The following is a 144,179-nucleotide window of genomic DNA, read 5'->3' on the forward strand; positions in this document are numbered from 1 at the left end:
CTCTCCCTCATTAGGCAGCTAATGCTGGTTTTTTTTTTTTTTTTTTTACCATGAAGGCTGCCTTTTTAGTGCAGGAGACAGTAGTGCAGGCTCACCCTACTCTCTACTAGAGAGTTGCACAGGGACAGAAATCTAGCCCATCCTCACTGGAATCTAACTGATGCCCACCTATCTCCACAAGAATTTAACCCATCCCCACCCAAAAATGATGGTACGTAACAAAAATTCCAGCTCTCTCAGTCTTTCTCTGGGATCGAGCTACTGCACTGCAGGCAAGGAAGGATCGGAAGTTGGAACACTCTGGTACACAGCTAGAAGACTTGTCTCTAATTCACTGGTACTGTGTGCTGAGAAGTCACCACCTGCATGCACCTGTAGGTCAGGTGACCTCTGATGCTCATGCTTATGTCAGAGCTGAGGCCAGTGCATCAGCCTGGGAGCAGAGAGGGTTATTGGAAGACTTTTTGCTTCTGTGCTGTGAAAGCAAGGAGGAGGAGGCAGTACTCAAAGAACTCGGCACTTGGTAGGTGAGAGATTGGTGCAGGTGCAGTTTACACTTGCACAAGAACCCTGCAGGAACTGCTTCCATTTCTATGAGAACTCTGAAGAACTGCTTCTGTCCTTGTGATAGTCCTACAGCCCCAGAGGGGATTCCCACGAACCCTAAGCCTGTGCAGGTCTCTACTCTCAACCACATGGTGAAACCCATGTTAGTTGTTTAATACAGCTTTGTAAAAGGTCCCTTTGTATTAATGTAGTAACACAGGTTACTAACTCTGGCTGTTTGTCTACAAAAGTCTGTGAATGCAATTGATTATAAACAGAGGGTGCTTTATTTTTGTTTCCTGAGCAGGAAGGAATGGATGCCATCAGAAAGTACTGGTCTGAATCACACGGTCTTGCTGCCTCAACAGAACCTACGGTTTTATGACTTTTAATTATACCCATCAGTAAGGATCCCACAAGGGCAATGCATTGGCTCAGCATTGATTCTGCACTAATCTGGAACAAGAATTAAGATGATCTAGGCATCAGACTTGCTGTTAAAACAAAACTTTCAGAAAGAGTTTGGCTCATGCTGAATTGAAGCTGAATTATATATCCTTTCAATCATTTTAGTTCAAAGAATGCACCCTACCCTTAAAACAATTCATTACTCTTTATATTATTGAAACTCACTCTTAGCTTTTGCAGCGGTTCACATGCTATATTTTAATTTTCTGATAAATCCCAATAATGAACTTCTCAATAACGTACATTATGTAAGACACATTGAACCAGAGTATACTAAATATAGGGGTCCTTTTACTAAGGTGCGCTGAAAAATGGCTTGCGGTAGTGTAGGCACGGGTTTTGGGCGAGCACCGATCCTTTTTTTAGTGCACCTATAAAAAAGGCCTTTTTTTTCCCGAAAATGGATGTGTGGCAAAATCAAAATTGCTACACTTCCATTTTGGGTCTACTACTACTACTATAAATAATTTCTATAGCGCTACCAGTCGTACGCAGCGCTTCACAATTGAACATGAAGAAAAGACAGTCCCTGCTCAAAAAGAGCTTACAATCTAAATCAGGACAGACAGAACAAATAAGGGATAAGGGAAGAACAGACAGGACATATAGGGAAAAGGGACTATTGAAGAGAGGAAGACAAGATAAGGTTACGAGCAGGTAACAAGTTAGGAATTAAAAGCAGCATCAAACAGGTAGGCCTTTAGCCCGGATTTGAAGGTGGCCAGGGATGGGTCTGAGACCTTACCACCAGCTACTGACCTAGCGGTAAAAGAATCATGCGGTAACCGGGCGGTAATAACCTACGCAGGCCAAATGACACTTGGTGTGTGTCCGTTACGCGTGCCAAAAAATAAAAAATAGTTTTCAGATGCACGTATCGGATGTGCGCCAAAAATGAAATTACCGCAAGATCCACGCGGTAGCCAGGCAGTAACTTCATTTTGGCGCGCGTTGGGTGCCAGTAGATGCTTATGCAGCTTAGTAAAAGGGCCCCATAATTCATTTCTCTTCCTGTAATATGAGATCTTACTTAGCTTCTGTAGCAATTTACATGATGTGTCTTAGGGGTCCTTTTACTAAGGTGCACTGAAAAATGGCCTACTGTAGTGTAGATGCTTGTTTTGGGCGCGCACAGATGCCAATGACCTAGCGGTAAGGTCTCATGCAGTAATTGGGTGGAAATGGTCTATGCGCGTCAAATGTCACTTGACGCGCGAGTAGGTGCCGTGCATCAGAAAATAAAAAATATTTTGCGGATGGGATCCAAAATTGAAATTACTGCAAGGGCCACGTGGTAACCGGGCGATAACTCCAATTTGGTGCGTGTTGGGAGTGTGTAGGCGCCTATTCGGCTTAGTAAAAGGGCCCCTTATTATTATTTATTATTTGTTGCATTTTGTATCCCACATTTTCCCACCTATTTGTAGGCTCAATGTGGCTTACATTGTTCCGTCATGGCAATCGCCATTTCCGGAGTGAGAGATATAAGTGGTATTACATTAAGATCATGATTGACATAGTAGATTAGCAGTCAAGTGTAAAGAGTTCATATTCGGAATAAGATATAAAGTGGTGTTGCGCTAAGGTTCGTTCGTGGTAGAGTAGACCTTGGTAGTCGAGTAATGATAATTAGGTTTTATCCAGTTCTGGCTTGAGTTTCGTTGTCTGGTAATTAGGATGTTTGTTAACTTCTATTATGTATTTCTCAATAATGTTTATTATGTAAGCCACATTGAACCGGAGTATACTCTCTGGATAAGGTGGGATATAGATGTCAGAAATGGATAAGGTGGGATATAGATGCCATAAATATATAGATAAATAAATAAATCCTGCAGCCATTTGAAAATGTTATTGTTGACTTTGGGGGTCCTTTTACTAAAGTGTGCTAAGCAGTAGATGAGTGAATTAGCACATGATAACCACTTCTGCACAAATGCGCCAACTATTACCATGATGGCCTAGTGGTTTGTGCATGCTAATTAATATGTTAACAACATGTGTTGGGGCGGAGCTAGGTGGATCATGTGTGTGGGCTGCATACTACAGTTAGGGGCCCTTTTACAAAGGCACATAAGGGCATACGCGCATGCAGTGTGCGTCAAATTGGAATTACCGCCCAGCTAGCACGTGCGCCTGGTGGTAATTCTGAGTTTGGCGTACACCAAAAACCCATGGTAGAAAATAATTGTCTATTTTCTACCATGGGGGCATTCCCGGCAGTTGGCATGCGCTGGACAGTTACCAGACGGGTAACACGTGAGTCCTTTCCACTAAGTCAACGGGTGGCGTTAAGGGCTCAGCTTTAAATAGACACGCGCTGCTTTTAATTTTGCAGCACGTCCATCGCCTGGCCCAAAATCACCCCTGTTTTTCCAGACACAGTGGAGAAATGGTCCAGCCTGCATCCAATACACATGCCCACACTACCACAAGCCACTGTTTGGTGCATCTTTGTAAAAGGGATCCTTAGTGGCAGTGGCGTATCATCGGTGGGCCTGGGTGGGCCAGGGCCCACCCACTTAGGGCTCAGGCCCACCCAACAGTAGCACACGCTTAGTGGTAGCTGTGGGATCCCAAGCTCGGCCAGCTGAAGACTTCCTCCAGATGGTAACGAAAACGCTACTCTCCATGATACCGGCACCTGCGTATGTTCGGTTTTCAGTGCATGCCTGCTGCAGACTGCCAAGGTGGAAAGAAGCATTTTCCCACCAGCTGAGATATTTTTTGGGTGGTGATTGGAGGGGGAGGGGAGAACAATTGTGCCCACCCACTTCTTCCCTAGGCCCACCCAAAATCTGTTGTCTGGCTACGCCCCTGCTTAGTGGGCTGTACTTTACCACATGCTGTCATTTTTGCAGTTAGTGTAGGTGGACTTAGCGCCTCCCGAACAGGAGGCGCCATGTGCATCCGGACTAGTTACAACTGGGCTTACATGGGTAGTGCAGTTTTCAGTGTGGTAATGTTACTGCTTATTACATCAATCTTCATTGGCTGCCCTTTGAGGCTAGAATTGTATTTAAACTGTCATGTTTTCTGTATGTTACTAGTAAAAAAGGCCCATTTCTGACACAAATGAAACGGTGCTAGCAAGGTTTTCCTCGGAGTGTGTATGTTTGAGAGAGTGTATGTGAGAGTGACTGTGTGTGAGAGAGAGTGAATGTGCGAGTGTGTGTGTGTGTGTGTGTGTGAGAGAGAGAGAGAGAGTGAGACTGGGTGCGAGTGTGTCTGTGAGAGAGAGAGTGTGTGTGTGAGAATGAGAGTGTGTGCAAGTGCGTATGTGAGACACAGTGTGTGTGTGTGAGAGAGAGTGTTTCACACAGATACAGTGTGTGCGAGAGAGAGAGAGTGTGTGTGAAACACAGACTCTCTGTGAGACTGAGTGTATGAAACCAAGATAGTGTGTGAGTGACTGTGTGACACATAGAGTGAATGTGATACAGTGTGAGACATAGACTGTGTGAGAGACAGTGTGTGAGAGTGAGAGAAAGACATTGACTGTGAGAGAGAGTGTGTGTGAGAGAGAGAGAGAGAGAGAGAGAGAGAGAGAGAGAGAGAGTGTGTGTGTGTGTGTGTGTGTGTGTGACAGAGATACCTCCCCCCCTCTGGTGTCAGGCCCTCCCCTCTCTCTGGTGTCTGAGCATTACTGTGCAGGACGCTAAGCTCTGGCTGTGCTTTAAGGAACTGACCAATCCTATTTAATAGAATGCACCTCCAACATTCTGAAGCTGAGAAACCTCATGTGGTTGGTCACTTCTGCTTGTGATGAACCCGGAAGTACGTGATGTCAATTCAGGAGATGGATACATAGAGCAGGAATGCCTCAGCCATGCAGTCAGTTTCAGAATGTTGGAGGTGCGTTTTATTATATAGGATTATATAGTTTGGCTTCTAATTTTTTTTTTATTCATGTTTCCAGTTATCCTCTGTGGTTAGGTCGAGGACCATTTGCAATAATATATTTGCTTTTCCATCGCCAAAAGGAAAAGAGATTGAAGATGTTAGGCTTTACTGTTTCAAAAATGTATTTTATCAAAATAATTTTGGGGCCCTTTTACTAAGCCGCCTAACGATCTATGCGTGCCGACGCAAGCCAAAATGGAGTCACCACATGGCTACCATGTGGCTCTTGCAGTAATTTCATTTTTGGCACGCCTCTGATACGCGTGTCCAAAAAGTTTATTTTTGGATGTGCGTATTGGATGCGTGCCAAGTGGCACTTGACGCGTGTAGGTCATTACCACCCAATTACCATGTGAATCTTGACCACTAGGTCAATGGCTGATGGTAAGGTCTCAGACCCAAAATGGACATGTGGCAATTTTGATTTTGCTGCACGTCCATTTTAGACAAAAATAAATAAAACCCCTTTTTTTACAAGTGTGCTGAAAAATGGATTGGCGCACACCCAAAACCCGCACCTACACTACCGTAAGCCATTTTTCAGCACACCTTAGTAAAAGGACCCTTTTATCTGTTATTAACCCAAAGGCATGTTCTGGTTTCTATTGCTTTGCCATCCACTTTGAACTTTTAATAGTATTAGCGGAATATAAGCTAGTATAAGCATGCTCCCAACAATTACTGCACAGCTTTAGCTATTAGCACATCTTAATGCACAAAGTGCAAAAACCTAGTACACTTTTCTAAAAGACTACCTTTATTTTATACTTTGAAATCGTTTGAATTTTGCATTCTGTATTTTTAAAAATAGTTTATTCGTATGGGTTTCACATTAAATAGTGCATTATTTAATTGATGGAGTATTTTGTATTTTATTATGCTCTTCATTATGTGCTTCAGTTTTATTGTATTGCTCTATGAATTATTTTTAATGGATTTGTACTAGTTGAAATCTTTTGTACCTTGCTTTGTGCTTTCTTCTCTAGGAATTAGCGAGTAATACACGTGAAAGGAATTATTTTCTGTTTTAAAATTTGTTTTTATCACTGGGGCTCTTAGGATCAATCCTCTATAATCCTGATCTCCTGAGATTTTTTAGCTGAAGGACTGGAAAGTGAAACAGAAACCACATTTAGGGTTTGGAAAGTGGTTCCAAGTACCCTACTAATACATACATTCACCATCAGAGGTGAGAGAAGGCTGGGAAGATCTGCTGAAACCATTTTTCTTTTCATTCCTCGGGCAGTTGGTTAAGTAGCTCGATTGTGAGAGTACCTTACAAAAAGAAAAGGGGTTTAATGCACGAGGAGATGGATGTGTTTGAGTGATGCCATCACCCTGATCTGCAGTGCAGCCTCTGCTCTTCATTTCCCCCCACAAATAGGTTCTTAAATATGTTTCCATTTTGGCTTTCAGTGTATGGAGGAATAAATGTGAAACAGATGAAGATGCATGCATTAAAAAAAAATTTTCTGCTGTGGGAAAGTTAGAAAGTCAAGACTGTGGTGTGTGCATCATGGGGAAAATGCTGAAATGAAAATGCAGCCAGGCAACAGAGGAACTGAAAAACCAAGCAAACAAACAAAACTAAAATAAAATGTTAGTAGTAGTAGTACAAAAATATAATAGAGCTGCTATTTTATTTTGTTTAAATTGCCAAACCAGTGGTTAAAATAAACCAAACCAATAACATCCTCAACATTCTTTCCTTATTTATATTCTTCCTAACATGAAAACAAAAGGCTTCATTTACAAAACATTTTTCCCACTGGAAAAAAAAATAGGAGAAACAGGCACCAAAGTTTGCTGGCTTTGAAACAAAACAGTTCACCAAGGGGGTCTTTTACTTAGGTGCGCTGGTGTTTTTAGTGCTCATTAAAAATAGGCGTGCGCTAAACGCTAGACACCCATGGAATGCATTGGCGTCTTTAGCATTTAGCATTTGCCTATTTTTAATGCTCACTGAAAACATCAGCATGCCTTAGTAAAAGACCCCCCAAGGTTGTCTGAGACTGGGGTACTGCAGTGCTGTTCACCATCAGAAATCAGGGCACTGCTGTTGACCATTGATAGCATCACTAGATATCAAAAAAACAAAAACCTACAAACATGTGTCTCCAGGTATACTGTAGAAGGAAATAAGTCAAATAGGAGCTTCAAAAATGGAACATTACTTGATGGTGCTGTTTCCTTACACTGTGCCTCAGGGAAAGGTCATTCTCCTTCAAGCAATGCCAGACACGAAAAATGCCGTTTAACAGTGGGATTGTTCTCAATTGCTATTGAGCTTGGTGTCTGCACTTAAAAAAAAACCAGTTTAGTAAAATTCACCACTTCTGTCTGGAATTGATTACAGGATGATAAATGCCGAGAGGCTGAGGATATAAGTGTCTGGAAGATAATGGTGTAGTTTGTAAGCATGGTGTGCAGAAGAGGGGAGACGGTTTGCCCGATTTTAAAAATCAATAGCTCGACCTTTGTTTAAAAGGCCAGCTTACCTTACAGCTGGAAGATGCACCTTTGTCAAACAGGAGATGCCAACAGTAACATTTGTATAGTAATCAGAGGTATTGCCTCTCTCAGTGTCAGAGTGCAGCCTTGCCAGAACTCTTGAACATAGAGAAAAATGTATGCATAGATATTGGATGCATGGTAACTTACCAAAAGGGCGGTGAATTAGAGGATGTTTGAAACCTCTGGGCAGCAGTATCAATTGTGCAAACTTCAACCGTGAATATATAGGATGCTGGGACAAAACCAAACACAGCTGTGATTTGATACCTAAACTTAGGTAGATATCATTTATCGTTTATTATCTACCTAAGTTCAGGTAGATAATATTTTTTATTTACAAATTTGCTATACCGACTTATTCTGTTGGGCAGGTCACAACAGTTTACAAATATTAATAAAATAATGGAAATAAAGAAAGGACCTCCATTAGTTAAAGAAAAGAGACATGGAAGAATACAAGAAGATTGACAAACAAACATTATCGTGCAGATTTCGGCCAACCCCTAATGCTCTACGTCTAAAACCCTGAAGACTCGCTGAAAAAGAGGGAAGATCTGCTACATTTATTGGTGGAGAGGTCACATCAATACAATAATGATTTTTAATAAGAGAATTCTGAATGCAAGTGGTAGGGCAAGGAATAAAGCTGGGACCTTACAAAAATGCTGATTGTCATGTAGATACTAATTGGCTTTCATTTGGTGTAGTTATACAGTTAGTGCTATGTTCTATAACAGTTGCTCTTTCTGCAAAAGAAAATCATCCTACGCAGAGGTCGCTGCTCAAAGCCAAATGCAAAAGCCCAAATGCAAAAGCAATAGCAACGCAAAAAAATAGCAAATTGATGCTCAAATGAGATCATACGCAGACAATATGTGCGGTTAATTTACGCTAACAAACTGAAAATAAGGGGAGGAAGTTGCCTGGCACATGCGCAGAAACGTTATCTGGTAAGTGCAGTTCTGGTGCACATGTTCAGACAAAAACAGAAGTACAAGCACACACTGGCAACTGTTCTTTTGTGCTTTTAAATATGAGCCTTTCAAAAATTGTTTGTATTTAAAATTTTTGAAAGGCTGGTATTTAAATGCAGAAAAACAAGCACCAATGTGTGTTTTCACTTATGGTTTTGCTCAGATTTCTCACTATCAGTACTTAGAACTTGCATGGGCTTCTCACAGTTCAATGTGAAAAACAAATAAAACCTAAAAACCTTCAGTGCTGCCCTGACCTGATAAAACCTTTTTGGCATTAGCCATTATTTCCTTCTGCGCATTGCAGTGCTTCCATCTGAGCATTGTGAAGGAATGCCTCCCGACCTTATTACCAATATTTCAATACAATTTGTGGCCATCTTTAACGCACATGTTAACACCCACACTCGAGCCCTTTGAGCATTCGGTGCACAATAATGTGTTCGCAAATCTGGCACTATTTTTTCATCGTGGTGTTTTGAGCATTGGTCCCATAGTTTGGGAAGTATAGACTTCAAGTTCTGCTTTGCAGCCCAGATTCCAGAGAATAGCACCTTTAAGCACAACTCGTCATACCTAAGTAATGTGAGACGTCATGGAGACGAACTACTAGTGAAGTGAATCTTGCCACAGTTAATAGGGACATGAGTCCCTGCCATTCTCCCTCCAGCCATCAATCTCCAGGTAACAGTACAGAAAAACCATGCAGAAGCTTTAACTGGGAAGGGATAGGTCTTGGGGAACATATGGCTCCTTTTACAAAGCGGCAGTAAACCCAATGAGGGCTTAAAGCCTGCGAATCTGGAAGTACTGCTGGCCTAATGCGGAGACCAGTGGTAGTTCCAGACCCAGTGCGCAAAATGTGCCATGCTAGGGAAAATAGATTGCTATTTTCCAGCATGGCGCTAACCTGGTGATAATCAGGCAATGCTGTATGCTACCTGGCTACCACTGGGTTAGCATGAGAGTCCTTAATGCCATCTTAAGGGGTGGCCACATGGTAAGTGAAATCTTACTGCATGGCCATGCCGTTTTTTGGCCTTTTTACCCGCTGTGGTAAAAAGGGCAGCAGCACGTGGCAAAAACAACCCCCCACCGCTAGCGCAGGGCCCTCTTTACCACAGCTGGTTAAAGCACCCCACAGTGAATTGTGACTTGCTCGAGAATTCTATATATGATGCCTAGTGTTATGCGCTATTTCCACGCTGATATTTTGGTGTGGAAAACCATTATAACGGAAGCGAGGTACCGAAATGACCCCAAAAGGGCAGATTGATGCAGAGCTAGGCTTGAGCGCCCTGATACAGAATAGCACCTGAGTGTTTCCACATGGATGTGAAAAAGGGGTGTAACAATGGGAGGGACATGGGTAAGTCAGGGGCATTCCCTTCAAATCTGAACAGAGTTGTAGAAATTTGGGGATCCGCGCACAATTTGTGCACTGGGATTTACACCAGGTTTCAGTTGCTATAAATGCTTGTGCTTAAAGTTGGGTGCAGATTTTGGCATGATGCCCTATTCTATAAAGAGTGCCCATCCCGGAGTGCCCTTTATAAAATGCTGTTCATGCCAATTTTGTCTGCGCAGATTTTTTGGTGTCATATACTGAATCCAGCCCTTGGTGTACTGCACAATTTGGGGGTAGTTCTATAAAATAGACAGTATCATTTATGTGTCTATTAGAATAATGGCATATATGGGCATATGTGCGTATATTCACATGTAAATACCAGAAACCTTCCTAAGCTATCCTGGAAATACATACATACATACCCCCCGGATTCTATGCACACTACTTAATTGTTTAATGAGCCACTTAGTCATAAGTGGCTGATAATGAGCACTTATCATCACTAATTGGACTTAATTGGAATTTACATGCATGCTTTGCTAGGCATATTCTATAAAGCAGCGCACGTAAATTCCAACACGAGCAGCCAAAAAGGGGTGTGGTCAGGGGAGGAGTGTGGGTATTCCGGGCCTATCAATCACATCTACGTGTACAGTTACAGGATTTGAATTTGCGCACATAGATGTAGGTGCACGCATTAACACCAGCTTTTCACTGGCGTAAATGGACGCACCTAGATTTAGGCACATCCGCTTGACCCAGGCGCATTCTATATATCATGCCTGAAATTTAAGTGCATCTAATAGAATACGAATAGGTGTCTCTATCAGACACACCTAGATTCTAGGCACCATATACAGAATCTAGCCCATAGTGTATATAGGGATTAATTCTTTGTAGATCGCCTAAAGTTAGGCATGGAATGAGGTGCGCTAAGTGCAAATTCTATATTGACAATTACAGTTATAGAATACTTTAGTGTAAGTCCACATTTACGTGCCTAACTTTAGGCGTGGGCACCTATGCCAGCTCAATGGCTGGTGTAAATGCTCGTGCCAAAACGTGGGCAGTTACGTGCGTCAATGCTAATATTCTGCAACATGTGAACACAAATGCTTGGCACGTCCCTGACCCACCCATGACCTCAGGGCCTGAAAGAGACAAAAGCAGTCCTGAGGCAAACACTCTTAGGGGCCCCCCCACCCCGCTGCACCAAACACAGAGGTGTAGCAAGCAGCCCATGGGAGGGGGGAGGAACTCAGGGGCCACCCATTCCTTTTTGCTCTCTCTCCAACTCCATTCCCTACCCCCACTATTATTACATTTGCTGGCGAGGATACTCAAGCCCCAAAAGCCAAATAGCTATGCGGCCTGAACCTTGCCTGGTGTAAGGAAGTAGGTAGCATGCTTTCTAACCACTGACACTGGCACTCCTCGCACATGCTCAGTTCATGCATGCAGACTGAGCAAGCACGGAGTGCTGTGTCAGCTGCCAGAAAGCATTCTACCAACTTCCTTACACCAGGGGAGGTTCAGGATTCGGAGCTATTTGGCTGGCGGGGTATGGGTATCCATGCCAGTCATTCAAGGTACTGCAGTTGGGCGAGCCCGAGCCCAAAGTGGCGGGGCCTAGGCCCCCATGCCACTGAGTCATCTGGGCTCCCCTTCAATGCCAGGCCCGGGGAATCTTGCCCCCTGCCCCCCCTCTCGATAGGCCTGCATGCTCAACCCAGGCCCACCACCCCTTGCTGTTGTGTGCTATGGATTTTGCAGAATCAAGACTAAGCAGTTACAGTCATAACTGCAAATTAGTACTGACTAGTGACAATAAAAATCAAATAATTGGTAAATGCGAAATAGCAGCTAACGATTATATTGTTATTTGTACAACTGACTCTATTCTATAACTTGAACATACAACTTTGCACACTAACCCCTGGATTCTATAAAGGGTGCCTATATTTTGGGGCCCAAATTTAGGCATGATCAGGAGTTAGGTGTGTAACTAAATTAGATAATGAGTCATTAACAACCAATAATTGGGTGCTAACAATCAATTGTTGGTGTTAATTGGCACTAATTTGAAGTTGTGTGTGCAACTGCCTATGCATGATTCTATAAAAAATGCACCTACATTTTCTTGTGTACAGTTGAAAAGGGAGCATGACCATGGTAGGGGCATGGTTGGGTCTGGGGCATTTACAAAAGTTGGGTGCACTGTTACAGTATACTGTCGTTTCCGCACCTAGGTTGGTGCCAGACTTGCACCAGGTTTCAGCTGGCATTGTCTGGTGCCCAAATTTAGACATAGGAATCAGGGCTAAAGTCCAAATTCTATATATGGTGCTTAAAAAAATTAAGCGTATTCTATAAGTGGTGCCTAGATTAAGGCGCGGTAGATAGAATATGCTTCGTCAATATCCTAATGCCTAAAACTATGTACATCCATTTACACCAATGAAAATGTGGCGTAAATTGTGGTACGTAGATTTAGGCACAGAGGCCCATATTTTATAACAACATGCACAAATTTTGGAACAGCTACAGAACACCTATTTCCCCTCCCATAACCATGCCCCTTTTTGCCTGCATGCATTAAAATTTAGGCACAGTGTGTTACAGAATACACTTAAGGGGTTGTACATGTAAATTCTAATTATTGCCAATTACTGCTCATTGTTAATTGTTAAATGCTGTTATCAATACTGATAAGTATTTTAAGCCAATTAACTTAAGTGCATTGTTATAGAATACGTGTTGAGAACGGCATAGAGAACCTTAGAATTTTACGGCAGCAGCAGAAGACAGAGTGTGTGAGGAGAGGACAGCAGGTTTTTTCCTCTCTCTGCTCTGTAGTGAGCAGTGGGGAGGGGAGGCACATGGAAAGCTTGGGAGCTGTTGTGTGCTAGGACAGAAGCTGCCAGTTCAAAGGAATAGGCTTCTATGATTTCTTCCTATTTTTGGAGAGTAAGAAGCATTGTTCTAATTGCTGAGGTTGCAGGCAGCTGAAGGAGTACAGAATTTCACCAGAATAGAAGAAAGCTCTCACCCAGGGACAGAGTCACCATTGGGACACATGAGGACCCACAGCAGCATGGAGCCCTCTCTCCCCTAGCTTCCATTTAGTTTAATCATTTTTGGTAGGTGGTCAGGAGCCCATTACCCCTAGTATCTGGTGGCCCAGATCACTATCAGTCCGCTCCTGCTCCCAGCGGTAGGATTTTTCCAAGGGAGGGGAAAATCCTGTTCTATTTTGGGGTTTCCAGAAATGGAAACCTCTGTAATTTCAGTGAGGAGAAGGCATTTAACACTGACTAGTCCAGTTAGCACATATGTTCTTATCTGATTCTACATATCAAAGGAGAAAGGCAACCTTGTGCTACAGCAAGGTAGAAAGGAGCTGATCCCCCATAAATCACTCATCCCAAGGAGAAATTAGCAGAGTCTGCAGGACAGCAGAGCTCAGCCATTAGAATTCAAGTACCCAGGGGTGTCCTGAAGGCAAAGGAATTCCCAGAACATATCCAACAGGAAATTCTGGAAATGAGAGTATGGAAATTCTCAGAGAGAACATGATGTGAGATTGGAAATGGAGGAAGTAGATTCAAATCCAAGTAAATATACCATTTGTCAGATTGCTGCTACTAAAGATATTTTATTCTGAGAAAGATTAATTTAAAGAGGTTGAGCCACTTGAGAATGACATGCAATTCAATCAAGTCCAGGGTCTAATCCCAAGGGTCATGAACTATGGCTCCCCCTGCTTGAGAATGAACCATCATTGATACACCCCCCCCCCCCCCCCACAGCATGCTCTGCTCCCTCACTCAGTAAGGACCCAGGAAGGAAGCTATCTACATCTTTCCATGACTTTTACAATTTTACATGGATGATTTCCTTTTCTATTTTTTAATCAAACTTTTTGAAAACTTGGTGGGGAATGAGAGTCTCATAATAATGTAGAAAGATGTATGATGATGGTGAAAAGTTAACTATTGGGGACAGTGTAAACGAAGGGGATTATAACCCTTTTATGTGCATTATGTATCACCTTGGATTGCAAACAGGCTTCCTGGTTTTATGTCACTAAAACTTTGTCACAGCCTAGGTCTACAGCATTCAGGGCCCCTTTTACTAAGCCATGTAGGCGCCTATGTGCACCCAACGTGCGCTAAATTGGAGTTACTGTCCGGTTACCGCATGGCCCTTGTGGTAATTTCAATTTTGGCGCACGTCCGCTACGTGTCTGAAAAATATTTTTTATTTTCTGGTGCGCATAGCGGACGCACGCCAAGTGACATCTGACGTACGTAGGTTATTACTGGCCAAATTTAAGGTCTCAGACCCAAAATGGATGCTCGGCAATTTTGATTTTGCCGCATGTCCATTTTTTGGGGGAAAAAGGGGCCTTTTTTACAGGTGCACTGAAAAATGATTCTGCGCGCACCCAAAACCCACAACTACACTACCGCAAGCCATTTTTCAGCACACCTTTGTAAAAAGATCCCTCATTGCCCTTCCTGGGGAATTTCCAAATTGCTGTGTATTTGCACTTCGGTGGGGGAAAAATAAGCAGCCTCAGTCTACCACAAAAATTCTGAGAGATGAGTAATTTTATTATCCCACCTGCTCCCATGATTAAGAGTGAGGAAAGGGTCTGACTTGCAGTGGCGAACCAAGGGGGGGGGGGGTGGGGGTGGTCTGCCCCGGGTGTCAGTGGGTGGGGGGGTGATCCGCTTCGCTCCCGCTGCTCCCACCCTACCTTAAAAAAATTTTTTTAAGCGTCGTTGCAGGCAGCGCCTCGCGTCTGCCCTGCAGAAGTAAATCTCTTCGCTTCGAAGTTCGTCGTCGTCGGGCCTCACTATGTCCCGCCCTCCTCTGAGGAAACTTCCTATTTCCGCGAGGGCGGGACATAGTGAGGCCCGACGACGATGAACTTCGAAGCGAAGAGATTTACTTCTGCAGGGCAGACGCTAGGCGCTGCCTGCAACAACGCTTCAAAATAATTTTTTTTAAAGGTAGGGTGGGAGCAGGAGAGTCGGGTCGGGGTCCTCAGATGGGAGAGGGGTATTGTGGGGGTTCTCACATGGGGAGGGGTTTTCATATGGGAGAAGGGGACTGAGTGGGGAGGGGGGTCTTAGATGGGAGAGGGATGTTGTAGGGGTTCTTACATGGGGAGAGGAGGGGGTTTATATGGGAGAAGGGGACTGGGGTGGGGAGGGAGGGGGTTCTCAGATGGGAGAGGGGTGTTCTGGGGGTTCTTAGATGGGGAGGGGGTTTTCAGATGGGAGAAGGGGCCTGGAGTGGGGAGGGGGTTTCCAGATGGGAGATGGGGACTGGGGTGGGGAGGGGGTTCTCAGATGGGAGAGGGGTGTTCTGGGGGTTCTTAGATGGGGAGGGGGTTTTCAGATGGGAAAAGGGGACTGGAGTGGGGAGGGGGTTTCCAGATGGGAGAAGGGGACTGGGGTGGGGAGAAGGGGACTGGGGTGGGGAGGAGGTTCTCAAATGGGAGAGGAGAGGGGTGTTCTGGGGGTTCTCAGATGGGAGAAGGGGTGGGGAGGGGTTCTCAGATGGGAGGAGGGAAGGGGTTCTCAGATGGGAGGAGGGGGCTCTCAAATGGGAGAAGGGGGCTGGAACTGGGGTCTGAGAAGGGGTCATGATGGAAAATGGGGCATGCCTGGGTCAGGTGGGAGAATGGGTCGGGCTGAAAGGGGGGTGCAAGGCATGTGGATGAAGGTGGCTGAAACTGAGGGCTGAAGGAGGGTAGGTGGGATAAGGGGGCTAGTACTGGGACTGGGGGCTGAAAGGCAGCAGGGGCTGAAATTGTGGGGACTGGGGGCTGAAAAGGAGACAGGGAGAAGTGGCTGGGGCTGAAGCTCAGGACTGGTGACAGAAAAGGGCTGGGGTTGAAACTGGGGGCTAAAAAGGGGACAGGGAGAAGTGGCTGGGGGCTAAAGCTCGGGACTGGTGGGAGACAAGGACTGGGGCTGAAACTGGGGACTGGTGGGATAGTGGGGCTGGAACTAGGGGCTGGAAAAAAGGGGCAGAGAGGGGACAGATCCTGGATGGAAGGGGAAGTGAGAGGGAGGGCAGACCCTAGATGGATGGGAGAGGGAGGGCAAATGGTGTATTGAGCGGACAGAGAGAAAGGGCAGACAGTGGATGGAAGCGATAGAAAGGGCAGAGAGTGAATGGAAGGGGGAGAGAGAGAGGGCAGACAGGGGCAGATGGTGGATGGAAGGGGCAGAGATAGAGGGCAGATGTAGATGGGAGAGAGGGCAGACATTGGATGGAGGGGACAGCAGAGAGGGCAGACACTGGATGGCAGAGAGAGAAGAAAGACAGATGCTGGATGGAAGGAAGACAGTGAAAAGAAGATGAGGAAAGCAGAAACCAGAGACAACAAACTGTAAATAAAATATATATTTTTATTTTTTTTGCTTTAGGATAAAGTAGTATTGTAGCTGTGTTAAGTTTTATAATAGAACATGTAAACAAGGTAATCTTTTTATTGGACTAATTTTAATACATTTTGGCTAACTTTCGGAGAACAAAACCCCTTTCTCAGGTCCGGATAGGATATTGTAACAACACTATACTGTATTGACCTGAGGAAGGATGTTTTGGCCTCTGAAAGCTAAATGTATTAGTTCAATAAAATGGTATTATTTTATTTTCTAGATTTGTTTTATTTCTATTTGTTAATTTGTAAAGTGGTGATTGGTACTTGTTAGTTTTTTCAAATTTACATCTGCTGTCTTTATGTTTTGCACAGTACTAGGGGACATTTTCTGTTTCTGTGGTGTTGCATTGTATGCAGAGTCTGGCATCTTGGGGGTTCAGTTTAATTTTTGTCTAAATAGAAAGTTTATTATTGCCTATTCTATAGTGGATTAGGGTGTATCTGTGTTTGTGAAAAAGACATGGCTTTCGGTTGGCATTGACTGTGCAAGATGGACGATCTGTGTTATTCTGCCTGGTTTTGTTTTACAGTAGGTGAATTGATGTTCTAGTGCTCACTGTAGTGTTTAAGATGCGTTCCTTTTCCTTGTGTGACTTGTAGAAATTACTGCTTATGGTATGCTAGAATTGCTCTATAGGTCCTGAGTGTTTTGTATTCTCGGCATGCCTAGTACTAGATTTTGGAGAGGGGGGGGGGGGGGTGTTAAAAAATGACCAGCCCCGGGTTTCAACTACCCTAGGTACGCCACTGCTGACTTGCATTTAGGACATTTGCAATCAAAGTAATATATGCTTTTTTTTCAGACCCCATTCCAATACTTAAAATTCAAAACTGCATTCATTCTAGTATTCCACAGATATACAGTGGATTTATTTTGTAATAATTTCTTATGTATTATCTATAGTGTGTTAATATCCTTTAGTATTCACAGTGATGCTTGTTGGTATATCTATGCCTGGGCAAGAGTCATGGTTTTCTGAGATCTGCTGCTCATAGGAGATGTGACCTTGTGACACCTTTCAGAGCAAAAGAACACTGAATGCCAAAGGAATACCAGTACTGTTCCTTTCAGAGATAAGAAATTCTATACTTGCCTTGGAAGAACAAAGAACCCTGAACATCAAGGGAATATCTCTTGTAGAGGTACAGGTAGAAGCTAGACTACGCTGATGGGCAAGGGTGCAGATGAGAATATTAAACCCAACCAGTCTAGTAAAACATTCCTGTTTTAAATGACAAAACATTAGTACTTGTGTGCTAGCAGAAGGGGCTTCTTTCCTCCTCCCATCTCCTTCAAGGAGGTCATCAGTGTCATCTCATTCATCTGACAAAATTCACTGCTGGAACTCTTACATCCTGTCATTTCTTCTACTAACCATGGTGCCTGTCGGAGGTTGGCCTGAAAGCGAGCCTGGGGATTCCCAATTCACAGACGAGCCTGAGAGAGAAAAACACAAAGACCTCCAGGGATCCACAGGGACAGAATCTTCTTGCTTGGTTACTTTTTGACCCCCTGTAGAGTCCAATTAAGGATCAGCTCAGAAAAAGGTTATGCTCCCTGATCCCAACCTGCAGGCAGAGACGTAGCTAGGTGGGGTGCAAGGGGAGCAGCTGCTCCCTCAAATGGATTTTGAATAAAATGGTGCCTATGCTGATCAACCTTTCAGCTTCACACATGCCTATTTTACAAAAGGTCTGCTCCCCCTGACATCAAAACCTGGCTACGGGTCTGCCTGCAGGCATCAGAAAGCTAGTCCTGTGACAATCTTGACCCCCCCCCCCCACCCCCTGTAATGAAAAGTGTTCCCCATTACTTTTGCACATTACCACTTTTATTTCACTAACTCCAAGCTGAAATTTGACATCATAAAATAATTTTAAATTTAGAAAAGAGGTTATGAGTAGGTCAGATTTTGTTACACTTGCAGGTCTTCTTTATCTAACCCTTCAATCTGTTGTGCATTTTTAGAGCTTAAGTTTGTTCCACAGTCTCTTATACATCGTCTGCTCTGCTGCTGTCTACCAATTACCAGTTCTTCAGAAAGGCAGGAGTTTAAGTTCAAGACTTTAAAAACGTGGAGGTAACATTAAGGGCTTTCAGAGATAGGGAAAAGGGAGAAAGGAGTCCACATCTTTCAGCAGAGAAACAGCAGCTTCCATCATTTCTAGCTGTTCTACTTTGGCTCTCAGCTGACTGTAGCTCTTACTCCAGAAACCACAGAGAGCCCAGTTTACACAGCATCTCCATCCTCACTTAGAGAGATGGTGTGAATTTTGATTGTTGGCACAGTGTACTTGGCCTGGGCGTTGCTGCTTGAGGAGCCAACATAGCAGCAGGTCCGTAGGAAGCTCTTACTTCTTACTTTGGCATTGACACAGTTTGAATTCTCTTTAGAAGTTGTACTTTTTGTAGAAGTGCTTGGCACTGGAGAGAAATATTTCCATTCACAGACTCCGTCGGACTTGGAGATTTTGTAGAAGGTTTCCCCTGATCCTACAGGGATTCGGACCACAGCCCTGTGCTCTTCCAAGCCGTGACTAGCTGGGCTATTCAGACTATAGTTAGAAGACTGTTTTTTGGAAGCTTGTTTCCTTTGGGGACACTGGGCTTTTAAAACATTCTGGAATGCTCTTTTGAACTCTTGACTTGAACATGGGTAGATGATTGGGTTGATGCAGCTGTTGAAGTATCCAAGCCAAAATGCTATTTTAAAAACTGTGTCAGAGGGCTTGATTGCAGGAAAGATGGAACCTGGGGAAGGGAAAGGGAAATGTGCAGTACAGATACACAGCATTATTTGAGAGACAAGCACAAACCATGACAGTTATAAACAGTACATTACGTAACCATTCAAAACAAGACAAAGCTATTTGTGACCATCGCTGGGAAAATGTGACTAAAGTAGCAGATCCAAACTGTTGAGAATGGCCGATTTTGATTTTTTTTTAATGTCATGGGTCCATAAGCAGTCTGAAAAAGTTACATGTTTGAACTTCTGCAATTTTTTTGCTTTTTCACATAAAAGGATCGGATTTGGACTATTGCATTACAAATTGCACTAACAGAATTCAGAGATGGTCACATGTTTTAACACATTGGTTTGAAGTCTTCCATTTGCTGGAAAGTTCTCATGCTTAATGGCTATGAAGCTATGTCTAAAAAGTTGTGCACCACTCTATCTAGTCCTCCTTTATAAGAGACCCTGGCAGAAATCGGATCTACAAATCCCTCAATACATTAGAATACAAGTTAAGAACAAAGGTGTGGCTAAAAGTTTCCCTCTTGGACATGGATCAGTTTCATGTGCAACAAACAGATATTTGTTGCAGATGAAATGAATAAGATTAGGCACTGAACTCTTGCAATGTTAATCCAAAGAGATTGCAAATAATAGCTATGGCAATACTAATTAAAGCGGTATTACACATATGAAGCAGTCAAAGAAAGGGCAGTTTTCAAAGAAATTTGAATGGATAAATGACTTGGTAGAAAACAATCTCCTGCCTGGATAACAGCATGTGTGGGCTTCCACAGTGCACGTGCTGTCATGCACGGGAAAAGAGGCATCACTGGGTGCAAGTTCAGGCTGGGGGAGGAAAACACTACATATATGGTATGTTTTATTTTATTTATTTATTTGTTGCATTTGTATCCCACATTTTCCCACCTATTTGCAGGCTCAATGTGGCTTACATTGTTCTGTAATGGCGATCGCCGTTTCCGGAATGAGAAATACAAAGTGGTATTGCATTAAAGTTCATGAGTGACAGATAGATTAAGCAATCAAGTATATAGAATTCATTTTCATAATGAGAAATAAAGTGGTATTGCATTAGAGTTCATACATGACAGAGTAATTTAGGCAGTCAAGTATAGAGAGTTCAGTTTTGTCCAATTCTGGTATGGGTTTTGTTGTCTGGTATTTAGGATGAATCATTGTGGTATGCCTTTTTGAACAGGTTGGTTTTTAGTAGTTTTCGGAAATTAGTTATGTTGTGTATTGAATTAGAGCCCCCTTATTTCCTTCAATGTCAAATACACACCCTGAAAGGTGAGTGTCCTTTGGAATTGGAGTGGACGATAAACACCAGTAGCACTTCAGTAACTGTCCAGGACATTATCTGTTGGCCGTGTTCCATATTTCACATTATTACTGAATCAGTATGTTAATGTTAACATACTGATTCGGTAATGTGAAATATGGAACACAAATCCCATCAGTTTGTAAATACATGTATTGTGGGCAAACAGCACATACAAAGTACATATATCACTTTAGTCAATTTTTAAACGGAACCTACCTGTCTAATTTCTCTGAAAATTAGTATAAAGGCCACATACTAAAAGCACACATTTGTTACAGTTACACAGGCTGTTTTAAAAGCACCTCCTTATTGGATAACATTATTACCTGTCTTATTGCCAATCTCGGAACACTAGCTGCTCAACCTGAGACACTGATTTTATTTTTTGTTATGGTTTCATTTTATCTGTCAATCCAATGTTAGTGTTACCAGATCTAGTACGCTACCAAACTGAGCTCATGCAATCTTTTCTGAAACGATACTATTTTTGTCTTGAAAGTGGTGTGTGCACATGCTGCAACAGGATTTATTAGAAAATCTGCTTCTGCAAAAACAACGCTATGGTAGCCTTTCATTTTATTAATTGCTTTCGAACACTCTGTTCCATTTTGCACCTTCATAGATTTATTGCTGGACAGGGCGAGGGAGCAGGGGGTGGGGGTGGATGGTGAAGCATACAGGTGAGAATCAATAATCATAACAGAATTACTGATGCTAGAAAACCTCCTAGTTCATAGCAAACCGGAGACTGTAATTGCTGTCTCAAAGACCAATTCCAACCGAAGTACTGGTTATAAAGCATATGGTCAATAAACCAGGCTGGTCAATGCATCTTTTTTTTTTCTAACCCCTGGAGAATCAAATGCAGGAAGAAGAATCAAAGCAAAAATTGATCTACATGGATTGAGTTCATTTTGTCTGAATGGCAAGGTTTGAGATATGTCTTGTTTGTAAAGAGCTGCATACATCTGATAGCATCACACAAAGAACAATCTTAATAATATTAAAGTGATGAATGATTTGCATATCAAATGCAAGAGCACATGTCACTTGCAAGACAATATCAAATAGAAAATGGCTTTAAAGCCGAAATCCAGGCCAAAGCATCAGCCTGCCTGTCTGACATTGCTGCCTGGATGTCTAAGCACCATCTGAAACTAAACATGACCAAGACTAAGCTTCTTATCTTTCCCCCAAGACTGAGCTTCTTATCTTATCCCCCTAAACCAACCTCTCCTCCCACATTCTCTATTTCTGTGGATAACACTCTCATCCTTCCTGTCTCATCAGCTCGTAACCTTGGGGTCATCTTCGACCAGTGGCGTTCCTAGGCTGCCTGACACCCGGGGCGGATCGCCGATGCACCCCCCTCGGGTGCAGCGCAGCCCCCCCACTGGTGAAATTACCCCGTCCCCACCGGCGAAATTACACCCTCCCCCTCGGGTGCATTTTTACCTGCTGGGGGGGGGGGGGGGGGGTGCCGCGCGCCTGTTGGCCGAGTCCGCTCATTCCCTCCCTGCTGCTCCCTCTGCCCCGGAACAGGAAGTAACCTGTTCCGCGTAGAGGGAGCAGCAGGGAGGGAATGAGCGGACTTGGCCAATAGGCGTGCGGCACATCCCCAGCGGCGTGCACCTGGGGTGGACTGCCCCCACCGCCCCCCCTTGGTACGCCACTGTCTTCGACTCCTCCCTCTCCTTCTCTGCACACATTCAGCAGACTGCTAAAACCTGTTGTTTCTTTATCTATAATATCACCAAAATTCACCCTTTCCTTTCTGAGCACACTACCAGAACCCTCATCCACCCTCTTATCACCTCTCGCTTAGACTATTGCAACTTGCTTCTCACAGGTCTCGCACTTAGCCATCTCTCTCCTCTTCAATCTGTTCAAAATTCTGCTGCATGACTAATATCCCACCAGTGTCATTATGCTCATATTAGCCCTCTCCATAAGTCACTTCACTGGCTTCCTATCCGTTTCCACATACAGTTCAAACTCCTCTTATTGACCTATAAGTGCATTCATTCTGCAGCTCCTTAGTACCTCTCCATTCTCATCTCTCTCTACATTCCTCCCCGGGAACTCCGTTCACTGGGTAACTCTCTCTTATTTGCACCCTTCTCCTCCACCACTAACTCCAGACTCCGTTCCTTTTATCTTGCTGCACCATATTCCTGGAATAGACTTCCTGAGCTGGTACGTTAAGCTCCATCTCTGGCTGCTTTTAACTCCTAACCCTTATTCACTTGTTCAGAACCCTTATTTTATCATCCTCACTTTAATATTCCCTTATCTCTTGTTTGTCCTGTTTGTCTGTCCTAATTAGATTGTAAGCTCTGTTGAGCAGGGACTGTCTCTTCATGTTCAAGTGTACAGCGCTGCGTACATCTAGTAGCGCTATGAAAATGATAAGTAATAGTAGTAGTAGTTAAAGATTTTGTGCAGTTTTCCACTGAACAGATGGCTGTACCTTTGGTACATACACTCCTTTTCCACTCATTCACCAGGCATTGCTCGAAAAAGTGATGACCCCCTCAATGATTTCACACAATAAGGACCACAAAAATCTGCTTAAATCACTTGCCATACTAAAAGTATTATCACAGACCGTGGTGGTCTAGTGCAGGGGTTCTCAAGTCAGTCCTTGGAACACATCCAGCCAGTCAAATTTTCAGGATATCCACAATGAATATGCATGAGATAAATTTGCATGTGAAGCGTCTGTTCATGCTTTCCAAAAATACTAGGACTAGGGGGCATGCGATGAAGCTACAACGTAGTAAATTAAACCGAATTGGAGACAATTTTTCTTCACTCAACATGTAATTAAACTCTGGAATTTGTTGCCAGAGAATGTGGTAAAGGCAGTTAGCTTAGTGGAGGTTAAGAAAGGTTTGGACGGCTTCCTAAAGGAAAAGTCCATAGACCGTTTATTAAATGGACTTGGGGAAAATCCACTATTTCTGGGATAAGCAGTATAAAATGTTTTGTACTTTTTTGGGATCTTGACAGGTATTTGTGATCTGGATTGGCCACTGTTGGAAACAGAATGCTGGGCTTGATGGACCTTTGGTCTTTCCCAGTATGGCAATACTTATGTACCTCCATTGATGCAAATCTATCTCATGCATATTCACTGTGTGTAACCTGAAACTCTGACTAGTATCCCAAAGACTGGCTTGAGAATCACTGGTCTAGTTTGTCAGGATTTGGCACTCTTGCCATCACAGCCCAGGTTTGGCCACTGAAACAGGATATTGGGCTAGATGGGCCTTTGATCTGACCAAGTATGGCAATTCTTATGCTCTTATGTTAAATTTGTAATAACGTTTTGTTGCCTACAAGAACATTTCATATATCCCTCTCTGGGTTCACTGTGGTTCTATTATATTATTCAGGCACAGTTTAGAAGCCTAGCACTTCAGTCATTGCATACGTTGCAAAAGCATTGTCACAGAGAAACAGAAAAATAGGGGTGAACATTTTCCAAGTGTTATCTGTGTTAATTGGCTGTCTGAAACTTTTGTCATATTTATCTTTCCCCTTGTGCAAATGGTACTCTAAGACAGCTAATAGAATAATATCATAAAAACATCACAAATAAATAAAACAGATGGTCAATAACACCGACATCATAAAGCAATTCATAAAGTGATATAGTGAAGGGAGGAGTGGCCTAGTGGTTAGGGTGGTGGACTTTGGTCCTGAGGAACTGAGTTCAATTCCCACTTCAGGCACAGGCAGCTCCTTGTGACTCTGGGCAAGTCACTTAACCCTCCATTGCCCCATGTAAGCTGCATTGAGCCTGCCTGAGTGGGGAAAGTGTGGGGTACAAATGTAACAAAAAAAAAACATATATATATCAGAAAGAACACAATAAATAATACAACTGTAAGACCATAGGCACCCCGTATAAGAGGCTTGGGGAGGCTAAGCCTCCCCAGCCCAGCTGTGACCTTCCCCGCGGCCCCGCCTACCTCCTTCTCTAAATGCAGCCCGAGACGACTCCCGAGTTCAAATCTTCTGCTGCCGCCACTTCTGTTGAGCAGCGCAGCGGCAGCCAGGAACGAGACGTACAGCCAGCATAACAGAAGAAGAAAAAGAAGCGCGGGGCCGCAGCAGCGTTCAGACATGCGCTGTCGGCTCTGCCGGTCTCTGCCCCGTGACGTCAATTTCCCGTTTTAGGGGCAGAGGACCGGCAGAGCCGACAGCGCATGTCTGAACGCTGCTGCAGCCCCGCGCTTCTTTTTCTTCTATGTCAGCGCTGCAGCAAAGAGGCCCGGGCCGGCGGGAGAGAAGAGAACGTGGTCACTGGCGGGAAATGGTAGGAGGAGAGCAGAGGAGAGCCAGGGGGCATGGATAAGAGCAGTGGAGAGCCAGAGAGCGATAGGGAGAGAAAGAGGGGCCATGGAAAAGAGTAGGGGAGAGCCAGGGACATAGAAAAAGCAGGAGAGAGCCAGAAGAGATAGGGAGAGAAAGAGGGGCCAGGGAAAGGAGCAGGGGAGAGCCAGGGACATGGAAAAAAGCAGGGGAGAGCCAGAAAGAGATGGGGAGAGAAAGAGGGGCCATGGAAAGGAGCAGGGAGAGCCAGGGACATTGGAAAAAAGCAGGGGAGAGCCAGAAAGAGATGGGGAGAGAAAGAGGGGCCATGGAAAGGAGCAGGGGAGAGCCAGGGACCATGGAATAAAGCAGGGGAGAGCCAGAAAGAGATGGGAGAGAAAGAGGGGACATGGGCAGGAGAGAGAGAAGCTGCTGGGGAGAAACTGGGGAGACCCTAGCTGTCAGACTGAGAAATGCTGGCTGGATGAAAGGAGGGAGAAAGAGGAAAAATGCTGGAAGGAGGGGGCAGAATGAGGGAAGACACTGTAGGGAGGAAAGAGGAAAGACACTGGAACGATGGTGTGAGAGAGGACATGCTGAATGGAAAAGGGTCAAGAGAGAGAACTGTCTAGAAGGAAGGGGAGATAGAGGGAGACAATGGACGGAAGGATTGGGAGAGGGTAATGGGTGGAAGGATGGAGAGAGAAAGAGGATGACACTGGATGGAAGGGTAGGAGAGAAAGAAGGAAGGTGCTGGGCATGGATGGAGGGGAGGGAAGTATATGCACATGGATGGAGGGGCGTGAGGAGAAATGCTGGATATGGATGGAGGGAAAACTGTTGAATTTAAGAGCTGCATCGGGATACTGAAGGATAGGGACAGGGGCTACAGATGGTAGATAGGACGCATAAGGACACAGGAGGATGGAGGACACTGCAGAGAAAAAATATCAAATGGAAAGAAGACACTGCATTAAAACAGAAGACACTGGGACCAAAGCGAATAGAAAAAACTAAATGATCAGACAACAAGGTAGAAAAGAGTCAGAATTTATTAACTGCAATATGTCAGCTTTTGGAAATGTGCATCTGTGATGTTTTGCATGTAAGTTTCAATTTTTCTAGTATTTCTGCATGCTGAGGTGACTTGAGGTAACTTTCCAGTTCAGTATTTTGCCTTCATATCTGTTGTGTCATGTGTTTTTCATGTGATCAAGGTGCAGTATTCTGCTAGCGTGTAGTATTTTCAGCCCTTTTTGGGTTTTTTTTGTTTCACTAGGCTGTTTTAGAGCCTGGTGTAATTACAGTGCTGCCTTTCCATGCATAAGGTTGTAGCTTGTCCTGTCCTTGGAATTAGTACTGTTATGGTTTGGTAAGGTTATGAGTGTGCTTTTGCACAAGTTTGTGTATAGTGTTTTGCAGTGGAGAGATTGTGTATTGGTCTTACTGAGGTGGCACCAAATCATCAGAAAGGGTTTTAGAGCCAAAATCATGACACACTACCTCTTGAAGGATCTACATATAGTCATTCATAAAAGGAGCTAATTGTGAACACTTTCCACCCTAAAAGGGTGTTTTGTGGGTCTACATGAGAATTGTGATATTATGATCCGTTGTTTCATATTGTTGACGGTCTGCATTTTCCGTATGGGTGGTATATTGGTTTATTAGGGTCTGCCCAGTGTTATGGTACAGTAAGGTTTATGAGTGTGTTTTTGCACAAATTTGTGCATAGTGTTTTGCAGTTGAGCAATTGTGGTTAGTATATGCTTTGAGCAACCACTTTATTTTTTGACATACAATACATATTTAATATCTAAATTTAATAAAAGGTATTAATTGTGACTTATTTTTTACTTTTTTTTTTCTATGTTGTCAAACAATTATGAATGTAAGCCCCGCACCTGGCCCCACCCTTAGCCCCACCTCCTTTAGCCTCCCCAAACAGTTGGGCCACCGACCGCCTATGTGTAAGACAACAACAATATAAACACATCCCATTAATCCAACACCTTAAATGAAGATGCAATGGATACCTATTATAGCGATCCACTATAAAATCAAATTCCATTTGGAAAGGGTATCAATTCTTTAATAAAACAGGTATCACACTGGCCAACAGGTCATTTGGGCACTCTAATTCTCAGACTTTCTATGCACAAATGTCCATGATAAATCAATCCCATTTCCTCAATGAAACAGGCATCTCTCAGAGAAAGACAATCCCAACTTTCCTTATCTCTATCTGTCACGACTCCTGCTCACCTCTCATCAATCTTCCAAATGTCTGTTAGCCCACTCAACATCAACTAATCCAATGGCATAATTCACTACTTCTCAACCACAGTTCCTCCCATACAACTATCAATAAAATGCCCAATATAGATAGGCTCCCTCCAACCCTTGTTATCTGCAAAACAGGAACCCACCCACTGGCCATTATAACAGCAAATCACTAAGGGGCCCTTTACTAGTTGCGCTGAAAAATGGCCTGCGCTTTTATAGACTATGTACTGGATGCGCGCAGGTCCATTTTTCAGTGCGCCTGCAAAAAAGGCCCTTTTTTGCCGAAAATGAAGTACGGCAAAATAAAAATCAGCGCAGGTCCATTTTGGGCCTAAGACCTTACCACCACCCATTGAATTAAAGATATGGTCTCACGCATTATCCAGGCAGTAATCATCAGCATGCGTACACTGCCGATTACCGCCCGGTTACTGCCACACAGTAGAAAATTGAAATTATTTTCTGCCATGCATTTTGGACATGCGTCAAAATTAATATTACCACCTGGGGCACGCGGTAGCCAGGCGGTAGTTCTAATTGACACACATTGTACGTTCATAAGCGCCTACGCGTCTTAGTAAAAGGGTCCCTAGCAATCCTGGCATACCACATCTCAAACTAAAATAGAGCACTATGAAGGATATTTATTTATTTATTTGTTGCATTTGTATCCCACATTTTCCCACCAATTTGCAGGCTCAATGTGGCTTACATTACACTGTAATGGCTATTGAACTATACTAGGAAATCCTGTGATAAAGTCCTTCCTTCTTTCAATAACGTGTTGGAGTGTTAATTGAAACTGAAGGAAAAGCCTCACGTAGCGTGATGTGACTCCTAGCTTTGCAGTTTACACTGTCATATATCTAAGGAGTACTCACTCGCATCATTGGCATAAAAACCTCCAATCAATCAAAATGTGGTATTACTTATGTAATCGCTCTAAATCAAGCTTAAATCACTCTCAATTACAGTTCTTTGGAGTGTTCGGACCCTATGGGACTTATCTTTGCAGTTATACAGTTAGATCCCTATCCACGGCCAACTGTGGCCAGAGTTTTGGGTCCTATTCAGGGTATATGGTTGCAGCTGTTTCTTAGCTGCAAACTTTCCTGCAGCAGGAGATGGTGAAAAGTACCAGTGCCTCCAGGTTTTTTGTTGCCTAGGAGGACTAATGTGGCTATTAGAGGTCCAAAGCACATAAAATACATAGATGACCTTTCCAGACCATGGGTGCTTTTGGAGCAGGGGTTCTTAACTTTTATTGGGTCCCGCACCCCTTTAACTGATCAATGAAACTCTCACATCCCCTTCCTAAGTCACGTGCCCATTAGTGACTATTGATAGATACATATGTCGCTGTTAGCCAATAACAGTTCTAACTGCTAACATGTCACTAAATTACAATAGAAAATTTCAATAAATTGCCTCAGATTTCAAGACTCTTCTCGGCACCTCATTTGATCTTTCCCATGTCCCTTGTGGGTGCGGGCACCACTGGTGAGAAACCCTGGGTAGAAAAAGGACACCGACATAGAACAAACCAGCAAGGCACTTCAACAGCTGATATTTAACCTTTAAAATCCCTGTTGGCTTTATTTATGAGACTTTAGTGCAGTGATATGATGAAAGTTCGTGATACATGGATTGAATTTCTGGCCCTGCTGTCTCCAAGCTGTGATCTGCTAATATCCCATGATTAGAGAGAATTGGACATTATTAGAAATATTGGATTGTCTCTAGTTAAAATGCATTCTATATTTACATTAACTAATCTACCTCATTGAATCTCATTTAACAGTTGGAAAGGTACATTTTGCTTCTTGGTAGAGACAGTAACTGGAAACACGTTGGTAACTGGGACCCCGACTGCTTCACAATCAGGTCAGGCTTTGCATTAGGACTTAAAGCTTTTTGCTCAATAGTACAAGCTGTTCTCTGTCACGTCAGTCAACAAAAGTCAGATTTAAGTATCTTTGTTCAACGCATTACCTCACAGCAAGGGGTGCGGTAACATAGGAGGAAGCTATATTGCATTTTTTTGTTTTTATGGTGCATCTAGCTGGATGTAGTGTGCTCACTGCAGCCCAAACACGGTGTCCTGGAGAGAAACCTAATTGGTTCTTCTTAAGAGGAATCTCACAGTGGTGTGAGGAAAATCAAACATGTTTCTCAGAATTGGATTATTTATTGTAAGGGAAAATTTCCTATAATTCTGTTTTATTTTTTTAACTATGTGTTTTATAAGTGCATATTCCATCTCTAAAAACTATTTATTTATTACATTGTATCCGCGCTTTCCCACTCAAAGCAGGTTCGATGCGGCTTACATAGTAATAGGGAATACAAAATATTGTTGGAGAAAGTAAAGGTTAAATATACCAGAATGACAGAAGAGGTGAGTAGGTAGAGATAGGCAATGGAGAAGGGACTAAGGTAGGAGATACAGTCTAGGTCAGTGTCGTTAGGTAGATGGGTTCATAAAATTAGTCTGGGTCATTAGGATAGGCTTGCTTGAATAAATGGGTCTTCAGTGCTTTCCGGAAAGGCAAATAGTCACAAATTGATCAGATAGGTCTGAGGAGGGCATTCCAGAGTTGGCTGCCTAGGAAGGAGAAGTTGGATCCATAATAGGTTTTGTATTTGATTCCTTTGCAATTGGGGTAATGCAGATTGAGGTAATTTCGTGAATATTCAGACATGTTTCTGGTAGGAAGGTCAATCAGATTAAGCATATAGTCCGGAGATTCACCGTGGATAATCTTGTGGATTAATGTGTGGATCTTGAAGTTGATTCGCTCTTTGATAGGGAGCCAGTGAAGTTTTGCACGAAGAGGAGTTGCACACTCAAAATGTGATTTGCCGAAAAATGAGCCTCGCTGCTGTATTTTGGGCAATCTGAAGTTTTTCAGGATATGGGCATGCAGCCTAAGAAGATACTATTCAGTAGTCGACATGGGTAAGTACCGTGGATTGCACCAAATTCCGGAAAGTTTTCTGGGGAGATAGGGTTTTACGCGTTTCAGTAACCACATCATATTGAACATTTTCTTTGTGGTGGATTTAGTGTGATTTTCCAGCGAAAGGTGGTTGTCTAGTGTCACTCCAAGGATTTTCAGGTTGTCGGAAATGGGGATTAGATGGGAGGGGCGCGGAGTGTGAGATGAGAGGATTAGGCATTGTGTTTTTTCTTTGTTCAGTTTCATCATGAAGGCTGTCTGTTGTGTCTATTCATCTGTCCATACAGGGGCTCATATCCAAAACCAAAAACATAAGGTGGGAGAAGGATGTTTTCTCTCAAAAACATTCAAGTTACAATTTGACATCCTGATTTTAGATGGTTTGCTTCACAGTTTGTCCATATTTCAAGGAGGTGTGTTTTGGATGGGACATGGGCAAAATTGATTCAAAAGTATGGACATCATATATTTGACAAACAGCACATTTAGGGCCCCTTTTACCAAGCTGCAGAAAAAGGGGACCTGCGCTGGTGTCGGTGCGTGTTTTTGATGTGTGCCAAGGTCCCCTTTTACCGCAGCAGATAAAAGGTAGGTCTTTCTCTTTTTGAGGAATGGCCATGCGAGAGGTGAAGCACTTGCTGCACAGCCAATTTCGTGGGGGGGGGGGGGGGGGGGGGGAAGTCCCTTACCACCATCCATTGAGGTGGTGGTAAGGGCTCCAGCGCTAACTTGGCAGTAACTGGGCAGCGCATGTCTCTGTCCGATTACCACCGGGTACACACCAGTGCTACAAAATATGATATGATGGCACACTGGGGGTGGGGGCTACCGCTGCTTTGTAAAAAGGGTCCTTATTTCCCTTAAAGAAGCTTCAGGCGAAACAGAAGCCTTTGGAAGTTTCAAAATGTGTGCAGATTTTTGTCTATATAAAGTTTTATATAGAAGTTTTTACACTAATGAATATTGAATTATAACAAAAATATTATGGATATTTTTGACCAGTGATGATGTTTTGGTCTGTTAAGATATACAACTGTTGGCAGAGTGAACTATAATATACCATGAGGTATATTTGAGGTCTTTTCCTCCAGTTTTTTTTTACATGTACATATAAAAATATAAAAATATTGGTTAAGGTGTTTATCAACAGTTGACAAATCTCACTATTTAGTGTATAAGAATTTATTCTTCATTTTGGTGAGGAGTTCCTATTAGTTTAAAGGGATGTCTGTGTGGCTAGTAATAAGACTGCTGGCTCCCCATAAATCCCAAAGGCTTCTTTTTGTGCTTTTATTTTTCCCATGGATGCTTTTTTTTTTGAAAATGGTCTTAAAAGATAGATGCACTAAGCACAAAAAATCTAGCAACTGACCATTCTTGAAACAAAAGCTGGACGTTTTCTGGTTTGAAAATGATTTATGTTTACTATTGGATTTTTGGCTGTTTTTTGCAAACGACCAAATTCAGATTTAGATGTCATCGAAATGCCACTCACAATTTTATGGTGTACTTAACTAGCTAATTCTTTTTCCATCTAATACCTGTAACTAGTCACTATACATGAGGTAAGTCTGCATATAGTGTTTCCCCAATGCATGCAGATCAATCTGATGCATATTCATTGTGGATTCTTATTATTAAAAAAGACCTTATAGCTCACTTTTTTTTCCAAAGTTCAATGCATGTTACAACCATACCTACATAATCCCATGGAATCTATATATGGAACTCAACTTGTGCATGAAAATTTGGGCACATACCTAATTTGCATGCAAAATTTAATTGAACATCAAGCCAATAACTGGGTGCTATCAATCAATATTGGTGTTAATTGACACAATTTGAATTTATACACCTCTTGCTAAGTGCTAGTCTATAAAGATGCACACAGTAAATCTTTTAGGGATCCTTTTACCAAGCAGCTGAAAATGAGCCCTGAGGTAGCTGGCCATTGTCCCCAGTGTGTCATGGCCCTTTTACTGCAGCGGGTAAAACGCACCTAAAAATAACAATGGCCATTGCAGTAAGATTACTCTTACTGCATGGCCATGTGGGGGGGGGGGGGGGGGGGGGGGGGGGGGGGAGCACTTACCCGCCACCTATTGAGGTGGCAGTAAAGGTTCCCATGGTAACCCGGTGGTACCGGGCAGCACGCGTTAATGTCTGATTACCGCCGGGTTAGCACTGTGCTATAAATAATTTTTTTTCTGACACACCAGACGAAACTGCCACTAGCATCATAAGTATTGCCATACTGGGAAAGACCACAGGTCCATCAAGCCCAGCTCCTGTTTCCAACAGTGGCCAATCCAGGTCACCAATACCTGGCAAGATGCAGTGCCCCCTAGGGTGCCCAGTTTGATGTCCTGGCATGTCAGGGGGACCAGTGTACTACGAATGCTGACTCCTCCCATGACCAAATGGCTTGGATTTGGTCTTTTCTGAGATGGGCGTCCTCGGTTTCCATTATCACCGAATATCAGAAACGGACCAGTCTAAGGAACGACCATCTCCAAGGTTGACCTAAATTTCAGGATTGGGCATCCCCCACCGTATTATCGAAACGAAAGATGGATGCCATCTTGTTTCAATAATATGGGTTTCCCCGCCCTTCACGGGGCCGTCCGTGAGGACATCCCCAGGAAACCTTAGGCGTCCCTTTGATTATGTCCCTCTTTGGGTCTGAGACCTTACTACCATCCATCACTTAGCAGTAAGGTCTCACGCGTTGACCAGGCAGTACTCGTCTACGCATGTACAATGTTGATTACTGCCTGGTTAGCGCCGTGTGCCGGAAAATAAGATATATTTTCTGGCGTGCATAGTGGACATGCGTTAAAAATGAAAATTACCGCCTGAGCCCACGAGGTAGCGGGCGGTATGTTCCAAATTGACATGTGTTGGTGTGTACGTAGGTGCTAACGCAGCTTAGTAAACGGGCCCCTTAGTCTTTCCTAATGTTTCTCAGGATACGGAGAGAGTAGTGGATGTTTGGAATGCCCTCCCACAGGGAGGTGGTGGAAATGAAAACGGTAACGGAATTCAAACATGCGTGGGATAAACATAAAGGAATCCTGTTCAGAAGGAATGGATCCTCAGGAGCTTAGCTCTAATCCTCGACTTCTCTTCACCACATTGAACCTCTCCTCAAGGTGCCCCCTCCCCCAACTCCCCCTTCATTATCTCCTCAGACCCTTGCTGAATCTTTCACAACAAGGTTCAAAAGATAAACCTTGCTTTCTCTACCTCACCAGCTCTCCCTCCACTAGTCCGTTCCCCTCTCTCTCCTTCCCCCTCATCCCTTTCCTCCTTTCCTGAAGTTACTATTGAGGAAACTACACTTCTCCTCTTCTCCTCAAATGTACCACCTGTTCCTCTGATCCCATTACCCACCACCTTCTTAATGCCATCTCTCCTACCTGATTCATTTTATCTGTCAACATTCTCAACCTCTCACTTTCCACTGCGACTGTCCCTGCTGCCTTTAAACATGCTGTGGTCACACCTCTTCCTTAAGAAGCCTTCACTTGACCCTACTTGTCCCTCTAATTACCGACCATCTCACTCCTTCCTTTTCTCTCCAAATTACTTGAGCGGCTGTTCCACCGCCGCTGCCTTGATTTTCTCTCCTCACATGCTATTCTTGACCCATTACAATCTGGTTTTCGCCCTCTCCACTCAACCGAAACTGCGCTTACTAAGTCTCCAATGACCTATTACTGGCTAATCCAGAGGTCAATATTCCATCCTCATTCTTCTTGATCTTTCCGCTGCCTTTGACAACTGTCGATCACAGCATACTTCTCGATACCCTGTCCTCACTTGGATTCCAGGGCTCTGTCCTTTCCTGGTTTCTCTTCCTACCTCTCCCTCCGCACCTTTAGTGTTCACTCTGGTGGATCCTCTTCTACTTCTATCCCTCTGCCTGTTCGGCGTACCTCAGGGTTCTGTTCTTGGTCCCCTCCTCTTTTCTATCTACACTTCTTCCCTTGGCTCATTAATCTCATCCCATGGCTTTTCCTACCATCTCTATGCTGATGACTCCCAAATCTACCTTTCTACCCCTGAGTATCTCACCTTGCATCCAAACCAAAGTTTCAGTGTGCTTGTCTGACATTGCTGCCTGGTGTCTCAACGCCAACCTGAAATTAAATATGACCAAAACGCGAGCTTCTCATTTTCCCCCCCAAACCCACCTCCCCGCTCCCCCCATTTTCTATTTCTGTTGATGGCTCTCTCATTCTCCCTGTCTCCTCAGCTCGAAACCTTGGGGTCATCTTTGACTCTTCTCTCTCCTTCTCTGCTCCTATCCAGCCGACCGCCAAGACCTGTCGTTTCTTCTTTCTTTCCAACCTCCGTAAAATCCGCCCCTTTCTTTCCGAGCACTCTAACCAAACCCTCAATCCACACCCTTGTCACCTCTCGTTAAACTACTGCAATCTGCTTCTTGCTGGACCTCACCACTTAGTCACCTCTACCCTCTCCAGTCGGTTCAAAACCTCTGCTGCCCGTCTCATCTTCCGCCAGGGTCGCTTTACTCATACTACCCCTCTCCTCAAGACCCTTCACTGGCTCCCTATTGGTTTTCGCATCCTGTTCAAACTTCTTCTACTAACCTATAAATGTATTCACTCTGCTGCTCCCCAGTATCTCTCCACACTCGTCCTTCCCTACACCCCTTCCCGTGCACTCCGCTCCATGGATAAATCCTTCTTATCTGTTCCCTTCTCCACTACTGCCAACTCCAGACTTCGTGCCTTCTGTCTCGCTGCACCCTACGCCTGGAATAAACTTCCTGAGCCCCTACCTCTTGCCCCATCCTTGGCCACCTTTAAATCTAGACTGAAAGCCCACCTCTTTAACATTGCTTTTGACTCGTAACCTCTTGTAACCACTTGCCTCCACCTACCCTCCTCTTTTCCTTCCCGTTCACATTAATTGATTTGATTTGCTTACTTTATTTATTTTTTGTCTATTAGATTGTAAGCTCTTTGAGCAGGGACTGTTTTTCTTCTATGTTTGTGCAGCGCTGCGTATGCCTTGTAGCGCTATAGAAATGCTAAATAGTAGTAGTAGTATTAGTAGTAGTAGGGTGGCAGAGCCGGTGGTGGGAGGCGGGGCTGGTGGTTGGGAGGCGGGGATAGTGCTGAGCAGACTTATATGGTCTGTGCCAGAGCTGGTGGTGGGAGGCGGGACTGGTGGTTGGGAGGCGGGGATAGTGCTGGGCAGACTTATACGGTCTGTGCCAGAGCCGGTGGTGGGAGGAGGGGCTGGTGGTTGGGAGGCGGGGATAGTGCTGGGCAGACTTATATGGTCCGTGCCCTGAAGAGGACAGGTACAGATCAAAGTAGGGTATACACAATAAGTAGCACATATGAGTTTATCTTGTTGGGGAGACTGGATGGATCGTGCAGGTCTTTTTCTGCCGTCATCTACTTTGTTACTATGTAATGTGCTGCAAATCAGATCTAAAGAATCAAAGCAGTAAAATACATTGGCACCCTCCCACCTCTGAATGGTGTAGAACGAGTAGAAGTAAATCAATTTTTTACTTGTTCCAAAAGTACAAAGACTAGGGGACACTCAAGGAAGTTACGTGGAAATACTTTTAAAACAAATAGGAGGACATATTTTTTCACTCAACGAATAGTTAAGCTCTGGAACTCTTTGCTGGAGGATGTGGTGACAGGTTTGGACAAATTCTTGGATGAAATGTCTATTGTCTGCTATTGAGACAGACATGGGAAGAAACTGCTTGCCCTGGGATTTGTAGTATGGAGTGTTGCCACAATTTGGGTTTCTGCCAGGTGCTTGTGACATGGCTTGGCTACTGCTTGGAAAACAGGATACTGGGCTAGATGGACCGCTGGTCGGACTCAGTAAGGCTGCTCTTATGCTCTAACATGCAGAGACAATTGCTTTCTTCTGGAAGCCGTCTTTTTCTATAACACTTCCTCAAAAGATTTGCACATGCTACCTGCTTTATAATCATGTGATAGTCAACTCTAGTTTATATGATGGATGTATGCAATATTCAAACAGCCTGAGCAGCTGCAAACTTTTAACAAACGTACCCAGTTAAATTTTCAAAGAGCAGCTACCCATCTTGCTTCCTTTGAACGATTACTAAATGCAAAATACATGAATATCTGTGTACTTTACATCTGCTATATGTGTGGTCAGAGGAGAGGGTGGTGGACAAAATAGTGCATGTCCATTTAAAAACTGAAAACACGTGTGCTATTTTTGCTGACCTAAAGGCATCCATAGGAACAGCTCTTTTTAATGCAGGAATAAGTATACTTGATACAGATGCAGACATAATTTAAGTTGCATTTGAAGCAGTAAGTTTACAGGCAAGCCATCTTACCTGGGTAAATACTTTTGAAAATCATTATGCCCTTTAACCCTTTACCATTTAGTGACAAGAATTTCGTGATTGCCATTCCTTTAGTCCTGCTCTCTTCCCTGCCAATCCACAAAGAAGAATTTCTAGTCCAGAAAGTTAATACTCTGATACAGAACAGCTTTCAGAGTGCATGAAAAATTATACCAGTTTGTTGTGACTTTTGGTTCACTTGGAATAAAGTTTAAATTGTCTGACCAACTTTTTGGAAAGTAGAAATAGTTCAGAAGCAGTTGACAGTGGTTCTATGCTGGGAATTGCACACTAATTTATTAATGTGGTGTGAATAAATATAGGAATATCTCCTGTTCCAGGACCTGGTGCTGGAAAGCCATAACCTGCCCAGCAGTGGTTTCTCTCCATTGTAAACACATTTATATTATTTTCCCCAGGCATTTTTAGCACTTCAGGATCATGCAGAGAGATCAAGCACTGAACCATAAGGGTCATCTTACTGAAACCCTGCCAAAGATTTGTTTTCTTGAAAGAGCCAAATCAATCTGAGGCTAGGAGTAGCAGAACAGATTGCTTTCTTTCTTTATATGTTTCTTTCAGTTCATGCCAAATCTGCTCCCACTGGGGCCACCATGCTAGGAGTTTTCATTTTGCAAGTACCTGGAGGTTTTTCTCATCATTATTCCTTTTTTCCTTATGTAACCCACATACTGACAGGCCTCTGGCTGGGAGATTTGACCACCTCTCTGTACCCCCTGAACAAGTCTCTAGGTTTTGTTCGAGGGCTGTTTTGTTACATTTGTACCCCGCACTTTCCCACTCATGGCAGGCTCAATGGAGATTCTATAAATTGGCACCTCATTTTAGGCATCACAAAGGGGCACATGTAACACAAATTTATTTACCTAACCTCAAAATTTGGATAACTACTACTGGCTTTAGTACATAGGAAAGACCAGCGTAAGGGTGCATTAAGGGCCACTTTTTACTATAGTTAATAAAAAGACCCCCTTCTTTCTTTTTCCTTTGCTTCTTGGTAGTCCTGATGTGTCTCCCCTTCTCAAGTTTCAAGTTAGATGCAACTGGTAATCAACGATCCTCCTTAAGTAATGGATTTACATGGTCTCATTTTATTGTAATGGTGATAAGCCTAACTGTGGTATTTTGAAACAATTGTAGGCATTTATGATCAGCAATTTCGAAAACTTGAAAAAGTGCACTGCAGCAGCTGAAGTGACATAACACAGGTCAGTGAACTAGAATACAGAAGGATTTGTGATCAAAGCATGGCTGAATCAAATGAATATTTAAAGTTTGAAGAAATATTTCTTTAATAATAGTCCTGCAGTTCATCTAGGGCCCCTTTTACTAAGCTACAGTAAAAAGTGGTCTGCAGTAGTTTGGATGCATTGGCAAGCGCTGGACTAATTTTTACTGCAGCTGTAAAAAAAGGCTTTTTTTATGGGGCAGTAAGTGGCCATGCACTAAAATCAGAAGTAGCACGTGTCCATTTTCTGCCCGAGCCCTTACCACCGCACATTGACCTAGCGGTAAAGGCTCATGTGATAACCGACTTACCAGCCAGAAACTCATTCGAATCAACACGAACATACCTAAATCTACACTACCCAAGCTGCAAAGGACTCAATACAAATCAACGTATGCATCCACTTTTTCCTACATCAGCACGCAACTGTGGAATGCACTACCAAAAGACTTGAAAACCATACATGACCACCTACACTTCAGAAAGTCACTCAAGACCCACCTGTTTAAAAAGGCATACCCTACAGACCCAACGTAAATGCCTGATACCAGCGACACTACACTACAGTTCGTAATAAATCTCCACTGAAATCTTCCACTGGAACGTTTCCTCTTAGTGGTCCTACCACATGAACATTACCCTATCACAACTTCACCTTGTATTTGTATACACCGGAGTCTCCAGCACTATGTAAGCCACATTGAACCTACAAAGAGGTGGGAAAATGCGGGGTACAAATGTAACAAACAAATAAATAATAAAATAAATATCCCCAATGTGGCTATGCTGCCGATTACCTCTGGGAATGTCCCCCCCCCCCCCCCAAGGGGGAAATTAGAAAAATATTTTCTACTGAGGAAAACAGAGCGCACCAACTTTGCAATTACCACCAGGCGCCTGTGCTACCCAATTTGGTACGCTCTCCATGTGTTAGCCCTACTGCTACTTAGTAAAAGGGCCCCTTAATGCCTGTTTCCTGCTCCTTCTCTCTCTCCCCCCTGTGCTAGTGGCCCTTGCTTCTGCCTCAGGGTCCAGGTAGCTACTGGGGGAAAAGCTGTGATATAGGCATATCAGGCTCTTACACCTTCCAGGTACAGTAATTATTTTAGCTGTTTACAATATGATAAGAGTCTCTCATATAATTTCAGCAAGGTGGAATTTTCCCTCCAGACTACCAAAGCAAAGATGAAGCCTAATGTCCTGTTTCTTTACAATTAAGACACTCAGACTGGGATGTGATCTGCTGTGTGCGATGCAGACCAAAAATAAAATAGGTTTTTGTAGGACTCCCTAGTGGGTACTTCAATAGAAGCAGAGGTCACTTTGTGCATGGGGCTGACCCCTAAGCAGAGGAGTCTCTTGTGGGCTTTCAGTCTATCCAGAGGGAATCCAAATCAATATTTCTAGTAAATTGCTTAAGACCTCAATTCTTCAATTACACTAAAAATTCAGCATTTTGCCAGTATTAAAATCATACATTTATAAAAAAAGAAAAAAAAGAATAGCTTATATAAAAACTTGGGGCCCTGTTTACTAAGCTGCACTGTAGAGACACCCATTATATTCCTATGAGTGTCTTTAGTGTTAGTGCATGCTAAAAAGTTTGCATACCAACAGCACGGCTTAGTAAACAGGGCCCTTGGACTGAAAATTAGATTAGATTTATTATTTACAATCCACCCTTATCCAGGGCAGAGAACAATAATACATACATAATATACACACAAATTAAACAACAGCACAATCCATTATACTTAGCAATCTATAAGTTGAACTAACGTAGTTCGGTACTCAGAAGGCAACCAGGCATAATTAAAAAAGGCATCCTTATTCAACAGGTACATAATAAGCCAGACACAAAATATGGTTCTTTAATTGCAGCTTAAATGCAACCAACTGAGACTCTCTTTAGTCTAAGAGGCAGTTTTGTTCCATTCAAGTGGTTCAGAGATACGAAAAGACCCATTTCTTGGTCAGATCAAAGTGTAAGTATTGCAAAGGGAGTACAACAAGATCACATCCCGTTGCTGACTGCAATGATGGCTATGGTACATGCCATTTAACAGCATTTTTTAAATAAAAAGAGCATTCTTGATACAGTGCACAATGAACCAATAACAGTGGTTTAAACTTTACATGATAACCAACAGGCAGCCACCTTAATTGCTTTTAAAAACAGCGTATGCTCAGACCATGACAAGCCAAATAATAGCCACCACTGCTAAATTCTGAACAATTTGAAGTGACTGGATACAAGAAACAGACATCCCCAAATAAATGATGCTACAATAGTCCAACCCACTCAACATCATTGCCTGCTAACTCTTGCAAAATCTGTTCTAGATATTAAAAGGCCTTAACCTACTCAACATCCGCAATTTAAAGTAGAATTACAAATCAGTAACTGTAACTGAGATTTAAAGAGAAGCCAGTAATCCAAAATAACCCCTAAATTGTGCTCTTGAGCAGAGATTTTTTTTACAGAGGTACCCAACAATGATATAGTTTCAGGCAGCACCATTGTTGGGTCTGCAACAATATATAGCAACTCTGTCTTTGCAACATTCTTAGGGCTCCTTTTACTAAGCAGCAGTAAACCCAACATGGGTTGGAGGTGTGGCCTAGTGGTTAGAGCACCAGTTTTGAATTCTAGAGATGGCTGGTTCAAATCCCACTGCTGCTCCTTGTGACCTTGAGCAAGTCACTTAACCCTCCATTGCCTCAGGTACAAACTTAGATTGTGAGCCCTCCTGGGACAGAGAAATATCCAAAGTGCCTGAATGTAACTCACCTTGAGCTACTACTGAAAACAGTGTGGCAGTACTTCTCACCCTTAGCACACCATCATTTCTGGTACTACAAAAACTTTATTTACTTTTGTAGCGCCAGAGTGTGTACCTGGTAATCGGGCAGTGCTGCACGCTGCCCGGTTTCTGCCAGGTTAACGCAGGAGCCCTTACCGCCGCTTCAATTGGGTGGTAAGGGCTCCCCTCCCCTGAATGTCCATGCGACAAGTGCTTTACTTCCCTTTTAACCAAGATACGGTAAAAGGGGGCCTCGGCGAGCGTGTAAAACATGCATACGATGCCAGCGCTGGCCCCCTTTGCCACAAGCCTGGTAAAAGGGACCCTTAGTTAACTAATGAACAACAGTATCAAATACTGCCTGCAATTTAGGTGGCCACATTGGGAAGCAGAATCTATCAGGGGAAAGAAAAATTGGATATTGGCGTATTTGCGATAGGAAACATCCATAGATCGCAGCAAACGGCACAAAGGAGAAAAGTAGATATTAAATGAAGCCACCGACAGTGCTCATCCCAGTGGCACCCCTGTGTTCAGTGAATGTGCAGTTGAAATAATATCATCTATGCGTACAACTTGTGCTCTGTTACTCAAAATTGACTCAAACCACTGCAGTACGATTCCCACAAAGCCGTGTAAAGTACATAAGCACCGCCATACTGGAAAAAGACCAAGGGTCCATCAAGCCCAGCATCCTGTCTCCGACAGTGGCCAATCTAGGCTTCAAGAACCCGGCAACCCCCCCCCCCCAAAAAAAATACTTAATTCTTAATAATGTTCAATGGACTTTCCCTCAGGAATCTGTCCAAATCCCCTTTAAATTCCGTAAGGCCAGCTGCTGTCACTACATTTTCCAGCAACGAGTTCCAGAGTCTAACTACACGCTGAGTAAAGAAAAACTTTCTCCTATTTGTTTTAAATCTACCATATTCTAGCTTCATCTTGTGTCCCCTGTCATCTTGTGGCCAATATTGTCTTTCAGCCATTTCAAGTCCCCACCCTCTTAATTGCTTGACTACTCTTTTTGTTGAGGAATTGAACAGACTGCTGATTTTTCACTTTCCTTTTTTAAGCAGTTGTGTTCAGCGCTTTCTAATTTGATTCCAAGCTAGTGCTGTGCTTTATACATAAAGCTGAAAGGCATGGATGGAGCAGATTTATGCAGTATCACGATCAAAATTTTACTGAGTGACTTGTTTCAGTAAACGGATGTTTATGGTACTGAGAAAATCACAGAATGTAGACCATGGCGAACCTTTCATACAGAACTACAGCAAAATAATGTACACCACTCCTGAGGGAGATGTCTTGATAACTGTCTCTAGCCCCTGTCAGGCTGAGGAGCGCAAGTTCAGTCTGGGACTTGACTCCTGAGTCTTTCATGTGGCAGAGTAGAGTGTGGGTCACTGGGCTGGTAATAATTTCATCTCCCCTGGAGATGAAAAGACTGCATCAGCCATCTTAGCTATGATTTAAATCCACTAGATTTATGGCTGGCATCCTAGAAAATGGGATTATCACTCTGGAACACAGCTTCTGTTCTGCTATGCAAGCAGAAAAGAAAAGAAAATCCTCTAGAAAAACATTTTGAAACTAATATATATGGCATATCATGTTAGCTTTTTATGTATATGCAATTTCTTTATTTTTAAAATGGTAGAAGATTGGCATGTGTTATTTATGGAGTGCCTTTTTCTTAGAATCCAGAAAAAGAAATATCAGAATGAGGAACTGTAGCCTCCAAAATAGAGAATGACACGGGGACAAAGTTTGTCTCCATCCCCGCCCCGTCCCCATGGGTTCTGTCTCCATCCCCACCCCATCCCCACAGGTTCTGTCTCCATCCCCGCCCCGTCCCGTTGGGCTCTGTCCTCATCTGAGAAGGCTTGAACACTTATGATTTTATATTTAAATCTTTTTATTAAAATATAAAAAGGAACAATATGCTGTGCAACTGTTGTGTATAAATTACAAATAGAGAACAATAATAACAATGAGCAGCTATAATAACCCTCCTTCCCACACCACCCTCTACCCTTCCAACCCAACAATAGGTGATTTCTACTACAACAAGGACTCTAATTCACACTGTTAAACTGTCCAGGAGTATAAAATACAACCAGTTCTATTAGCCCTAGAGGAGAAAAATATGCCTTATAAAGCACTGTTATGGTTTTTTAATTTGTGGATAAATAAGAAATCATCAACAATCTCAGGATTCAATCTAGCTCTCCTGTCTTCCACAGTCCTTCCTGGAATAGAAGTTGTGTTCTTAGAAGATGTGCTAGTAGCAGGATGTACAAGATCTCCCATGCAAAGTTTGCTAATTGTGGCCAGTATGTTTGCTTGTTTTTCCAAAAAATCAAAATATCTTTGTAGGCATCACTTAAACATAAATAACAGTCCAGTTCATTAACAGGCTTCAAAGTAGCATATGACACGGGGACAAAGTTTGTCCCATGTCCCCTGTGGGTTCTGTCTCCATCCCCGCCCCGTCCCCGTGGGATCTGTCCCCGTGGGATCTGTCCCCACCCTGTCCCCATCCTCACGGTTACTGCGGTTCCCCGTGCCCATGTCATTCTCTACTCCAAAAGGTAAATGAAGCTAGTGTTTTGTGCCATACAGTGCCTTGTCTAGCTACCAGAAGAACTAAAGGTCTGCTTAGTGCAGCAGAATTTAAGGGCCACATTACAGCTTCGGCATGTGTGAGACCTTCATCCTGCTGCTGCTGCTGGCTCAGTACCTCCTCCCAAGCATGCTCTGCCTCTGAAGCATAAAGAAGGGAGTGCTGCACGGGCCCTGTAAAAGAATAGGCCTCCATCCAAGTGCTGCCTGTCCCACACCCTTCTGAGGCAGATTGCTACAGTGGGGGTGGGATAAGGCAACATCGTCCTATACTTAAAGGGTCCATGAAATACTGAATCTTCTTTAGTTTGGGGCTGGTGTGGCAGTGGCTTGGAAGATGCAGAACATGGGTATGGGTAGGAAAGGGAAGAGGAGATGCTGGCCACTTTGGGAGTTGGGATAGAGAGGGTAAGGGAAGATGCTGGTTTTAGAGAGTGGGAGATAGAGAAGAGAGAGGGATATATGCTGGTCATGGAGTGGGACCTAGAGAAGGGAAGGGGAGATGCCAGCCATAAGGGGAGGTAGAGAGAGGAAGGAGAGATACTGGCCATGGAGAAGGTAGAGAGGGGAATGTGAGATGCTGGCCATAGGGGAAGAGTAGATAGGGAGAAGGGGAGATGCTGAGCTATGGGGGATGGGGGGCACACTACTGAAGGTTGGCCTAAGACATCTAATACCCTTGGGCCATCCTTGGTGCAAAAACTGCAATCTGTTTTGACAATATGGATGAGCTAGAGGTGGCAAGAGAAAGCAGGGATGCAGAAAGAGTAGAAAGGAGGTAGAGAGACAGAAAGTAAGTTAAAGCTGGTTCTACCAGGTGTTCACAAAAAAAGGTACAAGGAAAACCAATTTCCTGCAAAAAAGGGCATGAAAGTATCTATGATATTAAGGACTGAGGCAGTCTCACCCTCCGCTTGCTATATCTTCTTAAATATTTCCTTTATTGAAGTCCCCTGGAAAGTGCATCAGAATGGCACAGAATAAGAAAATGAAATATCTGCCATAAATCAATGCCAGCTGTACCCCTCCCCCCCAGTTCATTGTGACCATTACTGTGTAGCAGACTCTCCAGATATTTGATGTATAGCATTTCAATTTTCTTCTGATATTCTAGAAATGTCACTAGAAGTGTGACCTGCTTACAGTGAAGTTCAACCCCTCCATACAGATGTAATTATTTAATCAAAGAATGATTGTGACATTTATGTATTTTATTAGCTGGGAGTACACAATTAATTAAATGTACTTGGTGGCCAGTGGGTCAGCCAGCTCAATTTGTTGATTGAAATTTTGCCAGTTGCCAGAGGTGTTCTTTTGTAAAGGCTTTCATCTTTTGGAGATTACACCAAGTTTTCCCAAAAAAAGCCAACACTGCTTAAAATGACCTTCTGGTCTTCCTTGACTCACTATGGATGGAACAGTAATACTTCCCATTGGCAAATAACAGTGGCTGTTCTGTTTGAGATAATTCATACAGGAGAAAGATGGAGCCAATTAAACCTCTATGAGGGCCCATTGCATCCTTAATGTGAAGCTCTTTATGCACAGCTACACAGGACTCATGGACTTTGCACTTGCTTTTTCTATAAAAACCTGCAGCTCTTTTGAGGTGTCCACCTCACACAGAAGTTCAATTCTCAGTCTGAGTGTCTTAACTGTAAATAAACAGGCTTTATCTTTGCTCTGGTGGTCTGGGGGAAAAATTACATCTTACTGGCCTTGTATAAGAGACTCTCTTATCATATTGTAAACAGTTAAAATAATTCCTGTACCTGGAAGGTGTAGGGAGGCTGATATGCCCTGAAGTAGCCTCAATACAAAAGGGACTGTAACACAGCATTCTCCTGCAGCAGCAATCTGGACCCTGAGATGGAAGTAAGGGCTGCTGCCACAGGGGAGGGAGAAGAAGGCAGTAGAAAGGCATTAAGCGCTGCAGGGCTATTAATAAAGACATGTTTCTTCAGACTTGAAATGTTTCATTCAATTCAGGCTCTCTTCGATCACATATCCTTCTGCATTCTAGACCACTCACTCGTGGTATGCCACCTTGACTATTGCAATGCTGTTGCCCAAGGCTTCCATATTACTGATTTTAAATGCTTACAATTGATTCAAAATACTACAGTTAGGCTTATTACTAGTACAAGAAAATGGGACCATGTGACTTAGTTAAGGAGGAAATATATCATGTGGGGCTTGGAAAATAAAATTTGTATGCATTATTTTCCAATCTCACCAAAAGCACATTCCTGGGAATGCATCTTCCATACCAAGCTACAATTACATCCACTATGGAGCCCCACATGTACTTTTAGCAACAGTGAGGGACATTTTCAAACATCTAATTTACATAGGTAAATAACTATGGTTATCTTGGAGTGTGGCTAGAGCATGCTGGCTGTATAGGCACATTTTAACCAAATAGTGCTGAATCAGCTTAAAGCTATCCAGTTAAGTCTAGTCAGCAACATTACTGCCAGAAAGTAAACCTGGCAAGCTAACCATTTAACTTTAGGACAGTATATTCAGTGGCTCGGCTGGAATGGACAATATAATCAATGGCCCAGCTGGAATGGATAAGTTGTCTGAATATCTCTATTAAAGTTATCTGATTTGTTATCTGGCTAACTTACATAACCAGCTATGTCCCACTGAATAATGACCCTCGTGTGTTCTAATCAAATTCTAATAAAACCACCTCCTTAGATGAGGTAGAACTTGTGACATAGTCCTGTTTCAGTTGTAACATATTTACTTGGAGCAATCAAGTCCTTTTCAAAAAAGTGGCCATGATGCATTGTGTCCGGCTTGGGTAAATTCCATGAAGGTTTAGAAGCCATTGCTTTGTTGAGACCCTACAAACTTAAAACACAAATGCCCAGTGTAACGGGCCTGTCAAAAATATCCTTTACTAGAGATATTGGAGTCCCTTTCTGTCTCTGAGTTGATGAGATAGAAGAGAGTGAGAGGATGGGAGGGGTGGGATCTCTAGAAGTGAGATGTGAGCCCCCATGCTTAGATTTCCTTCTTTTTCTTTCTTTTGTCCTGGGAAGGTGACCAGAGCACAAGGATGGTGTGGTAGATTCCTTGGGGTCCCAGTAGATATTATTGAAAGTATGAAGAGTCAGAAGATGATTTTGGGGCATGGTTATCAATGTGGGCTACCGTTAAGGTGTGTTACTTTACTACTAACTCTTGCTATTTTAGCACAGGTCCCATTTTACGAAGGCTAACAATAAAATAACACCTTAATGGTAGCCTTTGTTGATAATTCCCCCTTCCTTTGTGTGAAGCTGATAGTCCTCATTCACTGTGAAAGATCACTGGGATTTGGGTAAAGTGGAGTTCTAGATGGAGTCAAGGGAAGGAGTGCCAGGAGGAAACCTGGCATCAGAGCTCCTGCCTCGAAGGACAATGCAGGAGCTCACTTCTGCCAAGGTAGGAGAGTGCCTCTTACCACTCGGTATCATACAGGATTGCAGGTACCAAAACGAGATAGTGTCTCAGAAGCAACAGAGCGATGGAGGAGGAAACCCCTAGTCCGTGGCATGAACAGCCTCTGTTATTTTGAATTTTTAGTCTGTGACTACTGGATTTACCTTTTTTTTATTTCTGAACTGCATATCCTGTATTTGTTCTGCACTGCCCCTACTTGACTGACTGTACATATGTCCTTTAGATTGTAAGCTCTTTGAGCAGGAACTGTCCTTCTATGTTAAATTGTACAGCGCTGCGTAACCCTAGTAGCACTTTAGAAATGTTAAATAGTAGTAGTAGTAGTAGTAGTAGTAATAGAAGGTGCCAGGACTATGTGCTCACTAAGGGCCCTGTTTACTAAGGTGCATTAGTGTTTTTAGCGTGCCTATACTTAGCTCGATCGCTAACCATGTAGGCATGTACATGGTTAACGCGCATTCATGGTTAATGTGCGTTAAAAATGTTAACGCGCCTACAACGCTGATAAGTAAACAGGTCTCTAAAGGGGGAGTAATCAATATGGACTACTGTTAAGGCTGGCTATTTTGTCAAAAGTTGTGCTCCTCTCCCTATAACAAACACAGGCCTCCTAAATTAATTACTCCTGAGCTCGTCCTGCCTATCTCGGCATCCGTAAAAATCTTGGGAGTCCTGGTTGACAGATCTTTGACATTGGAGCAGCATGTGAACTCTACAGTCAAGCAAATGTTCTACTCTCTTTGGAGGCTTAAGCGTATCAAGCCTTACTTCCCTCGAGACGTATTCCGTAATCTAGTCCAGTCCCTGGTAATTAGCCGTCTTGATTACTGCAACAGTATCTATGGGGGATGCGCAAACCTGCTCCTAAAAAATTTGCAAATCAGTATACAGCAGCTCGACTCATCTTTGGCAGATCGAGATTTGAAAGTTCGAGACCACTTCGTGAGCAGCTGCATTGGCTTCCTGTGAAGGACCGCATCGCGTTCAAGATCTGCGCATTGGTGCACAAAATCATCTATGGAGAAGCCCCTTCCTATATGGACACTTTCATTAACCTGCCGCCCAGGAATTCCCGACGGTCGGCCCACTCGTACCTCAAACTCCACTACCCAGCTCCTTGTGGCCTCAAATATAAGACCATCTATGGTTCCTCTTTCCCTTATCTTAGCACTCAATTGTGGAACGGGCTACCTCGAGAGGTTAAATTCACTCCTGCTCACCTGACCTTTAAGAAGCAACTCAAGACCTTCCTTTTTGGCAGAGCATATGCTGTGGGCCAGTGGTGTAGCCATACCTGAGATTTTGGGTGGGCCCAGAGCTAATATGGGTGGGCACGCACTGTCTATATAAGTTTGAGTAGTGTCTCTTGGGATCCTACAAAATAATGCCTTAGAATTCACTTGATGCCCAACAACTGCCCTGCATCAGTATAACCACATACATACTTAATGGAAAAATTGATATTTTTAAATATAATTACATTATCCCACAATCTCTCCACTGCAAAATGCTATACACAAACTTGTGCAAAAACACACTCATATCCTTACTATACCATAACAGCACTAATTCCAAGGACAGGACGAGCTACAACCTTATGCTTGAAAAGGCAGAACTGTAATTACACTAGGCTCTAAAACACTAATACACTACCTTGTGAAAAAAAAAAAAGCAAAACAAAAAGGGCTGCAAATACTACACGCTAGCAGAATACTGCACCTTGATCACACATGAAAAACACATGACACAACAGACCTGACACAAGGAACTAGAAATCAAAAAATATGAAGGCAAAAACTGAACTGGAAAGTTAACTCAAGAAGTCAGACTCAGCATGCAGCAATACCAGAAAAATTGAAACTTACATGCAAAATATCACAGATTCACATTTCCAAAAGCTGACATATTCCAATTAATAAATTCTGAATAAAATACTTTTTCTACCTTTGTGTCTGATCTATCTCGCTTTGGTCTCAGTGTCTTCTGTTTAATGCAGTGTCTTCTTTCCATCTGATATTTTTTCTCTCACCATGTCCACCATCCTCCTGTGTCCTTATGTGTCCTGTCTACCATCTGTAGCCCTGTCCCTATCCTTCCTCGAGTTTCAGTATCTGCCCTCAACGTGTTCCAAATCAGCCCTTAAACTCAGCAGTTTTCCCTCCATCCATATCCAGCATTTCTCCTTACTCCCCTCCATCCATATGCTTCTACTTCCTCTGTCTTCCCTCCCCTCCATCCTTGTCCAACATTTTTCCTTCTCTTCCCTGCCCTCCACTCCATCCATGTCCAGCATTTCTCCTCTCTTCCCTCCCCTCTATCGATGCGCATCTCCTCCCTGACTTCTCTCCCCTCCCTCATCATCCATCCAGAACTAACTCTCATCTCCCTGCTCCTCTCCTCCATCCACCCATATCCAGCAATGTCTTCTGTCCCTTTCCCCTCCATCCATCCATGTCCAGCAATTTCCTCTCCCCTGCCCTCCCCTCCATCCATCCATGTCCAGCAACTCTCCATTCTCCCCTGCCCTCTCCTCCTCCATCCATACCCAGCAATTTCCCTCTCTCCCCTTTCCCTCCTCCAATCCATGTCCAGCAATGTTTCCTCCTTCCCCTGCCCTCCGCTCCATGTCCAGCAATTTCTATTCTCCTTCCCCTGCCCGTCCTCTCCATCCATCCATGTCCAGCAACTCTCCATTCTTCCCTGCACTCTCCATCCATCCATCCATACCCAGCAAATTTCCTCTCTCCCCTTTCCCCTCCCTCCATCCATGTCCATCAATTTTCCTCCTTCCCCTGCCCTCCGCTCCATGTCCAGCAATTTCTATTCTCCTCCCCTGCCCTCCTCTCCATCCATCCATGTCCAGCAACTCTCCATTCTCCCTGCCTTCTCCTCCATCCATCCATCTCCAGCAAATTTCCTCTCTCCCCTGCCCCCTCCATCAATCCCTGTTGTCTGGCAATTCTCCTCTCTCCCCTGCCCATCCTGTTTATTTCAATCCCCTTCCCCATTCTATTTGGCGTCTCCCCCGCCCCCCCCTCAAAAGAACGACAACGTGGATGCAGCAGCTCAAAGGTTTGCTTGCCCTGTGTTTTGAGTGAACGGCGACGGCTGCACGGAGGAGTGGAAACCAAATCGCTTTTCCTTACAATGGACTAGATGGGCGGGCTGGCTGGCTCACTTCCACTCCACTCCTGAAGTTGCAGCGTAAAAGCAGCAAGCAGCGAGCCAGTCTCGGCTCCGTCCTTCGCTTCCTGCTCTCTCTCTGTGCTGTCCCGCCTTCCTCTGATGTCATTTCCTTTCAGGCGGGTGGGACGCTGAGAGGGCAGGAAGCGAAGGACGGAGTCGAGACTGGCTCGCTGCTTGCTGCTTTTACGCCTGCTCGCCGTAAAAAACTAAGTCGTCGTCGTGGAAGGTGAGGGTCGCAAAAGACAGGGCGGGCCTGGGCCGAGATTGGGTGGGCCTGGGCCCACCCAGGCCCACCCTTAGCTATGCCCCTGCTGTGGGCCCTTCTGGTGCCACACCCTTTTAATCCATGGCTCTCTCTGTGATAAATTATCACCTCCCCTCTCTTCCTTTCCTCCTCAGTTATTTCTTTCTCCCTCTTGTGACCTTGTATTTTGTACTATTGTTTGCTTATTAACTATTGTACGCCACATTGAGCCTGCCCTTGGGTGGGAATACTGTGGGATATAAATGTCATAAATAAATAAAAAATAGCACTACTTGTTGTAAAACAGCCTGTTTTAACGGTAGCCTACATCAATAAATTCTCCCCTACATGTACTGTGTTTTTCTACTTTCAACAAGTGGCTCAGTACAAAAATTTGTTCAACAACCCCAACCATTATTATTATTATTTGTTACATTTGTATCCCACATTTTCCCACCTTTTGCAGACTCAATGTGGCTTACATATAACCGTTAACGGTGTTAGCCGATTACGGTCTGAACAAATACATGGTATGAATGAATACAAAGTGATATTGTAGTAAAATGAGGTACATGTAAGGTAGTTACATGTATGGTCGGTGCGTTGGGGGGAAGTTAGAGAGGGAAAGGGGGAAGAAGAGTCAGATAATGTCCGTTATGGTCTTTGGTTACATTGTGTCGCATGTGACCAGGTATTTTTATGTTGGGTCGGTGGGGTATGCTCTCCTGAACAGGATAGTCTTTAGTGCATGTTGTTCTTTATGCTGAAACTTGTGCTGATAATCTGAGACATCTAGGTTGCATTCATGAAGAATCTTAAGAAGCATGGGAAACCGGTGCGTTCTACCAATCGCATTTGAGTTCTTCAGTTCCTCAAGCTACTAGGGGTGCAGAGCCCAAACATTTGCATTTTGTATAGTTTCTCGTGAAATTTCAATTTTTAATTTTTTTTTTCGCTTCATGCAAATGTCATAAAAAGTGTGCACTCTTTGGAAAAAGTATACACTCTTCACCAAACAATGCACATGCTTCAGAAAGAATGTGGATTCTTCAAGAAGAGTACACACTATTGAAAAGTAGTGCATAATAGTGGAAACTACTGTTCTGTGCAAAATTTTCCCCCCAAATTCGATAAAAGGACACTAAAAATTCTGCACACAAATTTAGGCACATACCCAATCCGCTCACGCAATTTAATTGAATAATGAGCCAATTTTGCTGATAATTGGGCCCTAACCATCAATTATTGGTGCTAATTAGCTTTAATGAAAATTTCCACACATAAATTTACATGGCTGGATCCATGCACCAAAAGTTACACATGGATCCAAAAAGGGGGTGCAACCCTGGGGAGATCGGGGCATTCCCACAATTTATGCATGCTGTTTAGAATACAGGGGATCAGCGCCTAATTTAGGAGCAGGGATTTACCCTAGGGTTGCACTGGTGTAAATGGTTGCACCTAAAAGTAGTCGCAGTTCCCGGTGCTAAGTGCTATTCTAAAAACGGTGCCTAAGTTTGAGATCTTTTTATAGAATAGCGCTAAACTGCTATTATTTTGGTGCCAAATTTTAGGCACCATTTATTGAATTTAGTCCTTTATGACTGAATAAAAACCCACAAATTTGGGGGGTTGCTCCTGTCAAAATGAAGAAGGGAAATCAGGAATTAAAAATGAAAATGTCCTTCATTGGAATGAGCCACAAGAACATGGAATGGTAGAAAATGGACTTGACACAGGCCATGTTTGGCGTTATCACCTGCATCAGGAGTCCATGAGTGCTGAGGTTATGTGAATGTGGTAATAGACAAAGGGGCCGTTTTACTAAGCCATGACCTACGTGCATCAATCTTGAACTGTGTGGCCCAGGCTGTAATTTCATTTTTTACGCATGTCCACTAAGCGTGCCAGAAAATGTCCGGCATGAGGCGCTTACCAGGCGGTAATCGGCATATGCGCGTAGACCATTACCGCCCCGGTTAACATGTGAGACCTTACTGCTAGGTCAATGGGTGGTGGTAAGGTCTCAGGCCCAAAATGGACGTGCGTCAATTTTTATTTTGCCGCATGTCCATTTCGCCCCCCCCCTAAGAAAAGGCCTTTTTGCAGATGCGCTGAAAAATGGACCTGTGCACATCCAATCCACACGTCTACACCAGCGCAGGCCATTTTTCAGTGCACCTTAGTAAAAGGACCCCAAAGTGTCAATCTTCCAATCCAATAAGGTTAACAAACCAAACTATAAGAAAAAAATATACCAGAAGAACAAATTGTAATCTTTTTAGGACTCCAGCATAATCCATTTGACAATATAGAGGCGATAATGCTGAAACATGCTCACATCAAATCCATTTTCTACCATTCCATGTTCTTGTGGCTCATTCCAATATAGGACATTAAAAATTTTAATCTTGGATTTCCTCCTTCATTATCTGATCATTCTTACTGTGTTTGTTTTAGCTGTCATGTCTCGTAGGTTTTTGATTCTTCCCCCCTTTTTTCCTATTGGCATGTCCATGTTATTTCAGATGGCTGCACATCGCAAGATGATAAAGGGTTAAAGCAATAAACTGCATGGTTTGTTAAAACATATTTCACTGCTGTTCAGCACCATGGTGCTGTTCTGTTGTTTGAAAGGCACTAAAATGATTCTAGAGCTGGTCTCTATCAATCATTTTCTGTATTCCCCATGGATTCTGTGACTTAAAAGAACAGATTAGCTGAGTTTCCATGGACTGACTCGGTGTGCAAGATATTTTGATGTTTAGTAATCTGCTCAGTTGATCATGATCTCCTCCATTTATCTTGCCTGGAGGTGTTGTCAGTTGCCTATTTATTATGTATGCAAATTTTATGTATGTTTCTTTTGTTTGCCACCCTGGATAACGGCAGAATATAAATAAGAATACATCTAAATCTGATGTATATATTATCTTTATATTATCCTTTCCAGGGCATTATTTATTTTTCGTATGTTACTCAATTTTCATTTTATAGTACCAAAAGAGTAACAGCACATCAGATCCAAATGTTAGGAATAATTTAATCAAATGTGGTATGATTCACCTAGTGAGGTTGTACGTAATGGGACTCTTCTCTGGAAAGGGGCTACATTCAGTACATTTGAATAGCTAAAACCTAACATAGGTGAGATGAAGGCATTAGAGGCCAAGTTATAGATGGGGAAAAGTAACTTTCAAGGACACCGGAAGGGTTTGGCGCTTGTCCTTCTGTTCCACAGCAAGAATAATGGTATCAGGGGTTGTTGATAAGAACACACAAAATAAGCATTAAGGAGTACTAAATCGCAGGGCACATACTAAGACCATTGAGAATGCACAAAAAAAGCATGCACACTAAGCTGATCTCCTGCATTTAAGTGAGGAAATCTCATATGAAAATTTGGATTTAGTGGGTGTGCATACATATAAGGGTACTCTTTAAGGCTTACAGTTTAATACCTGCCTCCGACTAGGTGATAAATATTTAGCATATACTCTAAACCTAAAATTGAACATAAGAACATAAGTGTTGCCATACAGGGCCAGACCAAAGAGCCATCAAGCCTAGCATCCTGTTTTCAACAGTGGCCAATCCAGGTTGGAAGTACCTGGCAAGATCCCAAACAGTACAATACATTTTATGCTGCTTATCCTAGGAATAAGCAGTGGATTTTCCCCAAGTCCATCTTAATAATGGCTTATGGACTTTTCCTTTAGGAAGCTATCCAAACCTTTTTAAAACCGTGCTAAGCTAACTGGCACTGAATTCCAGAGTTTAATTAAACGTTGAGTGAAGAAATATTTTCTCTGATTTGTTAAATTATGAAATTCTCCATGTTTACAATCCTAAAGTAAAAAGGCCAATTAGTACAAGGAATTTCATCCCCTGCAAATCTTTGATCAAGTCCAATCCCTCTCCCTGGATTGAAGCCTTTCAAATCAAGAAGATCTTAGTCTATTAAGATGGTTGGAAAGACACATTATACATCCATTCCCTTCTATATCAAGATCCCCTAAGTAACACCGTGTTCTGCCTTTTCCTCCCTATGGCCTCATATGCCCTGCGAGAGACAGGGTCCATATACATTCAGGTTTCTGGACTTTGTTCTTTGGCTGAATCCTCCAGTACCTGGAATCAGGGCTCTGGGATTTGTGCCTGCTGAAGTGTAACTGGCAGGTATCAAAGAGGACAGAAGCTCCCTAAACCCTGTGATAAATCACCCTTCCACTTTAGAATTCACCAAGGAAGAATGCTCAACAATCAGCTTTACTAGCATAACACTAACTGTACTGCACAGATAGCATACCATGGTATTTAAAAGAAACTAAAACTATCAGGTTAAACATTAACATAAAGCATCCAAACTAGTTTCAAACATAAGGAAACACTAGAAATGTAGTACTAGGATAGAACAACAGTGCAGTCCAGGTCAAATTTACCCCAAAACAAAGAACTGGTAACCAAAATGTAGAGTTGTTCAAAAACAGAAACAAACAAACAAAAAAAAAAACATTATGTGGGGGTGACTGAGATTTTTGTGATTTTAGTTTCCTAGGCAGTTCCTTCAGCTCTCTGAAGGTAGATAAATCTTTAGTTTCAGGTCAGAAACTTCTCACCCATGTGGTATATGTGCTCTTTCTGCTGAAAGCAGCCCCTAAGTTCAGAACCATGCTTGGTCTACACCCTTCCTGGGCTGACTGGCCCCAGATTCAGTTTATTCCCTTGTCCCACACATGAGTAAAATATGCACAGATTACCTTTCATTAGTGGTGGAGATTTTTACTTTGGATGTCCCTTTGTGTCTGTTCTTTGTCTCAGCAGGGTGAAGCTAAACTCTAATCCCAGACCAGAGGAGCCTTTGTCTGCACTGCAGGGCAAGCAAATACCTTTCCTTTCTTTTTGTTGAAGCTCTGTGGCAGTCCCCCTCCCCTTTCTGTTCTGGAAATTTTCCTGCTGGTTTAGGAATAGGGCTCCTGCTATAGATTGCTGAGACCCAGCTTTTCCACACCACCTCCAGTCTGTGTCTTGGCTCCCTCTCAAATCGCAACTACCCCTCTCTCAGCTGCATCAGTGGCATCCTAGAGATCTAGCAGCACATGGAAGTTAATCCCATAGGCCATTGGTTCCCAAACCTACAGGGGGATGATCAGAAGCAAACACCAGCGCTAGAGGCTGTTAGTGCCTGCGTTTGCTAATGCCCCACGATCAGAGTCCCCGAGCACGTGAAACAACACGCTCGCAGGCTCTGAACACAACTAGCATGCAAATGCATGCACAACAGGGCTCTTAGCGCAAATAGCATGCAAATGCATTCTAAACCTATTCATCCCCAATGATCTGCGACCAGCGTGCCAAAGATTGGGTCACTGGCTGTGGCAAACCCTATGCCAGCTCCGAGCTGGCGTTAGGGTTTGTAGACCATTGGGGAGGAATGGTGAGCCCCGTCCAGCATGCATTTGCATGCTAGCAGCCCCCATTCCTCCCAGGAACAGATGACCCTCCCAGCGACAGGGGGCTGGAGGTCCAATGCCACCTGCAAAATGGCGGCGCCCAGAGTATCCTGGGATGCGCTGGGCAGGGCTTCACACCATATAAAGGAGTTGCAGGTGGTGTCAAAGGAAGAGGAGGGAGGCAGGCTACTTCCCTCCTCCAACTCAAGGTAGGGGGATTGACACTGGACCACCAGGAACTCCTTGATAATGCTAGGGGGTTGGGGGGGGCTGTAGACCCACCGGATCTCCAGCCCTCCCTGAACTGTGTCAGGGGTGAATGGGGGACCAGTGGTCCAGCAGACCTCCAGCCCCCCTGTCGCTGGGGGGGGGGGGCGGTTGCCCACTGGGCCACCAGGGACCTTTTAGAAATGCTGAGTGGAGTTGGGGGGGGGGAGCTAGAGACCCACCGGCTCTCCAGCCCTCCTTGAACGAGGGGGGGGGGTCGTTGCGGGGACCTGAGGTCCATTGGACCTCTGGCCCCTGTTTTGCCTTGCTCGGGGCAGGGGTAGTTGAGGTCTGGTGGTCCCATGGACTTCCAGCCCCTGTGATTGAGAGGTCTGGGCTTTTGACAGCCCAGACCTGTCAAAGAAGTGTGGGAGGATTGTGCTGAGCGCATGCTCAGGCACAATTCTCCCGCACTTCTACCCCATGATCAGAGATAATTGCGTGCATAAATTTGCATGTCATTATCTCTGATCATAGGTCTAGTAATGCCCCGCGCTGTTCCAGCGGAGCTTTTGATCATCTGGGTGCTAGTCCTAGAGGCACCCCAGCCTGTCAGGTTTTCAGGATATGCACAATGAATATTCATGAGAGAGATTTGCGTGCACTTTCTCCACTTCATGCAAATTTCTCACGAGTATTCATTATGGATATCCTGAAAGCCTGACTGGCTGGGGTGCCCCCAGGGTCCCAAGAAACAGCAAGGCAAACAATCTGCAGACTCTAAAGTGGAAAGAAGAGGAGCAGATCAGTAGCGGATGTACTAGTTTGCTCCTTTACTATTAAAGTTTGTACATCCACTGCTGATCTGCTCCTCTTCTTTCCACTGGGGTGTCACTGCCATAGGCATTGGAAAAGAGAGAGCCAAGAGTACCATGTCCCCCCCCCCCCCCCAAAAAAAAAAAAAAAAATTCCTTCCCTCCACTTCCCCTGTGAAGCTCAGCTGGGTAGCATGTGCCTCATTTTGACGTGCATGCACATGCACACTAATGCGCATCAGTGTGACCATGCATGGCACACGGAGACACGTGACCCAGTGGAGCTTTGCAGGGCCTTTTCTCTATCCACCTCCTAATGGTGCCTTATCCTTCAGGTGAGCCAATTCAATTTTCTGTCTTGGTTGTGGGGCTGCAAAAATGGACTACCAGGGAAGCGTATTGAAGACCACTGCTGTAGCTGCTCTTTGACCCGCCCCTTCAGAAAGTGCCACTCAGTTGTCTGCTGGTTTGCCAAATGGTTAAACCAACCTGGGTTGATGTTTGTTTGGGCTGCTCAGATTAGGGGAGGGGAGCTGTTTTCATGGGAAGAGAACCTGCTCTTCAGGGCTGGGGCTTGACAGTGGACTGAGGGCAATCTTAATCTTAATCAAGGGCATTTATGTACAGGAAGAGAGCCTTTTTGAACTTAAGGAGAGCTCTGGAATGAGGGGGCATATGACGAAGTTAAGAGGGAATAGGCTTAGGAGTAATCTAAGGAAGTACTATTTCACAGAAAGGGTGGTGGGGGCGTTGGAGTTGAGGACTGTTCCAGAATTTTAAAAGGGTATGGGATCGCTTAGGAAAAGGAAGAGTTAAGGGTTGCAGAGGATGGGCAGACTGGATGTGTCATATGGCCTTTATCTGCCGTCATGTTCTATGTTTCAATGTTTCTTAATAAGAAAGGTCTGGGGAGAAATGAAATGCCCTACATGAACTAGGGATGTGCTCTTCTTTGAAATGAAAAAGGAATTTACTGCTACTACTTATCATAAGTACCTAAGCATCGCCATGCTGGGACAGACCAAGGGTCCATCGAGCCCAGCACCCTGTCACCGACAGCGGTCAAAAGAACAAGCAATTTGTCCCGCCCATCCTAGAAATACTGTATTATTCCCTCGTCCATTCAATAACATTCTATGGCTTTTTCCTCCAGGAAGCCATCCAACCCTTTTTAGAAGTCCGCTAAGTTAACCGCCTTACAGGCTTATTTTTGAAAGTGATCGCTGGGCATCTTCCGACATAAATCGGGAGATGGCCGGCAATCTCTCAAAAGCGTCAAAATCCGTATAATCGAAAGTTGCTTTTTGACAGAATCGCCGCTTTCCGTCGCCAAGCCGGCGAAAGTTCAAGGGGCATGTTGGCGGCGTAGTGAAGGCGGGACATGGGCGGGCATGGCGTGGCTACCAGATGGCCGGCTTTCACTGATAATGGAAAAAAAAGTGGCGTTAATCAGTATTTCACCAGGTTTACTTGGTCCTTTTATTTTCACGACCAAGCCTAAAAAAGGTGCCCCAACTCACCAGATGACCACCAGAGGAAATGGGGAATAACCTCCCCATACTCCCCCAGTGGTCACCAACCCCCTCCCACACTAAAAAAATAAAAATCAAAAACTTTTTTGCCAGCATGTATGCCAGCCTCAAATGTCATACCCAGCTCCCTGACAGCAGTATGCAAGTCCCTGGAACAGTTTTTAATGGGTGCAGTGCACATCAGGCAGGCAGACCCAGGCCCACCCCCCCTACCTGTTACACTTGTGGTGGTAAGTGTTGAGCCTTCCAAACCCCCCAAAACCCACTGCACCCACATGTAGGTGCCCCCCCTTCACCCATAAGGACTATGGTAGTGGTGTAGAGTTGTGGGGAGTGGGTTTTGGGGGGGATTTGGGGGGCTCAGCACCCAAGGTAAGGGAGCTATGCACCTGGGAGGTATTTGTATATATTTTTTTAATTTTTAGAAGTGCCCCCTAGGGTGCCCGGTTGCTGTCCTGGCATGTCAGGGGGACCAGTGCACTACAAATGCTGGCTCCTCCCACGACCAAATGCCTTTGATTTCGCCGGGTTTGAGATCACCGGCATTTTTTTCATTATTGCTGAAAAACAAAACCGGCCATCTCAAACCCGGCGAACTCTGGCATTTGGCCGGGCTTAACCGTATTATCGAAAAAAAGATGGCCGGCCATCTTTTTCGATAATACGGTTCCGGCCAGCTGTTGCGCCGCCGCCAAAATACATCGCCGGCGATCTATTTCGCCAGCGACATTCGATTATGCCCCCCACATCACTTTTTCCGGCAGCTAATTCCAGAGTTTAACTACACGTTGAGTGAAGAAAAATTTCCTTCGATTCGTTTTAAATTTACCACACTGCAGCATCATTGCATGCCCTCTTGTCCTAGTATTTTTGGAAAGCATAAACAGACGCTATAGCGCTACTAGATATACGTAGCGCTGTACAAATTTCTGTTTTATTGCAATTTATTAAAGGAACACATACAAAAAAAGTCCCTCACAATGAAAACTTTCTTTTATTTTCATTCATTTTATTTAAAAAAATTAGACCACACCTTAACCGGGATCTTCCTTCGATCCCCTCAGCACCCCTCCTCCCAGACCTTCTTACTCTATTGCTTTATTTTCAAGCAAACAATTCCTCATTCCTCTTGCCCTCTTGGAGCAGCAGTTACAGATGGTGAAAGAAGACTGGGGTTGTCACCATCACTAAGGGCCCCTTTTACTAAGCCGGGTTGGCATCTATGCGCACACAACATGCACCAAAATGGAGTTACCCCCGACTACTGCGTGGCTTTTGCAGTAATTTAATTTTTGGTGCGTGTCCGATACGTGCATCTGAAAAATATTTTTTATATTCTGGTGCACGTAGCGCACGAGCACCAAGTCGCATCTGAGGTGCATAGGTCATTACTGCCCAAATTCTTCACCACTAGGTCTATGGCTGGCGGTAAGGTCTCAGACCCAAAATGGACGTGTGGCAATTTTGATTTTGCCGCACGTCCATTTTCAGCAAGAAAAAGGCCTTTTTTACAGGTGCGCTGAAAAATAATTCTGCGTGTGCCCAAAACCCGTGCCTACAGTAGCGCAGGCCATTTTTCAGCGCGCCTTTGTAAAAGGACCCCTAGGTTCTGCTATACAAAAGAAATGAGATTGCTTCTGTCCCATAAAATAGTTAATAAAGTACAAGGGTCTAGGAGAGGGTATTGGGGAATGCAACCAGAAGTGTAGCTGGGTTGAGGGTGCAGGAGGAGCAGAAAATGCACAGCCGACAGTACCAGTGTGTATTTTAAATGCGACTGATCGGGTGAAAAATAGGCGCCAATGAAAGTCTATTTGGGGGCATGTTCATTCTCCTGGTGACCTCCTATCTATACCTCTGGATGTATAAGGAGGGTTTTGGGGGGGGGGGGGGGTTGCAGTGGGGACTGGGACCCAACATTTTTTTAAAAATTTGCTTTCCTTTCCGATCCTTTTTTTTTTTTTTGTAAATGTATTTTGCTGGTTTTTTCCTTTTATATTATAATGAAACAAATAACAAATGAGGAAAAAAAAAACCCAAAAGAGATGTTGACATGCGTTGTCCCTTGAGAATAAATTGAAATTTCCTCCACTGTCTGGGTAAGATGTTGGCAACCGGTATCAGGACTCATCCAATCACCAGGGAGGAGTGCCTGGGATGCACACTGCCAATCTAAGGGCCCCTTTTACTAAGTGGTGGTAGGCCCAATGCGGGCTTACCACTCGCTAAACAGGAAGTACCGCAGGGCTACCGCAGCAGCCCAGCGGTACTTCCCACCCCTAGCACGCTGTCATTCCCGGCGCTACAAAATGTATTTATTTTGTAGCACTGGAGTGTACTCGGCGGTAATTGGGCAGTGCTGCCTGCTGCCTGGTTACCACCAGGTTAGCACGGGAGCCCTTACTGCTACCTCAGTGGGTGGCAGAAGGGCTCCTCCCCAAAATGGCCGCATGGCAAGTGCTTCACTTGCCGCGTGGCTATTTCTTTAAAAAAAGAAAGACCTGCTGTGGTAAAAGGGGGCCTCAGCACACGTGTAAAACATGTGCCGACGCCAGCACAGACCCCCTTTTGCCACAGCTTGGTAAAAGTGGCCCTAAATGTGTTAAAAAATGCTGTTAGAGCAGAGACTAGTATGTGCACTGATGCAACTGAAGGAAACAGCCTGTGCTTAGTTGTGCTTCAAGCTGTTGTGTTGAGCATTAATTGGTGACATCAATAAAGCTGACCTATATCTACTTCCAAGTGTGTCCTTCGGGTTCCCTTTTTGGAAGGCTACTTGCCCATCTGTACATTTTTGTGCTCAACATACATGTGTACATGACTTGAACACCAGCATTCATGCCACTAAAGTGTTATGTGGTAAAGCAATCTGCCAGAGATGAGACAGGGAGAGAAGTAGAACATGCTTCCCAGCTTCATGTGTGGGACAAAGCAGAGATCACTACTGCACAACCCCACTCCCGGCTAGTACAGCTTCCGTCCCCATCGTCCTTGGGAGCAGAGGAAACGTTCTTTAGTCAAGATCATTTTCAGATTTTTACACGGTAGCAAGAGACTATTTTAAGCGTTTCTGGATAGAACATTTCTGATGGAAGAGCCTGCATTTTGGCATCCTGCTGCAGATCTGGTATATGTGACTGGCGTAAATCCACATGACCTGATTTTTGAAAGGTTTTTATCTCAAGTGGGGAGCTGAGAGATTGTCTTTAAATAGAAAATACTGAGCAGTCAGGTTGGGATTGATAGCTATATGGCTGTGTGAAATAATGTATTTTTTCCTGCCCAGCCAGTATTAGACATGAACACTTAACACCAGTCATAGAGCTGGTGTAAATGCTGACATCTAAATGATGGAGATATGTTCCATCCAGACCCTGCTAACTGTAAAATACATGCCACCTGTAAGATAGCTTTATTCTGTAAATACAGACCTTAGACAGATTGTCATCATTTTATGTGTGTATGTGCACACTTTTGTTTGAATATGCCAGTATTCTAAATATTCACAATACACTAGGCAGTAGCATGAAAACATGATCAATATAAGAGGTACTAAAATCACCTATTAATAAAAATATACTTCTTTAAATATGTGAAATATATTAAATATTGTGGCCTTTCAGAGGTGAATTCCTAGAAATAGAACTTGTATTGATAATTCCTCCAAGAAATAAATCACCCATAATCATCATCAGGTTAATAAGCTTTGGCGATATTCTTCCCAATATTCATTCAAAAATTTGTTTTCATTTTAGTTCTAGGTTTGTAATCTCCAGTTTGCAAAACATACTTCTTACAGTCCTCAAAATGATTATATATCAATAATAAATGTTCATATTAAATCTTCAATCACTTATCTTCAACAGAAGTCTTTAAAAGTACACATTCAGGGAGACATCGCCTTCCTCATGGGAAAATAAAATATTTAATATGAACATTTATAAATGTTAGTACCCATTTAATAGAATTTCCCCCTATAGCTCTAGCTATGTGGTTTGGGTTATCACAGCCTTTTTTACTGTCCTTATTTAGGGGCCCTTTTACTAAGCTGTGGTAAAAAATGGCCTGCAATAATTTGGACTCCTATTGTGGAGGAGTAGCCTAGTGGTTAGTGCAGCATGCCTTGATCCTGGGGAACTGGGTTTAATTAATTAATTAATTTATTTATTTCTTACATTTGTATCCCACATTTTCCCACCTATTTGCAGGCTCAATGTGGCTTCCCACTGCAGCTCCCTGTGAATCTGGACAACTCACCCAACCCTCCACTGCTCCAGGTACAAAATAAGTACCTGTATATAATATATAAAACAACTTGAATGTAGTTGCAAGTCCCCTTTCCCTACTGTCTTGCACTGGGCCTTTTTTTTACCGCAGCTGGGAAAAAGTCTTTTTTTTTACTGGGGCAGTAAATGGCCATGCACAAAAATTAAAAATCCAACAACTACCTTCTCAGCCCAAATATCATGCATAAGTTGAAACTTGTAAAATTAACATCCAAACCAGCACTTATGCCCCAAATGGTTATTAATATATTAATACGTTCAAGAGACCTCAGTCAATCGGAGCTGCGGGGCACACTTTTGTTCAAGCCGTCACTCGCCTCTTCGTCACTGGTCTCCCCTTAAAAAAGTTTTTAAGTACATAAGTAATGCCATACTGGGAAAAGACCAAGGGTCCATCGAGTCCAGCATCTTGTCCACGACAGCGGCCAATCCAGGCCAAGGGCACCTGGCAAGCTTTCCAAACGTACAAACATTCTATACATGTTATTCCTGGGATTTTTGATTTTTCCAAGTCCGTTTAGTAGCGGTTTATGGACTTGTCCTTTAGGAAACCGTCCAACCCCTTTTTAAACTCTGCTAAGCTAACCGCCTTCACCACATTTTCCGGCAATGAATTCCAGAGTTTAATAACACGTTGGGTGAAGAAAAATTTTCTCAGATTTGTTTTAAATTTACTACACTGTAGTTTAATCGCATGCCCCCTAGTCCTAGTATTTTTGGAAAGCATGAACAGACGCTTCACATCCACCTGTTCCACTCCACTCATTATTTTATATACCTCTATCATGTCTCCCCTCAGCCGTCTCTTCTCCAAGCTGAATAGCCCTAGCCTCCTTAGTCTTTCTTCATAGGGAAGTCGTCCCATCCCCGCTATCATTTTAGTCGCCCTTCGCTGCACCTTTTCCAATTCTACTATATCTTTCTTGAGATGCGGCGACCAGAATTGAACACAATACTCAAGGTGCGGTCGCACCATGGAGCGATACAATGGCATTATAACATCCTCACACCTGTTTTCCATACCTTTCCTAATAATACCCAAATTTCTATTCACTTTCCTAGCCGCAGCAGTACACTGAGCAGAAGGTTTCAGTGTGTTATCGACGACGACACCCAGATCCCTTTCTTGGTCCGTAACTCCTAACGTGGAACCTTGCATGACGTAGCTATAATTCGGGTTCTTTTTTCCCACATGCATCACCTTGCACTTGCTCACATTAAACGTCATCTGCCATTTAGCCGCCCAGTCTCCCAGTCTCGTAAGGTACTTTTGTAATTTTTCACAATCCTGTTGCGAGTTAACGACTTTGAATAACTTTGTGTCATCAGCAAATTTAATTATCTCGCTAGTTACTCCCATCTCTAAATCATTTATAAATATATTAAAAGCAGCGGTCCTAGCACAGACCCCTGAGGAACCCCACTAACTACCCTTCTCCATTGTGAATACTGCCCATTTAACCCCACTCTCTGTTTCCTATCCTTCAACCAGTTTTTAATCCACAATAGGACATTTCCTCCTATCCCATGACCCTCCAATTTCCTCTGTAGCCTTTCAGGAGGTACCTTGTCAAACGCCTTTTGAAAATCCAGATACACAATATCAACCGGCTCCCCTTTGTCCACATGTTTGTTTACTCCTTCAAAGAATTTACGTAAATTGGTCAGGCAAGATTTTCCCACACAAAAGCCGTGCTGACTCGGTCTCAGTAATCCATGTCCTCGGATGTGCTCTGTAATTTTGTTTTTAATAATAGCCTCTACCATTTTCCCCGACACCGACTTCAGACTCACTGGTCTATAATTTCCCGGATCTCCCCTGGAGCCTTTTTTAAAAATGGGCGTTACTTTGGCCACCCTCCAATCTTCCGGTACCACGCTCGATTTTAAGGATAAGTTGCATATCACTAGCAGTAGCTCCGCAAGCTCATTTTTCAGTTCTATCAGTACTCTAGGATGAATACCATCCGGTCCAGGAGATTTGCTACTCTTCAGTTTGCCGAACTGCCCCATTACGTCCTCCAGGTTTACCGTGAAGTCAGTAAGTTTCTCCGACTCGTCCGCTTGAAATACCATTTCCGACACCGGTATCCCACCCAAATCTTCCTTGGTGAAGACCAAAGCAAAGAATTCATTCAGTCTCTCCGCTATGTTTTTGTCTTCCTTGATTGCCCCTTTTACCCCTCGGTCATCCAGCGGCCCAACTGATTCTTTTGCCGGCTTCCTGCTTTTAATATACCGAAAAAATTTTTACTATGTTTTTTTGCCTCTAATGCTATCTTTATTTCGTAATCCCTCTTGGCCTTCTTTATCTGCGCCTTGCATTTGCTTTGACACTCCTTATGCTGCTTCTTGTTATTTTCAGATGATTCCTTCTTCCATTTTCTGAAGGCGTTTCTTTTAGCCCTAATAGCTTCCTTCACCTCACTTTTCAACCAGGCCGGCTGTCTTTTGGAGTTCCGTCTTTCTTTTCTAATTCGCGGAATATGTATGGCCTGGGCCTCCAGGATGGTATTTTTGAACAGCGTCCACGCCTGTTGTACAGTTTTTACTCTCTCAGTTGCCCCCCTAAGTTTTTTTTTTTACCGTTCTTCTCATTTTATCATAGTCTCCTTTTTTAAAGTTAAACGCTAACATTTTTTATTTTTGTTTAAAATTTTTTATATATGCAGATTTTTCCTTTTTATCCCATATGCAAACACAATGTGAGTGTTGTATGTTCAAATTTAGAGAATGAAATGCCACTTAGATTAAATGAAGTTGGTCCATTGGGAATATATAATCCGACATGATACCATGTTTCGCCTCCTGGCTGTTTCAAGGATGATTCCCCATATCAGCACAAAACAGTTTCTCGCTGATAAAGATAATTCTAAAATTAAAAGCAGCACACGACTATTTACTGCCTGTGCCCTTACCACCTCCCATTGGCCTAATGGTAAGGGCTCATGTTCTACTTGTGCAGTAATCATGCAGAACGAACAAATGTGGTCATGCTGTCAATTACCACCGGGAACGACCCTGCGATAGAAAATAGAAAAAATATTTTCTACCACGGGAAACAGCATGCGCCAACTGAAATTACCGCCAGGTGACCGTGCTACCCCTGCGGTAGTGCCAATTTGGCGCACGCTACCTGCGCACTAGCCCTGCCACTGCTTAATTAAAGGGTCCCTTAAACAGTTTAACTATAGGGATAGTGGCAGAATAGTGCTGTATAGTAAGGATGAATACCCTTGCACTCCTACCATGATGTCTTTGTATAATTATTCATGCTAAGCTGGCTAAAAGCACATGGAATATTGATTTTGTCTATCATGAAATCCAGGCATGTTTTAGGCAGCTAAGTCCTGGAATTCCGCATTTCTCTCCTACCTCATGAGGCGTCACACTTTACTGTTTGTGGTATTGCAGCAGAATGGGTAAAACAGCATTTTCAAAGTAGCAATGCGAAAAAGTAAGGATGGACAATGTCATGGGAAATGTTAGCGAAACATCCCATGTCATCACATGTTGCTAACAAATGAAAAGGAGCAGAAAAAAACCCACAACATATTTCTCCAGTTTCTATAAAAATCACCCAAATGTGGGCGCAGATCCTAGATCCACATGCAAACTAATTACTAAGCTGCAGTAAAAAGTGGCCTGCACTAGTTTAGATGCGTGAAATTGGCGTGCACTGGATAATTTTTTACTGTGGTTGGGAAAAAGGCCTTTTTTTTAAATAATGGGGCAGTAAATGCCCGTGCAGTAATGTTAAAAGTAGCATGCAGCTAATTACCGCCTACACCCTTAATACCACCTATTTACTTGGTGGAAAGGGCTTATGCACTACTCATGTGGTAGTCAGGCAGCGCACACCAAAGTGGCTGCACTGCTGATTACCACTGGGAACACCCCCCCCCCCCCCCCCCCACGGGAAACATTCATTTGCCAACTTCAGTATTATCTCTGGGTGACCGAGCTACCCCAGTGATAGTGTCAATTTGGCACATGCTACGCTACCAGCACGTTAGACCTACCGCAGCTTAGTGAAAGGGCCCCTTAATGAGCTGTTAAAAATCAATTATTGATGTTAATTGGCACTAATTAGGACTTGCATGCACATCTGCCTACGTGCTGATTCTATAACACTGGGTACCTAAATTGTCTCGTGTGCAACTCTAAAAGATGAGTGGCCATGGGAGAGGCACTGGTGGATCTGGGGCATTCCCAGAAATGAGATGCGACTTGCACGCCCAACTGCCATCAGTTAGATGTAACATAGTAACATAGTAGATGACGGCAGAAAAAAGACCTGCATGGTCCATTCAGTCTGCCCAACAAGACAACTCTTGTGTGCTACTTTTTGTGTATACCCTACTTTGATTTGTACCTGTGCTCTTCAGGGCACAGACCGTATAAGTCTGCCCAGCACTATCCCCGCCTCCCAACCACCAGCCCCGCCTCCCAACCACCGGCTCTGGCACAGACCGTATAAGTCTGCCCAGCACTATGTGAGGATTTACACAAGCTTTCGGCAGCTTAACTCCTCGCACCCAAAGTCCAGAAAAGGTTGATTAGCACTCAGGGCTAGATTCTATATATGGCCAAATCAGTGCCAAAAAAGCACTATTCTATCAGCCATGCTTAAAGTTAAGCACGGTTTATAGAATAGCACTTACACCTAACTTTAGATGTGGCCATTTCCACCAACTGAAACTTGATGCAAATGTACTTGCCTACATGAGGTGTATATCCCTGTTATTCTATAACAGTGCACGTTAGTTTTAGGAATGCCCCTGTTATGCCCATAACCCTCCCATTTCTGCACCCCCTTTTTCATATTGCGTGTAAATTTGCACACATAACTATCAATTAAATCTAATTAGTGTGAATATTTGCTTCTTAAAAAATAAACTGGTGCTAATTAGCTCATTAGTCAATTAAATTGCATGCACAAATTGGGTATGCGCCCAAATCTGCACAAACAATTTGTCGACTTCTATAGAATTAGGGGGTAAGCGACCTTTATAGAATTGTCTCTTAGTGAAGATCTTAATGGTGCCTATCTTTGAGTAGAAGAACAGCAAAAAAGTAGCAAGATCAACACGACACTGCCAAGTTACCTTGGGTATGCGTAATAAAATTTTGTGTTGATCTTGCTACTTCTTTTTTATTCTCAGTTAATTAAACATTTTATTACGCGTACCCACGGTGTCTTGGGAGTGTCGTGTTGATCTCGCTACTTATTTGCTGTTCTATTTTTATCCACATAGTGGATCCTGTTTCTCCACTCGTTGTTAGTTTTTGTTTTTGCCTATCTTTGAGTGCCATTTACTGAATCTAGCCCATTGTGCTTCTTGTTTGCCGGTAATGGTGCACACTCTTTGCAAAGAGTGCCCACTCTTGATGACATAGTTCCTTCAATGAGCAAATGAACCAGAAAAAAACATACAATGAACATTTCTGAAAATGACACAGGAAATAACATGAAACAAAAATGTTCCAGCTGCCCATCCCTATGAAAAATACATGGAAAAGGCTGTCTCTTTGAAAATGCTTGTCCCTGGACTTAGGAATAAATGTCATTTCTACTGGTGGCAAAATATTGGCAACCACCTTGGTGTTAGTGCTCTAAAAGGTTCTCTAAAGTATAAGGGGAATCCCTGATGAAAGGGAAAGAAACATGGGAATATTTTGCTCCTAGGTGTTGTGCTAGTATAAATGCTAGAGGCACATGACCCTGACTGTCCAAAAAGAGGGCACATCATCAGAGTAGAGCTCAATATTGATCCATCCATATATATTTTTCCTTTTTTGAAAATTTACTTATGGGGTAAATATTAGTTGGGTGGACTCAAATATTTCCCCTGGAGCTATCCCGAATATAATTTATCAAAGCAGGGGTAATAAATAGATATAAAACAAAACAAAGAAAAGAAAATAAGATGATGATGATACCTTACTTATTGGACTATCACCTTCTTTTCTTTGTTTTATTTCTATTTATTACCTTTAAAAGTGGATTAACATGACTACCACATCACAGCAGGGGAAAATGTGCCATACAGTAATACCTTGGACTGATAACAGAACTCCATCATTCAAAATAATGCTGCATTTTAGGGTATTGTTCACCTATGACCAAAGTCTAGGTACAGTGCTATGCAGTACAGTTAATTAATTGTTTTCAAGTGAGTTGAAACACATTCTATTTTTCTTCTTAATAGATGATGGTACCTTTTTTTCAGGCCACCATAAGAGTAATCAACCATTTTATTCATCACTCAGTCAAAAGATGGTGTAGTTAATGGGCTTTCATGATCACACAGGTCCTACTGCCCATTGGGATCATCAACTGGCTCCATTTTTAGGACGATCTGACGCAGTTCATGAAGAAACTTGTAGATCCTGCTTTTCCTCAATGACCTTCAAGTCCCTGCATGCAATGGAGTGAAGCCAGGACTGAAAGGAAAATGGAGCTAGTTGGTGATCCTCCTTCCTCTGGATCTTAAAAAGCACACTATACTACAACTTCCTTTCATTATTTTTCATGTGGATGCGATAAAACGATTTCACAGCCCACTAAAATCCCATGTTTCTTCAGGACCAATTCATCTGTGAGATTCCTCTTTGACTTTCAAAATAAATTTTTTCAAATACATTTGAAATGCAGAAGAATGGATTTTGGGGAAGGTTGCAGGAGTCCTGTGCTAAACAGTTCAGTTTGTACGGAAAAGCTGCCTTTCAATCAACTGAAATTTTTTTTAATATTTAATTTTTATTATGGTTTTTCCAAAATATGCAACAATAGCACAAACATAAAACCCATACAAGTGAGATAAACCTTCTCTCCTTCCTTCTGCTGCATACACTAGGGTACTGATCCCAGTTTCACCCTGGCTTAGCCACTCCCATACCCTCATCACCCATATCCCACTCCCTTATTATTCCCCCCTGAAACCAACACCCCCTTTAAACTATTTCTTATACTTTCTCCTCTAGGAGACAGTGGGGCTCATCTCTGTTTATACTGATCTCTTCGAAGGTTGTACCCATGCAACCTGAAATTTAGCTATGTGGAGGGCCATAATCGAAAGGGACGTCGAAGTTTTGTTGAGGACGTCCTCCCAAAACGTCCCGATGGAGGGGTGGGGAAACCCATATTATCGAAACAAGATGGACGACCATCTTTCGTTTCGATAATACGGTCAGGGATACCCAAATCTTGAAATTTAGGTCGTCCTTAGAGATGGTCGTCCTTAGACTTGGTCGTTTCTGATTTTCGGTTATAATGGAAACCAAGGATGCCCATCTCAGAAACGACCAAATGCAAGCCCTTTGGTACTGGGAGGAGCCAGCATTCGTAGTGCACTGGTCCCCCTCACATGCCAGGACACCAATCGGGCACCCTAGGGGGCACTGCTGTGGACTCATAAATTGCTCCCAGGTACGTAGCTTTAGTGCTGAGCCCCCCAACCCCCCCAAAACCTAGTACCTACATCTGTACAGCACTACCATAGCGCTTACGGGTGAAGGGGGGCACCTAGATGCTGGTACAGTGGGTTTCTGGTGGGTTTTGGAGGGCTCACATTTACCACCACAAGTATAACAGGTAGTGGGGGGGGGCCTGGGTCTGCCTGCCTGAAGTGCACTGCACCCACTAAAGCTGAAGTGCACTGCACCCACTAAAACTGCTCCAGGGACCTGCATACTGCTGTGATGGACTTGAGTATGACATTTGAGGCTGGCACAAAATATTTTTAAAGATTTTCTTTGAGGGTGGGAGGGGGTTAGTGACCACTAGGGGAGTAAGGGGAGGTCATCCCCGATTCTCTCCGGTGGTCATCTGGTCAGTTCGGCCACCTTTTTGTGCCTTGGTCATAAGAATAACAGGACCAGGTAAAGTCGTCCAAGTGCTCGTTAGGGACGCCCTTTTTTTTCCATTATGGGTTGAGGACGTCCATGTGTTAGGCACGCCCATGTCCTGCCTTCGCTACACCTCTGACATGCCCCCGTGAACTTTGGCCGTCCCTGCCATGGAAAGCAGTTGGGGACATCCAAAATCAGCTTTCGATTATACCAATTTGGATGACCCTGTGAGAAGGACGCCCATCTTCTGATTTGTGTCGAAAGATGGGCGTCCTTCTCTTTTGAAAATAAGCCTGTTAGTCACCTCGAATGTCAGCCAACTGGGTTTATGAAATAATGGGACCCTTTTACTAAAGGGCATTAAGGTCCTTATTCTATAAAGGTTATGCTCCTAAATTTATGATCTTACATTTTGTAATCCACGGGGTACAGAGAGGGTTGTTATCCACAATGTTTTGTAATTCACCCCAAATCTCCTGTGCTGGCAGTCTTCTCACAAGGCAAGACCCGGGGCGGTTAAAAATGCCTTCTCTTCTTCCTCGGCTTTAGTTCCACTCAAACGCCCAGCTCCAGCTTAGGCAGCCACCTAAAGCTGCTGTCAAAGCATTGGTCTCTCCCTGGGGCCCTCCACAGCTGCTCTCCACTAGTCTTTGCCCACTGCCTGTGACAATAGTCCACAGCGGGGCGAGTCTCTCAGGGTTTCACAGAGTCCACAATAAATTCCAAACTATATCCAACTTCCAGACTGAGACAGTCCCTTTCCCCCAGTCTTTCTTTCTCTTCCTTCCCCCCTCCCCCCGGAAAGGGGAACAGAGTAGCTGTGCTCTCCAACCCCCAAAAGTCCCTTCACCCAGTGATGTACTAAGGGGGAGGGGGTGGTGGGGGCGGTTCGCCCCGGGTGCACGCCGCTGGGGGGGGGTGACGCGCGTCTGTCGGCATCTCTCGTTCTCTGCTCCCTCTGGCCCCGGAACGGGTTATTTCCTGTAACGGGGCAGAGGGAGCAAGGAACGAGCGTTGCTGACAGACGCGCACCGCCACCCTCCCCAGCAGGTAAAGATGCACGGGGGGGGGGGGTGTCGTTTCGCTGGGGGCAGCTGCCCCTTTCTTGTCCCCTGTCCCGCCCCTTCCACGCCCTCACCTCCCCCCTGTCATCTCTCCTCCCCCTCCCCTCCCCTTACTCTGCTATCCCAATCCCTGGTAGTCTAGAGGTACCTCTTCGGGGCAGGAAAGAGCCCCCTCTTTCCTGCCCTGAGCTTCTAGCTGCCCTGCATCCTCCTGTCCTGGTGAGTCCGGCTCTCGGCGTTTCAAAATGGCCGCCGAGAGTTGAAGCAGCCTCGCGAGACTTCAACTCTCGGCGGCCATTTTGAAACGCCGAGAGCCGGACTCACCAGGACAGGAGGATGCAGGGCAGCTAGCAGCTCCGGGCAGGAAAGAGGGGGCTCTTTCCTGCCCCGAAGAGGTACCTCTAGACCACCAGGGATTGGGATAGCAGAGTAAGGGGAGGGGGGATAGTCGCGTTTTGCTGGGGGGGGGTCGCTGCACCCGGGGGGGGGGCGCATTTGGCGATCCGCCCCGGGTGTCAGCCCCCCTAGGAACGCTACTGCCTTCACCTTAGTTCTGTTAAAGAGCACGCTTGTTTATAAACATAAATAAAACAGTTCTCTTGTTTTCTCTTTCTTTTCCTTTTACACAGTCCCAATATTTACAATACAGCTTGTTCGGCTTCAACCCTTGCTTCACTCCCCTCCTACTACCAGATTAGGGAATGAAAGGGTCCCACCCTTTCTCTGTCAGCACCAACTCCTGACAACCTCCCACATGACCCAGGTTGAAATGTTCATTTATTAGTTCATTGCTGACCTAGCCACCTTTTCCCTCCCTTCATCAGGTCTAAGAACCAAGCTGCCATCAGCCCTTTTAACTCTCTACCTTTGACTCGAGCCACAGCAGAAATGTCCATAGGCTTCCACATCTCTTCTCTCTCTCCACCCCCACTCTCCTCTGGTTGCCAATCTATAGGCTCCTACAGCCCTCTCCTCCAGCTGTCCCTCATCCTCCTGATTAATCCTCCTCAGATCCTCCTCCCCTCCTTAGAATTCTGGGACTGGTAGTGTAGAGAACTCTTCCTGGCTCTACCCTGTGTCTCCCTCAAGGGCTGCTGGGATTTGTAGTCTTTGGATCTCACTGTTCTCTCTGAGGAGGGTAACAAGCTGCTTTCTCTGACATATTTAATCCTTGTGGACTGGAATCTTCGGGCTCTGCCCTCCCGTGTGGGTTTAGGGCACCTTAAAGGAGACTCTCTCATTCCTTCCTCAGCTGTTTCCCAATCCATGCTCCCAGACTCTTCACAATTTACACTCCTAAATTTATGTTCCTCCTAATTTAGGCCCTATTAGTCCATAGATTTAGCATACATTTAGGAGCATAAATTACGGCATGCTAAAGTGATCATTATCACATGATCTTACCTCCCACCCCCCGCCCCCCTGAAAAAAAGCATTGAAAATATGCTGCAGTAAATCTGGCCATTAGAACACGCTAATCTGAGATTTTACTGTGCCGTAGTAAAAGATTCCCAATGTCTCCCTATCTTTACTGATGGAGAGGAAGCACAATTGTTACTTATTCAACACCTTAACAATAAATAAGAACTACAAAGTATACAAAGAGATGGTAATGAGTATCATGTAGACTGGCATCCAATCAGTAGCCCATTTACACTCATCACTGCTTATTCTAAAGACTGTGGGAATTAGTTATGTCACAAAAAAAAGAGGTCGGGCATTTTCTTATTGTCTCATTGTTTTGCTACACAATAAGAAATGTTGTAAGCTCTTATGAATGTTTATTCATCAGTTTTCCAAAAGCAGTGCAGAGGCACCTGAAAGCGACACCTATAGTGCAATATTTGAAAAGCCAAATGTTCATGAAAGAGGAGCGAGAGCTTTCAGGATTATGGCAGGGTTTGTGCCCTCTCTGGGAAGAGGTGGCAACAGGGCAAGGCTGGAACTCCTCAGTCTGATGGGAGAGGATTACTGTCTTTTTAGGGGTTCAGTCATCTCCAGCGGAATGATGAGAGAGCGCGCCTAATAGTCTCTTTACAAATGTAAGTTTCACAGGTTAATATTTAGTTTATGTGAAAAGGGCTAGATTTAATAAAAAGTGCGACCATGTTTCCATGTGCTAACATCCATTATTTATAACAGGTCCCATTGTATGCAATGAAACCTATGTACTAGTAACATGTGTAAACGACATTAGCACGCTTCGGCAAATCTAATAAGCAGGAGATATAAAAGGCCGTCTCTTATGCATGAGAGAGAATAGTAACTGAAGCACTGCACAGAAGGAAGTAGAAAATGCTGAGGCATTTCTACTTAGATCTTACTGTGAGATACTATTCTTTCGCTGTAGAGTGGATCCGAAGGCTCCTTCACGAACAATGCATTTTTTGAGCAACCTGCAAAGCCTAGAAATTACAAAGGACAACAGGAGATTGTTGAAGTGGGAACTACATCAAAGTGTTTATTCCAGAGAAAAGAAATAGTTTCAGTTATGAAAGCAAGATTCTTTAATACTGTACTATGATCTGGAAAAGCTGCCTTTAGTGTTTTCTGTCCCTGATACTCAGTCCAGACATGATGCATTACTGTTATTACACAGTTACAATTTTATCCGGCTCAGAGAGATGAAAGGGTGAATAAGCATCTGGTGACCCAGCCCTCTGAATTTCATATCTGTGGATGGCAGAGACAGGCAGATGCCCAAAACAGCTTCAGAGAGTCCCATGGCTTGAAGCATACAGGATAAACCTGTGCGGAGAGAAACAAATGTTCCAGGTGCACGAGTCAAGCTGACTGTTTCCTACATCTTGATTTATAGCTGCCCCTAGGGATCTGAAAGAATTTCTGCAACCCATCAACAGAATGTCTTCCTATTATGCTCAATGCTTGACCAAGGGGTGAAATCGTGCCAGCGGTTTCCAGCTCTCTCTGGTTACAATGGTAGCATGTGTTTCCAAACTGATTCCTTTTATGGGATCAAATATGACAACTGGTAATTCTGCATTTGCGATATTGATTAAATGACCTTTTATTGATGGCTTTTAACTTGTGGTTGAAACAACCTAAAACCAGTTACAGTGAATGAAGAGGGAGTTGTAACAAATAGCATCTAGAATATCAAGTATCGAAGAAAAAAGTCCATAATAAATGATTAGCCAGGTAGACTTGGGAATGCCATTTTTAATCTCTGGAATTGAGTTCTAAAATCCATATCTACTTTTAGAGATCTTCCAGGTATCTGTGACCCAGACTGGCCATCCTCAGAGGAAAGGCAGTGGGCTTGATGGACTTTGGCATGGCTGACCTTATATTCTTATGTTGTTTGTACAAAAGTTTTGGTTTGTATGGAGGACTTATAAATTTGCTATTTAAAAGGCAGAGTTATCAACGTGGATTAGCATTAAGGTGCCACTAACTCAAGGTTTATGATTTATAGTTTATGGTTTATTGAATCTTGATATACCGCTACACCTAACTGGTAGATCACAGCGGTTTACAAAAATTTAAAAAAATATACAATACAAAAGAATAAAAAGAACTACAACATTTTAGATGGAAAAGATAACCAACCATAGCAGTTCATTCAACCTAAGGTTGTCCTATGGGACATAGGAGGGACATGCCTTTCAGCCCGACAGCTGCCTACTCTGAGTGGGAAAATCAGGTCTGTTTGTATATTTACAGGGTCAGGGATTTCTACCATGTCATTTAGGGGCCCTTTTACTAAGCCATGGTAGGCTCTACGCATGTGCAGTGCGCGCTCAAATGAGACTACCGCCAGGCCAGCGCACCTCCTCGTGGTAATTTCAGATTTTGCTCGCGCCCATAATGCCTGGCTGAATTATTTATTTATTTCCTCCCACATGTGCTGCTTCTAGCGGTAATTGGCAGTTGGTGCATGCTGACTGGTCACTTCACGTGTTGCACGTGAGTCCTTACCGCTAGATCAATGGGTGGTGTTATTTTATGTGTTATGCACAACACATAAAATAAATTACAGGTTTTTTCTAGACCAATGATAAGACTGGAGTCCACTGGCAGAAAGAATTTACTACTTGCTGCCAAGCTGGGACGAATGAGGTCTTTTTCCTCCTTTTTTAAAGTAATTTGTTTAATATTGAATATAAGATTTACAAATATCTACACTATTCAGTTCTAGAGATTGTTAACCCAGTGGATATTTTGCTGAAGTGTTTGCCTACATTGAAGTTTGAGTTAAGTCACAGACACACAGAGCCATTACAGACACACAGGCCCAAAGACAAACAAAAGACAAATATATACACAAGCAGTAAACAAAAGAGACACAAATGCACACAAATATATTTTCACAAGTACACACACAAAAAAACATATAAAAAAACATATAAAAAAAATGACATACACACACACACACACACACACATGCATTGGAAATAATCATAGCCGCCGAGAGGGAGCAAGGGGGCAAAATTCCCCAGGCCTGGGCCTCCAGGGGGGGCCCAGCGCAGGGTTCTCTCTCTCTCTCTTCTGCTCCTGATGGGACCTGGATGATTGCGTCCCGACAGGAGCAGGAGAGAGAAAACTCCGGCGCCGGGCCCCCCTTGCATTGCCTGACTAGCAGCTGCTGGGCCCTCAGGCCACGCATGTTCAGTTTTGAGATTGAGCATGTGCGACCTGAGGAATGCAGCCGCAGGGGCAGGCAATGCTGGGCAGAAGAAGGAGCTGTGCTGCCTGCAGCTGGCGGGCTGGCGGGCGGGAGGGGGGCAGCGGTGGTGATGATTTGCGGGGGGGGGGGGGGGGGGGGGGCGGTGGCAATGACGATTCTGCCCCGGGCCCGGCTCAGTCTCTCGGCAGCCATGGGATATGCACTGCATCCTTTCATCACCAGCAGCCCTTCCTCCCTCAACCACAATGCTGACACACCCTTATTCTTTTGGGTTCTTATTGATTGAGATATGTATTTTATTTTCTCTTGTAAATTTTATGATATTTATTTATTATATATTTTATTATAACACTTATTCCCTCATTATATAACAAGTTACTTAAATGTATTGTATACCTATTGCATGTGTAAATTTATAGAATACTGCCATCCTAGTGGATAAGTGTACCTGTCTAATCGTTATTCTGTACTTACATGCTCAAATAGCATAGTGCAATGCTTGTTAATCTTTTGGTGTTTATGACCCCAAGACTATGGCCAAATAAAACTGCGTGATCCCCTGAAAGTGCAGAATAATGATGAACCTATGAATATCTCACCCAGGGCACGACCTCAAATGTGGGTTTTGTGGCCCCATTTGGGGGTCCTTACTCATAGTTTGGGAAGCTTTGGCATAGCAGGTAACTCAAATTTACAAAATAGGGCTAATCAAACTATACAGTGCTACAAAATTCACAATGTGTCATAACAATGAAGCACCATTTTCACTAAATATTTAATTCCAAAACATAAAATCAATTAAAAAATAACAATCAAAAAATACATCTATTAAAAGTTTCGGGAATGTGATATTCTCAATTCACCAGTGTGATCATCTGTGTTTATAGAGACTGAATACAGATTTGGGAGCCATCATTGCACATCAAGTGTTCCATGTATGCCCTCAAATAACCAAAGGGTCCTTTTACTAAGGTACGCTGAAAAATGGCCTGTGGTAGTGTAGACGCGTGTTTTGGGCAGGCGCAGAATTATTTTTCAGCACACCTACAAGAAAATTTTGACGAAAATGGACGTGCGGCAAAATGAAAATTGCCATGTGTCCATTTTGGGTCTGAGACCTTACGCCAGCCATTGACCTAGCGGTAAAATCTCATGTGGTAACTGGGTGGTAATGACCTACACACGCCAAATGCCACTTGGAACGCGTATGATACGTGCAGCAGAAAATAAAATTTATTTTTTGGCCGTGCGTATCGGACGCACGCCAAAAATGAAATTACCACAAGAACCACGCGGTAGCTGTGCGGTAATTCAATTTTGGCTCATGTTGGGTGTGCGTAGACGATTACGTGGCTTAGTAAAAGGGCCCCCAAATAAGGCATTCCTCAGAATTAACTATTACTGCCAAGTTGGTACCAGGATCTCTAACAATTCACCATAAACAGCTGTAAAAATAATCACAGTCGCATTAATTGATTATATAAAAGACCTGGAATATACACAGACTTGAACAGCATGTGGTTGACGTATTGTAGCAATAATCAAAATAATCCACTCATCTGTTATTATTGCTGAAAATCCAGAGGTTGCCAAATGTCTTACATGCACTTGATGCAGGAAGTGGAATGGATTGTTTGATTTAAACTGCGCATATGCATATTATGGATCCATCCTCTGCACTTTTGCATTTAAGCTCTCGCATTTGAATTGCTGCCGTTTTTTGGCAGTTATCCTGAGTGAGCTGTGGAAGAGTTTGCCTCCCATTAAGCGGTCATCACTGATTGTTGAGCAGTTTGATATGTTTAATTAGGCATTGTGAATTTATGACATAAGTTTACTTATATTTGTTTTATTCTATTTTGAAGTTTTGTTCATTCAGGGATGATTTCACATTGTGTTTTATTTTCAGCAACCTTTCTTCCTGAAGAAGCGCTAAGCGAAACCAGATCTGTGGTGAGGAACGGAAAGCATGCGTTATCTTTGTTAGCCGTGGTTTGTAATATATCACTTATAAATCAAAGTGATTCGCTTGTGACCAGTGCCCCCCACCTCGGGCTCTGGTCTCCTCCCACCGTGAGGTCTGGCTACGCCCCTGCTTGTGACATTGAGTGGCACCATCTCTTTGGAAACTCGGCGCTGGTCTGTCAGGGAGGCCCCTGTGTGTCTGTTCTCCTCTGTCAGAGCGGCGACATCGGCAGTCTCGATGAGCTGTGAGTCTTCTTGTGAGACAGAGAGATTCTTCTAGGTTTTTCTTGAGGGATGATAAGGCACAGTTCCTGGATTTTCTTGTGTGTTTTGGTTTGATCTCCAAGGCCATATTCGGTGGTTCTTCGTATCAATAGTTCGGTAGTTCTGTGACTCACAGTTCTTTCCAGGGCCAATGACTGGGTCAAGTACAGCCTTTTGATGCCTTCTGCCTTGTCACTGATGGACCCGCTTTTCAGACACTGGGAATCTTCTTCTGTTGACTTAGCTCAGATGTTTGCTGTTGTCAAAGCTCTACTTCTTTGACTTTTGTCTTAGTTTGGGATCCCTCGGACCTCTACTACTACTACTACTATTAAACATTTCTATAGCGCTACTAGACTTACGCAGCACTGTACAAATTAACATGAAAAGACAGTCCCTGCTCGACAGAGCTTACAATCTAAATTGGACAGATGAACAGACAGCTAGGGGTGGGGAAATTGCAATGGTAGGGGTGATAAGTGAGGGTGTTGAGTAAGAGAGTCATGGTTAGGAGTCGAAAGCAGTAGCAAAGAGGTGGGCTTTAAGCCTAGACTTGAAGACAGCCAGAGACTGAGCCTGACATGCTGGCTCAGGGAGTCTATTCCAGGCATAGGGAGCAGCGAGATAGAAGGAACGGAGCCGGGAGTTAGCAGTGGGGGAGAAGGGAGTGGGGGACCTCTCTCCTATACCCATGGATTGGTCCACTGCCATTCAATAGTGCCACAAATACGTGAGTATTTTGGGCTGGGGGGAATAACCTTATTTTCTCTTTCAGTCAGGTTGTCATGCAGACCTCTTTCGGTTTGCTCCCTGAGTGACTCTTTGCAAATCTTTCTGAGACTGTGTGGTCTTTTTGCGACAGTGTTTGCCTCTTTTGTCTCCTAAGTGACTTTTTTTTACTCTTTGTGATTTCACTCATAGTTTATTCTCACTCTGCTTCTTCTTCTTCCTTTGTGCTCTTTTCTCTCCCCTCTTATCTTCAGAGTCATTTAATGGACAAGTTAGGGGGCCTAGTTGGTCTCGGTCTCTCTCTCTCTCTCTCTCTGCCTCAGGGCTCTCTTTCGGTGACTTGGGCCCTTGAGAACATTGGGTACCAGTTTCTTTCTTCAGAAAGTCTGGTCATTTCTTAGTATTTCCAGTCTAGGATCCTTATTCTTCTAGGACCTGTCTGGGGTTTTGCAGGCAATTCATTCCTCGAGAAGGTTGGCAGGGCAATCTACGTGGTAAGTGCCTCTGCGTGATAGGGGGAAAATGCATAGTTCCAGAGTTCTTAGTTCCAGAGTTATCTTGTGCGTCCATTGTTTGGTATTTTGACAGGTTGTTCTTTGGCAACTCTGACGAGGCTTATTCTAGGTTTTGGTTATCTGCTGGCAGAGGCTGAGGCCCACAGGGGTTCTTTAATGCCTTGAGGGTGCTACACTCAGGTAGCCGGGTCCATCCCCCCCTCCTATCCCCGAGCTTTCCCTGTATGCCTGAGGGCTCAGGGTGGACTGTGGTCCGTTGCTGACCTCAACCCCTTCGAGGGAAGGGAGTTTGCAGAGCCGCAGAGAACAGCCACTATGATATTAAAATAAAACAACCCCCCCCCCAAAAAAAACAAACTAAAAGCAGGCAGGTGCAATGGCTTTAGCCTGCTGTCATGGCCATCTCCCTGCAGGGTCTTGGGCTCAGGAGCATATTATAGTTCTTCTTCCTCTGTTCTGGTTTTCGGTTCAAGCACCAGGTGGTTGTTCTGAACAGGTGTTAGTTCAGTTAAAAAAAAAAAAAGAACCATGGGGTTCTGTTTAAAAAACAAACAAACAAACTGTGGAGGAATGAGGACTTCTTGGTTTAGCGAAGCTGTGTCAGTTTTCAGTATGGCGTAAGTGGCTTTCTACACCGCTTGGGTTTTCAGTGGGAAACTCCGCCATTTTGTTTGTAGATGTGGAGGAGCAGCGCGGACCTTCCTGATAGCGGTTTGCTATTGTTCCAGCGGCCTCTTCGGTAGTGCTACAAGGTCTCCTGTTGATGGGGGGGGGGGGGGGGGGGAGATTTCCTCTGTCTTTTGCGCCAATTTGAAAGATGAACAGCCATGGTAGAATGAGAGGTTTGAGAGTGCAGGGGCAGACTCTCTCTATTTTTTCTTTCAGCTGCTTTATGGTGAAGTGAGCTAGAGTGCAGACTGCCATGTTTTGTGTTTGTCTGGAGTGGGAGGCTCCAGTACTCTCTCCTGTGGTTTCCAAGCCCAAGTTGCCGCCCTGCAGATCTCCAAAGGCAGAACTAAACACTGCTCAGCCCACGATGCTGCCTGCCCTCTGTTAGAGTGAGCCTTTCCCCCCCTCAGGAATCAATTTGCCCACGAGGATATAAGCGGACACAATCATATCATTAAGCCACTGAGACAAAGTGGGCTTAGATGCTGCCAGACCTTTCTGAGATCTCCCAATGAGCACAAACAAGCGTTCTGTCTAAAATCCGCTGTAGCATTCAAATAATATTTAAGTGCGCGCTTAACATGCAGATACTTAAGACAACATTGTTCCTTGAAGCTGGAAGAAGGGCAAAATGACGGCCTGAGACACATGAAAAAGCGACACGACTTTGGGGAGAACGAAAAGTACTGGTCATAACACCACACGGTTATTTGCAAACTCCCAAAATGGCGGCTTACACGAAAGCACCTGCAACTCCGAAACCCTCCTAGCCAAAGCAATGGCCACAAGAAAAAGTACCTTGAGAGTCAGATCTTTCAATGTACAGGAAGACATAGGCTCAAATGGGGAACAAGACAGGACCGTTAGAACCAGATTAAGATTCCACAAAGGAAAAATTAGCTGAGTGGGAGGCCTCATAAGCCCCACTTCCCGTAGAAACCAAAGACGCCAGCGACTTGCCCTGTACGCAAACCCGAAAGCAGGAAAGTGCAGCTAGCTGCACCTTCAGAGAGGATAAAACCAAACCCTTCTCTAGACCCTGTTACAAAAAAATCTAGGATCTGTGCCATCGAAGCCCGAAAGGGAGAAATATTTAGGTCAGTACATCACTCCTCAAAGACTCTCCAGGTTCTAACATAATTGAGAGAAGTGGAATGCCTTCAAGACCATAGCATTGTAAACACTACACCAGCTGAGTAACCTCTCTTAGTCAACCTCGCCTGCTCAAGAGCCAGGCCGTAAGACAAAACCAATCGTCCACATGAACCACTGGACCCTGAACCAACAGGCCAAGATCCTGCTGAAACTTGAGAGGGGGCTCGAGAAGGAGGTTTCAGAGGTTGGTGTTCCAAGGCCTGCGAGGCCAGTCTGGGGCTAACACAATCACCCAACCCCTGTGAGTTTCTATCTTTTGAATTAGACGACTCAACAGATGCCACAGAGGAAAGGCATACAACAGACTTTCTGGCCATGGCTAAAGAAAAGCATCAATCCCTAGTGTTCTTGAGTCTTTTTGATGACTGAAGAACCTGGGTACCTTTGCGTTGGACGATGAGATGATCAAATCCATGACGGGATACCTCCAGTGACTCATCACCGACTGGAATGCAATGTCGCTGAGAGCCCACTCCCCTGCGTCTAGAGTGATGGGACTGAGGAAGTCTGCCTGAACATTTTCTGCTCCCACTACATGAGCTGCTGAGAGGGTCTGAAGATGTACCTCCACCCAGTCCGTGAGTAACGACGTCTCCTTGACGGTTGATGTATATTACTGCCGTGGCATTGTCTGATATTATGCATACCGAATGACCCTCCAGAAGAGGGCAAAAGGCCTGATGTGCCAAGCAAATTGTTCTGGTCTCCAAGAGATTGATCGGATAGGAAGTCTCCTCCAGCGACCACAGGCCCTGCGCATACTTGCCCTGACAATGGGCCTCCTAGCCCTTGATCTGTCATGACCACTAGCCACTCTGGAGCCTCCAAGGGAATTCTCTTGGTCATATTGGGTGTCTGAAGCCACCAGCGAAGACTGCTGCTCTCGTTTGTTGATAGTGGCAGCCTCTGCATCAGAGGGCCCCTCTGTGGTGACCACCGAGAGAGGAGTGATCTCTGCAAAGGTCGTATGTGAGCTCTGGCCCAAGGAACCAAATCACTTGCGGGTATCACATCATGTAATGTCTTTTGGGGAGGGAGTGGTTAGTGATAATCCTTGAGAGGATCTTAGTGTCCTTGGAGGTGTGTAGAGGATCATCCTATTCTTCAGGTACTCTGAGCCATTTCCTTTAAGGGCCTTGAAGATCAGACATAGAGTTTTAAATTTAGCCCTGTATTGTACTGCTAGCCAATGATGTTTTTGCAAAAATGGTGTGATGTGATCACATCGTTTGCAGCCTTCTATTACACATGGAACACTTGATATGCGATGATGGTTCCCAATCCAGTATTCACTCTTTATAAACAAAGGTGATCACGCTGGTGAACTGAATAAATCACATTCACAAAAATGTTCATAGGTCTATTTTTTGATTGTTATTTTTTACTGATTATATGTTTTGGAATTAATATTTGATGGAAATGGTGCTTCATTGCTATGATACATAGAAAGTAACTGTTAGAGATGCATAGGAACATATGCAGGGCCTAGACAGGGCCGACATTTAAATGGGCAGCTCACATTTAGGCATGAATATTTACACAAGCCATAGACTTGTCATAAATGTATGCCACACTGATGCCAGGTTTACACTAGTATTCTAGAAAGATGCTTGCACACACAAATGTCCTTATAGAATAAACTTGCTACTTATATTAATAGGCTGCCTACAAGGAGTTAAAGAATTACATCAATAGTAATTGAACCATGTACTTTGCTACTGGTTGCTATGTATACAGATCCAACTGGCAGGGGTCATGAGTTGTACATAATGTGCCAGGGGTCATGAGTTATACAGGGGTGACATGATGCAGATGTTCAAATATTTGAAAGGTATTAATCCGCAAACAAAAACCTTTTCCAGAGATGGGAAGGCGGTAGAACTACAGAATATGAATTGAGGTTGAAGGGGGGCAGAGTCAGGAATAATGTCAGGAAGTATTTTTTCATGGAGAGGGTGGTAGATACTTGGAATGCTCTCTTGCAGGAGGTGATGGAGATGAAAATGGTAATGGAATTCAAAACTGTGTGGGATAAACACAAAGGAATTCTGTTTAGAAGGAATGGATCCACAGTATCTTAGCAGAGATTGGGTGGCAACACCGGTAATTGGGAAGTAAAGCCAGTGTTAGGCAGACTTCTACAGTCTGTGCCCTCAAAATGACAAGGACAAATCAAGGTCTGGTATACATATAAAGTATCAACACTTGATCTTACTCTGAAGAGTCTTGAAAACTGAGCCTGCTCTCTTAGAGTGACTTCGTACAACAACCCCCCAGGCAGGACTCTCCTTTCCTCAAGCAATTATTCTTTAAACCCTTAGGCTATTTGGGCAACAAAACAACCTTGTCAAGGAGGCTCTTGGCGATATGCAAATTAGGCCTTCCTTCTGGGCCCAGACTTGTGCAAATCAGCCAGCACCATCCCCTTTGAATCAAAATTGTGGGGTATTTCACCCATGAATACAGCTTTCTTTTAGCAAGCAATATTGAACTGAGCCCCTCTTAGTAGACTGTTGGGGTCTCAGTCTAACAGCCACCTCCCCTTGGACAGGACTATATCTTACTGTGACCTTAAGGCTCTGTCCAAGTCTCAAATTAACTCAGTGTTTTCTTCCTATTGCTTCTAACAACAACACCACACTGAAAAAACTCTTTTTTCATTAAAGCTTCCCTGGCTTTTCCTTTGGGGTCCATGACCCAGGGTTCTCAACCCACTCTGGCCAAACTCTCATCCAGTTTTCCTGGCTCTTCCTTTGGGGTCCATGCCCTAGGGTTCTCAGCTTGCACTTATCAGCCTCTCAGGTTACCAGTAGGACTTCTCCTTTGTACCTCCCTTCCTTCTGACTGCTTCTAATACCTAACCACACCCTTTCTGGACCCCTTCTTCTAATTCCCGATGGGTCCAGAACTTTCCTAGCTGGGGCTTTCTTCATAAAAGGGAGATACCCAGTGGCGTAGCGAGGTGGCTGACACCTGGGGCGGGTGCAGCACGGCGCACCCCCCCTCAGTGCCCGCACCCCCCCCCCCCCGGAGTGCATTATTACCACTGGTGCTCCGCCCCGTCGAGTGCACGTCGTCGCTGGGAGCTGCGTCGGCTCCGTTGGTTCCCTGCTCTCTCTGCTCTGGAACAAGAAGTAACCTGTTCCAGGGCAGAGAGAGCAGGGAACCAGTGGTGCCGACACCCCTCAGCGGCGTGCACCCGGGGCGGACCACCCCACTGCCCCCCTTCCTACACCACTGGAGATACCTCTTCCACTCTTCAACGGGCCATCCTACCCTTAACCTTAAAAGGGAAAGACCACTTCCTACAGCCTTCTTGGATTGGGTTGTCATATGTGAGGCAGAGCTCCCTCTAGTGGCCCCTCCGTATCTAAACAGGCCCTTTACTGGCAGAGCTCCCTCTAGTGGTATCTCTATGGCAAGGCATGCCCTCTCCTTGCCATACTCTTTATAGATTTACCGCCAAGTGCAAGTTTACTGTGCATCCATTTGTACTCCATTAGGCATTTAGCACGCATGCAGTGTGACACCAATGTAAATATATTATGCATAAAATATGACAGTTGGTGCTAATTTACTGTACCTGCTGTGCTATGTCCATATTAATTTGGACCATTATGATGTCCTTTCAATGTGATGTTTATTGTACCCAGGACATCATTGCAGGTTGTGCACTGACAGCATGACTGTTTTCTGAATTTTATGTAACTTCAATATAACTTTAATGTGAAACTATAATACCATGCAAATCCATTACCACAGGAAAGATTAAGGATTATATCTACTGTGACCTTATTGCATCTCTTCACTTTCAGTATGCTCCTCTCTATTAACCTTTATGCTCTTTGGTTCTCATGAGAATTATAACTTAGAATAATTACCCTTCCTTCTCCCCTACCCCTGACTATTCAAAATCTTTAGGCGCTTATTATGCATCATTACTTCTCTTCTGTTTGTTGGTAATCCTAAATCCAGGCATCAGAGAGGAGAATATTCTGTTTGTCTATTCCTGTTTCATCCCTATATCTTCTACTCAGCAATAAACAGAGAAAGAGAATTTAGGGTTCAGGAATGGTTAGGAGACTAGAGTTGCTCTAACAGGGAAAATTGGTTCCTTTTCAGTCAGCAGAACTTATCCCTAACCTTCATCTTAATTCTCGGTTATTTCCTCCTACTCAGTACCAGGGCTGCATTAACCACCCATTGGTCCCTGGGCGAACTTTTGTGGATGGGCTACTCACAGTCCAGCCTCCCCCCCATCCAGGGGCCCCATGCCCTCCTCCCAGCATCTTCCTTCTCTCTCTTCCCCTCTCTTGGTCCAGCTGCTTCCTGGAAAAAAAGAATAAAAGCTCAAAGCCGCTGTCAGTCCACATCTCTGATGACTCTGCTGGCTCCATTTCTTCTAACATGACTTTTTGTTTCTGAGAGATGGAATTGGCAGAACCATCAGTGGCATGGACTGACAGTGATTCCACATCGTCATGCTGCTTTTCTCCCTGGGAAGCAGCTGGATCGGGGAAGTGGGAGGGAAGGAACATGCTGGACTAGAGTGGACACTGTGTTCTGGGCTGCTTTTACTTATGGGTCGCTTGTTAAGCTTGGCCCAGGCCAGTTGACCCTTTTACCCATAAGTAAAAGCAGCCCTGTTCTGTAATAACCTTGGACTCCAAAGTTCAATGTATTTTTTTCTCCTTTGGCATAGTTGACCATTCTTTCTCCCTCAGACAAGTGGTGTCTTAATATTGTCAATCTTAGTACCCATGGCAGTCTTATCCTATGAGTTGATTCTTCCTGATCTGTTGAGGGAATTTGTTTGCACATGTAGACATCACTTGTTAATTTATGATATTGCTGCCATCTTGATATTAATATGAACATGCAAATGTAAATCGGGGATATATATATGGAAGAGGAATTCAATAAATGCTACTTCTTGCACACTCAAAGGAACATTTGCATCCCTTCTTGATTCTTAATATTGGCTAGGTAGAAATGCCCCAAGGGTTTATTGGCATTAATTCTTAGAGCTACACAGCATAAAAATGAAGAAACAGCTTTAAAATTAGAAGCCACCTTCTCTTTAATGAGAAGTTTGGCATGCAAACTGTGAAAGGACCTTTTGAAGTTGTCTCCAAAGCAGGGACCTAAAGTGCATTATTAATGCCAATCAAAGATCAATTGAAAGATATTAACTCTGACTGAATATCATGTTAATATTATGGAGAAATGGATAGCCTCTCATAAGTTAAAACTGAACTTAGATAAAACTAAGCCCCTTTTGTCTTTTAATTCTACCCAGTTTGCATGGTGTCAAAGTTTACCGATTAATGGCTGCTCATGTTTTCCACTAGAGACAGATTTAAACATGTTGGGAGTGATCTTAGATTCTAAACTATCATTTGAAAAACAGGTTATTTCATTGACAAAGAAAGTTAGGCACTGTTTAGAAGGCCAGCAATTTAACTTGGTAGTTGCAAGTGCTAATATTGAGTCTGCTGGATTACTGTAATATACTATATGTAGGATGTAATCGCATATTTTTGAAAAGGTTGCAGACTTTGCAGAACATAACGGTCAGGCTGATTTATGGTTCAGGAAGATTTGATAGTGCAACACTATTATTGATTAAGGCCCACTGGCTTCCTATTCAAAATTTGTGTTATGATATTTAAGATATTATATGGTATGGTGCCTCAATATATGCTGTCTCTTATAAATTTTCCAACTGTTGATAGCATTAGGAAATTGAGACATTTTTTGACATTTAATTTACCCTCTGTTAAAATAAGTAGGAGCCCTTTTACTAAGCTGCGGGAGCCTGGCAGTAGTTCTGAGTTTGCCACATGCCACTTCTGGTGCTGGGAAATAGGTTTTACTGCCAGGTTACCACCAGAGCCCGAGGCAGTAAGGCTCTGGCAGTAAATGGCCAAGTACCAATTTTCTAAGTACCAAATGGCCATTTAATGCCTTTTTTTTGTAAATCAACCCTTGTACCCACCGCAGTAAAAGATAGCCTTGGCGCGTGGCAATCCCATGTGCTCCTGTCACTGTAGGCCACCTTTTACCGCCACTTGGTAAAAGGGATCTATGTGATTTATAAATTATGTAGTTTCCCAGGTATGCCTGGTTGTCTTTATGTAATCTGCATAGAACTCAAGAGGCGTATTGCAGAATATTTATTATTATTTATTTATTTATTTATTTATTATATTTGTATCCCGCACTTTCCCACTAAAAGCAGGCTCAATGCGGCTTACATAGTAATAGGTAACACAGAATTTTGTTATGTAAAGTAGGAAATTAAGTATAACATAATAGAAGGATGGATGGGTAGTAAATAGATGGGTAGGTAGGTAGAAACAGGTGATAGAGATATTAGATTAGATTAGTCATAAAATCATTTGGCATGTAGGGAAAAGGAAACAGAGATGGAGATAAACCCCATACATGACAAAAAATATTGTGGCCCTTTTACAGAGCGGCGGTAAGCCCACCACGGGCTTATTGCTCGACCTTTCAGGACTACCGCCGGATCAACACGGCCACCGGCGGTAGTCCAGCCCCAAGGGCGCACCATTTCTGGAGGAAAAAGAATCCCCCAGAAATGGCTTGCACAGCAGTAACCCGTGGTAATCAGGCATCACCTCGCGCTGCCCAGTTACCGGGTTAGCGCGGGAGCCCTTATCACCACCTCAATAAGTGATAAGGGGTTCCCCATCACACGGCCATGCGGTAAGAGTTCTTCTACTGCATGGCCATGAGAGCCTGGGGTCTTTTTATCCATTGCAGTAAAAAGGGTCCAGGCATTCAGGAAAAATGGACCCTGCCACTAGCGCGGGGCCCTTTTCCCCACAGCTTGGTAAAAGGACCCCATTTTTTGGTTATATTTGAAATTCTGAGATCACTCATGAAGGTCTGTGATTCTTAGCAGGGCTGGAGAAAGGGTATTAGGTACCTTACGTGAAACTTTAGCCTGGCAGCCCCTTCTCATTTAACTTTTATATTCCTGGCAAAACAACCCAAGATTTCGATAAATAACCTCAAGAACCATTGATCCCAGAACAATCCTATAAAAACATATATTTGGCCTTCATACTTTTTAATATTATAGGCCAATAGGCAACACACCATTGCTTACCAAACATAGAATCTTTACTGGCAGATCAACCAATGGAGTTTTTGGATAAATTTTACCTTCCAGTTTGGTTGTAGAAATTTACACAGCACTAAATCCCTTTTGATCACATTGATCTCTGAGGCAAGAAACATTTTCCACCGAATTCCATAAAAAGCACTAAACATTGTGTATGCAAATTTGGGCATGCGCCCAATTTGCACATGCAATTTAATTGAATAATGAGCCAATTAGCACTGATAATTGAGATCTTAACAAGAAATTATTGGTGCTAATTGGGTTTAATGAAAATTTACATGTGTACATTTTATACGAAGGTCTAAAAAGGGGGTGTAGCCATGGACAGGTCAGGGGCATTCCTTTAATTTACATACATTATTGTAGAATAAATGGGATTTGTGCATAATTTAGGCACAGAGATTTACAGCAAGGTTTCATTGGTGTAAATGGTAACTCCTAAATGTAGTTGCAGTTCCTGGTGCTAAGTGCTATTCTATAAACGGGGCCTAACTTTAAGTGCCATTTACAGAATAGGGCTTAGTGTGATTCTTTTAGGCACCATTTATAGAATCCAGTCCTATAAGTCAAGGCAGACAAGCAATTCTTTTTCAGTTTGACTTATCATCTGCCTTTAACACCATTGTTCATGGTCTCATGATAAAGCAATTGAGCGAGCTTGGTTTAAAGGGGACTGTGAGTGATTGGTTTGAAAAAATGTTTGGTCAATAGAACATACATGTTTAAAAGAGTTGGAACATTGTCCCATTTGGAGCTCATCCAGTGGGTTGCCTCAGGGCTCACCCTTATTCCCTATATATTATTCAGTGTTTTCATGTACACTCTGAATTCAACTGTGTTAGATAAAGATGAGTTCCTTTGTTCTTATGCAGATGATATTTTCATCTTATTTAGGGCTATGTTTACTAAGGCACACTATAGGCGTGTTAGCATTTTTAACATGCATTAATGGTTGACACGTGTTAAATGCTAATGTACCCATAGGAATATATTGGCACATTAGCATTTAATGCGCCTTAACTTTAAAGGTACTTTAAAAACGCTAACGCGCCTTAGTAAACATACCAATTAGCATGTCCACTGAGCTGAACAGTCAGCAGTCAAAAATACTAAACTAGCTCAACAAAATAATAAAAACCTGGGGCCTTTCTGTTAAAACTGAATGCTATAAAGCCCAAAATAGTATGGCTAGACAATCAGCAGTTGCAAATTCTTGCATCAGTTCATCTAAATAATGAGGATCAGCTCCTAACTGAAACAACATCCAAAGTCATAGGGATCATCTTGGATTCTTCTTTATTCTTTGATCCTCAAATTAATAGACTATATAAGAAATGATTTGCCATATTAGTATAATCAGTTATATTTTCTCAATTCGATTATTGTAATTCTGTTTATGCACGTATTTCTGGTATATTCTGTAAAAGACCTCAGCTGCTACAAAACACAGTGGCCAGTTTGATTTTTAAGTTTGATCATGTGTCTCCCGTGTTGGTTGTAAACTTGCATGTTTATTTATTTATTTGTAGCATTTGTATCCCACATTTTCCCACTTTTACCATTCTGAATGGTGTGGTTCCTAAGGACCTGCCTCTATTGATTTCTTTTCCTTGGGGTCTTGAAGTCAGGTTTTGAATTTTCTTTCTTTTAAATTGGTTCAGTACAGGAAAATCATTAGAATCATCCTTTTCCTATCAAGCTGTGCTGGCCTGGAATTACCTACCAGTACTGATTAAACAAGCCACTTCTTATTTCATATTTCAAAGACCCTAACTATTGGGGATAAATGTGGTCTATAAAACTGCAGAGAATAATGCTTTAACGGTTGAAACAGAATCCCGAGTTTTGGAAGTCATACTTGATTCTTCATTATCTTATCATTCACAAGTGAATCTTTTATGGAAGAAAATCTTTTTGAAAGTAAGATTAATATGTGCATTTTTCACCAAATATACTTTTGCTTGTGTGGTTCAAATGCTAATATTACCTCATTTAGATTATTGTAATGTCTTATATTTGACACAATACTAAATATGTTAAGAAACTCCAGCTCATGCAGAGAACGGCAGTGAGAATGATTTTCATACTTAACTAACTTACCAGTGTTTCCAACTATATGAAGGCTCTGCATTGGTTGCTGGTAGCTAAATGTATTCCATTCAAATCTTTTTGTATTTTATATCAAGTAATTCATGGCCTGGCACCTTATTTTCTGATTAATTCAAACTCTACATCTCTTTTTGACTTTTCTTCAAAATTGATCAATCAATTACTTCTTTGTCCTGTGTATTTCGGTAAGATTTGTTTTTCTTGAATATTTAATACTATTTTTGGAGCTGTACTGATACCCTTATGGAATTCTCTTCCAGTTGATCTCAGAGTGGAAATGAATTATTTAAGTTTTAGGAAAAAATTGAAAACCTCTTTTTAGTAAGTGTTGTTAGTTTTAATGAAATTTTATCTGTATTTTGTTTATTGATAAATTTTATTTGTAAATCACAATGAACCCTTAATCAGGGGATATAGCGATTAATAAGCATAACATTGACACTGGTATTAGATTAGATTAGTTCTTAAACTTTGCTTTTTAAGAATATACATAACAATAGCAATTTCCAAAAGTCATTTACAAGGACAAATGAGCTATTTGAAAATTGCAAAGATCACAAAAGTAGGGTTGGTCCATGGATATCCACAGAAAGAAGAGGCACCGGAGGCTTGTCATAACTGAAAAAGTAATTTAATAAAATATAGTAAGCAGGAGTAATATCAATTTTTTTTGTTTACTGCACAAATTTCTTGTGAATGCGAGTTTCAGTCTGCTCTTTGCTGTTCATTGCTGTCACCACAGAGGCGTTTGTTGGTTATTAGATTCCACACTAAAGAATGCAGATATAACAACCCTTGAAGCAGGTATTTGTGCCGAAACAAAGGTTTGTATTGGGTCCCTTGTATTCGCATACATTTATCTCTGGTGGACTTTTACAGCATATAGACTGTTTATTATGTTTTATTAAATTACTTTTTCAGTTATGACAAGCCTCTAGTACCTCTTTTCTTTCAGTGGATATCTGTGAACCAACCCTACTTTTCTGGACTTTGCTTGTTTCTCTACTAGGGGGTATTTTGCTCCCCCCTAGTAGATGCTGATAATTCTTTGAGTTTGTATGGCTGTCTAAACCTATTGTTTTGTGTTGACAGCAGCTGCTCTTTGCTACCTCCCCCCCCCAAAAAAGCTGTTGCCCTAGGTTACCGCCTAGTATGCCTGATGGTTAGGCTAGCCCTGCTCATGAGGCATACTCAGTGTAAGCATTCTTTTTTCATTATGTACTACATTCTCAATGCCTCAAGTTTCTAACTTTTCGCTGGCCAAAGCTAGCTGTAGCCTCTGGTGTCAGTCTCCAGTAGATTGCACGCCCATTGAACAAGGACTGTCTCTGTATAGCATTACAGTCTAGTAGTGCTATAGAAAAGATAAATAGTAGTAGTAATACTTATAATACACATCTGTAAAGAATCTCAACCTGTATGTATTTGTCTTTTTTGTTGTTGTTAAAAGGATTTTGTTTTGTAGTGCAAAATACACAGCTTGTTCTAATGAAAGTTGTTAAACTGATGTGCAAATCAGGAAAAGAGTTGGGTTAAAGCCAGCCAAAAAAAAAAAAAAAGAAGAAGACATTTTTAAGAACTCTAAGAACATTGATTTATAGTATTTTCTTTTCATTACTAAAAGACTTCAAGTAATTTCTCAAAGTTAGACCAGATGGAAAAATATCTTTGTATATAAACAAATCAATAAATTTTTTTGATCTGGATGCCCTTGATAAACTTAGTCCACATATTTGTCCCCAAAATAACAAGCTTAAGAGCTCAAGCACATCCAATGAAAAGACCTATGTATGCATAGTTATTGCACCATAAATAAATTTTCACATGATGACCTGCCATAAATATTACTAGATGCAGAACATTGCTTAAATATGTGACTCAAATTTCCTCAGACCTACATAGCCATTTGCAAACAATTGTAAAAGAATTTTAGCTCAGGGCCATCTGCATTAAGGCTTTTTCCATTTTGTGGCCAATTTACTAAACTGTTAAATGTGGCAGTAAATGTGTTCTCACCACTAACACAGTGTTCCCTTTACCAAGCTGCAGGGAAAAAGGGCCCTGCGCCATGGGTGCAGCTTTGTGGGGCTACGGGGGCATGGGCCCCCACAGATTACACCCTGGCCCCCTCTACATTTGACCCCCCCAGCTGCCACCTGCCCCCCGCCCTGCATCAGGTACCTTGTTTGCCGGCGGGGGTCCCCACCCCTGCCAGATGAAGAGTCTTCTTCAGCGCCGGTCGACTCCGGCGCCTTCGTTGTGTGATCATCTGTTTCTGACACCTTATGTCCTGCACGGGGCTACATGCATGGTGCAGGACGTAAGGCGTCAGAAACAGATGATCACACAACGAAGGCGCTGGAGTCAACCGGCGCTGAAGAAGACTCTTTGACTGGCGAGGGTTGGGGACCCCCGTCAGCAAATAAGCTACCTGATGTGGTGGCGGCGGGGCTGGGGGGGGGGGCGGGGGTTGCGGCTGTCCAGCATGGACAAGTTAATTGACTTTTCTGTTTTAAGGGAAGCTTTGTTTGAACTAATTCCCATTTCTAGATGTGGCCAGAAATACTTGTCAAAAACACTGGATGTGGCAGACGACTCAGAGAAATTTAATAAGAATCGCTTTAACAGGGCTCCCAGATTAATTGGTTACCCTCGGTGAGCTGCTTTTTCTCGAAAGGGTCCAAAGTGGCGGGGGGGGGGGGGGGGTCGGTGGTGGGGGAGGTGGCTAAACAGTGCCCCCCCACCTCAGGCTCTGGCCCCCCTCCCACCGAGGTCTGGCTACGCCCCTGCCCTGCGCTAGTGGTGGGGGCCATTTTTCCTGCACACTAGGGCCCTTTTTACTGCAGCAGGTGTAAAAGCCCCCAGAAACACATGGCCACTGCATGGCCATGCAGTGGGGAGCCCTTACCGCCACTTATTGTGGTGGTGATAAGGGCTCCCGCACTAACCCGGTGGTAACCAGGCAGTATGCAGTGATGTCCGATTACCACCGGGTTATCGCCGTAGAAGCCATTTCCGGGGGTTTTCTTTTCCTCCGGAAATGGCGAGCACACAGGACAGTCCTGGAAGAGCGAGTGGTAAGCCTGCGTTGGGCTTACCCCCACTCTATAAAAGGGCCCCACAGTGCCTGAGCAGTTAATGTGCTATAATTTCCATGTTAACAGAGAATCTGGAACGGGGTGGAGAATGGGTGGGGACTGCCTCTTACATATTAACTGTTAACTGTTAAATATTAAATGTTAAACTTCCGGAAAAACCTAAAAACACACCTATTCAGAAAGTTCCTTCCTTCTACGTCATCATAACCTCTTAACCACGAAAACATTACATGAAACAACTTCATAAATGAAAAACTATGATGCATACCTCACTCCCGCAAATGCCACCTATTCCCCCTACCTCTTATGTAAATGCAGTCTACACCACTACTGATCATTTGTATTAAGTGATGGACATCTGAAACTCTGTAATCGTCTCCCTTGTACTATGTAAGCCAAATTGAACCTACCAAAAGGTGGGATAAGGTGGGATACAAATGCAATAAATAAATAAATGTGGCAGATAAAACCTCAAAAGGTGTATCGAACTGCACTGTATTGTCTGCAATACCGTTAACTTGCAGTGAATAATTTTTCTCTGTGTTAATTGCATGGAAAGATGCTGGGAGCTGCTCAGCAGTTAACACCAAGATTTTGCAATTACTGCATGTTAATTGTTGCAATTATCAAGTGGTAATTGCAACTCTTACCACAGTTTAATAACTAGCCCCCTTTCCCCGGATTCTATATATAACACCTTAATTTCCACATGGAATTCGAAGCATATTCTGTAACAATATGTGTAACTTAATTGGTTAACAAGCTAATCAGTGCTGTTAATTGGAATTTAACAAGCAATTATCCGCACTAATTGGCATTAATATTTACACACACAACTCGTTAGGTGTATTCTGTAATGAGGTGCACCTAAATTCTAAGTTGCATAGTTGAAAAGGGGGCATGGCCATGGGCAGGGCATAGGTGTTTCTAAAATATATATGCGTTATAGAATACACCTGCTCTGGTGGAGATTCTATATATGGTGTCTGGAAAATCTACACGGAAATCTTTCTTGCCTAAGTGCATTCTATAAGATTTAGGTGCAGTATATGGAATACGTTTAGTTGATATCCCGGCACCTAAAACTCCATGCCTCCATTTACACCAAAGAAAATGTGGCGCAAATCATTGCATGTTGATTTACGGGGACTGGTTCAGATTCAATAACAGTGCACAAAAATTTGGGAACGCCCACAAAATGCCCATTTCCCCACCCATAGCCATGCCCCTCTTGAACTGCATACTTTAGAATTTAGGCACAGTTCATTACAGAATACACTTAGGGGCCCTTTTACTAAGCCGTGTAGGTGTGTACACACATCCTACGCACATTAGTTTTGAACTACCACCCAGCTACCGTGTGACCTGGGTGGTAATTTCATTTTTCACGCGCATCTGCTACTTATGCTGTAAAACGTTCCGGTGTGTGGCGCTAACCGGGCAGTAATTGGCATTGTACGTGTGCTGCTTACTTCCCGGTTAATGCATGAGACCTTACCACTAAGTCACCGGGTGGCGGTAAGGTCTCAGGCCCAAAATGCAGCACGTCCATTTTCAGCCCTCAAAAAGGCCATTTTTTTGCAGGTGCGCTGAAAAATGGACCTGCGCATGCCCAATACATGCATCTATACCAGCGCAGGCCATTTTTGGTGCACCTTAGCAAAAGGACCCCTTAGCGAGTTATGCGCATAAATTTGAATTATTGCCAATTAGGCTCATTATTGCTTGTTAAATGTTGTTAACAACATGGTGTAAATGGCCGTGCCTACATTTGGTCATGTGGAGAGGCGATCAGCATTATTTTATATTCTGCGCTAAAATTTAAGCCTATTCTATAAAATGTAGGTGTATTTTACAGAACACACCTAGGTGTATTTGTTTCCACACGGAATTTAATGTGCTATATATAGAATTTAGCCCTTTATGTCTAAAAGAAAAATGCATCATAGATCTGTTCCTAATTGTTTATGATTCAAAGCTGCCCCTACTTTTGAAAATGAATGGCGGTATGAAGTCAGAGATGTTTGCTTTTAATTTAAAGCTTATCAGTCAGATGAAATTAACAGCTATATCTTGTTTTATTGACATAATTGAGCAATGGATGGGCCCAGACCTACTCATATGTGAGAAATTATCTACATGTTCAGAATTTCCTGCATACTCAAACTGGCCTCTTTGTGCCAAAATCAGGAGCTAAGTAAGCGACTGATATTTGGCTCAGAACATTGTTCACCTTCTGTCAAATATTTCTTCAGACATATGGGGTCAGATTCTATATAAGGTGCGTAAAAAATCCATGCAGAAAACATTCTATAAGTGGTGTCTAGATTTAGGTGCCGCATATAGAATACGCTTAGTTGATATTCCAGCACCTAAAACTGCGCATGTCCATTTACACCAACAAAAACAGTGTAAATCTCCGCATGTAGATTAATGCGCTCTGGGTCATATTCTATAACTATGTGCATAAATTTAAGAATGCCCAAGCAACGCCCATGTCCCTGCCCGTAACTACCCCCTTGTTGTCTGTGTGTGTTAGAAGTTAGGCGCACAGCGTTACAGAACATGCTTAGCGAGCTGTGTGTGTGAATTTTAATTATTGCAATTAGTGCTCATTATTGCTTCTTAAATGCTGTTAAAAAGGCTGATTAGCTTGTTAAGCCAATTAAGTTACGTGCGTAGTTATAGAATATGCCTGGATTTCCTCGCAGATCTCTATACATGCTATATAGAATCCGGGGATGGTGCCATGAGATGACTCCCCAATTACAATGTTCCATATTTTCCAACAGTGCCCCCTCTTTGCCATGGGAAACAAGCTAATGTCCACTGAAATGTAGAATTTGTCATGTAAATGCCTTCTGGTTGAACAAATCTACTCCTGCCCAAAGTGGAAGGAAATCACCATGGTACCACTCAAATCTACTGGACTTGAGTGACCATTAAACCGTTTCTCCGCTTCCCTCTCCCAGTGAAGGATATAAATAGCTATTTTTGGCTTCATGTCAACCTCTGTAATCTGGAGGGTGCTCAGTGGGGCTCTATCTACCCATTTTCCAGATGTGCATGTGTGACACATGGAGGGGCATAATCGAACAGAAACGCCTATCTCCATGGGCGTTTATCTCCGAGAACGGGTCCGTGAAGGGGCGAACCGAATCATATTTTCGAAAAAACATGGACGTTTATCTTTTTTTGAGCTGGGCGTTTTTGTTTTTCAGCGATAATGGAAACCGAAAACGCCCAGCTCAAAAACGAATAACTCCAAGACATTTATTCGTGGAAGGGGCCAGGATTCGTACTGCACCGGTCCACCTCACATGCCAGGACACCAACCGGGCACCCTAGGGGGCACTTTTACAAAAAAAAAAAAAAAAGGTAAACAGCTCCCAGATGCATAGCACCCTTCCCTTGGGTGTTGAGCCCCCCAAATCCCCCTCAAAACCCACTGCCCACAAGTCTACACCATTACTATAGCCCTAAGGGGTGAAGGGGGGCACCTACACGTGGGTACAGTGGGTTTGGGGGGCGGTTTGGAGGGCTCCCATTTACCAGCACAAGTGTAACAGGTGGGGGGGGGGGGGGGATGAGCCTGGGTCCACCTGCCTGAAGTCCACTGCTCCAGTGACCTGCATACTGCTGCCAGGGAGGTGGGTATGACATTTGAGGGTGAAAATAAAAAGTTGTGAAACGGCATATTTTGTGGTGGGAGGGGGTTCGTGACCACTGGGGGAGTCAGGGGAGGTCATCCCCGATTCCCTCCAGTGGTCATCTGGTCATTTAGGGCACTTTTTGGGGCCTTATTCGTGGAAAAACAGGGTCCAGGAAAAGTGCCCTAAATTCTCACTAAAAACGCATATTTTTTTTCCATTATCGGCGAAAGGCGCCCATCTCTGATCGGCAGATAACCACGCCCCAGTTCCGCCTTCACCACGCCTTCGACACGCCCCCATCAACGTTGTCCGCATCCGCGATGGAGTGCAGTTGAAAACGTCTAAATTCGGCTTTTGATTATACCGCTTTATTCGTTTTTGGGAGATAAACTTCTATCTCCCGATTTGGGTCACAATATAGGCGTTTTTCTCTTTCGATTATAAGCAGGCTAGTCTAGCCAGGATAAGGAAAGTTAGAAACATAGGGAAATGTGATGTTGGAATACGATTGTTGGGTTAAATAATTCTGTTGATAACAGCAGGGTGACAAGGTTTTTGATTTGTGCAAACCCTAATTATACAAAGTTGTTGAGGTCTGGGTAGTCCCACAGTACCTGTTTTGAGATTGCAGGTGTAAATACTAGCACAGGCCATTTGGATAGATCAATAAATTCATTTGGTGCTCCTCATGTAGTGGCCCTTTTACTAAAGGGTTTAGAATCTGGGCTTAGCACATCTTTCCTGCACACTAAGCCCAGATTCAATGTAGCAGTATTTAGGGATTTTTAATGTTTTTTGCAGGTCTTGCACTAATTTTTCCATTAACATAGGGGACTTGCAAAAACAAATGTGGGCACACTTTTTGCCTGACATTGACATTTAAACATAATTTGAAGGGACATTTATTGTGCTTGGCTTATTATATCTCTACTGAATACATATAACTCTCTGAGACACTTGCATTGTCTATTTTGGGATGCAAAGGATGCCAATGAACTGTGTTGCATAGAGTGTTCTTTTTCAAATTATTGTTTTGGTATGATATTACTGTATATATTTTCGATTTTGTATATATTTTATGTATGTTTTTTTGTTCCCTGCCCTGGATAGGGGCGGGTTATAAATAATAAATCTAAATCTATTCAGCATTAGCCAGTTAGTGAGCGGTAATGCAAACTAATACCGCTCACTTCCATGTCCATTCCCTGCGTTCTCCAAAAATATTAAAAAATAAATAACTTGTGGTTAGCATGTGGATAAGCAGATATTACCACAGAATGCTATAATATTGTTTTGCAGTAAGCACGTTAGTACTTAATGTTCTTTAGTAAAAGGGCCCTGTAATTTGGTAGAATAGAGGTCAATAAGTATACAATTGATTAATGAATGGACAGACATGATGGATACTGCAGAATGTGATGTAAGGGGGATGAGGGCGAAGGAAGGGTCTATTTCCATGAGATGTACAGCACACTAAAGTTCTAACATTGTGAGTAAGGATCCTGCTTCCTTCCTATACTACATGGTCTTCTTATGCTACATTTTTATTTGTTTGCATAATAATTTTTAACACCAAAAATGATATTGTTTTCTAGGCATTGTCCTTTCTGGAAACTGGTGTTAAATATTCTACTGTAACCTTTCAGCAAAAGGAAGACTTTTATTGTGATGCATAAAGGTTAAGACCTGTATAAATAGAACAATGTCAATTTAGATCATGACTTAGGAATGCATAAAAGTGCAGAAAGGTTTATGTAAAGAGACACATGTGGTACAGATCTGCATTTTAAACCCATCTGTACTAAATATACGGTAGATATAAATATATACAGTACAGAATGTTAAACCTTTGCAGGCTCTTAGAGAAAGTTTGATATTGGTTGAACGCACCTACAAAAGGATCTAGTAAGAAAAGATGAGATATGATGTGCCCTTAGAAATCTGCAACATTATTAGCACCCACTCAGCAGATTTATGTGTCTTTACTTGTTCCCAGGAAGGCTGATAATATGACTTTATAAGAATGCCACTTACCAATAGGCAGCACTAGAAAGAAGGGAAGCCAGCACAGGATGAAGCAGCCTACCACTATCCCCAATGTTTTGGCTGCTTTCTTTTCCCTGGAAAACTTTAGGAGTCTTACTGAGAAGTGCGTTTTATTCCTAGAGGTGGGTGAAGGTGAATTGGTCTCAGGGGTATTCCTGCGATGGATTCTGAGTGTTACTTCTTCAGAATCTGACTTCTCTGTTTTCATTCCAGACGTTAAACCTTTACTTTCTCTCTTGGCCACAATATACACACGACAGTACATTACCAAGATGATAGTCAGTGGAAGGTAAAAGGAGCCCAGTGCGGAAAAGATAGCATAGCCTGGTTCTTCTGTTATTTTACAGATAGTGTCATCTTCTGGTGCTGGTTCTTTCCAGCCAAACAAAGGCCCAACTGATATCACAAGAGATAGAGCCCAGACACAGACCAAAGCGAGGAGTCCCCTTTTTTCTGTCATTATGGTTGGGTATCTTAGTGGATAGCTAACCCCAATGTACCGGTCAATGGATATGGCACAAAGACTCATAATGGAAGCTGTGCAACACAGTACATCAACAGCTGCCCAGATGTTGCAGATGACCCTTCCAAACAGCCAATAGCCTAAGATCTCAAAGGTAGCCGAAAAGGGCAGGACTGTGGCAGTCAAAAGAAGGTCAGCCACAGCCAGGTTGGCTATAAAATAATGAGTCACTGTCTGAAGGTGCCTGTGGAAAGCTACTGAAAGAATGACCAGAATATTACCCAGCACTCCAAAAATAATAAACCCACCTAATATAACCCCGACCGCAATTGTTTTGGAAACATTGATTGCTACTGTACTGTGGGTACAGTTGGGACAGTCAAATGGAACTTGAACTGTGTTATTATCAAGAATCAAAACCATTGTAGTAGAAACCCCCTCTTCAGCTCTTGTGCTCCCTGAAATATTTAGTCGTATGTGTGCACTTTTAAAAGCAAATCCATGGAGAAATTGCAGGGAAAATGTTTAACAGCTAGATTCGAGACAGTTGAACATTTCTTAGAAACATTCATTTCTTTAAAAAATAATATATATATATATGTACATATATTGCCCAGGGCAGAATAATCTTAGAGAGTCCCAGGAACATACAGATTGGTGCGCTGGAGCATTAATACTTGCAGTTTTTTCTTAGGAATTTACAAAACGATATTCAGTATAATGTGTCTTGGCTGCAGCCCAGCTGTGAAAAAAATAGATTGCAGATGTTGAGGAGTCTGCTTCCCTCCTCAGATTTCCAGCTGTGGCTGTCAGGATACAGGTTGCACTGAGGGGACTGTCATAGATGTAATCTCTCTTTTAAAATGCAGATCAGATCTTTTCTGTATCAATAGACACCTTCCTCCATGGCTGGCAGGGAAAAATACAAAACATTTTGTCTCTGAAAAAGACATTTTCATCCCTGCAAAGGGGAAACTTAGGAGTTTGCAATCTTTCAGAGGTGACTCTTTTTCATTTCTTTATTTGCAGAAGCTGCAAATTTTGGACAAACTATATAATTCATTTTTCTATCATTTGGTTGGGTTACTTTCCAGGGTCAAGCAAACAGAGTTTTGTAAAATGTACAGCAGGTGAAAAGGTAGAGGAAGCTCCATTTCCTAGTTGTTGAGGTCTTGAAGAAGGAGGATGTGACCGTTCACATTACAGAATAGGGCTAGGAGGTGCCTGTGGATGTATCTGAAATTTTCTTCCTTTCAGGAACTTCAGGACTCTTAGCGAGGCTGCCCCCCCTAAATGAACCAAACAGAAGGAAGGCACAGGTTTACTATCTCTGACAAGGTCAAGGTCAAACCAAGATTTCTTTCTCCTCAGCAACACTGCACCTCAATTCAACTCACTGGTTGTTTCCTGACCTCTGCCCTTGAATTAATCATTTTTTTGTTCCAGAATTCCTTTGCTTTACCTCCTCCCCAGGAAGTGAACTCTTGCTTGTCTCATATCCTAGGGGTCCTTTTACTAGGGTGCGCTGAAAAATGGCCTGCGGTAGTGTAGACGCATGTTTTGGGCGCGTGCAGAATCATTTTTCAGCACTCCTGCAAAAAATGCCTTTTAAAATTTTTGACGAAAATGGACGTACGTCAAAATGAAAATTGCCACGTGTCCATTTTGGGTCTGAGACGTTACCGCCAGCCATTGACCTAGCGATAAAGTCTCATGCGGTAACCAGGCGGTAATGACCTACTCACATCAAATGCCACTTGGCGTGTGCCCATTACATACATCCGAAAATGAAAATTACTTTTTGGACGCACGCCAAAATGAAATTACTGCAAGAGCCACATGGTAACAGGGCAGTAACTCCATTTTGGTGCGCATTGGGCACATGTAGACACTTACGTGGCTTAGTAAAAGGGCCCCTTAATTTGCAACAGGAAAGTCATTTCTCCACCCGAGAAATAAAACTGAGTCCAAGAAAAGGGGAGAGGATTTAGCTCATGCCTTTTCCAGTAGTAACTCAAGGCAAGTTAGATTCACCTACAGTAGGTATTTCCCTGTCCTTGAGATGCTTGAAGGGTTAAACAAATTGCCCAAAAGCAGAAGGAGCATGGGTGGAATTTGAAACCGGCTTCCTTGGTTCTCAGGCTGCTGTTTTAACCATTAGGATACTCCTCCACTCTTGGGTAAACCAGGACTGAACAATCAAAGGTGCTCCCAGTTGAAACCTACCAACCTTTTTTTTTTTTTTACCTTGAATCTACAGATTTGAGGGAGTCATGCCATGTGCCACACACACACACACACACACACATATTTTATACATATCTACTGTGCTATTGTGAACTCTCTCAGCAAATTCATTCAAAGCAAATCTGCCATATACCTACATTTAGGATAACCTAGAAATCAAATTGGGAAAGTTAAAAAAAACCCAGGTTTATCTTGCACAGCAATCCACTCTATAACTCTTACATTTTTCTAGTTTGCTTTAGAGGTAACATAAATAAAACAGAAAACGTAATGCTTTGTTTAGACCCTGGACACATTTTCCTAGTGGAGACGGCAATGAATCTTTATTATTTGCAGCCTTCGTGTTCAGAATCTTAATAAGGGTCCTTTAAGTGAGCTATATGAAAACTGAAGAGATTAATTTGAAGGGGAAATGTAAAAAAAGAAAAAAAAATCCTGCAACATGACGTGAAGAAAAACCCTACAAACTCTACGTGTAGGGCTGTGGGGAAAAGGGGGATTGAACCGCATTGTTGGGTAATTTCAAACCCAGGCATCCTAAAAATTTAAATTTTCAGTGTTTGCCCTTTTGTGAATCCCCGCTTAACGCTGTTCAGCGTTTACACTGCCTTCCATAAATAAGTTTCAGTGAAAGAAAAAGTGAAAATAGATACACAAAAAGGCTTCTTTCAAATCATTCCCCTCAATTTGAAATTAATTCTGGGGTGTGGCATTAGTCATCGGTTCTTACCGTCAGCCTAAAGAGTTGAAAGTCAACTTTCACAAATCTGCACGAAGTTGGAAAAGCAGAAAGCGCAGTGGGTAAAGTGAATGTAAGCAGTAACATCACACCTTCTTTCTCTCTCAAAGCCACTTGGGTGGTGGTGGTGGTGGTGGAGGGGGGGGGGGGGGGGGAATAGTGAACCTCTGCGTGAAAAAGCCCAACTTTCAGACTGGGAGATCCAATGCTTGCTTACCTTGCTGGATACTGTGCTGGAGAGCACCACAGGAACTGACTGGACAGGTTGCATCAAACCGATCTTTCAAAGCAGGCAGCTCTGGGTTCTTTTCATTCTTGTTCATCCCCTAATACCTGCTGACTCGCAGTCCTGCCCCACTCCTGGAGTGAGACTAGCTGTCTTCCTCTTAGCAAAAAAAATTAAAATTACAAAATTAAATAAATAGAAATAAATAAATAAAACAGTGTGCAGCTCCTTCTCTGCTCCACATCAAGCAAAAATTAGCAGTTAGTCTACTGTACCAAGAGGGGAAAAGGCTGCAAAGTACCGTAATTTCCCAAAAAGGCGTGCATAAGGTTTTTCCCTGGCAGAATCTCAGAGCTCCACCAATGCCGGCTCACACTGTGCTAATGACAGGGGGGGAGGGGAGGGGAGGGAGGGGGGATTCTGCAACCTTTTCAGACACAGGGTCTCCTCGTTTTACTGCTGCTGCCTCCAGTCCCAACCACCTTCTTCAGAATATCATTCTCTTCAAAAAGAGTAGGGCAAATTGTTTATCACAATAAAATAATAATAATAATATTCTGAGCATAGCACAATAATGTCAAATTCCTATTTATGTACAGGCATACAGCGGCAATCTATTTGCAGTGTTTGTGAATAAACTATCTCTTCTGTCTTTCAGGAAAGAGTGAGAGTGTGATAAAATGATCTTACATAGTCAAGATTAGGATCTTGGTAGAATGTATAATCTTCCCCCACACACAGCTGCCTCCGAGGTGGTTCAAGGGATTTCTTTTATGAGGGAATGAAGGGAAGTAGGAAAATATTATTTAACAGCTGGATATTTGGAAGACGAGGTTGACTGGTTCTGATGGTGGCAGAGCAGAGATTAGACTCCAGCAAGAAATTATTTATAGCTCCCACCCTGAGAGGATCACAAACTTTGAACATTGTCCAGATTGCTGTAATTTCTACATCAGGGATAAGGGAGAAGGCAACGGGTGTCAGTGCCTCACCCAGGGGCCGATGCAGAAAACTACCGCGGACAGTAGCACGCAGTTAGCATTAGTTAGCAAGTGGTTAACTAGCATAAGAACAGCCTGATACTAAAAATGGTTTAAAACCTGGAGTTAGTCACTAGCACACAGCCCGTGTAAATACAGTAGATGTTAAACAGGCTATTGGCTATTCTGTCTTGATGCAGAACAGGAGGTCCGAGTGCTTGTCTCGAAGGGCCCAATTAAATGAGGGTTGGGCCCTTCGAGAAAGTTCTAGGGGCTGGGCAGCAGGAGGGGTGGGGGTAGCGGGAGCAGCATCCACGCAGTCTGGGAAAGGAGTTCCCTAAGTTGATGGCTGATTTGAAGAGAGGGGTGGTTCAGGGTGGCTAGGGGACTGGCCATTGGAAGAGAGGGTGGTGAAGGGGCGGGGTGAGGCGAGGATAAGGCTGAAGGAGGTTTTAAGCGCTCAGGGCGTTTCCTGCTGATCCTCGGAGGCAGTTGAGGCGGTTGCAGCATGGCAACAGGAGAGAGAGAAACGAGAGAGGAGGCCGGGGGGGGGGGGGGGGGGACAGAGCTGTCCTTTTATGCCAGCGATTCATTAGAGGGGAGCCCTGAGCAAGTGAGTATGGGGGGGGGGCGCCAGTGGGCCCTAGGCGATCAAAGGAAATTGCACGGACTGCTATAGCAGCGGAAGCTGCGGGGGCGATGGGGAAAAAACGGCTCAATAAACGTGGCATCTTAGCCCGAGCAGGCGCGGAGTGGGGAAGCCTGGAGAAGGGTAGTCGCGGGGGGGGGGGGGGGGGGGGAGTACGGATTTGGCTCAGGTTGAGACTGGGGTGCTGCGAGCAGGTTCGGTAGGCGTTGTGGGTCAGTCGGAGGGGGGGCTTTTACAGGCGGAGAGGGTTGGTAGACAGAGAGATAGACTGAAGGGAACATTAGGGCTGCACGTGAGTGCGCAAGCGGTAGGGGGAGTCAGCATGATAAGTGAGGCCACGGGTATCGGCCTCCCCGCGTCCGCGGTTCCAGTGCCTGGAGTTTTCAGTGAGGGGTTTCCCTCCGGCATGGCGGGGGCCAGTACGGGATGGGGTCCTTATCAGTGGGGAGTGTGGTCTTCTTTCGGGTGGCTCCTGTGGGCTGCGCAGGCCGTGTATCCATGGGCTGCCCTGTGGTCAGGCCCCCCTGCTGCAGGTGATCCGAGGTGGGCGTCCCCAGGGGGAGGGGGCATGGTAGCACGTGAGACAGGGTGGGGTGGGCTGGTCCTGCTGCTTCCCCCCCTTTGTCGTTGCAGGTGTGCAGTGCGGCGGATGGCAGTGGATCCCAGAGGCCAGACCGGGTGGAGCAGAATTTGGAACACCCCTTGACGTCAGCAGCGGGAGCCTATGCGAGCGGGAGAATGGTGGGTTAGGAGCAGACCTTGCTGAGCACGGTGGATGCAGCGCAACCGGACAGAGTGGCGGGATATGGCCCAGTGGCAGGATCGATGTCGGTGCCTGGTGCTGGCGAGATGGGAGCTGGTAATATAGTGTACTCTTCTGTGGGGCGGGGCAGGGGCATGTGGTGCAAGTGGCGGAGGAGGGGCAAGCGAGGTAGGGACTCTTTCTTGTCTTCTGGCTCCTCCTCTTCTGCATCTACTTCTTCCTCCTCTTTTCTCGTAGGGGGGGAGGAGTTGCGGGTGGACCCGGCAACGTCGGCAGGGGAGGGTTTGAGATTTTGGGGGTATTGCAGGCCAAAAAGCCCACCTTGGATGCCATCCAGTCTTTATAGGCAGTTTAAATTTTGTGTGTAGAGTGATCCCGGTGGGATGGGCGTTCTCGCGGCGCTTGGCGGTGGCGACTTCGGGTGTCTTACAGCCTTATCATCATATCCGTTTATCTGAGGGGGTCCATAGTGATTTGCGGATGTGGCTGGAGTTCCTGTCAGTGTTCAACGGTATGTTAGCGCTTCAGAGCATGGAGGTGTCTAATGTGGATCTTAAATTGTTTACAGTTGTGGCGGGGGGTTGGGTTTTGGAGTGTTCTGTACAGGTGCCTGGTGCGCAGCGCCGTGGCCGGACAGTTGGGTGGCGTTGGGGATTACAAGGAACATCACATTTTTGGAGCTCTTTCCGTTGGTGGTAGCGTGTGAGTTGTGGCCTGACCAGCTGCGGAACAAGAGTATATTGGTGTGGTGTGATAACCAAGGAGTGGTGGCGGTGGTGAATAAACAGACAGCGCGTGGTTTGCTGGTTCACTCTTTGATTCGGGAGTTGGTGCTGTTTTGTTTGCATTTGAATGTGCATTTGCGGGCTCAGCATGTACCAGGAATGGAAAATCGAGTTGCTGATGCGCTCTCTTGCTTTCAATTTCAGACATTCCGGGCACTAGTGCCAGAGGTGGATCAGGTCAAGCAGCAGATGCCGGAGCAGCTTTGGCGACTCGGAGACCGGAGGTGTGGAAGATGCTGAGGCCTCGGTAGTGCTGGCTACGTGGTCAGCCTATGTCTGTGGTTATGAAAGGGTGACTAGCATTCTTAGGGGCGAGGGTTGGTCGGAGCGGCAGGCTTCTGATAAGCTGCTAGCGGCGTATATTGCGGCAGCAAAAGAGCAAGGGTGTTCACGCAGTGCGGTTCAGCGGCATCTGGCAGGATTTGCGTTTTTAAGTAAGGTCTTTGGTTGGGGCCCACCGAGTTCCCGTTTCTTAGTTGGTAGTGCCTTAAAGGGATAGGGCAGGTTGGTCCCGGCGGTGGGGGACGGGTGCCGGCCTATCACTCATGGCTTGCTAGTGCGCCTGCTGGAGGTTCTGGAGCGGGTGACTCGGTCGGGTTTTGAGGCGCGGCTCTTTCGAGCAGCCTTTGCGTTGGCCATCTATGGAGCTTTTCGGGTAGGGGAGTTGGTGGAGCGGCGCCGGTCAGCGGTGGTTTTTTCTGGCCTGCTGCGCAAGCATGGCTGTATACAGTGCAGGGTGTTGCGTATCAAGCTGGTGTGGTCAAAAATGGATCAGAGAAGGGTAGGATGCATGATAGTCTTGTCCGGAGCTCCAGGCATAGCCTACTGTCCAGTGTCTTTGTTGGAAGAATATCTCACGGTTCGGCCTATGGACCCTTTACCCCTATTTGTGCATGTCAAGTAGTAGTAGTAGTATGTGGATGGTGGGGTGTTAACGAGATATCAGTTTGCAGCTGTGCTTCGCCGGTGTCTCGTTTGTGTGGGCAAAAATCCAAGTCATTTTGGTACTCACTCGTTCAGAATCGGGGCGGCGACTAGTGCAAGTCACGTGGGCCTGTGGGTGGCAGCCATCAGAAATATTTGCAGGTGGGCTTCTGGGGCTTATTGGAGTTATATCCAGCCTTCTTGAAGGGTGGGGAGATTAGACGTGCAATGCCTTCACTTGTGGATGCTTATCTGTGTGCAGCGGCTGTTTGCCTGGCGGTCACTGGGGGGGGGGGGGCTCTGATTTGGCTGGGAGGTCATGCTTGTCAATTCTTGGTCGGCCTTCCCCTGTTGTAGATGCTGGTGGATTGGCATATTCAGTATGGATTGTCGGCAATTCCTTCGTCCACTGGGCCGGCGCTAGAGCAGCGAGGCATCCAGGAGGGATACACTTGGGATTGGCATGGCGAGGGATCCGAATTTCCTGGTTGGGTGAGTACGGAATGCAATGGACCCATCTCATGCCACTGATGTATCGGCTGCGGGACAGACGTCGGCACCCTCAGCTGTTGTTGCTGCACCTGAGGGGGCAACGATGTCGATAGGTGGACAGGCAAGCAGCTCATCGACATGGTGAAAGAGGACTTGTGCTTGGTAATGGACTGGTTCCCTTCTACCCAAGTAGTGTGGTCCGATATTATCCCTTGGCCGGCTTGCCTCCCGGCCCATAAGTGGCACTGGGGTTTGAGTAAGGTGAACCGGCAGGATGGCGTGTGGGTCAGGGCCGGGGGGGGGGGGGGGGGGGTTCCAAATTAAGCATGGCTGGGTAGACACAAGCTATGCGGGTCTATTTGCACGGGATTGGGTACAATTGTCCAAAGTGGGCTTGGACTTGTTTTTGCTGGATATTAAGGACTGTTTAGAGCAATGGTGGGGGACCGGGTCTGGGTAGGCTGCAGCATGCTTGGGGGGGAGGGGGGCCTGCGCAGATGCATAGGCCTCCCCTCTGTGGCAAAAACAAACAAACAAACAACCAAACCCCAAGCTACAGGAGCTCTGGCTCATGGGGGCTGAGCCAGGGCATCAAAGGTAGTGGAGGAGTGGCCTAGTGGTTAGGGTGGTGGACTTTGGTCCTGAGGAACTGAGTTCAATTCCCACTTCAGGCACAGGCAGCTCCTTGTGACTCTGGGCAAGTCACTTAACCCTCCATTGCCCCAGGTACAAATAAGTACCTGCATATAATATGTAAGCTGCATTGAGCCTGCCATGAGTGGGAAAGCGTGGGGTACAAATGTAACAAAAAAAAAAAGGTGGGTCAGGTGACCCGGAAAAGGTGTGGAGGTCCACATTGATCAGGGCCCTTGCTGTGAAGGTGGAGCCCGGGAAGATGGAAAGTGGAAGTTGCCGCTTTGCTGACATGGGGAACGACTGTTGATCTTACATTTTGGACACATGTAGCTTGGGGGGGAGGGGGGAGTCACCTTGTCTTAAGTTAATTAAATGTTAAATTGTTAATAAAGCAAGCTGCGGCCTATGGTTACCCAATTTTGGTTTCAAGAAAGTTATTCTGGCGGGGCTTGGAGAGGGAAAGGGAAAGGGGAAGGGGGGGGGGGGGGCAAGGTGGGTCGAACGGGTCCCAGCTCCAAGGTTTAATTTTTTGAATGAGCACAATGAGAGAAAATTACCATCAGGTCTGAGTTAGGTATAGAATGGTTAGATCGTCCTCTGCATGAGGCCAAAATTAACTAACAACCCCCCCCCCCCCCCGCAAGATAACCCCTGACCCAGCTTTCTGCATTGGTCCTGGAGCAGCACCTCTTCCCTCCAGCCAATCCAACCCAACACCACTGACCCTAAATTTAAAAAAAAATCCTCAGTAATGGACCTCCCTCCCGCATAACCAGGCCTTACTGCCCCTTAATAAAAAAAAAAAAAAAAGGGAAATGTAATGGGCCCCTCCCCCTGAACCAAAACCCCACCCTTAGATTTAAAAAAATCCCTGGTAATCTAGTGGCTTCCTCCCTCCTCCAGACCTCCTGGCCTCAATATTAAAAAAATGAAATCCCTGATGTCTAGAGGACTCACACCAGCAAGCCCTCCCCCCCCCACCATGTGTACCTCAAAAGAGGCAGGAGTGATACCTACTTGCTCCTGCTGCTGGCACTGCTATCTTGAAAAATGGCAGTGCCTGGCCCTGTGAAGTGCATTATGGGATGCTCGGGATGGGGTCAGCTGCCATTATTCAAGATGGTGTTGCTAGAGGCAGGAGCAAATAAGTATCACTCCTGCTTCCTTTGAAGTATACGTCTGAAGGCACCAGGGATTTCTTTCTTAAATATATCAGAGCCAGAGGGTTGGGTATGTGGGGGGGGGGGGGGGGGCACTAGACTTCCATGGATTTTTGGGGCAGTGATGTCAGGTCAGGTGGAGGGAAGTGGCTGCTAGACTACTAGGGATATTTTTTAAAATTTAGGGACACTGGTTTTGGGTCCCGTTGGGGCCAATGTAGACTACTTGTGACTTTTTAAAATAAAATGTCACCTTTCCTTCCATTGCCTTTGCCAATCACTTCTCAGGCACAGACAGGAAGGGTGACATTTCTCAGTAAAATATGGATTAATTTGTATGCTCATTGCTTCCTGTAGGTTTTTTGTTGTTGTTATTGGTGTGGTAGAACTGGCACACTGAGATGGTTCTACTAGATGTTTTTTCTGCACCCCAGAAATCAGCATTCTCCTCTGTGCCAGAAGCCAGCACCCATTCTTCTCTGTGGAATAGGGAGGCAATTAGCCTGGGTGCACTGATGCAATGGGCCAGAGTGCAATGAAAATATGGCACTGTGCCCCCCATTACCCCTCCCCCCCATGTAGTTCCCAGATATCACGGAAGCCATGACACTGATGATGTTGAAGAGAGCAGGGGGCCAGTGAGAGTCAATTGCAGATCATAAAGGCAGGCCTGGAAATCATGGCCTTTCCAGCATCTGACTTAAGGAAGGCGTAGGGGTGGACCAAAGAACTTCCAGCAGCCAGGCATAAGCAACCACAATTTTATTGACAAAGCACCCACAATGGAAAGACCCGGCACGCATGGCAGGACTGTGTTTTGGTGGAGAACCGCCTGCCTTAGGGGTCAAAATGCTCTGTAGATGGAATATACGATGGAAAAATGATGCATACAAATCCATTGATACAAAACCACAGCTGGTTATCGAGAGTGAAGCAGCTTCTAGCACCAAAAGCTAGCCTGTTTTATTGCCTAACTTTTGTTGCTAGAAACTGCTTCACTCTCAATACACAGCTGTGGTTTTTTTTATTGCTGGATTTGTATGCTTCTCCAGCATCATCCTTCCATCTTATATTGCAGCTGACAGAACATTTTGACCCCTGAGTTAGGCAGTTCTCTGTCAAAACACAGCCCTGTGTTGAGTCTTTCCATATGGATGCTTTGCCAATAAAATTTTGGTTGTTTATGCCTGGCTGCTGGAAGATCTTTGGTCCACCCTACTCCTTCCTTAAGGTACTTTTTATGTAGGTGTTCCTTCCTTTTTTGCTCCTCTGTTTGGAGCTTGGTTTCTGCTTTCTAGCATATGACCAGCATCCGGCATTGAGCTTCTCATTGGCAGACGCTTCCTGTAGTGCGTAGTATGCTAGTACAACCTCAGAGGCTGCTTACCCCATTGGATGGGGGAGATGTGTGGAACTGGCAATCAGTCATATTTGCAGCACTCCTGAAGATGAAGGAAATCAAGAAGGAAGACCTTCCTTCAACCTAAGATTTACGTCATCTAGGGGTGTCCCATGGTGTGCAGGCCTCCAGGTTCAATCTATTTCGAGGGTGTGTACTTTTGAGGCAGAAGAATTGCCTCCTAATCACTCCTCTCCTAAGACACATTAAGGTTGGTCATAGTGATCAGGCAGGAGCAAGTGAATGGGCAACAATCTTGGGACTGAAATCTTTGCTGAGAGAGAGTGCAAAACAAAGCTGGTGGCCATTTTGTGATTGGTGTGCTGAAATAGTGTGGTAGCAACCATATTGCAATTGCCTGTGTTCCACAACACAGGCATCTCATAGGTCTCAGATACAGAGAAAGTTGTTTGGATGGACATGGCCAGCAGTGAGGAAGGCACACACCAAGTCCCAATTCAGTGACCCAAACATTAGAAATTCCCAGTCCAGATGTTACATCGCAAACACGTGGTGGAGCAGCTGATCTCCATGCGTAGATGTCTACATCAGGCATAGCCCAGAACTACCAGCACAGGAAAGACAGTGATGATCACCATTTTTCACAGATGAAAGAAACATCAACCCACAGTCTGTTCCCAGTGCAAAGAGAAGAGGAAAGGTGCTCAAGAACATATCACATCTAAGCTGGCCTCATCAACAGGCCTGGCAGAGCTGTGCCTTGATGCAGAATGTTGCACTGCAGGCCAGACCTCAGGGCAGTCTGTAGCATATGAGCACAAACGGCAAGTGTGTAGCACAGCATATCCAGAGGATTTGCCTCCTGAGAGGGTGCAGGCTGTAGCATTGCATAGCAGGAGCCTTCGGACATCCTGGGTGGATGTGTTAGATAATCAGTGATCAAAACATTTACACCTTGAGAGGGCCTGGCAAGCCCCCCCCCCCTTTCCCAACCTGGAATTACAAGTCCTACTTCTACCCTACTGCATTTCCACTCCCTTTTCCTTACTCATGCACAGCATAACAGAACCCCTTGCAGGTCCTGCAGGGACTTTTCCTCCAGGCCCACAGTGGAGGCATTAACCATCCCTTTCCTAATAATTCCTAGCATCTTGTTTACTTTTTTGGCCACTGCCACACACTGAGCAGATGATTTCAGTGTATTATCTACAATGACACCTAGATCTTTTTCTTGAGTGCTGACTCCCAAGGTGGACCCTAGCATCAGGTAACTATGATTCAGATTATTCTTTCCAATGTGCATCACCTTGCATTTGTGCACATTAAATTTCATCTGCTATTTGGATGCCCAGTCTCCCAACTTCCTAAGGTCTTCCTGCAATATTTCACAGTCTGCTCGTCTTTCAGCAGCCTTGAATAGTTTTGTGCCATCTCCAAATTTCATCACCTCACTCATCATTCTGATTTCCATATCATTTATAAATATCTTAAATAGTACCAGTCCCAATACAGATCCCTGAGGTACTTTACCCTTCTCCATTGAGAGAAATGACCATTTGACCCTCTCTTCTATTTTCTATCCAATAACCAATTCCTAATGCACACCAGAACCTTGCCTCCTATCGCATGACTCTTTAATTTTCTCAGGAGTCTCTCATAATGAACTTTATCAAAAGCTTTCTGAAAATCTAGACACACTACATCAACCGGCTAACCTTTATCCACATGTGCATTCTTGCCTTCAAAGAAATGAAACAAATTGGTGAGGCAAGACTTTCCTTGGCTGAACCCATGTTGACTCTGTCCCATTAAACCATGTTTATCTAAGTGTTCTGTAATTTTAGTCTTTATTATAGTTTCCACTATTTTGCCTGGCATCAACATCAGGCTTAATTTTTTTTCCTTATTTGCTGTAGGCATTATTTGGCAACATACAGTATGAAAAACTGTTACACCAATAAAGTTTTGAATATGTCTCTTTCTTTGATTGGTGTCTCTCTGCTGCACTTCCCCTACCCATTGGCAGCTGCTAGGCTACAGCAGCTCCCTCCTTCTGGTCAGACACAGCCATCCAACAGGCTGCGGGGGAAGGCGGAACTAGTAGTTAAGATACAGAAGCACTTCCTTCCTGTATTTCCCTGCAACTCTGAAGCATGGAGATTTTAGTTTCAAATCTGCAGATTTACATCGAAGAATATTATGGGTGCTCTCAGGCACCCACAGAGCTGGCGCCTGTGGGTTATTGTCTTTTGGGACATGGATGATGTTGTTCACATCAAGGAGGTTAGATTGAGAACAGGAGGCGGTAAGAGGCTATCTAGCCCATTATATGGGTTGAAGCCAGTAGGCGTACATAAGTATTGCCATACTGGGAAAGACCAAAGGTCCATTGAGCCCAGTATCCTGTTTCCAACAGTGGCCAATCCAGGTCACAAATACCCGGCAAGATCCCAAAAATGTACAAAACATTTTATACTGCTTATCCCAGAAATAGTGGATTTTCCCCAAGTCCTGGTCTAAGGACTTTTCCTTTAGGAAGCTGTCCAAACCTTTTTAAAACTCCACTAAGCTAACCGCCTTTACCACATTCTCTGGCAATGAATTCCAGAGTTTAATTATACATTGACTGAAGAAAATGTTTCTCTGATTCGTTTTAAATTTACTGCATTGTAGCTTCATCATTGCATGCCCCCTAGTCCTAGTATTTTTGGAAAGCGTGAACAGACGCTTCACATCTACCCGTTCAACTCCACTCATTATTTTATAGAACTCTATCATATCTCCCCTCAGCCACCTTTTCTCCAAGCTGAAGAGCCTTAGCCGCTTTAGCCTTTCCTCATAGGGAAGTCGTCCCATCCCCTTTATCATTTTCGTCGCCCTTCTCTGCACCTTTTCTAATTCCACTATATCTTTTTTGAGATGCGGCGACCAGAATTGAACACAATATTTGAGGTGCGGTTGCACTATGGAGCGATACAAAGGCATTATAACATCCTTATTTTTGTTTTCCATTCCTTTCCTAATAATACCTAACATTCTATTTGCTTTCTTAGCCGCAGCAGCACACTGAGCAGAAGGTTTCAACGTATCATCGACGATGACACCTAGATCCCTTTCTTGGTCCGTGACTCCTAATGTGGAACCTTGCATGACGTAGCTATAATTTGGGTTCCTCTTTCCCACATGCATCACTTTGCACTTGCTCACATTAAACGTTACCTGCCATTTAGATGCCCAGTCTCCCAGTCTCGTAAGGTCCTCTTGTAATTTTTCACTGCATAGCTTGCTGGCAGTAGGCTGAGTCACAAGTACACCCAAAATAATAGCAAAAACTATTGAAAGCAGCAGGGGCGTAGCTACGGGTGGGCCTGGGTGGGCCCAGGCCCACCCAATTTCAGCCCAGGCCCGCCCAGCGCCAGCCCCAGCACCCATTGCCGGCCACTGCTGCTTTTCCTGTTGAGCAGCAGGGCCGGCGCTACAAAAAGAAGAAGCGCTAACGGCGCTAAGGACGAGAAATGTTTAAAAAAAAAAAAAGCGCGGCACCGGCAGGCACTGTCTCGGCAGCCTTGAGGCATTGGCTGCTGAGGCATTGGCTGCTGGCTCGCAGGCTCCTCCCGTCTGTGGGAGGAGCCTGCGAGCCAGCAGCCAATGCCTCAGCAGCCAATGCCTCAAGGCTGCCGAGACAGTGCCTGCCGGTGCCGCGCTTTTTTTTTTTTTTAAACATTTCTCGTCCTTAGCGCCGTTAGCGCTTCTTCTTTTTTGTAGCGCTGGCCCTGCTGCTCAACAGGAAAAGCAGCAGTGGCCGGCAATGGGGGCTGGCGCTGGCATGCAGGGCGGGCCTCGTCGAAGAAAAGAGGGAAAACATGGAAGGATGGGGAGAAAAAGAGGGAAAACAGATGGAAGGATGGGGAGAAAGAGGGAAAACATGGAAGGATGGGGAGAAAAGAGGGAAAACAGATGGAAGGATGGCAGAGAATGAGGGAAAACATGGAAGGATGGGGAGAAAGAGGGAAACATGGAAGGATGGGGAGAATGAGGGAAAACTTGGAAGGATGGGGAGAAAGAGGGAAAACTTGGAAGGATGGGGAGAAAAGAGGGAAAACAGATGGAAGGATGGCAGAGAATGAGGGAAAACATGGAAGGATGGGGAGAAAGAGGGAAAACATGGAAGGATGGGGAGAAAAGATAGAAAACAGATGGAAGGATGGGGAGAGAAAGAGGGAAAACGGATGGATGGGGAGAGAGACTCTGGATGGAAGGATGGGGAGAGAAAGGGGAGAGACTGGAAGGATTGAGAGAAAGGTGAGAGACTGGAAGGATGTGGAGAGAGAAGGGACACTGAACAGAAAAGGGTAGAGTGATACAGAGACACTGGTTAGAAAGAGGGAAAGAGACATTAGATGGAAGGATCAGGAGAGAGGATAGATGGATGGAAGGATGGGGAGAGAAAGAGGGAAGACGCTGGATGGAAGGGTAGGGAGAAAGAGGTGACACTGGACGGAAGGATGCAGAAAGAAAGAGGGGAGACTACTGGAAGGATGGGGAGAGAGAGGGGAGACTGGAAGGATGGGGAGAGAAAGAAGAGAGCTGCTGGATGGAAAAGGAGAGTAGTGAAAGACTGGAGAATAAGAGGAAGGGGCATGGGGAGAACAAGGGTGAGAAAAAGATGAAAAGCCATAAGTAGATGAAAGAAATTAAAGAATGGATAGTAAGAATGAATTAAATCAGGACAGAGAGAGAGAGGCAGAAAAATATTGAAGAACGCAAAGAAAAAGGAGAGAAAAATGAGAAATGGCCAGGAAACCGTGGCAGAAGAGTTAAGCGAAAACGAAGGAAAGCAGAATCTAGAGACTAGGAGCGACACAATGAGAAAAAGTAAATGGCCATACAAGAAAGGTAAAGAAAATAATTTTATTTTTAATTTAGGATAAAGTAATATGGTACCTGTGTTAATGAAGTTTCAGAGACCAATACTTCCTTCCTTAGGTCAGGCGAGGATACCGTAACAGCATTATACTGACCTGAGGTAGGAGGTTTTGGCCTCTGAAAGCTCATTGAAAAGGGTGTTAGGCTATTAAATAAATTTTCTGAAATCTGATGCACTGAAAAGCAGCACTTAACCCTGTGTGACAAATGCATCTGATTAGCGTGACTATATTTTGCTGGGGGAGGGGGGTAGAGAGAAAGTTTTGTGCCCACCCACTTTGGGTTCAGGCCCATCCAAAATTGGCAGTCTGGCTAAGCCACTGGAAAGCAGTAGTAAAAGATTATTAGAAATAATGGACTGCTTATGCACAGAGCTGCCAAGGGGTCCCAATTTTTGAGAGGGAGATTTTAGTACATGTCCTAGCCCTGCCCCACTTTGCATTGGCTCCACCCACTTTACATGGTCCCACCCCCTGGCATACCTCAAACCTGCAGCCATTTCAGAAAATATTTTAATTAATAGCCTAATACCCTTTTCAATTAGCTTTCAGGAGGTCAAAACCTTCTGGCACAGGTCAGTATAATGCTGTTATGGTATCCTCTCCTAACCTGAGGAAGGAAGTGTTGGTCTGTGAAAGCTAATCAAAAATGTTTTAAAATTAGTGAAAGTATCACCTTATTTTCTATTGTATGTTTTATTTGCATTTATTAAACTTCATTAACACAGCTAACATATTACTTTATCTTAAATTAAAAATAAAATTATTTTCTTTACCTTAGTTGTCTGGCTATTGACTTTTTCTAATTGTGTTGCTCCCAGTCTCTTGATTCTGCTTTCCTTCGTCTTTCTCTTGCCAGGGTTTCCTGCCATTCATCATTTTTTTTCTCCTTTCTCCTTTGTTTTCTTCAATATTTTTCTGCCTCTCTGTCCAGATTTAATTCATTCTTACCAGGGGCGTATCTGGAATCCGGCGGTAGGGGGGGCCACAGCCAGAGAGGGGGGGCACATTTTTGCCTCCCTCCCCCCCCCCCGCCGCCGCCGCCGCCGCCTCTCTCCACCCCCTCCCCGCCGTCAACCCTCCCCCGCTACTTACTTTTGCTGGCGCCGAGGTCCGACCCGCAATCTCCGTTTTTCGTCTTCCTCCGTGGCCATGCTTCCAGGAAGTAACGCTGCAGTGCTGATTCGTTGAATCCAGTTCGACGTCTGACGTCAGACGCCGAACTGGATTCAACGAATCAGCACTGCAGCATTACTTCCTGGAAGCATGGCCACGGAGGAAGACGAAAAACGGAGATTGCGGGTCGGACCTCGGCGCCAGCAAAAGTAAGCAGCGGGGGAGGGTTGACGGCGGGGAGGGGGGCCAGGGCGAAATCTGCGGGGGCCCAGGCCCCTGTGGCCCCACGCAGATACGCCCCTGATTCTTACTATCCATTCTTTAATTTCCTTCTTTTTCCTTCATCTACCTATGGCTTTTCATCTTTTCCTCACCCATGTTCTCCACATGCTCCTTCCTTTTATTCTCCAGTCTTTCACTACTCTGTCCTCTCCCCCATTCCATCCAGCAGCTCCCCTCTTTCTCTTCCCATCCCTCTAGTGTCTCCCCTCTTCCTTTCTGCATCCTTCCATCCAGCGTCTCCTTTTTCTCCCTACCCTTCCAGCGTCTTCCCTCTTTCTCTCCCCATCTTTCCACCCATCTATCCTCTCTCCTGATCCTTCCATCTAGTGTCTCTCTCTCTCTCTCCCCCCTCCTTCTATCCAGTGTCTATCTCTCTACCCTTTTCTGTTCAGTGTCCCCTCTCTCTCTCTCCACATCCTTTCAGTCTCTCCCCTTTCTCTCTGCATCCTTTCATCCATCTTCCCTCTTTCTCTCCCTATCCATCTATCCAGTGTCTTCCCTCTTTCTCTCCCTATCCTTCCATCCAGAGTCTTTCTCTCCCCATCCTTCCATACGTTTTCCCTCTCTCTCCCCATCCTTCCGTCTTCCCTCTATCTCTCCTTATCCTTCCATCCGTCTACCCCCTCTCCCGATCCTTCCATCCAGTCTCTCTCTCTCTCTCTCTATCCCCTTCTTTCCATCCAGTGTCTCTCTCTCACTCTACCCTTTTCCATTCATCATGTCCCCCATCTCTCTCCCCATCCTTCAATGTCTCTCCTGTTTCTCTCCCTACCCTTCCTTCCAGTGTCTTCCCTCTTTCTGCTCTCAGCCAGCATCCCCCTTTCTCCCCATCTTCAGCAGCTTCTCTCTTTTTCCAGCCCTTCTCTATGTCCCCTCCTTCTCTCCCCATCTTCCCACTCTCTCCATTCTACCTAGCTCCCGCTCCCCCTTCCACCCGATAATCATTTCCTGGCCACTGCTGCTTCTCCTGTTCAGCAGCAGTGGCCTTGACAAAAAAAAAAAAGAAGAAAAAGAGCTAACAAACAAAAAAATTAAAAAAGCAGGCGTGGGGCCAAAGCAGCCTTCAAGCACGGGCTGTCGGCTCTGTAGCCGCTCCTCTCTCCTTTCTCTGTCCCTGGAGCGGAGCAGGAAGTCGATGTTAACTTCCTGCTCCTCCAGGGGCAGAGAGAGAGAAGAAAGGAGCGGCTGTAGAGCCAACAGCCCATGCTTGAAGGCTGCTGTGGCCCCAGCTCTTGCTTTTTTAATGTGTTTTTTGGTCGCGGCCGCTGCTGCTGCAGCAGTGGCTAGGAAATTAATACCAGGTGTAAGGGGGAATTGCCGATACCGTGTCTCAGCAAGAGACTTTCCCACTTTGGTGGGAGTGCGGGAGATGACCCGCCAAAGTGAGAGTCTCCCGCTGAATGCGGGAGACTTGACAGGTCTGTATGCGTGGTCTATCTATAAAAAGTCAAAAGCTGTTCCAGTTGGATAGGCAGTGTGCTAAAAGGTGGAGGAGAAAAGATTTTTTTTAACTTATTTGACAGATTTTTCATTTATTTGAAAGTGTCCCATATGTAGATATAAATATCATGAAATCAAAACTGAATATCACTAAAACAGCTTCAAAAATTATTGTAGCTCGTGGAAACAGCACTAATAAAGGTTGTATTTTGAGCTCATTTTTCTACACTGTTCTATACAATACAGTAATACATGACCAAATTTCAGTGAGGGTATCCTGGGTACTGATGGGTTTATCTTAACTGTTGTTATTGTTGCCTATTTGCGGATGATACTAAGATCTGTCACAGAGTGGACACCCCGGAGGGAGTGGAAAACATGAAAAAGGATCTGAAGAAGCTAGAACAATGGTCTAAGGTCTGGCAATTAAAATTCAATGCCAAGAAATGCAAAGTGATGCACTTAGGGAATAGAAATCCACGGGAGACGTATGTGTTAGGTGGCGAGAGTCTGATAGGTACGGACGGGGAGAGGGATCTTGGGGTGATAGTATCTGAGGATTTGAAGGCGACGAAACAGTGTGACAAGGCGGTGGCTGTATCTAGAAGGTTGTTGGGCTGTATAGCGAGAGGTGTGACCAGCAGAAGAAAGGGAGTGTTGATGCCCCTGTATAAGTCGTTGGTGAGGCCCCCATCTGGAGTATTGTGTTCAGTTTTGGAGGCCGTATCTTGCAAATGATGTAAAAAGAATCGAAGCGGTGCAAAGAAAAGCTACGAGAATGGTATGGGATTTGTGTAACAAGACGTATGAGGAGAGACTTGCTGACCTGAACATGTATACCCTGGAGGAAAGGAGAAACAGGGGTGATATGATACAGACGTTCAAATATTTGAAAGGTATTAATCCGCAAACGAACCTTTTCCGGAGATACGAAGGTGGTAGAACGAGAGGACATGAAATGAGATTGAAGGGGGGTAGACTCAAGAAAAATGTCAGGAAGTATTTCTTCACGGAGAGAGTGGTGGATGCTTGGAATGCCCTCCCGCGGGAGGTGGTGGAGATGAAAACGGTAACGGAATTCAAACATGCGTGGGATAAACATAAAGGAATCCTGTTCAGAAGGAATGGATCCTCAGGAGCTTAACCGAGATTGGATAGCAGAGCCGGTAGTGGGAGGCGGGGCTGGAGGTTGGGAGGCGGGGATAGTGCGGGGCAGACTTATACGGTCTGTGCCAGAGCCAGTGGTGGGAGGCGGGACTGGAGGTTGGGAGGCAGGGATAGTGCTGGGCAGACTTATACGGTCTGTGCCAGAGCCAGTGGTGGGAGGCGGGACTGGAGGTTGGGAGGCAGGGATAGTGCTGGGCAGACTTACACGGTCTGTGCCAGAGTCGGTGGTGGGAGGCGGGGATAGTGCTGGGCAGACTTATACGGTCTGTGCCAGAGCTGGTGGTTGGGAGGCGGGGCTGGTGGTTGGGAGGCGGGGATACTGCTGGGCAGACTTATACGGTCTGTGCCAGAGCCGGTGGTGGGAGGCAGGGATAGTGCTGGGCAGACTTATATGGTCTGTGCCAGAGCCAGTGGTTGGGAGGCGGGGCTGGTGGTTGGGAGGCGGGGATAGTGCTGGGCAGACTTATACGGTCTGTGCCCTAAAGAGCATAGGTACAAATCAAAGTAGGGTATACACAAAAAGTAGCACACATGAGTTGTCTTGTTGGGCAGACTGGATGGACCATGCAGGTCTTTTTCTGCCATCATCTACTATGTTACTATGTTGTAATCTGCCTTGGGAAGACTGGTGTTATAAAGATTGGAAGTAAAATTAAACTCTCCTTTCATTGGGGCACATGGACTCACATCTTCACCTCATCTCTTTTGTACAAATTGATTTTTTTTTTGTGCATGTTTTGGGCACTAGTGGTTTTCATAAGTTAATAAAAATAAATATTTTCTTTCGTGCAGATCTCATTTTTTTTAACATGACTAAATGGACTATAAGCCCCTAATGTAGTCCATTGGTTTTCTTATATTTCTTATATTTTGTCCTTGTGATTTATACTGTGCCAAAACTGGAAATAGAGTGAGACAGAATAATAGAATTCAGTAACATCCAAAACGTATTAATTAGCATTATAACTGCGTTCACATTTGGATAATAACTGAAAAAAATGCTGTTGAAAACTGACGAAGAAGAAATAAATATATATTACAGAACTGGAAAATGTTGGCACATTTAGACTGAGTGGACTTCTGCATGAAGGTAGCTCTGCCCTCATTATTTAATATCTTTCTTTTAAATAGTAGTAATAAACAATATTAAGTGTATTTTTATAATATACTACTGCATTCCAAACAAAAGGAGCAAGTTCCCACAAATCATCTTTTTCTTTTGATCTAGGCACAGGGAAAAAAAAGATTTTAAATGCTCCCAGGTTTCAACCTAATTCATGTTTAATGTGGGGTATAACTGCCATAAATAAATAAGTAAATAAATAAATAAATAAATAAATAGAAACTATGAATGTTGAGCACCTGATTCTTATAACACGATGTCTGTTTTAGTGGACCTTTACCAGGAGAAAAAATGTCTGCACGAATATAACACATGCTAGGTTGTCGCTATAACCAGCCTCTCCAAATGACACTCTGATTACGATTTATAACAAATTACTACTCTACCTATGAAAAGTTATTTGGTTATTATACTTCCTCTGTATACATGCGCATGCTGCACAAGCTGGCATATTTGAAAATATAAGTGAGATTTAAAAAAAAATGCTACCAACAATAAAGAATGACAACATGGATACAGCAGCTCATAGGTTTCTTTGCTTTGTTTTGAGTGTACGCAGAATGAAGGCTGCGCAGGAAAGGGGAAACATAGACTAACCTAAGTGTCTTCAACTTTTTGACGTCATGCCATCTCCTATTCTCAAAAAAACCTCCTTGGTTTATATGGATTTTCTTGAACCTGGTACAACCATAAACTCAGAGCATTACATTACACCCCTGAAAACTTTAAAAGAATGGGAAGTGTTCGGAAGCACAAGAAGGAAATTTTATTGCAACATGACGATGCTAGGCGTCACGCAGCACAAAATACCACAGAAATAACTGTGAAGATGGGTCACAGTCTTGTCCCATCTGCCATGCAGCTAAGTAGCACTTACTTAGCACCACGCCCTTTACGGGCATCAGTTCAGCTTGAATGAAAAGATGGAAAGCACTGTGAGCAACTGGTGCTGGACTCAGTAAATGGTGCTCAAACTTTGGCACTGGAAAAAAATCGACACTGAACGGTATTCTATAATGGGTGTTACGGGATCAGCACCCTTTATAGAATAGCACGTAGCGCCAAGATCCAAACTGAACTTTGGGTGCATGGAGTTACACTAACTGAAACCAGGTATAAATCCTGGCATGTAAATTGGGCACGGATCCTCACTGTTCTATAACACTGTCCACATTTTAAGGGAATGCCCCTGACCCACCCATGCTACTATCATGGCGAAGCCCCTTTGCAGATCTGTGTTGTTTTATAAATGGGCACTTAAGTGTGTTTTTGAGCAGATCTGCTATTTCTGCCTTATTGTAGCACATTTTATTATTTATGACATTTATATCTCATATTAGCCTGAGTAGAACTCAGGTTCAATGTGGCATACATAACAATTAGAAAAGCATGAATATGTTCAAATATGTTAATAGAAAGTAAAATACATCATATAACGTTAGACCAGTGAAACTTGGCTAGACTGAAGAAATGAGTTTTCAATAGACTTCGGAATGACAAATAATCATCGGTGCATTTGATTGGTTTTAGGTAAGGAGTTCCACATTTTAGTGCCTTGATATGAAAAGTTAGCAGTATGGATTGTTTTCAAGGTTACTTTCTTGCAATTTGGGATAAGATATATCCAAACCACCCTTGGTCAATGGGTAACATCAAACAGTAACAGAATTAAAATTACAGGTGTAGATAATTCAGCACCAGGCTTCTTGCTTGCTGCAAAAGATTCCTCAGATAAGGATACCAAGTGGTCAAACCATTTCTAACTTTGCTCAGGTGCTGACCTCTCTGTACCTGAAGCAAACTCCTCCAAAGTATAACAAATTTGGACCTTTTAAATTCCAAACTTCTCAACTTTCTGGCTATAGGTGAGATTCCTGATATTCTCTTTAATTTAATGCTTAGTGCTTAATTAATTTTGCCCTGTGAAACCTCTTATTTTCTTTCTTTTTCTCTTCCTACCAAGCTCTGAGAGGGAGGCTGTATTGTATTGGGGCTCTAAAGTGCATTTTACATTGTTGAAACTGATATAATTATTGGGAATATCTGGATTTATATTACAACAAGGAAAGTTTATTTTTTATATTCTAGGGCAATTTTGGAAGTTAAATCATTTGAAAATTCTGGTCCCACCCAGAGAATTGCCTTAACAGTAGTTAGCTGGCACTTGGGACTTATAATCCCACCCACCCCAGGGTTTTCCACTCATTTATAGACAAACCAAACCTCATTAACTTAATCATACACAGGCAGTCTTACAGACTGTTAACCTCAACTAAGTACACCTGTTCATACCCAATTCAACAAATCAGGATGACTTTTATTCTCTGCAATAATTGTGGTACTTTAGTTTCAAGGCCAATCATCTGGAGACTTAAAGCTTGCCCTATCTGTCTTCAACTATCTAGTTTTAAACAAGAGCTCAGTAAAGTAATGCAAGAATTGGATACAATTAAAGCAGCTTCTAGGACTGCACAGAGAAATAGCTTCTCACCACTCCCTCAAAGAATAAAACCACATAAGAACAGATGGTTCACAGTAGGCTCAGGCAGACTTCGTCATGTGACACAGAAGCATCCACCCGCACAAGTGTTGCCACTAAAGAATTCTTTTGCTCCATTACAGCACTGTAATGCTCCTGAAAATAGAACTGAAGCAGAGGAAAAAGCAATAAAGTTGGAACAAAAAGACATGAAGGTACCCAAAGTGAAAAGACACCCCCAAATCACTAATGTTAAAACACATACCAAGAAATATAGGTGGAAAGCAATGGCCACAAATGCTCGTAGTCTAAGCAATAAAGTTCATGACCTTCAAGCCCTGATGTTGGAGGCAGACTTAGATGTTGTTGCAATCACAGAGACAGGGCTCAACAGTTCCCATGAATGGGATGCAAGCATACCAGGCTATAATCTATTTAGGAAGGATAGAGAGGGTCGTAAAGGTGGAGGAGTAGCTCTGTATGTGAGGAATGATATCATGGCGACTGAAATGACAGGGACCTGGGGAAAAGAAGAAGCGATATGGATCACCTTAAAAAGAGAGGATAGAACTTCTGTCCACGTAGGTGTTGTCTACAGACCCCCCACACAATTAGAGGAACTAGATAAAGATCTGATTGCAGATATTCAAAATTTAGGAAAGAAAAAAGAGGTTCTGTTGATGGGAGATTTCAATCTGCCGGATGTAGATTGGAAGGTTTCGTCTGCCAAATCGGAAAGAAGTAGAGAGATCGTAGATGCTTTCCAAAGTGCTCTGCTCAGACAGATGGTGACGGAACCCACGAGGGAGGGAGTGATGCTGGATCTGGTTCTCACAAATGGGGATAGTGTGTCAAATGTGCGAGTGTGTGCACATCTGTGAAACAGTGACCGGTTTGGTTTGATATAACAGCTGAAGTGGAGGGCGGCCACTCTAAACTCAAAGTCCTGGATTTCAAGCGTGCTGACTTTAGTAAAATGGGGGAATACCTGAGGAAGGAGATGATGGGCTGGGAGGACGAACAGGAAGTGGAAGGGCAGTGGTCCAGGCTGAAAGAAGCAATAAATAGGGCCACAGACCTTTATGTAAGGAGAGTAAATAAAAGCAAGAGGAAAAGGAAACCAATATGGTTCTCCAAACAAGTGGCTGAGAAAATAAAGGCTAAAGAGTTGGCGTTCCAGAAATATAGAAAATCTCAAGAAGAGGAACACAGGGAGGAATACCAGATGAAACTGAAAGAAGCCAAGAGAGAGGTACGTCTGGTGAAGGCGCAAGCGGAAGAACAAATGGCTAGAAATGTAAGGAGGGGCGACAAAAATTTCTTCAGGTATATTAGTGAAAGAAGAAGGACTAAAAAGGGAATTGTGAGACTAAAAGATACAGTGAACCGCTAAGTAGATAATGATGAAGAAAAAGCCAATTTACTAAATAGATACTTTCGTTCGGTTTTCACTGAAGAAAATCCTGGAGAAGGACCGAGAGGGACTGGCAAAAGTATACCTGAGAATGGAATGGATATAGCACCGTTCACGGAAGAGAGTGTGTATCAACAACTTGGAAAGCTAAAGGTGGACAAAGCCATGGGACCGGACGGGATCCACCCCAGAATATTGAGGGAGCTCAGAGAGGTCCTGGCGGGTCCTCTTAAAGATTTGTTTAATAAATCCTTGGAGACTGGAGAGGTTCCGAGGGACTGGAGAACGGCGGAGGTGGTACCTCTTCACAAAAGTGGTGATAGGGAAGAAGCTGGAAACTACAGGCCGGTAAGCCTCACTTCGGTTATTGGAAAAGTAAAGGAAGCCATGCTGAAGGAAAGGATAGTGAATTTCCTAGAAGCCAACAAGCTGCAAGATCCGAGACAACATGGTTTTACCAGAGGGAAATCGTGCCAAACGAATCTCATTGAATTCTTTGATTGGGTAACTGGAGAATTGAATCATCGACGTGCTATCGACGTAATCTACTTAGATTTTAGCAAAGCTTTTGACACTGTTCCTCACAGGAGGCTCTTAAATAAACTAGATGGGCTAAAGATAGGTCCCGAAGTGGTGAACTGGATTAGGAACTGGTTGACGGACAGACGACAGAGGGTGGTGGTAAATGGAGTTCGCTCGGAGGAGGGAAAGGTGAGTAGTGGAGTGCCTCAGGGATCGGTGCTGGGGCCGATTCTGTTCAATATATTTGTGAGTGACATTGCCGAAGGGTTAGAAGGTAAAGTTTGCCTATTTGCGGATGATACTAAGATTTGCAACAGAGTGGACGCCCGGGAGGGAGTGGAAAGCATGAAAAGGGATCTGAGGAAGCTAGAAGAATGGTCTGAGGTTTGGCAATTAAAATTCAATGTGAAGAAATGCAAAGTGATGCATTTAGGGAGTAGAAACCCACGAGAGACTTATGTGTTAGGCGGGGAGAGTCTGATAGGTACTGAGGGGGAGAGGGATCTTGGGGTGATAGTATCCGAGGATCTGAAGGCGACGAAACAGTGTGACAAGGCGGTGGCCGTAGCTAGAAGGTTGCTAGGCTGTATAGAGAGAGGTGTGATCAGCAGAAGAAAGGAAGTGTTGATGCCCCTGTACAAGTCGTTGGTGAGGCCCCACCTGGAGTATTGTGTTCAGTTTTGGAGGCCGTACCTTGCGAAGGATGTTAAAAAAATGGAAGCGGTGCAAAGAAAAGCTACAAGAATGGTATGGGATTTGCGTTCCAAGACGTATGACCAAAGACTTGCTGACCTGAACATGTATACCCTGGAGGAAAGGAGGAACAGGGGTGATATGATACAGACGTTCAAATACTTGAAAGGTATTCATCCGCAAAAAAATCTTTTCCGGAGATGGGAGGCGGTAGAACGAGAGGACATGAAATGAGATTGAAGGGGGGCAGACTCAAAAAAGATGTCAGGAAGTATTTTTTCACGGAGAGGGTGGTGGATGCTTGGAATGCCCTCCCGCGGGAGGTGGTGGAGATGAAAACGGTAACGGAATTCAAACATGCGTGGGATATGCATAAAGGAATCCTGTGCAGCAGGAATGGATCCTCAGAAGCTTAGCTGAAATTGGGTGGCGGAGCAGGTGGGGGGAAGAGGGGTTGGTGGTTGGGAGGCTAGGTTAGGGGAGGGCAGACTTATACGGTCTGTACCAGAGCCGGTGATGGGAGACGGGACTGGTGGTTGGGAGGCGGGAAATACTGCTGGGCAGACTTATACGGTCTGTGCCCTGAAAAAGACAGGTACAAATTCAAGATATGAGTTTATCTTGGGCAGACTAGATGGACCATGCAGGTCTTTTTTCTGCCGTCATCTACTATGTTACTATGGTAAGGAATTCTTTTTTCCTCTTCATGGTAAAAGCTGCATCTCTGGCTTCTAGCATCATCAACAGTGGCGTAGGAAGGGGGGGCGGTCCGACCCGGGTGCACGCCGCTGGGGGGGTGTCGTCTCCATTGATTCCTTGCTCCCTCTGCCCCAGAACAGGTTACTTCCTGTTCTGGGGCAGAGAGAGCATGGAACCAATGGAGCCAACGCAGCTCCCAGCGACGTGGACTCAGGGGCGGATCGGCCCTCCCGCCCGCCCCTCACTTCTAAACTAAGTAAGATCGCTTCTAAACTAAGAATACGGTCCAGGGGAGGGTGCGCGCTGAGGGGGGGGGGCGCCGTGCTGCACCCAGGGGGGGGGGGGTGCGCAGCGGCGACCCGCCCTGGGTGTCAGCCGCCCTTGCTACGGCACTGATCATCAACAGATGAAACTGATCCCTCCAATGCCAGTGACTAATGGGTTTGTCCTAGGGTTCTCCAAGATGTCCAAGTACGGCTTCCTTCTCCCTTCAATAATTCAGTACAGCTGCAGTTACTCCAGTAAGGTCCTTGACACCTTTCTGCATAAGCAACTTATACACTGAGCACCCTTGCCATGTGCTCCGAAGTGACTGATTAGGTTAAAGAAGTATAGTGGGGAGGCAACAAATGAAAGTGGTAAATGGAGTTCATTCCTATGGAAGGGGCATTACCAGTGATGTGCTGCAGTGCTTTTTTCACTTTATACAAAAATTATCCCAACAGTATATAAATTGAACCAGTGTTCCAACTTAGCATGATATCACTCATAAAAATATATGCTGTGCAAAGTTGGAACACTAGTTAAATTTATATACTGGTTGGGATAATTTTTGTATATATGTTATGACATTTCCCACCAGTTTTTGAATTGTTTCTCCCTGGTAATGGTGGTGAATTCTGCGCAGTAATGTTTTCAACATCTTTATATGTGATATCGCATGAGGGTTATTGGAAAAAGTATCAGCACAAAAGGAGCCTCACGAAACCAACAGCAAAGAAGAAACAGCGAAGCACAAAAAAGATTCTCAAAGTCTAACTAATCTCTATTGAATAATATTAATGCCATATGTTGAGGACTCAACGTGACCATGTTTTAGCAACCAGCCTGCATCTGGAGTCTTTCTCAATCAAGTATCAGACTATTGCAAGTTGGAGAAGTTGACTGTATATTGTAGTCCGCACAGAGAGTCAAAACAGTGTTCAGCGCAATTACTGCACTTTTGACTTTCTGTGCTGAATACAGTATATAGTCCATGTCTCCAACTTGCAATAGTCTGATACTTGATTTCACTTCAGAAAAGTTAGGAGGCTCATGGTGCAGTCACTGGTTGCCAAAAAATGGCCGTGTCGAGTCCTATCAACATATGGCATTTAGATTCTCCAATAAATATTAGTTGGACTTTGAGAACCTTTTTGTGTTTCACTGTTTATTCTTTGCTATTGGATACCAAAATATGTAACAAGTAGATACTCTGGAAAGTGTGGAAAGCATGAAGACAAATCTATTGAAGCTTGTTGAATGCTCTAGAGTTAGGCAGCTAAGATTTAATGCTAAAAATGTAGGTGTGAGAAATGTAGGTGTGAGGGAGTCTATAGGAAAGTACCGCTCCCCCTTAATAGCATTCCCTCACAGTTAAGGAGCCTCTTAAAAGACAAGGCCTAGAATAGAGGGTGTGTGTGCAAAAGGAAGGAAAGGCCAGCAGTAAAAAGTGTCTGGAAACCTCATTTGGAGTATTGCATGCAATTCTGGAGACCACATCTACAAAAAGCCACTGGAAAGCAGCTACTAAAATGATCGATGGTCTCCATCGAAAAGCATATATGGATAGACTTAAGGTAAACATATATACCCTAGAGACATTTAAATACCTCAAAGGTATATATGCACAGGAGGCAAGTCTTTTTTAGTGGAAAGGAGGCTCTAGAATACAGGGTCATGGGATGAGCGTAAAAGGAGGTAGAAGGGTAAGTGGATGCGTAGAATAGCCTTCCGGTGGATAAGGTGGAGACAAGGACTGAATCTGAATTCAGGAAAGCATGGGACAAGCACAGAGGATCTCTCAAGGATAAAATGGGATTGTTGAACTGAGCAATTGGCATGAATGGGTATATTAAATAGACCATATGGTATCTGTCTGCTGTCACATTCTCTGTTTCTCTGACTTGGACATTCTGCTAGTTAAGAAAAGATTGTGTGGATTCACAGTTAAAATAGAGGATAGCAAAATATTTTCATCATTTTGAAGTGTGGAAACTCTAGCTGTAATTGAAATTTTAACAGCACATCAAATAAAGAGGAAGGTGCTAGAATAGTCTCTTTAGTGATTGTGTCGGAAGGGAAGTTCTCCTCTCATTGAATCTCTTATAAATAGCAGAGGTCCTATCTCTAGAACTTCAGGAAAGCATGATGTACCAGTACCACAACTTCACACACCACCATCACGTTCCTGGAAGTGATATGAGGGGTGACTGTGGGGGCTCCAGATGGTGTGGTTTAATATTAAGATAGGTGTAGAGAGAGTTCATTCAAAAGTGAAGGTTCTAGACTTCAAAAAAATTAACTTTAATCAGATGGGGGATTACCTCAATGAATTGCTGTATGGATGGGAACATCTGGAAGAAGCTGGAAATCAATGGGCAAAACTGAAAAGAGCTAATGTAAGGACAACAAAACTTTTTGAAAGGGATGTAAATAAGAGTAGGAGGAAAAGGAGGCTGCTTTGGTTCTCAAAAGCAGTAGCTGAAAAGGTAAGGAAAAGAAGTTTGCCTTTATAAAGTACAAGAGATCGCAGCAAGAGGACGACACGCAACAATAACTGGAAAAGCTAAGAGAAGCTGGTAGAGCAGTCAGTAAAGCAAAGATGCAAATGGAAGAAAAAAAAAATAGCCAATACAGTAAAACGGGGGAGAGGGGGGACAAGACATTTTTTTTTAGATATATCAGTGATAGGAGGAAGTATAAAAGTGGCATTGTGAGGCTCCAAGGTGAAGGGGAGGAATATGTAGAAGCTAATAAATATTATGCAGAATTGCTTAACAAATATTTCTGTTTTGTGTTCACAGCTGAAGGACTGGGAGCAGGACCACATAAGGCAAATGCAAATAGGAATGGGGGGGCTGTAGTCCCTGAATGATTTTCAGAGGACCGTGTTCTTGAGGAGCTGATTAAACTAATGGTGGACAAAGTGATGGGACTGGATGGCATAAATCCAGGGTACTGAAGGAACTTAGGAAAGTTCTAGCAGCTCTGCTGGCTGACCTTTTCAGTGCTTCTCTAGAGTCGGGAGTGATTCCAGAGGACTGGAGAAGAGCGGAAATAAAGAAGAGGTTGGGAACTACAGACCTTTAAGTATGACTTCTGTGGTAAGTAAATTAATGGAGGCGCTTTTAAAACAAAGAATATTAAAGTTTTTGGCATCTAGTGGATTACAGGACCCGAGGCAACATGGTTTCACTAGAGGCAGGTCTTGTCAGACAAATATGATTAATTTCTTTGACTGGGTGACCAGAGTTGGATTGGGGGGGGGGGGGGGGGGGATAGATGTGGTGTTTTTAGATTTTAGTAAAGCCTTTGAGACGGTTTTGGATAGACGACTAATAAATAAGCGAAGTACCCTCGGTATGGGCCCTAAAGTGACTGATTAGCTTAGGAACTGGTTGAGTGGAAGGTGACAGAGGGTCGTGGTAAATGGAGCTCATTCTGAGGAAAAGGATGTTACCAGTGGTGTGCTGCAAAGTTCTGCTCTTGGGCCAGTTCTTTTTAACATTGTTGTAAGTGATATTGCTGAAGTGCTGTCTGTAAGGTTTGCCTCTGTGGATGATACGAAAATCTGCAATAGGGTAGACACCTCTGATGGTGTGGATAACATGAAAAACTTAACGAAGCTAAAAGAATAATCTGGAATTTGGCAGCTTAGATTTAATGCTAAAAAATGCAGGATCATGCATTTGGGCTACAAAAACTCAAGGGAATGGTATAGTTTAGAGGGTGAAGAACTTTTGTGTATGAAAGAGGAGCGGGACTTGGGTGTGATCATATGTGATGATGTTAAGGTGGTCAAACAGGAAGAAAAGGTGATGACAAAAACTAGAAGGATGCTTGGGTGCATAGGAAGGGGAATGGCTAGTAGGGAAAAGGAGGTGATGATGCCCCTGTATAACACTCTGGGGGGACCTCATTTAGAATATTGTGTACAGTTCTGGAGACATCACCTTCAGGATGGGGGCCAGTCCAGAGGGTGGCTACTAAAGTGGTTAGTAGTCTTCATCACAAAGCGTATGAGGACAAACTTACAGATCTCAATATACATATACTCTGGAAGAAGACGGGAGAGGAGAGATATAATAAAGATATTTAAATACCTATGCGGCATAAATACATAGGAGGCAAGTCTCTTTCAATTGAAAGGAAACTGTGGAACAATAGGGCATAGGATGAAGGTGAAAGGGGATAGACTCAGAAGTAACCTGAGGAAATGCTTCTTCACAGAAAGGGTGGTGAATTCCTGGAATGGCCTCTTGGTGGAAGTGGTGGAGACGAAAACAGTATCTGAATTCAAGAGAGCTTGGGACAAGTACATAAGATAAGATCTCTAAGAGAGTGATAGGGAGAGTAGATAGGCCATATGGTCTTTATCTGCCTACATTTTTCTCTGTTTTTATGCATTCTGGTGTATGGTGTAAACTGGAAGACCTTAATGCAGCAGGCAGATCAGCTGAGCTGCCGTCGGCCTTCCTTCTCTGCCTGTGTCCCGCCCTCGTGTGACTTAACGTCGGCGAGGGCGGGACAGAGGCAGGGAAGGAAGGCCGACGGCAGCTCAGCTGATCTGCCTGCTGCGTTTTCGGTGCTGTAAGTTGAATTGCGAAGAGAGGGCCCGGGCCGGGTGGAGGGGGGCGGCAGCAGTGACTCCGGTTGGGGAGGAGAGCGGTAGCGATCTCAGTGGTTCCCTCCTTCCCTCCCCTTCGTGCAGTTTCCCTCTCTGTCCTGCGCCTGTCATCACGTATTGACGCAGGGGCGGGACAGAGAGGGAAAGTCTCTACTGCGCATTTGCGGGTGAGTACGGTCACTCGCAATTTATATGTTTGATGTAATAATCTTAAATCAGCTATCAGGCAACCTCCTGACATGACCATGTTTCAAATACTGCGTCAGGGGACAGAACCTTGAGCATAAAACAACAAAAGGCAATGTTAATATACAAACTTCAAGAAAACATATAGTTCAGAAGGCAAAAAAGTATACCCATACTAACAGAACCCACATTCATTCATTCAAAAGTTCATTTCAAAATGGCGTCAGCAAACAAAGAGCTGTATTTAAAGGGAGTAACCTGAACCCCCTAGCTAATGAAAAACAATGACATCATCCAAACAGCTCATGGAAAGTCAAGAATTATACCAATATCATCCATTCAAGCTCCTCATTTAAGCCATAGTGTGTAATTGAATTCAGCTCAAAGATCCATCGCTGTTCCTTCAAATTGAGTAAATAGTCAAAGTGCTAGATGTACTTTCTGGGAGGTTGCCTGACAGCTGGTTAACTTTTTTGACTTTTTTTTTACATACATTTTTGAAACATGGAGAGTGAGAATTAAAAGTGTTTGTAAGAAGTAATGTTTATGTAAACAATTATAAAATAGAAAAAATGTGGACCTATGAAGAGTTACAGTGCTGAATGCCTGCTAATATTTTGGCTAGATGCACTTTCTGAGAACCCAATAAGAATAATAAGGAAAGGCATTGCTAAGGGGTTTTGACTGCTATAGTCACAATTGGACATGTGGTTTAGGAAGGGGGGTGCGAGGGTTTTATTGATCAGCTGAAGGGGTGTAGGAACCAAAAAAAGGTTAAGAACCCTGCTCTAGTGTGCACAATGCATGAACTGGTGGTCAATGCCTTTGATGGAGCGTGGGTGAAATAGGCATCGAGAGCACACAGCGGCTCCTAGACTGATGACCTTTGACCTCCTGCATGTTTTTCATATTTAGTGAAAGTGAAAATGTATGCTTTTCTCCCAGAAAGTTTGTAAGGATGTGAGTCACTGGGATCATGAGTCAGGTCTGGGCATGAATCAGATGCATCCGGCTATATAGCCCTGATGTGGTGGATATCAGCAGACACTGTAATGTGTCACTGATATGCCAAACCCTGAAATGTGCTCGTGGAGGGGCATAATTGAACAAAACGTCTATCTCCATGGGCGTTTATCTCCGAGAACGGGTCCGTGAAGGGGCGGACTGAACCGTATTTTCGGAAAAAATAGACGTCCATGTTTTATTCGACAATTTGTGAGCTGGGCGTTTTTGTTTTTCAGTGATAATGGAAAATGAAAGCGCCCAGCTCAAAAACGAATAAATCCAAGGCATTTGTTCGTGGGAGGGGCCAGGATTCGTAGTGCACTGGACCCCCTCACATGCCAGGACACCAACCGGGCACCCTAGGGGGCACTTTTACAAAAACAAAAAAACAGGTAAAAGAGCTCCCAGGTGCATAGCACCCTTCCCTTGTGTGTTGAGCCCCCCCAAATCCCCCTCAAAACCCACTGCCCACAAGTCTACACCATTACTATAGCCCTAAGGGGTGAAGGGGGGCACCTACATGTGGGTACAGTGGGTTTGGGGGGGGGGTTGGACGACTAATAAGCATTAAGCAGCACAATTGTAACAGGTAGGGGGGATGGGCCTGGGTCCACCTGCCTGAAGTCCACTGCACCCCCTAACAACTCCTCCAGTGACCTGCATACTGCTGCCAGGGAGCTGGGTATGACATTTGAGGGTGAAAATAAAAAGTTGTGAAACATCATTTTTTTGTGGTGGGAGGGGGTTAGTGACCACTGGGGGAGTCAGGGGAGGTCATCCCCGATTCCCTCCAGTGGTCATCTGGTCATTTAGGGCACTTTTTGGGGCTTTATTCATGAAAAAACAGGGTCCAGGAAAAGTGTCCTAAATTCTAGCTAAAAACGCATACTTTTTTCCCATTATCGGTGAAATGCGCCCATCTTTGTTCGGCAGATAACCACGCCCCAGTTCCGCCTTCGCCACACCTCTGACACGCCCCCATCAACTTTGTCCGCATCCGCGACGGAGTGCAGTTGAAAACGTCCAAAAATCGGCTTTCGATTATACCACTTTATTCGTTTTTGTGAGATAAACGTCCATCTCCCGATTTAGGTCGGAACTTGGGCGTTTTTCTCATTCGATTATAAGCAGGATAGTGTTTCAAACCTTTTCATGTTGAAGACAATAATAGTAGACAGGTTACAGGAATTGCCAACTTAGTAGCTACTTTACTTCCATGTTTTACCAAATACAGTTTTTTTTAAAAGCAACAGGCATGGCAAAGTACCCAGGATAGGATTAAAGCACTGTAAAACTAGGCAGATGCCTAGGACCCAAATGTTTCAGATGGAGGCCTCTTAGATGTGTATTTCAAAGGCTCCCAAGGTAGATTTTTGCCTTGCTATGTCGGCTGCTGGCAGAAAGAAGGGGGGGGGGGGTGAACGGAGACCAGAGACACTGCTACCCATTCCACTTCTTACCTGCCACTTTCTCCTCTGTTAACTTTCCTCTGCAGCTAGAATCAAGGGGCCTCCATTTGTGGCAGTTTTATATTATAATGGGGGCCCACCAAAGGGTTAATTCTGTCCTGATGTACCTTTCTCATTTAATTTTTCCAATGAATTTACTGCTTATGAAATATGATGGATTAATAATGCTGGAAAACAAAATCCTCCATTTATATGCAGAACAGGTACAGCACGAGCAGCTACAGTGCAAGCTTCACACACATATACACATACAGACAAACAGACACTCGGATGTATAACTGAAACAGCAGAGCAGTGTAAGCTCCTCCCCACATATTACTTTGCTATTGGTCCTTAACCTTGGATTGGAGGAAGAACCTCGATGGATAATAAAGAAGAGAGTAATTAATTTTCTATACCTATGCAGTCTTTGGCTTCTCTACTGAGACTCTACAGAATGAGGCCGATTAATGCTAAATTGTGTGTTCATTTGTGCAGTGGGAACTGACCAGAAGCTGTCAATTAATATCACACAGGTCACCATCCTCAATAGTTTTCAGATGGTAGTAACTTTCAGTCAGTACTAAGGTCTGCCAGATTTCAACTGATGACCTACAGGAGGTCTCTGTAATCCTGTGTCAGTTCCCTGAGTCATCCAGTCCCTTCACCACTAATAATCATTTCCCTGATCTCATTGTATATGCATTTCATGACATTACATTACAGGCAGGTAGGAAGCTGGAGGGCAACCATTGTGGGATTTGACATAGGATTAGAAGATTTATAAGCACACATTTAAAAGAAGGTACAATTTAAGCTGCCAAAAACTAGCTAGTAAACGAAAAGTGAGATACACAGGCTACAAAAGCACATTATGGTTCTAGTAATTTAACGTGACAGTAAGTATTGTAAACCTCAACTATGCTTTTCTTTAGACTGTCACTTTGTTCTAAAGGTTTATTTGCCCTGGTATTAAAAGAGCATGACAAAACACCCCCTCTCTCCTGAAACTTATGCCATGATGCATGTGATGTTGTAAAACCTTTCAATTCAGACCAACAAAAAAACTATACAAAAAAGGTTTATTTCAGGAATTTTCCAGAGCAAGTGCACAAAACAAACCGCGACTCATCAACCCATAGACTCCACACAGCAACTTTACTCCCTTATTTCCTCTTTTTCTAGATCTCTCTCAACATATCTAACTCAGGAGAACATTTACAAAGTGCGTTAAGCAGTTAGCACAGGGCGTGGAAACAGTTACTGCACACTAAAAACAGTTAGTATACACAAAGGGGCTCATTTTCAAAAGAGAAATATGTATACAAAGTGGCATAAAGCAACATTTGGATGTTTTTCTCACAAAAAAAATAGTATTTTCAAAACCTATGCTGTTTGTCTGCAGTGTGTCCAAATCTCAAGGGGCATGTTAAGGGCGAGATTTGGGCATTCCAAAGACTTAGACGTTTTTCAGCCATAATGGAACAACAACAACAAAAAAGTCTGGGACTAAAACTAAGACGTTTTGAGCTAGAACTGTTTTTAGAACAAATAAGATACAAAAACGTGCCCTAAATGACCACTGGAGGGAAACAGGGATGACCTCTTCTTACTCCCCCAGTGGTCACTGACCCACTCCCACCCTGCAAAAATGTGAATAAAAATATGACTTACCAGTCTTTACATCAGACTCAGATGTTATACTCAGGTCCATTACAGCAGCATGCAGGTCTCTGGAGTAGTCTAACGGTGGGTGCAGTACATTGCAAACAGATAGACCCAGGCCCATACCTCCTCTTACCCGTTACACTTGTGGTGAAAACTGTGAGCTCTCCAAAACTCACCAGAAATGCACTATACCCACATATAGGTGCCCCCTTCACCCACAAGGGCTATTGCAGTGGTGTACAATTGGGGGTAGTGGCTTTTGGGGGACTCAGCTGACAAGATAAGGGAGCAACGGTGAGACGTATACCTAGGAGCATTTATTTGAAGTCCACTGCAGTGCCCCCTAGGGTGCCCCATTGCTCTCCTGGGATGTCTGGGGGACCAGTCTACTAAAATTGCTGGCCTTTCCTACATCCCAATGACTTGTTTCTCTATATATTTTTCATTTGGTTTTTTTTGTTTTGAAAATGGTCCAAAACCAAAAATGTACAAAGTACAAAACCTTGATCGAAATAGTATTTTCAGAAAAAAGATTTTTCTTTTTTTGAAAATGACCTTCTTTTCTATTCAGATTTTGAACATTTTGTGCAAAACGTCCAAACTCGGATTTGGACGTAATATTGAAAATGCCCCTCCATGGTCCTTATTTTAGAAGTTCTATTCATGTTCTGGATGTTTGAAAACTGACATTTAGATATCCATATTGCATGGACATCCAAATCCTGATTTTATAAAGCTGGGATATGGATGTCTAAACCTGTAGTATGTCCTTATGGCAAGGAGACGTGGTCTGAGCATGTTTTGGGTGGGACTAAGGAAGGGCTGAAATAGACACCAACCAAATTTCGGTTTTAGATTTGGCCATCATTAGAACAGAACAAAAAGGCTTCAACTTACACTGAATGGACTGAAGTTGAGCACTGTTAAGTTTGATGTGATTAGTTTTAAGTTCTACCACTGCCACTGATTTGTTATGGACTAAATAGGATGTTATGAAAATGAAAGGTTTTTATGCCTATGATTAAAAGCTTGCTGAGCACAGAATATGGTGGGTTTTTTGTTTGTTTGTTTTTAGCTTCTGAGGCTTTTCCTTCCTCCCATCCTTAATTAGTGATGTTAGATGAGTCATTTCATATTTATTGGTCTGGGAACACGTTTTGGTGAAGAAAGACTTTGTTGATTTAACATGAATGTCACTACTCAGCCAGTATGGAGTATATATTATGTATAAAGTAATACATATTATGGCATAAGTTTCTACATATAAGAAAAAGTGTCTAACATTAGTTCCTTCTGCGGTCTAGTGCTATCTACTACCACTACTTATCATTTCTATAGCGCTACTACACGTACGCAGCGCTGTACACTTGAACATGAAGAGACAGTCCCTGCTCGACAGAGCTTACAATCTAATTAGGACAGACAAACAGGACAAACAAGAGATAAGGGAATATTGAAGTCAGGATGATAAAATAAGGGTTCTGAACAAGAGTTAGGAGTTAAAAGCTTATCAATCAGCAAAAATTGTAGCTCTGAGATGGTAGGAAAACTTTTCTGCAGAAAAGATCAGTCTGTTAGCCAGGCTGGTTCTAGAGTGGGAGGGGATCCTGTACCCTTAAAGCAAGAGCAGGCCCAGCCTCTGTCATACTAACTAAATGTAGAATGACATTCAGAGGGCACTGCAAAGGTAAGTTTGCTTTATTTTATTATATTTTATTTTTTTGTGTACCTTTAAGTGAGATTTGAGAGCAATTAGAGAAGTATGTCCACTTTGCAAATAGGTGGGATAATGTGGGATACAAATGCAATAAATAAAAAAATCTTCATAGCTACTGGCCATTAACCTCAGTAGGGCATACACTCATTCTGCTGGGGATGGGAGTAGGTCACTTTACAAGAGTGGCAATACTCTGTTGCATGTTTAATTTCTTCTACTTCAAAATTTGACCATATAACCTCAGTACTGATATCTCCTCATTGGCTTCCAGTTGAGATGAGGATTCAATTTAAAGTGCTGACTCTTGTCTTTAAATACATAAAGAATGAGGCCCCTGCTTCTCTCAGGTTGTATAAGCCAACTTGAAATCTCCGGTCAATGGATAAACATTTACATAGTAACATAGTAACATAGTAGATGACGGCAGAAAAAGACCTGCACGGTCCATCTAGTCTGCCCACGATAAACTCATATGTGTATACCTTACCTTGATTTGTACCTGTCTTTTTCAGGGCACAGACCGTATAAGTCTGTCCAGCAGTATTTCCCGTCTCCCAACCACTAGTCCCGCCTCCCATCACCGGCTCCGGCACAGACCCCGTATAAGTCTGCCCTCCCCCATCCTAGCCTCTCAACCACCAACCCCTCTTCCCCCCGCCACCCAATTTCAGCTAAGCTTCTGTGGATCCATTCCTTCTGCACAGGATTCCTTTATGCCAGTCCCATGCGTGTTTGAATTCCGTTACCGTTTTCATCTCCACCACCTCCCGCGGGAGGGCATTCCAAGCGTTCACCACCCTCTCTGTGAAGAAATACTTCCTGACATCTTTCCTGAGTCTGCCCCCCTTCAATCTCATTTCATGTCCTCTCGTTCTACCGCCTTCCCATCTCCGGAAAAGATTCGTTTGCGGATTAATACCTTTCAAATATTTGAACATCTGTATCATATCACCCCTGTTCCTCCTTTCCTCCAGAGTATACATGTTCAGGTCAGCAAGTCTCTCTTCATACGTCTTGGAACGCAACTCCCATACCATCCTTGTAGCTTTTCTTTGCACCGCTTCCATTTTTTTAACATCCTTCGCAAGGTACGGCCTCCAAAACTGAACACAATACTCCAGGTGGGGCCTCACCAACGTCTTATACAGGGGCATTAAAACCTCCTTTCTTCTGTTGGTTACACCTCTCTCTATACAGCCTAGCAACCTTCTTGCTACGGCCACCGCCTTGTCGCACTGTTTCATCGCCTTCAGGTCCTCAGATACTATCACCCCAAGATCCCTCTCCCCGTCCGTGTCTATCAGGCTCTCCCCACCTAACATATACGCCTCCCTTGGATTTCTACTCCCTAAATGCATCACTTTGCATTTCTTCGCATTGAATTTTAATTGCCAAACGTTAGACCATTTTTCATGTTTTCCACTCCCTCAGGGGTGTCCACTCTGTTGCAAATCTTGGTGTCATCCGCAAAAAGGCAAACTTTACCTTGTAACCCTTCGGCAATGTCACTCACAAATATATTGAACAGAATGGGCCCCAGCACCGATCCCTGAGGCACTCCACTACTCACCTTTCCCTCCTCCGAGCGAACTCCATTCACTACCACCCTCTGGCTTCTGCCCGTCAACCAGTTCCTAATCCAGTTCACCACTTCGGGTCCTATCTTCAGCCCTTCTAGTTTATTCAAGAGCCTCCTGTGGGGAACCGTGTCAAAAGCCTTGCTGAAATCTAAGTAGATGACATCCATAGCATGTCCTTGATTTAATTCTCCTGTCACCCAATCAAAGAATTCAATGAGATTCGTTTGGCACGATTTCCCTTTGGTGAAACCATGTTGTCTCGGATCTTGTAACTTATAGGCTTCCAGGAAATTCACTATCCTTTCCTTCAGCATGGCTTCCATTATTTTTCCAATAACCGAAGTGAGGCTTACCGGCCTGTAGTTTCCAGCTTCTTCCCTATCCCCACTTTTGTGAAGAGGGACCACCTCCGCCATTCTCCAATCCCTCGGAACCTCTCCCGTCTCCAAGGATTTATTAAACAAATCTTTAAGAGGACCCGCCAGAACCTCTCTGAGTTCCCTCAGTATTCTGGGGTGGATCCCGTCCGGCCCCATGGCTTTGTCCACCTTTAGCTTTCCAAGTTGTTCATACACACTCTCTTCCATGAACGGTGCTCTATCCACTTCATTTTCAGGTGTACTTTTGCCAGTCCCTCTCGGTCCTTCCCCAGGATTTTCTTCAGTAAAAACAGAACAAAAGTATCTATTTAGCAAATTGGCTTTTTCTTCATCATTTTCTACATAGCGTTTTGCTGTATCTTTTAGTCTCACAATCCCCTTTTTAGTCTTTCTCCTTTCACTAATATACCTGAAGAAGTTTTTGTCTCCCCTCCGTACATTTCTAGCCATTTGTTCTTCCGCTTGCGCCTTCGCCAGACGTACCTCTCTCTTGGCTTCTTTCAGTTTCATCCGGTATTCCTCCCCGTGTTCCTCTACTTGAGATTTTTTGTATTTCTGGAACGCTAACTCTTTAGCCTTTATTTTCTCAGCCACTTGCTTTGAAAACCATATCGGTTTCCTTTTTCTCTTGCTTTTATTTACCCTCCTTACATAAAGGTCTGTGGCCCTGTTTATTGCTTCTTTCAGCTTGGACCACTGTCCTTCCACGTGTTGTACGTTCTCGCAGCCCATCAGCTCCTTCCTCAGGTATTCCCCCATTTTGTTAAAGTCAGTTCGCTTGAAGTCCAGGACTTTGAGTTTAGAGTGGCTGCTAACCACATGAGCCGTTATATCAAAACAAACCGTTTGATGGTCACTGCTTCCCAGGTGCACAGCCACTCGGACATTTGACACACTATCCCCATTCGTGAGCACCAGATCCAGCGTCGCTCCCTCCCTCGTGGGTTCCGTCACCATTTGTCTGAGCAGAGCACTTTGGAAAGCATCCACAATCTCTCTACTTCTTTCCGATTTCGCAGAAGGAACCTTCCAATCTACATCCGGCAGATTAAAATCTCCCAACAACAGAACCTCTCTTTTCTTCCCCAACTTCTGAATATCAGTGATCAGATCTTTATCCAGTTCCTCCAATTGTGTCGGGGGTCTGTAGACAACACCCTCGTGGACCAAGGTTCTATCCTCTCTTTTTAAGGTGATCCATATTGCTTCTTCCTTTCCCCACTTCCCTGTCATTTCAGTTGCTGCGATATCATCTCTCACATACAGAGCTACTCCTCCACCTTTACGTCCCTCTCTATCCTTCCTAAAAAGATTATAGCCTGGTATGTTTACATCCCATTCATGGGAACCATTGAGCCATGTCTCTGTGACTGCAACTATGTCCAAGTCAGTCTCCAACATCAGGGCTTGAAGGTCATGAATTTTATTGCTTAGACTGTGAGCATTTGTGGTCATTGCTTTCCAACTACATTTCCTAGTATGTGTTTTGGGTTTAGTGATTTGTGAGTGTCTTCTCCTCTTTTTGTTCCCTCTTCCTTGCTTTTTCTTTTTCTTGTGCTTCAATTTTAGTTTCAGGAACTTGATGTTCCAGATTTCAAACAGTAAGGGGCCCTTTTACTAAGCTGTGTAAGCATCTACGCATGCCCAATGTGCACAAAAATGGAGTTATCACCCGACTACCGCGTGGCTCTTGCAGTAATTTCATTTTTGGTGTGTGTCCAATAATGTGTCTGAAAAATATTTTTTATTTTCAGGCGCGCATAATGGCCGCTTGCCAAGTGGCATTTGGTGCATGTAGGTCATTACCGTCCAGTTACCGTGTGAGTCTTTACCGCTAGGTTAATGGCTGGTGGTAAGGTCTCAGACCCAAAATGGACGCACAGCAATTTTCAGTTTGACGCATGTCCATTTTCTGCAAAAATGTTTTAAAGGCCTTTTTTACAGGCACGCAAAAAAAAGGATCGGCGCACACCCAAAACCTGCGTCTACACTACCGCTAGCCATTTTCAGCGCACCTTTATAAAAGGACCCCTTAATCTTCTTGGCCTTTGCTGATCCATCTTCTAAGTTATTGGTCCAAAATTATGGAATTCACTTTCTTTAAATTTATGCAACATTGACAATTTAGAAAATATGCTAAGACCTGTGGAGCCAATATTCAATGTGATTTAAGCAGGCAGGAGCCTCTCCTGCCAGCTTAATTCGCATCTCGCCACCTAAGTGGAGATAGTCAGCGGCACTTAAACGGAGAATACCGCCGAATATCTTCACAGACCACCCAACCAAAAAGTGGACAGGTCAGGGGTGGCACTGGTGAGGAGCTCAGGTTTATGCAGGTGCTGTCAATATACAGTGCCAGCACCCACATAACTAAGCAGTCTAATTTAGGACAGTTCAAAAGCTGTTTTAAATTAGGCCACTTGGTTGTGGGTGCCAGCACTGAATATTGGGCCAGCTTCCGCATAACCTTTTTTTTGTAAAATTTCCCCTGAGCCCCCTCTCACCTCCTTGAAAATACCCCCTCCTCTCCCCTTTCACCAAGCCCACACAAGAAAGGCCCCCCCAAAACCCATCAACATGCAGGTAGGCCCCCCTCAGTCCTACCTGTACCCTGGCGGTCCAGTGGTGGTCATTGGGGGCAAGAGCGCAGCCCCCTTGCTGGACCACCAGGGATACAGGTAGGCCTGGGGGGCCTACCTGGAAGTTGAGGGGTTGGGGCTTCCGGGTGGGGGCCTTTCTCATAAGGGTTTGTGGAGAATGGAGCATTACCTGGGGGGAACAGGAAGGGACTTGGGTGAATTGAAAAAAAAGTTATGTGGGTCCTGGCTTAATATTCTGCCAGGGCCCACATAGCTGCCTTATGTGGGCCCAGCTGAATATCGGCCAGACCGCCCAAAATTATCCTCTGATATTCACTGCCAGTGCCCAGACATGGCCCACCACTGTATATCGAGGGATAATTTAGCCAGTGACGATCAGCGTTTTAAAAAATGCTGACCTCTGCCAGCTGAATATGGGGGGGGGGGGGGTTATGTGTTTCACAAAACATACTCATGAGGGCCTATTTAATTTAGCCTGGAAGGACCCTGGTTCTGGAGTCTGGCTAAAGCTCTCATGTTATTTTATGTTGCTATTCTTAATGGTGTGTGTTTTATTGTAATCTTCTGCGAACAGCGGAATGAATAGACTATAAATATATTTTTTAAAATGCCCTTAGTGGCTGGTCAGTCAACATATGTGTACTTCTCTCTAAAGACACCTCCCCTAATCTGGGTATGCAGTTAAGGTGTCCTGAACACTATTGGTCTGAGGACATGGCATCAGAAAAGGGTAATGCAGAACATGAGATTTGGAGGGGGGTGGGATTTAAGGGGAGAGACAGCTATTATGCATGTGACAGGATATAATGCTACTAGTCCAACCATCAAAACTTCTGGTGACCTTGGATTAAATTGTTGCAAAGAATACTAGCTGGGGAAAATCAGAGATGCAGAAGAAGTTAAAAAGTGCAGACAGGAAAGACAACAATATCCATTGATCTGCACTAGAGTGTGGGGAAAGTGGTAATACTACAGTAATCATGATAATTCTTGCGGGGAAGGAGACAATCTGCAAGGTATTACCACAGTAAGGGTAATAATGATCATGATTTTACTGCAGGGATGGGGATCTTTAAAGCAGTAATACCCAAAGCAGTGCATTGATTTGGAAGAACAGCTACTTAATGAACCTGGATATTTGTGAGAAAGTTTTGTCATTTTTGCAGAGCAAGGAAATAGTTTGGTCTAAACTAAGTCAGCATTTATCTTTTAGCTGTTCCATCAACCAGATCCTTAAATGAAAAGACATTTTCATTTGTTAGACTTACCACAGATGACCAAAGAATACATCTGAAGTCTGAAAGTTGATGGACTCTTATTTTTATATGGACTTTAGAAAATGGTGAGCTATATTATCAACATTTTCTTGATGGTTAAATAGATCTTTTCTGCAAGCTGTGTGGGGCCCTTTTACTAAGCCACGGTAGGCTTTATGTGCGTGCAGCGCATACCAAAATGAGACTACTGCCAGGCCAGTGCGCCCTCCTGGTGGTAACTTCAGATTTGGAGTGCACCCATAATGCCTGGACAAATTATTTATTTATTTCCTCCTATGTGCGCCGGTTCCAGCAGTAATTGGCACTTAGCATGTTGTAAGTGGTCACCGCGCATGTAGCGTGTGAGCCTTTAACACTAGATCAATAGGTGATGTTAAGGGCTCAGGCTAGTTTTGGGCACGCGCTGATTTTATTTTTACAACAGGACTTTTCCCGTCCCATTAAAAAAACCTCATTTTTTGCAGATGCAGTAAAAACTGGCCCGGCACGCACCCAATACATGTGCCTACACTACCGCAGGCCACTTTTTACCGCGGCTTAGTAAAAGGACCCCACGTGACTTATTTCTGCATTGAAACTAGTGGGGATAGGGAAAATCTGCATGGGGATAGCTGAGGATGGGGACAAAATTATGAGGATGGGGTAGGGCTGGGGAAAATGTTGTGGGGACAGGGACTATTTTCATTACTATGTCACTGTCGAGTCTGCAACAATAATTCACCTTCTTGGAAGCAATGCAAAATAAAACATTAAGAGACTCACCCAAAAGGAAAGTCAGCGAAGAAAAATCCATTTCATTATTAATTATCAATTATGCCAGTGCTCAGAATTAATCAGAACATTCTCTTGTACGTACCTCCCTTTTAGACTTTGAAATACCTTGCCCATGCTCAAAGTTCTGGCTAGGGTGGAAAATGTCCATGTCTTTCAAGTTCAGGAAGCATATAGCTTCAGAATTTACCCAATGCTGGACTGACTAGAAATAGTGGGAAATTAGATTGATTTTTTATTTCTGATTGATTTTCTTTCCTCTCCCTGATGTAGCACAACATCTTTCATGACAATCATGATTCTCTTTTATTGCTTTTTCTTCAAAATAAAATGTACTAAAGGTAAG

General features: G+C 44.0%; 1 protein-coding gene across 1 annotated transcript; it reads right to left on the reverse strand.

The window, feature by feature from the left end:
• Positions 1 to 18,051: 18,051 nt before the first annotated feature.
• Positions 18,052 to 102,957, reverse strand: LOC115469327 (alpha-1A adrenergic receptor-like). Its single transcript, XM_030201841.1, has 3 exons — positions 102,696 to 102,957; positions 99,018 to 100,781; positions 18,052 to 18,971 (listed from the first exon to the last, which is right to left on the reverse strand). Exons 2-3 carry the CDS (start codon positions 99,913 to 99,915, stop codon positions 18,451 to 18,453), a joined length of 1,419 nt encoding a protein of 472 aa, XP_030057701.1. The 5' UTR covers positions 99,916 to 100,781; positions 102,696 to 102,957; the 3' UTR covers positions 18,052 to 18,450.
• Between the last annotated feature and the right edge of the window lie 41,222 nt (positions 102,958 to 144,179).

Source organism: Microcaecilia unicolor, chromosome 4 (genome assembly GCF_901765095.1).
Source record: "Microcaecilia unicolor chromosome 4, aMicUni1.1, whole genome shotgun sequence".
In the NCBI taxonomy this organism is placed as follows: Eukaryota; Metazoa; Chordata; class Amphibia; order Gymnophiona; family Siphonopidae; genus Microcaecilia; species Microcaecilia unicolor.

Excerpts from the sequence above, each read along its gene's own strand:
- LOC115469327 (XM_030201841.1), bottom strand. The coding sequence starts at position 99,915 with ATGGTTTTGATTCTTGATAATAACACAGTTCAAGTTCCATTTGACTGT. Across the intron at positions 18,972-99,017 it reads CTTTCTAGTGCTGCCTATTG|GTTCCATCTTTCCTGCAATC; the intron begins GTAAGTGGCATT and ends TCCCTTCCCCAG.